At 41.8% G+C, this 144,179-nt stretch overlaps 4 protein-coding genes across 6 annotated transcripts in view; 3 read left to right on the top strand and 1 right to left on the bottom strand.

The window, feature by feature from the left end:
* The window catches only part of LOC133242627 (diacylglycerol kinase kappa-like), a 6,016-nt gene extending 1,255 nt beyond the window's left edge, over positions 1-4,761 (top strand). The window contains exons 2-6 of the mRNA XM_061408794.1: positions 2,648-2,744; positions 3,014-3,121; positions 3,760-3,873; positions 4,221-4,355; positions 4,696-4,761. Of these exons, the coding sequence (XP_061264778.1) occupies positions 2,648-2,744; positions 3,014-3,121; positions 3,760-3,873; positions 4,221-4,355; positions 4,696-4,761 (520 nt within the window). The remainder of the gene's footprint in view (positions 1-2,647; positions 2,745-3,013; positions 3,122-3,759; positions 3,874-4,220; positions 4,356-4,695) is intronic.
* Positions 4,762-8,306: 3,545 nt separating this feature from the next.
* LOC133243329 (diacylglycerol kinase kappa-like) lies at positions 8,307-20,774 on the top strand. Its single transcript, XM_061410118.1, has 6 exons — positions 8,307-8,457; positions 9,148-9,289; positions 10,564-10,650; positions 14,209-14,319; positions 16,472-16,595; positions 18,095-20,774. Exons 1-6 carry the CDS (start codon positions 8,312-8,314, stop codon positions 18,172-18,174), a joined length of 690 nt encoding a protein of 229 aa, XP_061266102.1. The 5' UTR covers positions 8,307-8,311; the 3' UTR covers positions 18,175-20,774.
* Positions 20,775-51,799: 31,025 nt separating this feature from the next.
* Positions 51,800-111,999, bottom strand: CCNB3 (cyclin B3). 2 transcript variants are annotated; one of them, XM_061410116.1, is made up of 12 exons: positions 111,546-111,999; positions 96,872-97,000; positions 92,563-92,649; positions 82,542-82,669; positions 78,057-80,778; positions 77,173-77,268; positions 75,835-75,927; positions 60,163-60,300; positions 56,539-56,694; positions 55,297-55,446; positions 52,332-52,462; positions 51,800-52,109 (listed from the first exon to the last, which is right to left on the bottom strand). In XM_061410116.1, the coding sequence occupies exons 2-12, from the start codon at positions 96,962-96,964 to the stop codon at positions 52,037-52,039; spliced, it is 3,867 nt and encodes a 1,288-aa protein (XP_061266100.1). In that variant the 5' UTR covers positions 96,965-97,000; positions 111,546-111,999; the 3' UTR covers positions 51,800-52,036. The 2 variants fall into 2 exon arrangements, with proteins under 2 accessions (XP_061266100.1, XP_061266101.1); XM_061410117.1 differs by lacking the exons at positions 75,835-75,927; positions 111,546-111,999 and adding an exon at positions 101,267-101,441 and having other exon boundaries at positions 51,946-52,109.
* A 5,520-nt stretch (positions 112,000-117,519) lies between these two features.
* On the top strand, positions 117,520-136,151 carry AKAP4 (A-kinase anchoring protein 4). 2 transcript variants are annotated; one of them, XM_061410114.1, is made up of 6 exons: positions 117,520-117,733; positions 119,399-119,494; positions 131,499-131,549; positions 131,775-131,876; positions 133,416-135,557; positions 135,787-136,151. In XM_061410114.1, the coding sequence occupies exons 1-6, from the start codon at positions 117,698-117,700 to the stop codon at positions 135,940-135,942; spliced, it is 2,583 nt and encodes an 860-aa protein (XP_061266098.1). In that variant the 5' UTR covers positions 117,520-117,697; the 3' UTR covers positions 135,943-136,151. The 2 variants fall into 2 exon arrangements, with proteins under 2 accessions (XP_061266098.1, XP_061266099.1); XM_061410115.1 differs by lacking the exon at positions 117,520-117,733 and adding an exon at positions 118,354-118,508.
* The last annotated feature ends 8,028 nt before the right edge of the window (positions 136,152-144,179 follow it).

Below are 144,179 nucleotides of genomic sequence, written 5' to 3'. Positions count from 1 at the left end.
TTTAATGGTATCTTATGATATACAAAAGTTTTGAATTTTGATGAGTTCCTATTAATTGATTTATTTTTTTTATGGACCATGATTTTGATGCTGTATCTAAGAAATCTTTGCCTAACCCAAGGTCTTAAAAATTTGCTCTGTTTTCTTCCAAAATTATTGTTTTTTTCTCTTACCTTTAAGTCTGTGACCTGCTTCAAGTTAATTTTTATGTGTGGTGTTAGGTAAGAACCTAGTTCATCTTTTTGCACATGGATATCCAATTACCACAACACCATTTTTAAAAACTACCCTTTGAATTGTATTTCCCCCAACAAATTGTGTTGGCACCTTTGTCAAAAATTGCTTGACCCTAAATATAAAGGTTTTTTCCCTAGACTCTCATGTATGTTCCGCTGATCTATGTATCTATCCTATGCAAGCACCACACTGTCTTGATAACTGTAGCTTTATAGTAAGTTTGGAAATTGGGAGATGAAAGTCCTCCAACTTTGTTCTTTTTTAAGAATGGTCTTAGTTGTTCTAGGTATTTTGCATTTCCGTATAACTAAGCTCTGATTTTTAATAGATGAGGAAACTAAAGTGTCCAGAGAACTTATGGTTTAAAGCAGAGTGCAAATAATATTGTGCTAGCCTTGTTACATTTCAAAACCCATGTCTTGTGGTGGCTCATTTCTGTGACTCTACTTTGAAAGTTCAGAGTAGATTCTATCCAGCCTTTCTAGGGATTGTGAGTATCCTGCCTGCTTTTATCAGAGACTCTACAGTGAGCAGGACCTTGTTCTTCCCACCTCCACCACAAGTCTCCTGATATCCTTACCTGTCCCATATTCTCTCCACTGGGCCCTCCTCTACAGTCTGTCTAGTAAGCTTAGCTCTATTCTATAGCACTGAATTAAGTGTTTAGCCTTTGACTATATGGATCACAACAAACTGGAAAATTCTTAAAGAGATGGGAATACCAGACCACCTGACCTGCCTCCTGAGAAATCTATATGCAGGTCAAGAAGCAACAGTTAGAACTGGACATGGAACAACAGGGTGGTTCCAAATCAGAAAAGGAGTACGTCAAGGCTGTATATTGTCACCCTGCTTATTTAACTTATATGCAGAGTATATCATGCAAAATGCTGGGCTGGATGAAACACAAGCTGGAATCAAGATTGCCAGGAGAATATCAATAACCTCAGATAGACAGATGACACCATCCTTATGGGAGAAAGTGAAGAAGAACTAAAGAGCCTCTTGATGAATGTGAAAGAAGAGAGTGAAAAAGCTGGCTTAAAACTCAACATTTAGAAAACATGGCACCCAGTCCCATCACTTCATGGCAAATAGATGAGGAAGCAATGGAAACAGTGTCAGACTTTATTTTCTTGGGCTCCAAAATCACTGCAGATGGTGACTGCAGCCGTGAAATTAAAAGACTCTTGCTCCTTGGAAGAAAATCTATGACAAACCTAGACAGCATATTAAAAAACAGAGACATTACTTCGCCAACAAAGGTCCATCTAGTCAAAGGTATGGTTTTTCCAGTACTCATGTATGGATGTGAGAGTTGGGCTATAAAGAAAGTTGAGTGCCAAAGAATTGATGCTTTTGAACTGTGGTATTGGAGAAGACTCTTGAGAATCCCTTGGACTGCAAGGAGATCCAACCAGTCCATCCTAAAGGAAATCAGTCCTGAATATTCATTGGAAGGAATGATGCTAAAAGCTGAAACTCCAATACTTTGGCCACCTGATGTAAAGAACTGACTCATTTGAAAAGACCCTGATGCTGGGAAAGATTGAAGGCAGAAGAAGAAGGGGATGAGATGGTTGGATATAGCATCACCGACTCGATGGACATGAGTTTGAGTAAGCCCCAGGATTTGGTGATGGATATGGAAGCCTGGCGTGTTGCAGTCCATGGGTTCTCAAAGAGTCAGACACGACTGAGCAACTGAACTGAACTGAAGTCTTTGATATACAGGTCTTACAAAATCCCTCCACTTTGCCAGAAAAGTTATGCTTCAAAGAAACTGCAGTCTGTCACATATTTCAAATGAAATTGATTCCAAGAGGGTAAAATCTTGATCTCCCAGAGTGGCACTTGCTGGTATGTACCAGCCAGTTGGGCTTCCTAGGTGATGCAAGTGGTAAAGAAACCAATGCAGGAGACATAAGAGAAGCAGGCTCGATCCCAGGGTCAGGAAGATCCCCTGGAGGAGGGCATGGTAACCCACTCAAGTATTTTTGCCTGGAGAACCTCATGGACAGAGGAAGTTGGTGGGCTACTGTTCAAAGGATTGCAAAGAGTCGAAACAACTGAAGTGACTTAACACGTACAAGCCAGTTATGCTCACAGCTTTTTATGAGCTTTATTTTAAAATATAGCCTATCTCTTGCAAAACTGAACCAATATCAACAGCAAGTGACAAATCAATGGGACGCTGAAGTCTCAAGGACACCCAGGAACCCATTACAGCTGGTGTATGAATAAGGATTCCAGTTACACTATCCTAGCATTCCCTCTTGTGTCACGTTACCATGACTCCTCCCTATAACAAGGCACTTGAGGAATAAGATGGTATCTCGTCTTACTTTTCTTCATCCGTTTACCTTTATTCACCCTCTGACTATCTTTCTCTACCTTTATCTCCCTGTAGTAGCCGCTTTAAGAACAAGATGTGGTATGGCCTTCTGGGAAGCAAGGAACTCTTTCAGCGCTCTTACAGGAAACTGGAAGAACGAGTGCACCTGGAGGTCAGTGGAAAAAGAGGATGATCCTTCCTGGGCATCAAGAAAGGAAATATCATGACCTTGAGAATCAACTTCCCTCTATATCCTTAGTTCTTCTCAAGCTTTAACTCTAATCCTCACTCATGGGAGTAAAGCATGAAGATAGGTTTCCATTTTATGGATAAGAAAATGATAGCATGACAAGAAGACAGAGCCCTTCCCCCATGTCTGTAAATATGCCTTCACACTGGTATCTGAAGAGCCAGCCAATAAGGGCTACTCTTTTCTTTCAGTGTGATGGAGAGGCCATCTCCTTGCCAAATCTGCAAGGCATTGTAGTGCTCAACATTACCAGCTATGCCGGAGGCGTCAACTTTTGGGGAAGCAGCACGGCAACCACAGTGAGTATGGAACAGGGAATGGGGAGGGAGAAAAATCTTGACCCCTCTAAAGTCTATCAGAAAGGAGAGCTGAACTGACTGGAGTGTGGGGGAAAAGGAGGCAGGCTGGGGACCATTATTAGCAGCTGTATGATGAGTATTTTTAAGGCAATTACCACCCCATAGCACAAGAATCAACCAAAAACCTGAGGATCAGATCAATTCTTCCGTGTTGCATGGACTTTGAATTTTCCATTTCTCAAGCCTGACAGATCCTTGAAAGGTTGACTACATTATGATCTTTTCTCTACGGAGGTCTATCAATAAAAATCTCCTGAGAAATTGGTCATGAATCCTTTCCTCTGAGCTCACCCAAGAAGGCCATGAGACCAGTGGCTTTGGGGATTTATGATGCTATATTGGACAGGGAGGGAACCAGCTAAGAGTTGTGATCTCAAAAGGAGCTGAGTTTAGGTCTCAGTGCCTTTCTCCCAAGTTGGCTTCCTGACCTCATCCTTCCCCTTTTCATAATGTAGTAGTTTCTCCACTCTTCATGAGCTAGAAAACATTATTTTACTATGAGCTTTCAAAGCATACCTGCTTGTGACAAAGTATGGTTCTTCAAGAGTGAGATATGTGACACAGTTCTTTTTCTTCAGGAATATGAGGCTCCTGCGATAGATGACGGGAAGCTAGAGGTAGTGGCAATCTTTGGTTCTGTACAGATGGCAATGTCTCGTATCATCAACCTGCATCATCATCGCATCGCCCAGGTAGGCACACGCTGGGTGGGCACCAGAAAGGGTCTGAGCTCTGTGGCTACAACATAGGATGTGGGGTGCTCCCAGGAATTAACCAGGTATAAGAATGGCAGGGTGGAGGGAGTAGGGTATCTGGTAGGCAGCAAGGTGCTGGCTGAGGTTAGAAATAGAGGTGGTAGGAACCAAAGGAGCAAAAAGTCTATAGCAAACATATGTTTCCTCCCTGGGATAGTCTGATTCACAATTTTGCTGATCCTGTTCAGATACACATTTAGGCTGTGACTGTGAGATTATCAGATTAGTCTATAGTCATTGCCTGATTTTTCTTCCCCATTCTCCCTCCTCCTCTTCTCTGGCAGTGCCGTGAGGTGATGATAACTATCAATGGTGAAGAAGGTGTCCCAGTACAGGTGGATGGAGAGGCCTGGGTTCAGAGGCCAGGCCTTATCAAGATTAGATACAAGAACACCGCTCAGATGTTGACCAGAGATCGGGTAAGAAAGGAAGGCTCGTCTTGGGCTCCTCCATTGTCTCATCTACAGCTATCACTTGAGTACTGAATGCTTCCAGTCAGGCAGAATTTCTCAAAGGGAGGTCTGCATGACATCTCAGAATCACCTTGGGTGCCTGTTAGAGATGCTCATTCCTAGGCCCCACAAGGTCCCACTGCATCAGAATGGGGAAGGGTATTTCCTGGGAACTTGCATTTGCAGACAAGCTCTCTGAGATACTCTCGTACGTAGAGACACTTGCAAAGCACTGTCCAAGAGAGTGAGACAAGGAGCTGCCTCCTGTGGTTTTCAACAAAGTTGTCCTCATTCTTACAATGCACAGAGAGCTAAAGACCTCAGTGGTTATGGAGAAATCTGCTCCCTCAACAAGAGATTCTTCATTGAATAGGATCTTTAGGTTCCAAATGGTATGGACCTAACAGAAGCAGAAGATATTAAGAAGAGGTGGCAAGAATACACGTAACTGTACAAAAAACATCTTCATGACGAAGATAATCATGATGGTGTGATCACTCACCTAGAGCCAGACATCCTGGAATGTGAAGTCAAGTGGGCCTCAGAAAGCATCACTATGAACAAAGCTAGTGGAGGTGATGGAATTCTAGTTGAGCTATTTCAAATCTTGAAAGATGAGGCTATGAAAGTGCTGCACTCAATATGCTAGCACATTTGGAAAACTCAGCAGTGGCCACAGGACTGGAAAAGGTCAGTTTTCATTCCAATCCCAAAGAAAGGCAATGCCAAAGAATGCTCAAACTGCCACACAATTGCACTCATCTCACACGCTAGTAAGTGAAAGTGAAGTCGCTCAGTTGTGTCCAACTCTTTGCGACCCCTTGGACTTGTAGCCCACCAGGCTCCTCCATCCATGGGGTTTTCCAGGCAAGAATACTGGAGTGGGTTGCCATTTCCTTCTCCAAGAGATCTTCCCAACCCAGGGATTGAACCCGGGTCTCCTGCATTGTAGGCAAACGCTTTACCGTCTGAGCCACCAGGGAAGCCCACACGCTAGTAAAGTAATGCTCAAAATTCTCCAAGCCAGGCTTCAGCGGTACGTGAACCGTGAACTTCCAGATGTTCAAGCTGCTTTTAGCAAAGGCAGAGGAACCAGAGATCAAATTGACAACATCCAATGGATCATCAAAAAAGCAAGAGAGTTCCAGAAAAACATCTATTTGTGCTTTATTGACTATGCCAAAGCCTTTGACTGTGTGGATCACAATAAAATGTGGAAAATTCTGAAAGAGATGGGAATACCAAACTACCTGACCTGCCTCTTGAGAAACCTATATGCAGGTCAGGAAGCAACAGTTAGGACTGGACATGGAACAACAGACTGGTTCCAAATAGGAAAAGGAGTACATCAGGCTGTAACTGTCACCCTGCTTATTTAACTTATATGCAGAGTACATCATGAAAAAACGCTGGACTGGAAGAAGCACAAGCTAGAATCAAAATTGCTGGGAGAAAGATCAATAACCTCAGATATGAAGATGACACCATTCTTATGGCAGAAAATGAAAAGGAACTAAAAAGCCTCTTGATGAAAGTGAAAGAGGAGAGTGAAAAAGTTGGCTTAAAGCTCAACATTCAGAAAATGAAGATCATGGCATCTGGTCCCATCACTTCATGGGAAATAGATGGGGAAACAGTGGAAACAGTCAGACTTTATTTTTCAGGCTCCAAAATGACTGCAGATGGTGACTGCAGCCGTGAAATTAAAAGACACTTACTCCTTGGAAGGAAAGTTATGACCAACCTAGATAGCATATTAAAAAGGAGAGACATTACTTTGCCACCAAAGGTCTGTCTAGTCAAGGTTATGGTTTTTCCAGTAGTCATGTATGGATGTGAGAGTTGGACTGTGAAGAAAGCTGAGTGCCCAAGAATTGATGGTTTTCAACTATGGTGTTGGAGAAGACTCTTGAGAGTCCCTTGGACTACAAGGAGATCCAACCAGTCCATTCTAAAGGAGATCAGTCCTGGGTGTTCTTCTGAAGGAATGACGCTAAAGCTGAAACTCCAGTACTTTGGCCACCTCATGCGAAGAGTTGACTCATTGGAAAAGACTCTGATGCTGGGAGGGATTGGGGGCAGGAGGAGAAGGGGACGACAGAGGATGAGATGGCTGGATGGCATCACTGACTTGATGGACGTGAGTTTGAGTGAAATCTGGGAGTTGGTAATGGACAGGGAGCCCTGGCATGCTGCATTCATGGGGTCGCAAAGAGTCGGACACGACTGAGCGACTGAACTGAACTGATAAGGCATCTTAAAGGGCTTCCCTGATAGCTCAGTTGGTAAAGAATCCGCCTGCAATGAGGGAGACCTGAGTTCAATCCCTGGGTTGGGAAGATCCCCTGAAGAAGGGAACGGCTACCCACTCCAGTATTCTGGCCTGGAGAATTCCATGGACTGTATAGTCCATGGGGTTGCAAAGATTTGGACACAACAGAGTGACTTTCACTTTCACGGCATCTTAAAATCCTGCATTCACAAATATCACCCACCTCAGCTAAACCATCTAAAGCTAAAAAGGAGCCATTGTTGATCAGTGTTCAGTGATTACAGGCTTTCTTACACTGTGGCCTATGCACAGTCCATAGACACAGCACTAGTGAAGGGGTGGGATGTCTAGTTTATAAACTACCTGCTTTGTGTTGGGCACTTTACATATATTCTCTCAAATAGATCCTGTCAACAATCTATGAGGTTCAGTTCAGTCGCTCAGTCATGTCCGACTCTTTGCAACCCCATGAACCGCAGCATGCCAGGCCTCCCTGTCCATCACCAACTCCCGGAGTTTACCCAAACTCATGTCCATTGAGTCAGTGATGCCATCCAACCATCTCATCCTCTGTCATCCCCTTGACCTCCTGCCCTCAATGTTTCCCAGCATCAGGGTCTTTTCAAATGAGTCAGCTCTTCGCATCAGGTGGCCAAAGCACTGGAGTTTCAACATCAGTCTTTCCAATAAAAACCCAGGACTGATCTCCTGTATGATGGACTGGTTGGATCTCCTTGCAGTCCAAGGGACTCTCAAGAGTCTTCTCCAACACCACAGTACAAAAGCATCAATTCTTCAGTACTCAGCTTTCTTTATGGTCCAACTCTCACATCCATACATGACTACTGGAAAAACCATAGCCTTGACTAGATGGACCTTTGTTGACAAAGTAATGTCTCTGATTTTTAATATGCTGTCTAGGTTGATCATAACTTTCCTTCCAAGGAGTAAGTGTCTTTTAATTTCATGACTGCAATCACCATCTGTAGTGATTTTGTAGCCCCAAAAAATAAAGTCTGACACTCTTTCCATTGTTTCCCCATCTATTTGCCATTAAGTGATGGGACCAGATGCCATGATCTTAGTTTTCTGAATGTTGAGGTTTAAGCCAACTTTTTTACTCTCCTCTTTCTATGAGGTACATACACTTATTCCCATTTTACAGGTGAGGAAAATAAGGACCAGAGAGGTTAAATACTTTTCTAAAAGTCACATGACTAGTGAATGACAGAAGCACAATTCAAAGTTAAATTAGATACATCTGGCTCTAAAATCCATCAGCATATATTGCCTAGATTCGGCAAAGAAGGGAGCATGAAATGGGCTCCACTGTCTTACTGATCATGATGCCTTCCTATAGAAGCTTCTGGAAGGCAGACATCTGTCTGATTCAAGCGTCTTGTCCCAAGACTTGGCATTGTAACAGTAAAAACAACAACAAAACTATAAGTGCTTAGTATTAAAGACATTGAATAAAATGTTGGACAGATGTATAAAGTGTGGAGATGGGTGTATGGGGGAATATGTGGGGCCCTCATTCCCCTTGACCCACACATATCAGACTCACATACAGACCTGTCATGTGCCCTCTTAGCTAACAGCAGTCATTAGGATCTGCCACTGTCTTCATTTCCAGGACTTTGAGAACTCAATGAAAATGTGGGAGTGCAAGCATGCTGAAATCCAAGCTGCTTCTCAACCCCAGCTGGATTCCCAGGAATTTCAAGATAGCCTCTCTGATGAGGAGTATGCCCAGATACAGCACTTAACTCGGCTTGCAGAAAACCTCATCAGCAGGTAAGTGGTCTGGCCCAGATACAGGCCTGGAAATCCCAAGAAGGGATGGGGAGAAGAAGCCAACTTGTGTCTATAGGCTACTGCAGAGCCTGACCTCAGAAAGGAGTCTTTCCCAGAGCTCTGAGGATTGAAAGGGACTCTAACAATCCAGACAGGAAGTAGTCTTTGTGGTCAGCTTGGACTTCTCCCATTAAGTCCAAAGATGAATTTTGATCTCTTCCTGCTGCCCCAGACCCAACAGGATTTAAAATGTTTATCCTTGGCCTTAAATATCAGGAAGGCCTTAGAGTTTCTGGAATCAGCTCCTTCCTCTATTCTAGCCTCCCACTCTTCCAAAGTACCTAGTATCTAATTCAGGTGAGATAAGGATGGACAAAGTGGGAATTCCCTGGCAGTCCAGTGGTTAGGACTTGGTGCTTTCACTGCCAGGACCCGGGGTTCCACCCCTGGTTGGGGAACTAAGATCCCCCAAAAAAGGATGGACAAAAGTGAATACCTATAGAAGAGTAGAAACATTTTCTGGCATAAGTGGCTACCTAGAAACGAGTAGAAATAATAGGAGGGAGTAAAGAATACAATTCAGGTACTCAGAGCTTTCATTTTTACTTTTAATCCTAACCCTCACAAGTACCTCAGACCAGAAGTCCTTCAGAACTCTAGACTCATTTATTTGTCCTTGCTTTATTACAGACTTACTGACCTGAGCAAGGTCCACCAGCATGTGTCTGTCCTCATGGATTCTGTGAATGCCAGTGCTAACACCCTAAACGATGTATTTTACAAACAAGAGAGTGGCAATGAGACAGCTGCAGCTTCCTGCACTCCCATTGAGGTAAGGGACGAAGGGGCAGATGAAGGAAAGGAGTAAACCAAATAGGAAAGGGAATAGAAGGAAAGGAAGAGGAACCAGAGGCTGGCTAGAAAGCCCGAGCAAATGACATGGCAGGAAACTGATGGATGGAGTAGAAAGAGAGGCAGATATTCCTTGACTTGTTACAGGTTCAGAGTGGCTACTGGGAGAATCCCATAGCAGACTTCATCAGCCTGAGAGCTATCTACCACACTGGTCTCAAGGAGAAATAGCCTGTGAATGGAGAGGAACTTGGCTTTGGCCCTTCCTCATCCTAGGTGGATCCCTGTATAACCTGTTAAGGCGATACTTGTCATTGAAACCTGAACTCCAGGCTGCCTTGGTTTTCCTCTTGAGGGAAAGGTCCAGATTAGGATGCTTGATGTTAAATGTGCCATCTCGTGACTTGACCCACTGGCAGAAGATTTTTAAGTGATGTTTTTTAAAAGTAACTTTATGCTAAGAAAAACCATACAAAAGGGCCACATACAGGATCAGGATCTCCTAAAATATAGGCTACCTATTTATGGGGGGGCCAGATCTTCGTTGGAAGGGGCCTGGAGTTTCAAGAAGAGAGATGGTTAGGCCTAATTCCACATTCCTTGGAAAAGGCGGCTTTAGCTAGTGGCACGGAGAGGGCAATGGCACCCCACTCCAGTACTCTTGCCTGGAAAATCCCATAGATGGAGGACCCTAGTTGGCTGCAGTCCATGGGGTCGCTAAGAGTCAGACACAACTGAGCGACTTCACTTTCACTTTTCACTTTCATACATTGGAGAAGGAAATGGCAACCCACTCCAGTGTTCTTGCCTGGAGAATCCCAGGGATGGGGGAGCCTGGTGGGCTGCCGTCTATGGGGTCGCACCGAGTCAGACACGACTGAAGCAACTTAGCAGCAGCAGCAGCAGCAGCTAGTGGCAAGAAGTGGCCTTAAATTTATGTCCGGTTTGCATATTTTGTGTTTCCCTATACCCAGAGTACTCAATCAGTGATGATAAATGCAAAGTTGCCCTTTGTCACTACATAGGACACACCAGTACAGCTGCACTTATAGTTGATAGCTGGCATCAGTTTTGACTGGTTGGTGCCCATGCTGAACTATTAGTTGTGCTATATTGTGAATATTACTTTTTCACTTACAGCCACATCCTACTAGCCTGCCCCTACCTTCCCGCAGAAAAGCCAGTTGCATGCTTACTAACCAACAACTTCTCTCTCTTTGTCCTTTCCCTTCCTCTCTTTTCTTCTCCTCTCAGACTTTAACCAGAAATGATGCAGTAGATGTTACATTTAGTCTTAAAGGGCTCTACGATGACACCAAAGCTTTCCTGGATGAAAACTTGGTGAGTGGATGGGTTTGGAACAAGGGAGGGCAATGTATCCCATCTGAAGTTGCTCACAGTCTGCACTTGGTTCTAAGGCATTGGAAAACATGTAGGAGCATTTTGCCCAGGTTTTATCTGGCAGTCCCTGCTGCGTCATCCTCACCTAGAGTTATTATCGATCATGTCACTTCATAAATTATGCGAGTCCATAGGAACTATCATATCCTTGAAGAAAAATCTCCCCCTCTTCTTTGGCAAATGTTACTTAGGTCCATACGAGACCAAACAGAAGTAGGGTGTTCTCATTATACCCAATACAGCTTCAGTAGAAAGGGGTGAGCTCTTTTGAGCTGCTCTATGTCTCCCAAGTTTCCATAATACGTCTTTCACCATGTGGGAAGAGAGTAAGGAACAGTGGGGGAAATTGGCGGTCTCTGAGTTCAAATCTGCCAGTTACTAACTGTATTAATTTCCTAAGGATGCTGTAACAAACAGTGAAACCTGGGTGACTTTGGACAACAGAAAGTCATTGTTTCACTGTTCTGTAGGCTAGCAGCCTGAAATCAAGGTGTCAGCAGGCTTATGTTCCCTCTGAAACCTGTAGGGAAATCCTTCCTTGCCTCTTCCTAGCTGCTGGTGATTTGTTGGCAGTGTTTGGAGCATTCCTTGGCTTGTAATACAGATGCACTGCTCCAATCCTCCATATTCACATGGTGCTCTCTTCTGTCTTCCCATGGCCATCTCCTTAAAGGACACCAGTCATACTGGATGAGGGCCAACCCTACACCAGGGTCCAGACCAGGCCAATGATCTCAGTAATTACATCTTCAGTGACCCTATTTCCCAATAGTTGAGGTACTGAAAGTTAGGATTTCAAGATTATCTTTCTGGAGGGGACACAAATGAATCCATAACAGTATCTGTATGAGGTAACTTCACCTCTGTTTCCCAACCTACAAAATAGGGATTGTAATCTCTACCTCTCCAGGTTGTTGTGAGGATTAAACAAACTACTGTTTATTAAGTGCCTAGCTCTGCCTAGCAGCTTGACAGATGGTAGATTTTATCAGTGGTAGGGAAAATGGACTGAGGCTCAGTTTTTGAGCTACAAGAAGAGTTGCTATTTCTCATACTGCAAAGCCCATAGGCACACCTAGTGAGTGTGCGCTAATGAGTCAACTGAACATGACCACCCCACTTTGAGTTTCACTGCTAAGGCCCTGAGGAAGATGCTGTTCTTGCTTCTCATCTAATTAAGGTTTATTTGAAGAGGGGCCTCTGAGTTGATTTGGAAGAAGGGCATCCACTTCCCCCTTCCATTTGCACATCTAATTGGCACACTGCACAGGTGGCAGAGTGGCAAAGACAATCAGGCCAGACTGTCCCAGCATCTGAGCTCCAGGCTAGAGTTTCAGCCTTTAGAGACAGCACCAGAAGTACCTTCTATATATAGGTAGAGCTCAATGGCCTTGCCAATTTGAGCAGCAGGAAATATGGGAGCCTGGCCTCTCATTGACACTCAGGCTTTCCTGAGGCTCATGGGCTCATGAAAATTGACTTATACCAGCCAACAACCCAAACTGAGCACATACCACACTTAATAAAGAACCTGGTAAGGACCCACACACACATACAAACATCCAAATGAGACCTGGGTGCAAATGGAAGCTAAGAAAGGCCATATCATGAAGGTGACATGGACATAAGGTTTATTTCATTTAAATGTTGTTATTTCTCCCTTTGAAGGAGGAGGACAATAAGGAACTCAGTGTCGGGAGAGGGTTGTAGCCTTTTGATGAAGAAAATCCCACCCAGTAACTCCCACTTCCCTTATTCGGCAAACTGACTTAGTGATGTGTTCGAACAGGAACAAGAAGTGAGCAACAAAGCCCCCTGAGTCAGTTTGCACATTTATCTCAGAAGAGAGTCCTGGACAAGGTCTCTCTTGGAGCCAGAAGGACAAGAGAATATAGCACGAGATTCAGGCCCACCCATGTACTGTTTTTCAGAGCCTGATTCTCTAGGTACCAAATAGGAAGTTCTTAGGAAGCCATTTTACTCCTCTCCTATTATTATCAGGAATCATTTTCTAAGGCCCCAGCTCCTCATTTTACTCTGTGGCTGTGGGTTTGCCTACCAAATCCCTTTTGAGCATTGCTTGTAAGTATGCCCCCAAGGGCCCCTGCCCCTCTCCCCCTTACCCCAAGTGATGGCGTGTCTGCCTGTCACTGCCGATCCCCAGCCCACAAGTGCACACACGTGTCCTGTGCACCTGGGCTGCCCTGTACTGTCCTAACTCATTAGTTGTAAAGCAAAAGCAGATCATTTGTCAGCATGACTTGGTCACCCTCTCATATTCCATCCTGATTGGTCATAACCTCCAATCCCCACCCCCTGCTCATTCACCTGCCACTCCTTTGTGACAGTTGGGAAGGTTCCACTAAAGGCTGGCTCATGCACAGCAAGAAGCCACATAAGTACCAAATTGAAAGTAGAGCACATGCCAGGGAGGAGAGATGAAGGCAAGTTAGGTGATCTGGAAAGGACATCAGGGCTGATGATACTGGCATGCATCTGTCCTCCCAGCTCACTAATGGAATATGAACGATCTCACCCATGTTGTTGGTCTGGAACTTGGGTCTTCTAAGTTGGAGATGGTTTTAGAAGAATCTATTTTAACTCTTCCATGGAGTATACAGAGTTCATCCTGTGGGTGCTGGGGGATACTAGGGAATGCTTAAGCTTTGTTTCTTGAACCTGTGAGACAAGCCAACTGAAACTATTTCTTATTTACTAAGAGTGAATAGCTAGGGGCTAAAAGCACAGCCTGGAGAGGCAGACCCTCTTTGCCAGGAACGGAAATTTGGAGCCTGTCTCTCTGTAGCCCTCCCCCTTGCTTCACAAAGCAGCCTTTAAATTATGGTAACTGGGTAATAAAGATTCCCTCCCCCCCACCAACCCTAATATCTAGCCACCCGACATACCCTTTCTGGGATAGTATGGTATAGAGGGTAGGCTATAGAGTTAAATGGATCTGGTTTCTATCTAGTCATGCGATCTTGAGCACTAAACTTTGAGTTCATTTTTCTACCTATAAAATGAAAACAGTAGTACATCATAAAGTATTATCAAGCTACTGAGAAGATGGAATGAAATCATGTATGCATAGCGCCTAGCATATAGTATGTGCTCAAAAATTGGTAGCTATTATTATGAGGACATTTAGATGTCTCCAGAGACTTGAGGATCAAGGGTAGGACCTTTATCCTGGACCCTAAGCTGTTGGGGTACAACTCAGTGTTAACTTATACTGGTCAAAGGACCTCTCTACTTTCAAACTGTGAGTATGCCAAGCTCCAAAGAAAACATCACTATCTGATTTTTTTCCTGAATCTCCCTTTTGAGAAGGTAAAGAGCTGGCTGACTATACTTTCCAGTGAACCTATGGACCAAAGGAGATATAGGTTGGCAACCTGTGGTCTAATGGCCACTAGGCAGGGACTGGGAGTTGGGGAGAAGGCAAGAGTCTATGACGTATTGGCGTTGGATGCTCACTCTTTTTCCTGTTTTCACCAGCTGAGAAATGCTGAATATGAGGCCGCACTGAAAATTTCCCTGGATGCCATGAGTAAGGAGTTTGAAAAGCTATCCAAGATTGACTGGATGAATTCAATCCTTTTTCCGGAGGTATGTGACCTGTGGATTGGGAAATAAAGGGAAAGAGGGGTTTCTTCCTGAGGGCTTTGCCTTCCAGTGTAAGCCAGGACACAATGACTGATATAGCAGATGGAGACCAGTAGTGGCTTTCAGCCTGAGCTTAATGGAGCCTCCTCCTTGCATCTCCTCACCATTTAAGTAGACAGGACAAGGCAGAAAGCACATTGAAAAACTAGATGACCATGGGAACATAACCAGAAAGAAGAACCACTCTGTAGAGAAGATTGGAAAAGAATAAGCAAGACTGGTCTTTTTCTGTGCTTTTCTCCTGGCCACAATTCCCCTCCCCTGCTTAGTACCTGCTGCCAGGACTGAATTTCATCTGGTACATACCATTAGGGCCAATACCAGTTGTTTACAGCCAACATTTGTTCTAAATGGTTGGTGCCCAGGCCATACTCGTGGTTACATCTACCAAGTATCACCTCTCCCTTGCTGCTTTCTGTCCCTCCCATTCTTGGAGGAAAGCAGGCTTTCTCAGTGCCTTCCCCTAGCAGATGTGTGGCTTAAAAGAAAATCAAGCATGGCAGCAGTGGCTACAGTATAGCTCTGGGGATGCTGTCATTTTTTTACAATTCTGAGTGCTTTCCCGAGATAGAAAAATAGTGCATTTCATAAATCAAATGACTGAAAGATGTCTACCTATCACCAAGTAAGTTACTCCCATTATGGTCTGACAGGGTTTTTCTTTAAACTTCTCTACCATGGAATTGCTCATTTCAACACTGTGTAGGAATCCTTATTTATTTTACTCATTATACCTGTTTTCTGACTTTATACACCAGTTATACGAATGTGAGCAAGCCATACAAGGATTTGGACTAGTGCAGCAATTAGGCTCGGAGAAGACAATGGCACCCCACTCCAGTACTCTTGCCTGGAAAATCCCACGGACGGGGGAGCCTGGTAGGCTGTAGTCCATGGGGTCACTAAGAGTCGGACACGACTGAGCGACTTCACTTTCACTTTTCACTTTCATGCATTGGAGAAGGAAATGGCAACCCACTCCAGTGTTCTTGCCTGGAGAATCCCAGGGACGGGGAGCCTGGTGGGCTCCCGTCTATGGGGTCACACAGAGTCGAACACGACTGAAGCGACTTAGCAGCAGCAGCAGCAATTAGGCTACCATTTAAGAGAAAAAGCCATAGGCAAATTCAGATCTTAAATAGTTTAATAACTTTATCATATGCCTTTGATGCTCTTGACCAGCAGCCCTCTGGGAAAGGAAAACATGCTGTTATGCAGATAAGGAAGCAAAATCTTGTAGCACTTTCTTCTTCAGTTCAACTATCTAGCACCAAGCCCCTGGCCTAGACAGACAGACTGGATGTTGAGAGAACTAAGACAAACAGTCCATGCTCTGAGGTCTCAATATTCGAGTTTGCCTTTCCTGGGCATAATCTCTTTTTGGACTTCAGTATTTCCATAAAGATGAAGAAATGAGGCTCTAAAGAAGGGCAGAGTAGATTGAAAGAAAGGCACCTGACACCCACCTTGCTTGCCTTAATGCCACAGAAGGTGCAGATCCACTTTGATGAGGAAAAGCAGGAGGAGAGTCAGTCATTCATTGGGCTTTCCAGAGTTTTGGTTGAGAGGGAAGGTCCTGTGCCCTTACCTTAGGTTTCTTCTGAAAGGCAATTCAGAAGAGCAGTTATACATATGAGAGCATTTATTTAGGGGCTAGGGGTTTCCCTGGTGGCTCAATGGTAAAGAATCCGACTGCAGTTCAGGAAACCCGGGTTCTATCCCTGGGTCAGGAAGATCCTCTGGAGAAGGGAATGGCTACCCACTCCAGTATTTCTTGCCTGGAAAATTTCATGGACAGAGGAACCCGGTAGGGCAATAGTCCATGGGGGTCGCAAAGAGTTGGACATGACTGAGCGACTGACTACACACACATTAAAGCGTTTAGCAAAGCATCTGGCACAGAGTAGGATCTTGGCAAAGACCAGATGCCTTCTCAGGTATGGTACTAGTGAGTAGGGATGTCTCCCACACCTGAATAGATATCAGATTGGCCAGCTTCCTGCAGCCATCCTTGTTCACCATCTCTCCAAGCCTCTAAGAATTGTTTCTATTAGGCAACTAACATTTTGACCTTCCTTTTGTCGTGCTTTGCTAGGAAAAGTCCTCAGACACTGACAGCAAAAGCTTCAGACTGAAAGTTAAGTTCCCCAAATTGGGGAAAAGGAAGTCAGAAGAAGAATATAAGTCTCAATCAGGCCAAGGCATCCAGGGATTTATTGGTAAGTTTCCCCCACAGGCATCAAGGTCATGAAGACCTCCCAGCAGCCTAGGTCCCTCCCTCCCAAAGACCTGAAGCTCACATTAGAAATGTGTGCAGGTACGGTGGTAATGGAGGAGGCAGCCAGCTGGGAGCCAACTTTAGGTGATGCCAAGAAGTCTCTTGGATAAGGTATGAGTTAGAAAGTGATATGGAGGGACTTCCCTGACGGTCCAGTGGTTAGGACTCCATACTTCCACTGCGCGGGGCACAGGCTTGATCTCTGGTTGGGGAACTAAGATCCCACATGTTGTGCAGTGTGACCAAAAAAAAAAAAAAAGAAAGAAAGACCATTAAGAAAAAAAAGCAAGTGGTTATGGACACTAACAAGGAGAGAGCCTGAGTGGCAACCTTACGGTGCAGTCTCTGTGATGTAAACAGCTGCAGAGGAAAAAATGAGAATAAGCAGTTAACTTTCCACTTGATTCATTCCTTTCTTTGTTGATAAAGTATTGCAAAATAGTCATATTTAGATCTCTTTCCCAGTCAAATACAACTACAAGCTTCTGGTCCTACTCCAGAAAGCAGTATTATTTGACATGGGTTGGGGGTGTTGGTATGGGCACCTACAGTGTCAGGAACAGTTTTCATGACCTATCTAAACACTCCTATTCTGTATCTGTTATAGTCGGTCCCTGGAAATGCAAACTTTGTTTCATTATTTGAATTTTGGTTCCACCTCTTCTTCAGAATACAGGCTTCCCAGGTGGCACAGTGATAAAGAAAACACCTGCCAATGCAGGAGACACAAGAGACATGGGTTTGGTCCCTAGGTTGGGAAGATCCCCTGGAGGAGGTCATGGCAACCCACTCAAGTATTCTTGCCTGGGAAATAAGAGGAGCCTGGTGGGCTGCAGTCCATAGGGTTGCAAAGAGTCAGACACGACTGAAGCGACTGAGCACTTCTTCAGAATTGGACTTAAATGTTCTTGATATGTCAGTGGAACTCAAAAGAATGTTCCCTTAGAGTTGTCAGTTATGCCAATTCTGATGTCAGTGGTCTCTCCTAAATTCTGAGCCTAGATGACCTGGAAGCTTGAGAGAGATAACAATAGTGGACATAGGGGGAAAAGGATGGAGGGTGGTAGTTTTTTGTTTTTTGAGAGACTAAGACTTGCACAGATGCCAAGAGAGAATTTCCTGGATCAAGTTGTGTTTGGTCCAGCTATGTTGAGTCCCAAAGAATCTGCCAGCTAGGAGACCCATGGTGCTTGAGAGTCTTTCTGAATACTCAGAAGGGGTCAATAGCCGTTTCATGGATTATCAGGTTCTAAGAACTCATCCCATCTGTGTTTGGCTCGCATGGTATTAGCTGGTTTTCTAAGATGGCTCAGAGATGGTTGATACAATATGAACAAATGAGTGTCTCCTAAAAGACTGTTTGCTCTCTTTAGGGTCCCTACATTTAGGCTGGCAATGTGCTAACCTCTTTGTTTCTATATTTGCTTTTTTTCTCTAAAGGAAATTTGTGGCATCACAGACATCACGAAGACGAAGCAAAATCTGATGATTCTCCAACACCATCAGGATCTCAACTATAATCCTGGAAAGATGGAAGAACTCACAACATTTAGGATTCTACTGAAAACTCTCGAAACCTCAATACAGGCTAGACTAAATTATTTCAGAACAAACATGAGCACCACCAAGAAAGATCCTCCAATTCTTTACACTAATACATTTTTGTCTGGACTCAATCAGGTCTCCTTAGAGGTTTACATTTTCTCATTGGCCAAAGATTCTTGTTCCGAGTTGTCTTGTTCAGTTCTTTTCGTGCATCTTGAGCAACTACAATATTTAATTGAGATATGCTTTTTGTGAATGGCCTGGGATCTGCAAAGGATTCAAGGGAGTTCACTTTTTCAGGGAGTTGGGGAATGTTTTTCTCTGACTGGCAGAAAAACTGCTGATGCTAGGAAATGAATGAAAGAAATACTCTCAGGGAGGTGAGGAGAGGGGTCAGGAAAGCCAGGTGTGGTGGTGTTTCTCCCCCAATCCCTGCCAATTGCAACTTGTAACTTCAGGAGGTCTCTACTAGTTGACTTATTAACATGAGAACTAGGTCATGGGGGCTTGTGCAGTTGCCTGTTACAATGACCATGTGAGATCTTTTCCTGTGGTGACTGCTCTCTCTGCAAAACCTTTCTGTTTTTCCATGTGCGCATGTATATCTTTGCACATGTCCAGGTGGTGCTCTGGTGGCTGGGTGGGCCACCCATTGGTTGGAACTCACCCCTATGGCAACCATACAGGCTCCCCTCCTACTGCCTTCATCCTAGCCTGCATGCCTCCATGGAGTGTTTTGCTGCATTCTTGCTGGATTTTTTAACTAAATGTTTTGCTACTGTGCTGCAGTATAGTTATGTATAGAGACATATAAAGATGTATATATATAAATATATATATATATTTTTAAGAACTGAAAATACAACTCGACCTCTAAATGACCCTATAATTTATTGTGCTAACCCAGGAATCCCTCCCCACCCCCACTACCCTACACACACATATGCCTCTACCAACTGCCCTAGTTCTTGGTGGAGCTTCTAAACTATTGGTGCATTTTCAGCGTCTCAGAAGTGGCTGGGATCTACCTATGGCCCAGCTGATTCCGACGCCCCCTTAAAATTCTGAGCCAGGCCACAGAAAGGGGAACAAAAACATCAATGCCCTAGAGAAGGGGGCTAAGCTGGCATGCTGCCTTTTTTGCTCTATCTGTCCTGGACTCTACATCAGCAACTGCCCCAACCTTTGCTGTCCCCTCACCCAATAAACAGTATATGGAGCAACGAGGCCTTGAGCTCTCTGACTTAGATGTCTGAGCAAAGGACTGCCTGACAATCAAGCCACAGCCTAGGCCCTTCCCCACAAGCTCCATCTTGGTCTGCTGTTGGTTAAGTCCCCAAATCATCTTTGAATCTCCCTTCTTGCTCCTTTCCCTTGAGTACCAGAGGGAAATTCAAAGTGATCAGAGAAAACAAGGGCCTGGGAAAATGGAGGCTAAAAGCTTCTGCTTCTCCCATGGTTCTTCTTCCAAATTTCTCAAGAAAACAAACCAGGCCAAAATTGCTCCAAATCCCAATTGGCATTTTTTTGAATTCCTGTGCCCAATCAGGCAAATCTAATCAAACTCCAGTATTTCCCCAGTGATTTCCTCTAGTCTGCCTTGTATCCCCACCCACCTTCAATTTATACCTTTAGGTAAATGTCCCTTCCCATTTACAACAGAAAGCCAGGAAACTGGCCTCTCCCCGCTTCTCAGACAAACTTAGCGTGCTCAGTTACCTGACTCAGTCCACTGGCTGGTTCATCGAGGTGCACAATCCAACTCTAAGCACTGGTTCTCAACTCTGGAATTCCACCAGCCTAGCCCACTTAAACCAGCCACCTGTGTTCCACCTCTACAGGGGTGAGGAGAAACATACTAACAAGGGGATAGTCCCCAGATGTCTGATTGCTGTGCCAAACAAACAAAAAAGTCTTAGCTCTACAACTAGTTAAGAAAGTTAATGGAAAAATATTGAGAGAAAACATTTAAAACTTATTTAAGCATCAGAATATGTTAACTTACTGTATGTATTTAAGTGGGGAATGTGCTGTTGCTGTGTCTTTGGCTTTCTCTGCATTACTCTTCCCAGGAGGAGGTATTCGATCAAATCAGTAAGGCCACAGTTGTTGCAGCCCAACTTGACTCCTCCATGGCTGCACACATTAACAGCTGCACACATGCTCACTCACAGAGTTGGGAACCAAGTTGCATTTTTTTCTCAGAAGATCCAAATGAGCAAATTTAAGGAAACAAAAGAAAGTCCTGGGAGAGGGTAGCTTTTACTTGCAGTGCCTAAGCAGGGCTGTGTCTTGTAGTTATTTTTTAATCACCGGTGACAGTAAACTGTAATAGTACTCCATCTCTTGTGCTTACTTTGCTGACTTACTACATGCCTTTGTATGTTGTAATGCTACTGTTGCTCTGTTGTATCGTCTGGATTCTGTTTCATTCACCCTGTCCTCCCAACCTGATTCAGAGTGATATTGAATAAAACCACTAGGATTGGAAGCTGGAGTCAACTCCTGGAGCAGAATTGATAGGCCATGAGACCTAGGAGCAGATGTGGCTAGCTAAATCACTTGGTTACCTCCTATACTGCTTAGTTACCAGTTGCTTTCCAAAAAAGGGAGACAGCTTTGCTGAGCACTTGCTCATACTAGCTTGAAAGTGGTTATCTCTTTTTCAAGAGAGTTGGCTCAGCCTCTGGAAGTATAAGCTCCTTTCAGGACTTCATGGTTAACTTCTTGCAGTAATATAGTTGTTCAGGTGGTGGGACCAGACACCAAATATCCATCTCAATTCTGTTCAAAGTTGCCATCAAGAGCCAAAGTTCTGGGATTTGATTGCATCTTTCTGGCACTTTCTGAGGGACTGATTGAGTGGGCAATTCCTAGTCAGAAGAACTAGTGGGGAAGCAGAATGCCAGTAGATTTGGACTGCCATTAACTGCTTTTGGTGTCAACAATATAGGAGGTCAGCAGCTATCAGTCCCTTCACCAAAAAGACGCCTGTGTTGTGTCCAAAGGAACAAGGGAAGAATAAGGAAGACATTTTCAACTTAATAACTTAGGTTAAAGGTTGAGCAGAAGCAATAGTTGGGGTCAACGTCATCTTCCCTTGGGACATGAGTAGAAGAATTTTTGTTTCATAAGACGTAGAAAATAATACCAAGGCAACCAAACTCATTAGCACCATTCCATCCTTGTAAAGGACCTTGATTGGTTTTATGGTTTGTGGAACTGCATCTGTCTATTCGTCTAATCTTTAATCTACATTGTATTCTATTTGTTGTTTTGATTCCTCAGAGGCCCCTGCAAATAAGCAGCAGGGCCAGGGGCTTGTTGGGGGGAGGAAACTGGGGTAGTTATGGGGTAACGCAAAAAAGCAGAAAGTAAAGGTCTACAAAGTGTGCCTATTCCTCCTCCCCACAAAATGGAACACCAGTCTTCAAAGTTAATAAAGTTTTGCTTCTTAAAGTATTTTAATAAATGGATAAACATAATTAACACCAATATCTCATCATTTACCTCAGGATGGGAGGAGTTGAATGGTGGTGGAAATGGGGAGTGGGCTGGGGTGGTCATCCAAGCTCTAAACAAGCCACATGCATGTAAAAAATGGCATGTGGCGGTGGGGGTGGGATGGGGACAGCAGCAGCACAAACCAAGATTCTCCATCAGGGTGATCATAACACTAAAAGGGCTGCCACAAAAAGTTCTAAAACCTAAAACAACTCAGGACAAACTTGTGGGGAAATATACCTGCTACTATACTTCTTCTTTGGAAGGAATGATGCTAAAGCTGAAACTCCAGTACTTCGGCCACCTCATGCAAAGAGTTGACTCATTGGAAAAGACTCTGATGCTGGGAGGGATTGGGGGCAGAAGGAGAAGGGGACGACAGAGGATGAGATGGCTGGATGGCATCACTGACTCGATGGATATGAGTCTGAGTGAACTCCGGGAGTTGGTGATGGACAGGGAGGCCTGGTGTGCTGTGGTTCACGGGGTCGCAAAGAGCATGACTGAGCAACTGAACTGAACTGAACTAATACTTCTTCTAAAAGCCAATTCTCTGCAGAATCTAGATTCCAATGAAATGAGTTAGGTTACAGGGGAGGTGAAGTGAGTAGAGGAGTACAGCCCAGATTGCTAACTAAATGCATAAATGCAAAAAGTAACTAGAAAAACTCTTGACAATACAATGTGCTCCCCTCAACTGACCACACATCACATACTCCTCTCCCTTCCAGAAGGGTTGAAGTGGGAAGGATTGTTCTTGTCAGATGCAAAGTTGACTAGGCCTGGGATCAAAAGTGGTTCAGTTTCTGCCCAACAGTGACTCTGGGGGAATCAGTTATTAGTCACATTTAATAGAGTCAACTGAGGCTGTACTAGACCAGGATTCCACAAAATGCTATACCAGCATTTCTCACCAGGTAAGGATGGATATTCTACATCCTCAACTTTCCAGTACTACTATCTCTTATGTGCTGCTGTGCTTAGTCACTCAGTCGTGCCTGACTCTCTGCAACCCCATGGACTGTAGCCTGCCAGGCTCCTCTGTCCATGGGGATTCTCCAGGCAAGAATAATGGGGTGGGTTGCCATGTCTTCCTCCAGGGGATCTTTCCAAACCAGGGATTGAACCCAGGTCTTCCGCATTGCAGACAGATTCTTTACCATCTGAGCCAAAAAAAACTGTCTCTTACTTAGAGACAAAACAGTTGTGACCTTCAGGACCACACATCAGTCTCTCCATAAAAATGATATTCTTATGCTTTATGAGGGAAACAGCCCTGTTGCTGAGGAGCTACCCCAGGGTGGGCCCTGTAATTCATGCTAAGATGTTTACACTACATCTTATAAACCTAGTAAAGTACCATCAGAATTTAATTTTGTCTGTTTTTTAAATTATCACACAATACAATTGCTTTTTTATCTTTTGGTATATACTCTGGTGAATTTTAACACATGTGGATATTCATGTAACCACCACCAGTATCAGGATACAGAAATTTCCACTACCCCATAAATCTCCTTTGTATAATTCCATTAAATTAATTAACTTAGGGTGTGCTGGGTCTTCATCACTGCACATAGGCTTCCCCTAGTTGTGGTGAGCAGGTCTACCCTCCAGTCGCAGTACAAGGGCTTCTCATCACAGTGGCTTCTCTCGTTGCTGAGCATAGGCTGTAGGGTGTGTGGGCTTCAGTGGTTGCCGTGTGTAGGCTCAGTAGTTGCGGCACACAGGCTTAGTCGCCTCATAGCCTGTGGAATCTTACTGGACCACGGATAGAATCTGTGTCCCCTGCATTGGCAGGCAGATTCTTTACTGCACCACCAGGGAAGTCCTGTATAATTCCTTTAACGTAACTTAACCTCACCTCCAACCACTTATCTATTTGCCATCCTTACAGTTGAGTCCATTCAAGAATGGCACAGAATATGTAACTGTTTGAGACAAGCTTCTTTAACTCAGCATAATGCCTTTCAGACTCTTTCAAGTTGTTATATGATCAACAGTTTGTTCCTTTTATTGTTGAATAGCATTCCATTATATTGATCTACTACTTTGTTTATCCATCTAGTCACTGAAGGACCTTTAGTTTGTTTCCAGTTTTAGACAATTATTAATAAAGCTGTTATAAACATTCATATCCAGGTTATTGTATCCACTTCTCTAGGATAAATACCCAGGAGTGTGACTGATGGATTATATGATAAATGTATGTTTAACCTGATCAGAAACTTCCAAACTATTTTCCAGAATGGCTGTACCATTTTGCATACAAAAAAGAAATGCTTGAAAGTTTCACTTCCTACACATTCTCACTAGCTCTTGATATTCAGTAATTTTTATTTTAGCCATTCTAACAGGTGTTCAGTGGCACCTCATCATAGCATTTCCCTAATAGCTAATGATGTTGAATATCTTTTCATGTGCTTATTGGTCATATTTAAATTTTCTTTGGTGAAATATTTGCTAAAATTATTTCCCTCTTTATAACTGCGCTTTTCATTTACTCATTACTGAATTTTCAGAATTCTTTATATATCCTGGATCCAAGTTCTTTTTCAGATACATGATTTCCAAATATCTCCTGCCAGTCCATAGTTTGTCTTTTCATCCTCTCAACAATATCTTTCAGAGGAAAACTTTTACATTTTTATAAAAAGAATAATTCATCATTTTTTTCTTCTATGGACAGTACTTTATTGTCATATCTAAAAAACCAACTCAATGGTTTTTAACCAGGGGTTACTTTGTCCCCAGGGACACTGGGCAATGTCTGGATACCTTTTTGGCTGTCATGAATTGGGGGGCATGGTGTTACTGGTTTCTCGTGGGTAAAGGCTGGAGATGGTGCTAAATATCCCACGTGCATGTGTGCTTAGATGCTCAGTCGTTCTCCAGCTCTTTGCAACTCCATGGACTGTAGCCCGCCAGGCTCTGTCCATGGGGATACTCCAGGCAAGAATACTAGGGTGGGTTACCATGCCCTCCTCCAGGGGATCTTCCAGAACCAGGAATCAAATCCGTGTCTCTTATGTCTCCTGCATTGGCAGGCGGGTTCTTTACTACTAGCGCCGCCTGGGAAGCCCAAATATCCTACAACGCACAGCAACATTTCCCTGACAAAGAATTATCAGGCCAAAAATGTCAGTGGTGCTGCTGCTCAGAAACCCAAGTTTAACTCCAGGTCACAAAAATTTTCCTTTATATTGATTTCTAAAGGTTTTATAGTTTTATGTTTCAGTTTTAGATCGATGACTCATTTTGAGCTAATTTTTGTATAATGAATGATGTTTAGGTGAGGGTTCATTGTTTAGCATATGGATGTTCAATTGCTCCAACACCATGTAGTAAAAAAGACTGCCATTATCACAGAACTGGTTTTTGCACCTTTCTCAAATATCAAATAGCCATAATTGTGTGGGTCTAATTCTGGGCTGTCTGTTACATTGTCTTGCCTCTCTCTTTCCCAACTGTGGTTGCTGTTCAGTCACTAAGTCATGTCTGACTCTTTGCGACCCCATGGACTGAAGCATGCCAAGCTCCTCTGTCCTCCACTATCTCTCGGAGTTTGCTCAAATTCATGTTCATTAAGTCAGTGATGCTATCTAACCATCTCTTCTACTGCCACCCTCTTCTCTTCTTGCCTTCAATCTTTTCCAGCATCATGGTCTTTTCCAATGAGTTGGTTCCTCAAATCAGATGGCCAAAATATTGGAACTTCAGCTTCAATATCAGTCCTTCCAACAGATTCATGGTTGATTTCCTTTAGGATTGACTGGTTTGATCTTTTTTTTTTATTTCTTCTATTTATTCATTGTTTGGGTTTATTTATTTATTTATTATCAAAGGATAATTGCTTTACAGAATTTTATTGTTTTCTGTCAAACCTCAACATGAATCAGCCATCAGTTCAGTTCAGTCACTCAGTCATGTCTGACTCTTTGCAACCCCACGGACTTCAGCACACCAGGCCAGCACACCAGGCCTCCCTGTCCATCACCAACTCCCGGAGTTTACCCAAACTCATGTCCACTGAGTCGGTGATGCTGTCCAACCATCTCATCCTCTGCTGTCCCCTTCTCCTCCCGCCCTCAATCAGCCATAGGCATACATATATTCCCTCCCTTTTGAACCTCCCTCCCATCTCCCGCTCCATCCCACCCCTCTGGGTTGATACAGAGCCCCTGTTTGAGTTTCCTGAGCCATATAGTAAATTCCAGTTGGCTATCTCTTTTGCATATGGTAATTTAAGTTTCCATGTTACTCTTTTCATACATTTCACCATCTCCTCCCCTCTCCCCATGTCCATAAGTCTATTCTCTATGTCTGTTTCTCCATTGTTGCCCTGTAGGTAAATTCTTCAGTACCATTTTCCTAGACTCCATATATATGCATTAGAATATGATATTTATCTTTCTCTTTCTGACTTACTTCACTCTGTATAATAGGTTCTAGGTTCATTCACCTCATTAGAACTGACTCAAATGCGTTCCTTTTTATGGCTGACTAATATTTCATTATGTATATGTACAACAAGTTCTTTATCCACTCATCTGTCAATGGACATCTAGGTTGCTTCCATGTCCTACCTATTGTAAATAGTGCTGCAATGATCAATGGGATACATGTGTCTGTTTCTTTTTGGTTTCCTCAGGGTATCTGTCTAGGAGTGGGATTGCTGGGTCATGCAGTGATTTTATTCCTAGTTTTTTAAGGAATCTCTATATCCTCTTCCACAGTGGCTGTATCAATTTACATTCCCAACAACAGTGCAAGAGCATTCCCTTTTCTCTACACCCTCTTCAGCATTTATTGTTTGTAGACTTTTTGATGAGGGTCATTCTGACCAGTGTGAGGTGATATCTCATTGTAGTTCAGATTTTCATTTCTCTAATAATGATTGATGTTGAGCAGCTTTTCATGTGTTTATTAGCCATCTGTATGTCTTCTTTGGAGAAATGTCTGTTTAGGTTTTTCCCACTTGTTGACTGGGTTGTTTCTTTTTCAGGTATTGAGTTATATGAGCTGCATGTATATTTTGGAAATTAATCCTTTGTCAGGTGTTTCACTTGCTTTTATTTTCTCCCATTCTGAACATTGTCTTTTCACCTTGCTTATAGTTTCCTTTGCTGTGCAAAAGCTTTTAAGTTTAATCAAGTCCTACTTGCTTACTTTTGTTTTTATTTCCATTACTCTAGGAGGTGGGTCATAGAGGATCTTGTTTTGATTTATGTCATCGAGTGTTCTGCCTGTGATTTCCTCTAAGAGTTTGATAGTTTCTGGTCTTACACTTAGGTCTTTAATCCATTTTGACTTCATCTTTGTGTATGGTGTTAGGAGATGTTCTAATTTCATTCTTTTACATGTAGCTGTCCAGTTTTCCCAGCACCATTTATGGAAGATGCTGTCTTTGCCCTCATTGTATATTCTTGCCTCCTTTGTCAAAAATAAGGTACCCATAGGTGCATGGGTTTATTTCTGGGCTTTCTATCTTGTTCCATTGGTCTATATTTCTGTTTTTGTGCCAGTACCATACTGTCTTGATGACTGTAGCTTTGTAGTATAATCTGAAGTCAGGAAGGTTGATTCCTCCAGCTCCATTCTTCTTTCTCAGGACTGCTTTGGCCATTCGGGGTCTTTTGTGTTTCCATATGAATTGTGAATTTTTTTATTCTAGTACTGTGAAAAATACCATTGGTAATTTGATAGGGATCACATTAAATCTGTAGATTGCATTTGGTAGCATAGTCATTTTCACATTATTGATTCTTCCTATCCAGGAACATGGAATATCTCTGCATCTGTTTATGTCATCTTTGATTTCTTTCATTAATGTCTCATAATTTTCTGTGTACAGTTCTTTTCTCTCCTTGCTACTGCTGCTAAGTTGCTTCAGTCGTGTCCGACTCTGTGAGACCCCATAGACGGCAGCCCACCAGGCTCCACTGTCCTTGGAATTCTCCAGGAAAGAACACTGGAGTGGGTTGCCATTTCCTTCTCCAAAGCATGAAAGTGAAAAGTGAAAGTGAAGTCACTCGGTCGTGTCTGACTCTTCACAACTCCATGGACTGCAGCCTACCAGGATCCTCCGTGCATGGGATTTTCCAGTCAAGAGTACTGGAGTGGGCTGCCATTGCGTTCTCCAACAGCATATCTCAATTCATATCAATTCATAATAGGCACTTCCTATTAGCTATAATAGGAAAACAACAGAATGGGAAAGACTAGGGATCTCTTCAAGAAAATTAGAGATACCAAGGGAACATTTCATGCAAAGACGGGCTCGATAAAGGACAGAAATGGTATGGACCTAACAGAAGCAGAAGATATCAAGAAGAGATGGCAAGAATACACAGAAGAACTGTACAAAAAAGATCTTCACGACCCAGATAATCACGATGGTGTGATCACTCACCTAGAGCCAGACATCCTGGAATGCGAAGTCAAGTGGGCCTTAGAAAGCATCACTACGAACAAAGCTAGTGGAGATGATGGAATTCCAGTTCAGCTATTTCAAATCCTGAGAGATGATGCTGTGAAAGTGCTGCACTCAATATGCCAGCACATTTGGAAGACTCAGCAGTGGCCACAGGACTGGAAAAGGTCAGTTTTCATCCCAGTCCCAAAGAAAGGCAATGCCAAAGAATGCTCAAACCGCACAATTGCACTCATCTCACACGCTAGTAAAGTAATGCTCAAAATTCTCCAAGCCAGGCTTCAGCAATATGTGAACCGTGAACTTCCTGATGTTCAAGCTGGTTTTAGAAAAGGCAGAGGAACCAGAGATCAAATTGCCAACATCCTCTGGATCATGGAAAAAGCAAGAGAGTTCCAGAAAAACATCTATTTCTGCTTTATTGACTATGCCAAAGCCTTTGATTGTGTGGATTACAATAAACTGTGGAAAATTCTGAAGGAGATGGGAATACCAGACCACCTGATCTGCCTCTTGAGAAACCTGTATGCAGGTCAGGAAGCAACGGTTAAAACTGGACATGGAACAACAGACTGGTTCCAAATAGGAAAAGAAGTACATCAAGGTTGTATATTGTCACCCTGCTTATTTAACTTATATGCAGAGTACATCATGAGAAACGCTGGGCTAGAAGAAACACAAGCTGGAATCAAGATTGCTGGGAGAAATATCAATAACCTCAGATAAGCAGATGACACCACTCTTATGGCAGAAAGTGAAGAGGAACTCAAAAGCCTCTTGATGAAAGTGAAAGAGGAGAGTGAAAAAGTTGGCTTAAAACTCAACATTCAGAAAACGAAGATCATGGCATCCGGTCCCATCACTTCATGGGAAATAGATGGGGAAACAGTGGAAACAGTGTCAGACTTTATGTTTGGGGGCTCCAAAATCACTGCTGATGGTGACTGCAGCCATGAAATTAAAAGACGCTTACTCATTGGAAGGAAAGTTATGACCAACCTAGATACCATATTCAAAAGCAGAGACATTACTTTGCCAACAAAGGTTCGTCTAGTCAAAGCTATGGTTTTTCCTGTGGTCGTGTATGCATGTGAGAGTTGGACTGTGAAGAAGGCTGAGCGCCGAAGAATTGATGCTTTTGAGCTGTGGTGTTGGAGAAGACTCTTGAGAGTCCCTTGGACTGCAAGGAGATCCAACCAGTCCATTCTGAAGGAGATCAGCCCTGGGATTTCTTTGGAAGGAATGATGCTGAGGCTGAAACTCCAGTACTTTGGCCACCTCATGCAAAGAGCTGACTCGTTGGAAAAGACTCTGATGCTGGGAGGGATTGGGGGCAGGAGGAGAAGGGGATGACGGAGGATGAGATGGCTGGATGGCATCACTGACTCGATGAACATGAGTCTGAGTGAACTCCAGGAGATGGTGATGGACAGGGAGGCCTGGCGTGCTGTGATTCATGGGGTCGCAGAGTTGGACACGACTGAGCGACTGAACTGAACTGATTAGCTATAAAAGCTACTTACTTGTCTGCCTCAGTTTCCTCAATTTTAAAATGGGAATAACAATATTCACCTTAGAGCATTGAACTGAAGTTTAAAAATATGGGCTTCGGACAGTACCTGGAAAATTATAAGGGCTCAATAAATATTAACTACCTTTAGGAAGTTAAATAGTTCTATGTTCTACCAAAACAGCTCTGTAAGTTTCATTTTTTTATCCGTAAAATAACACAATATGGCCCACTTTGAAAGGTAATTATGATAGTCTGAGATGATGTGTGTAAATAACTTCTTATGTTGTTGCTGTTATGACAATTTGCAAACCACATATCCTTTCAACCTTTGTGGTTCCATCAATAAACAGCATTCTACCTTTGGATGTTCTTAACCCTAAGTAAAAGATATCTATAATTTTCAAAACAATTAACTACCTTTATCATCAACATCTTCCATTTACTATATGAAAGAACTGAGCATATGAAGACACTAAGCAGAATTTCCTAAGTTCATAAAAAAAATCAGTGCTGGTTCTATTTCCTTTTAAATACTCATCTAGTAAACCATGCAGGGCAGTTGGGAGCAATGGAAAATCATATTTTTTACCCATTTAAATTCCAAAGTGCTAGCCAAATGGAGTTTCGGAGTCAGTCCAAAAGGCAACATTCTTCAAAATGGTAGCTTAAAGAAAGGCCATCCAGCTGTGTTATACTAAAGGTCTTTTCACCCTACCACTTCCTTTAAGCCATGAGGCTGTGTCATAAGCAAATGACACACTGAAAATCGCAAGTCTCTGTATAAGCTTAATTACAAAGGAATTGGGGCTTCCCTTGTAGCTCAGTTGGTAAAGAATCTTCCTGCCATATAGGAGACCCGGGGTTCGATTCCTGGGTCAGGAAGATCCCCTGGAGAAGGAAATGGCAACCCACTCCAGTATTCTTGCCTGGAGAATCCCATAGACAGAAGAACTTGACAGGCTACAGTCTGTGGGGTCGCAAGAGTCAGACACGACTTAGCGACTACACTACTACTACTAAAATTCGCATTGGAGAAGGAAATGGCATTCATTTCCTTCAAATTCCAGTATTCTTGTCTGGAGAATTCCATGGACAGAGGAGCCTGGCAGACTGCAGTCCATGGGGTCACAGAGAGTCGGACATGACTGAGTGAACACATACACAGACGCACACACTACATTCGAATTCTTATTTGTTTTGGCTGTGCTGGGTCTTTGTTGCTGATCAGGCTTTTCTCTAGTTGCAGTGAGTGGGGGCTACTGTTCGTTACGGCGCATGGGCTTCTCACTGCAGTGGCTTCTCCTGTTGCAGAGCACGGGCTCTAGGACATGTGGGCTTCAATAGTTGCAGAGTGTGGGCTTAGCAGTTGTGGTTCCCAGGCTCTAGAGCACAGGCTCAGTAGTTGTGGCACACGGGCTTAGTTGCTCTGTGGCATGTGGATCTTCCCAGACCAGGGATTGAACCCATGTCTCCTGCATTGGAAGGTGGATTCTTTACCACTGAGCCCCCAGGGAAGCCCTGCATTCTAATTCTTAATCCTAAATATTGCAGGTGAATTTATCTTAAACTGAGATGCAGCTTAGGAGTTTAAGTGTGTTGTCCAAGGTCACATAGTGATTTAATTATAAACCCTGGGCCAGAAATCAGGTCTCCTGACTTCCAGGCTATTGTTTTTTCAGTTCTGCCATTGCTTCTGTGTTGCTTCTTTTCCTGAAGAGCACAATCAAGTATGTCAAAGGTTGGATGGCCTTGGATACTGGATGTTTTGATGACATATTGACTGCAGCACTTTTAGGCAGCACATATTGACAGCATTATCTTTTAGGATTTGAAATAGCTCAGCTGGAATTCCATCACCTCCACTAGTTTTGTTCATAGTAATGATTCCTAAGACCCACTCGACTTCACACTCCAGGATGTCCAGCTCTAGGTGAGTGGGCACTGCCTCATGGTTATCTGGGTCATTAAGACCTTTTCTGTGTAGCTCTTCTGTGTATTCTTACCATTTCTTCTTAATCTCTTCTGCTTCTCTTAGGTCCTTGCTATTTCTGTCTTTCATTGTGCCCTTTCTTGCATGAAATGTTCCCTTGATACCTTCAATTTTCTTGAAGAGATGTCTAGTCTTTCCCATTCTATTGTTTTCCTCTATTTCCTTGTATTGTTCACTTAAGAAGGGCTTCTTATCTCACCTTGTTATTTTCTGGAACTCTGCAATCAGTTAGGTATAGCCTTCCTTTTCTCCCTTGCCTTTCGCTTCTCTTCTTTCCTCAGCTATTTGTAAGGCCTCCTCAGATAACCATTTTGCCTTTGTGCATTTCTTCTTTCTCAGGGATAATTTTAGTCACCACCTCCTGTACAGTGATACAAATCTCCACCCTAGTTCTCCAGGCACTGTCTACCAGATCTAATCCCTTGAATCTATTTGTCACCTCTGCTGTATAATCATAAGGGATTGGATTAAGGTCATACCTGAATGGTCTAGTGGTTTTCCCTATTTTCTTCAGTTTAAGTCTGAGTTTTGCAATAAGGAACTCATGATCTGAGTCACAATCAGTGACGTCTTGTTTTTATTGATTGAATAGAACGTTTCCACCTTCGGCTGCAAAGAATATAATCAATCTGATTTCAGTCTTGACCATCTCGTGATGTACATGTGTAGAGTCATCTCTTGTGTTGTTGGAAAAGGGTGTTTGGTATGACCAGCAGTTCTCTTGAGAAACCTCTGTTAGATTTTGCCCTGGTTCATTTTGTACTCCAAGGCCAAACTTGCTGATATTCTAGGTATCTCTTGACTTTCTACATTCGCTCAGTATTAGAGAAATGCAAATCAAAACTACAATGAGGTATCACCTCACACCAGTCAGAATGGCCATCATCAAAATAATTACAAACAATAAATGCTGGAGAGGATGTGGAGAAAATGGAACCCTTCTGCACTGTTGGTGGAAATGTAAATTGATAAAACCACTATGGAGAACAGCATGGAAATTCCTTAAAAAAAACCTAGGAATAAAACTACCAACCAACCCATCAATCCCATTACTGTGCATACTTTGAGAAAACCACAGTTCAAAAAGACAGAAGTACCCCAATGTTCACTGCAGCACTATTTACAATAGCCAGGACATTGAAGCAACCTAGATATCCATTGGCAGATGGATAGGTAAAGAAGATGTGGACATATATTCAATGGAATATTACTCAGCCACTAAAAGGAATGAATTTGAGTCAGTTTTAGTGAGGAGGATGAACCTAGAGCTTGTTATACAGAGTGAAGTAAGTCAGAAAGAAAAAAACAAATATCATACATTAACACATATATATGGAATCTAGAAAAATAGTACTGATGAACCTATTTTCAGGGAAGTAATGGATACTCAGGCATAGAGAATGTACTTGTGGACACCACAGGGAAAGGAGAAGGTACAACAAATTGAAACAGCATTGACATATATACAGTACCATGTAAAACAGATAATTAGTGGGAAGCTGCTATAACAAAGGGAGGCCAGCCTGGTGCTCTGTGGTCACCTAGAAGTGTGAGATGGGAGCGGGGAAGGAGGCTCAAGAGGGAAGGGAGGTATATATAGATACAGATATAAAATTATGACTGATTTGCATTTTTGCAGGGCAGAAACCAACACAACAATGTAAAGCAGTTATCCTCCAATTTAAGAAGATAATTTTAAAAATAAAAAGAAAGTTTAGAATAAATTTGTCTATGTCTATAAAAAATATCCTGCTGAATTTTGACTTGTATTGAGTTAATCTATAGATCAATTGAGAAGTGACGTCTTTACTTAGTTGACACCATGAACACCATGTTTCTCAATTTACATGATTTCATCAGCATTTTTAGTTTCCACTACATAGATTTTGTAAATATTTTATTAGATTTATACCTAACCATTTCATATTGGGGACCTATTGTAAATGGTATTTTGAAGTTTTAATTGCCTTTTACATTGTCAAGATATACAAATGTGATTGATTTTTATGTTTTCGTTTTGTGTTGTATTACTTTGTTAGACTAACAAGTTAGCTCTAGGAGCTTTACTTTTTCTTTTATAGATCCCTTGATATTTTCTACACATATGGTCATGTCATTTGCCCCCCAAAATCAATTTTATTTATTCTTTTCCAATCTGTATTCTTTTTCCTTCTTTTTGTTGTCTCATTGCACTGGATAAAACTTCTAGTATACTGTTGAAAAGAACTGGTGAGAGTAGAGATCCTTGTCTTGTTCCTAATCTAAAAGGGAAAGCATTCAGTCTTTCACCATTAAGCATGATGTTACATGCAGAGTTTTGGAGACAACCAGCTTCCCTGGTGGCTCAGATGGTAAAGAATCCACCTGCAATGTGGGAGACCTGGCTTCGATCCCTGGGTTGGGAAGATCCTCTGAGAAGGGAAGAGCTACCCACTCCAGTATTCTGGCCTAGAGAATTCCATGGCAAGAGAACCCTGGCAGGCTACAGTCCATGGGTTGCAAAGAGTCGGACATGACTGAGCAACTTTCACTTCACTTTATCAGGTTCAGAATGTTTCTATCTACTCTTAATTTGTTGATTATTTTTATCATGGATGAATGTTGAATTCTGTCAACTGCTTTTTTCATACCAATTGACATGTGACTTTTCATCTTTAAATTGCTAATAATTACTGATTACACTGGATAATTTTCAAATATTTAACCAGCTTTTCTTTCCAAAGATGAACTTCATTTGTTTGAGTATTACTATTTCTGGACTGGATTTGTTAAAGATGTTTTTGAGTCTATGTTTATGAGAGATATTAATCTGTAATTTTCCTTTTTTTTATACTGTCTTTGTTTGTTTCTGGTTATATGGATAAAGGTAGCCTTGCAAAATGAGTTGGGAAATGTTCCATCTTTTTTCTGGTGAGATAGTGTAGAATTGGTGTTAATTCTTCTTTAAATGTTTGGTATAATTCACCAGTGAAACCACCTGATAATGTAGATTTCTCTAGGGGTGGGGGGAGGTTTTCAACTATGAATTCAATTACTATATTAGTTATAGGACTACTCAGGTTATCTATTCTATCTGAAAGACATTTGGTAGTTCATAGTATTCAGGAAATTGGTCCATTTCATCTAAGTTGTTAAATTTATTGCATAGAGTTGTTCTTAGTATTGCCTTACTAGCCTTTTAATTAATATGAAATCTGTAGTAATTTCCCCTTTCATTCCTGATATTGATGATTTGAATCTTCCTTCAAGTTTCTGTAGGTGACATAGTTGAGTATGCCATTTTAATTTCTGTCTTTTCATTGTTGTGTTTAGACCACTAATATAATTACTGATATGACTATATTTAGGTTTGCAATTTTACTATTTATATTCTGTCTGGTTCCTCTGAATTTTTATTCCTGTTTCTCTTTTCCTGCCTTCTTCTAAATTATTTGAACATTTTTTATACTCAATTTATTGTGACTTTGAAATCTCTTTGTATAATTTTTTTAGTAGGTGATCTAGGGATTTAAAAAACACATATTTTTCACAGTTTATTTAGAATCAATATTTTACCACTTTAATTGCAAGGTGAATAAAGCTTTCCAGCATTTTGGGCCCTTTACCTCTCCACTTTATGCTAATATCCTCTTATATATTGCATCTATATACACTGAAAATCCCATCAGAAATTGTTGCTATTCACTTTCAATCAAAACTCAAAAGAAGAAAAATAGTTTATTACCCAGGTTTTCACCACTCTGTGGTCTTCCTTCATTTGTAAAGTTCCACTTTCCCTTCTGATATCATTTGACTTCTGTATGAAGAAATTTATGCTCATCTTCTCCTGTGAGAACTCCAAAACTGCAGCTAACCGGTGAAATACCATCGATAGGAGAATGCTGAATCCCACCAAAAAAGATACCCCAAGTGCAAGGGCAAAGGAGAAGCCCCAACAAAATGGTAGGAGGGGCAAAATTGTGTTTAGAATCAAACCTCATACCCACTAGAGATGCTTGGAGGACTCAAACAAAACCTTGTGTGCACCGGGAGCTAGGCATCCCACAACAGACTGAAACAAACCTGCCTTTGAGTGTTTGAGTGTTTTCTGCAGAGGCATGGGTCAGCAGTGGCCTGCCACAGGGACAGGGGCTCTGGCTGCAGCAGACCTGGGAGGTGTGGCACACGAGCCCCACCATAGAGCTACTGAGCAGACAAACCACAAACTGGAGAACAATTTTACCATAGAAGTTCTCTCACTGTTATAAAAGTTTTAGGACCAACAAGAGATTTCCCACCCTGGGGGTCCAGCAAAGGGACTGAGAACCCCCCAGAGAATCTGACTTTGAAGGCCAGTGGGATTTGATTACAGAACTTCCACAGGATTGAGGAAAAAGATGCTTGGAGGGCACAAACAAAACCTCATGCATACCAGGACCCAAGAGAAAGGAGGAGTGACCCCACAGGAGACTGAGCCCACAGAAGACTGAGCCAGACAGAGAGTGTCCAGGAGTCTCTGACAGAGGCGTGGGTTGACAGTGGCCTTCTGTGGGGTCAGGGACACTGAATACAACAGTGCTGGCGTAAGTCCTTCTAAGGGAGGTCGCCATTAACAAATAACCCTACCAAAGTTTGGCCTCAGACCAAACAACAGGGAGGGAATACAGCCCCATCCATCAATAGAAAATTGGATTAAAGATTTACTGAGCATGGCCCCACCCATCAGAGCAAGACCCACATTTCCCCACAGCCAGTCCTTCCCATCAGAAACTTTCTATAAGCCTCTTATTCATCAGAGACCAGACAGAATGGAAACCACATATCACAGAAATATAATGAAACTGATCACTTGGATCATCAGTTCAGTTCAGTTCAGTCGCTCAGTCGTGTCGGACTCTTTGCGACCCCATGAATCACAGCACGCCATGCCTCCCTGTTCATCACCAACTCCCGGAGTTCACTCAGACTCAGGTCCATCGAGTCAGTGATGCCATCCAGCCATCTCATCCTCCGTCGTCCCCTTCTCCTCCTGCCCCCAATCCCTCCCAGCATCACAGTCTTTTCCAACGAGTCAGCTCTTTGCATGAGGTGGCCAAAGTACTGGAGTTTCAGCTTTAGCATCATTCCCTCCAAAGAAATCCCAGGGCTGATCTCCTTCAGAACGGACTGCTTGGATCTCCTTACAGTCCAAGGGACCCTCAAGAGTTTTCTCCAACACCACAGTTCAAAAGCATCAATTCTTCAGTGCTCAGCCTTCTTCACAGTCCAGCTCTCACATCCACACATGACCACAGGAAAAACCATAGCCTTGACTAGACGGACCTTTGTTGGCAAAGTAATGTCTCTGCTTTTGAATATGGTATCTAGGTTGGTCATAACTTTCCTTCCAAGGAGTAAGCGTCTTTTGATTTCATGGCTGCAGTCACCATCTGCAGTGATTTTGGAGCCCCAAAAAATAAAGGCTGACACTGTTTCCCCATCTATTTCCCATGAAGTGATGGGACCGGATGCCATGATCTTCCTTTTCTGAATGTTGACCTTTAAGCCAACTTTTTCACTCTCCACTTTCACTTTCATCAAGAGGCTTTTGAGTTCCTCTTCACTTTCTGCCATAAGGGTGGTGTCATCTGCATATCTGAGGTTACTGATAATTCTCCCGGCAATCTTGATTCCAGCTTGTGTTTCTTCCAGTCCAGGGTTTCTCATGATGTACTCTGCATATAAGTTAAATAAGCAGGGTGACAATATACAGCCTTGACGTACTCCTTTTCCTATTTGGAACCACTCTGTTGTTCCATGTCCAGTTCTAACTGTTGCTTCCTGACCTGCATACAAATTTCTCAAGAGGCAGATGAGGTGGTCTGGTATTCCCATCTCTTTCAGAATTTCCGACAGTTTATTGTGATCCACACAGTCAAAGGCTTTGGCATAGTCAATAAAGCAGAAATAGATGTTTTTCTGGAACTCTCTTGCTTTTTCCATGATCCAGCAGATGTTGGCAATTTGATCTCTGGTTCCTCTGCCTTTTCTAAAACCAGCTTGAATATCAGGAAGTTCATGGTTCACATATTGCTGAAGCCTGGCTTGGAGAATTTTGAGCATTACTTTACTAGCGTGTGAGATGAGCACAATTGTGCGGTAGTTTGAGCATTCTTTGGCATTGCCTTTCTTTGGGATTGGAATGAAAACTGACCTTTTCCAGTCCTGTGGCCACTGCTGAGTTTTCCAAACTTGCTGGCATATTGGGTGCAGCACTTTCACAGCATCATCTTTCAAGATTTGAAATAGATCCACTGGAATTCCATCACCTCCACTAGCTTTGTTCATAGTGATGCTTTCTAAGGCCCACTTGACTTCACATTCCAGGATGTCTGGCTCTAGGTCAGTGATCACACCATTGTGATTATGTGGGTCGTGAAGATCTTTTTTGTACAGTTCTTCTGTGTATTCTTGCCACCTCTTCTTAATATCTTCTGTTTCTGTTAGGTCCATACCATTTCTGTCCTTTATCGAGCCCATCTTTGCATGAAATATTCCTTTGGTATCTGATTTTCTTGAAGAAATCTCTAGTCTTTCCCATTCTGTTGTTTTCCTCTATTTCTTTGCATTGATCACTGAGGAAGGGTTTCTTATCTCTTCTTGCTATTCTTTGGAACTCTGCATTCAGATGTTTATATCTTTCCTTTTCTCCTTTGCTTTTCACTTATCTTCTTTTCACAACTATTTGTAAGGCCTCCCCAGACAGCCATTTTGCTTTTCTGCATTTCTTTTCCATGGGGATGGTCTTGATCCCTGTCTCCTGTACAATGTCACGAACATCAGTCCATAGTTCATCAGGCACTCTATCAGATCTAGGCCCTTAAATCTATTTATCACTTCCACTGTATAATCATAAGGGATTTGACTTAAGTCATACCTGAATGGTCTAGTGATTTTCCCTACTTTCTTCAATTTAAGTCTGAATTTGGTAATAAGGAGTTCATGATCTGAGCCACAGTCAGCTCCTGGTCTTATTTTTGTTGACTGTATAGAGCTTCTCCATCTTTGGCTGCAAAGAACATAATCAATCTGATTTTGGTGTTGACCATCTGGTGATGTCCATGTGTAGAGTCTTCTCTTGTGTTTTTGAAAGAGGGTGTTTGTTATGACCAGTGCACTTTATTGTCAAAACTCTATTAGTCTTGGCCATGGTTCATTCTGTATTCCAAGGCCAAATTTGCCTGTTACTCCAGGTGTTTCTTGACTTCCTACTTTTGCATTCCAGTCCCCTATAATGAAAAGGACATGTTTTTTGGGTGTTAGTTCTAAAAGGTCTTGTAGGTCTTCATAGAACCATTCAACTTCAGCTTCTTCAGTGTTACTGGTTGGGGTATAGACTTGGATTACTGTGATATTGAATGTTTTGCCTTGGAAACGAACAGAGATCATTCTGTTGTTTTTGAGATTGCATCCAAGTACTGCATTTCGGACTCTTCTGTTGACCATGATGGCTACTCCATTTCTTCTGAGGGATTCCTGCCCACAGTAGTAGATATAATGGTCATCTGAGTTAAATTCACCCATTCCAGTCCATTTTAGTTCGCTGATTCCTAGAATGTTGACATTCACTCTTGCCTTCTCTTGTTTGACCACTTCCAATTTGCCTTGATTCATGGACCTGACATTCCAGGTTCCTATGCAATATTGTTCTTTACAGCATCGGACCTTGCTTCTATCACCAGTCACATCCACAGCTGGGTATTCTTTTTGCTTTGGCTCCATCCCTTCATTCTTTCTGGGGTTATTTCTCCACTGATCTCCAGTAGCATATTGGGCACCTACTGACCTGGGGAGTTCCTCTTTCAGTATCCTATCATTTTGCCTTTTCATACTGCTCATGGGGTTCTCAAGGCAAGAATACTGAAGTGGTTTGCCATTCCCTTCTCCAGTGGACCACATTCTGTCAGATCTCTCCACCATGACCCGCCCATCTTGGGTTGCCCCATGGGCATGGCTTAGTTTCATTTCGTTAGACAAGGCTATGGTCCTAGTGTGATTAGATTGACTAGTTTTCTGTGAGTATGGTTTCAGTGTGTCTGCCCTCTGATGCCCTCTTGCAACACCTACCATCTTATTTGGGTTTCTCTTACCTTGGACATGGGGTATTTTTTCACTGCTGCTCCAACAAAGCGCAGCCGCTGCTCCTTACCTTGGACGAGGGGTATCTCCTCACCACCGCCCATCCTGACCTTCAGCGTGGGATAGTGCCTCTAGGCCCTCCTGTGTCCCCGCAGCCACCACTCCTTGGACATGGGGTAGGTCCTCCCCACTGCCGCCCCTGACCTCGGACGCGGGGTAGCTCCTCCTGGCCGCTGCCCCTGACCTCAGACTTGGGTATCTCTTCTCTGCCGTTCCTGTGCCGTTGCAGCCTGGCACTCTCCACCGCTGCCCCTGACCTCGGACGTGGGGTAACTCCTCTTGGCTGCCGCCATTCGGTCATAGGGTCCTCCCGGCTTCTGCCCCTGACCTCGGACAGGGTATCTCCTCTCAGCCGCGCTTAGTGCGCCGGTCGCAGCCGCTGTAGCGCTACTTGGATCATAGCCTTGTCTAACTCAATTAAACTATGACCATGCCATACAGGGCCACCCAAGATGGACGGGTCATGGTGGAGAGTTCTAGTGGTCCACTGGAGAAGGGAGTAGCAAGCCACTTTAGTATTCTCGCCTTGAGAACCCCATAAATAGTATGAAAAGGCAAAAAGATAGGACACTGAAAGATGAATTCCCCAGGTCAGTAGGTGCTCAATATGCTGCTGGTGGAATAGTGAAGAAATAACTCTGGAAAGAATGAAAAGATGGACCCAAAGCTTGTGGATGTGACTGGTGTTTAAGCTCAATGCTGTAAGGAACAATATTACATAGGAATATGGAATGTTAGGTCCATGAATCAAGGTAAATTGGAAGTGGTCAATCAGGAGATGGCAAGAGTGAACATCGACATTTTAGAAATCACTGAAATAAAATGGACTGGAATGGGAGAATTTAATTCAGATGACCACTATATATACTACTGTGGGCAAGAATCCCTTAGAAGAAATGGAGTAGCCCTCATAGTCAATAAAAGAGTCTGAAATGCAGTACTTGGGTGCAATCTCAAAAATGACAGAATGAACTCTGTTCATTTCCAAGGCAAATCATCAGTATCACAGTAATCCAAATTTATGCCCCAATCACTAATGCCAAAGAAGCTGAACAGTTATTTTTATTTTTTTTAACTTTACAATATTGTATTGGTTTTGCCATATATCAAAATGAATCTGCCACAGGTATACATGTGTTCCCCATCCTGAACCCTCCTCCCTCCTCCCTTCCCATACCATCCCTCTGGGTTGTCCCAGTGGACCAGCCTCAAGCATCCAGTATCGTGCATCGACCTGGACTGGCGACTCGTTTCATATATGATTTTATACATGTTTCAATGCCATTCTCCCAAGTCATCTCACCCTCTCCCTCTCCCATAGAGTCCAAAAGGCTGTTCTATACATCTGTGTCTCTTTTGCTGTCTCGCATACAGAGTTATCACCATCTTTCTAAATTCCAAATATATGCGTTAGTATACTGTATTGGTGTTTTTCTTTCTGGCTTACTTCACTCTGTATAATAGGCTCCAGTTTCATCCACCTCATTAGAACTGATTCAAATGTATTCTTTTTAATGGCTGAGTAATACTCCATTGTGTATATGTACCACAGCTTTCTTATCCATTCATCTGCTGATGGACATCTAGGTTGCTTCCATGTCCTGGCTATTATAAACAGTGCTGTGATGAACACTGGGGTACACGTGTCTCTCAATTCTGGTTTCCTCAGTGTATAGGCCCAGCAGTGGGATTGCTGGATCATAAGGCAGTTCTATTTCCAGTTTTTTAAGGAATCTCCACACTGTTCTCCATAGTGGCTGTACTAGTTTGCATTCCCACCAACAGTGTAAGAGGGTTCCCTTTTCTCCACACCCTCTCCAGCATTTATTGCTTGTAGACTTTTGGATCGCAGCCATTCTGACTGGCATGAAATGGTACCTCATAGTGGTTTTGATTTGCATTTCTCTGATAATGAGTGAAGTTGAGCATCTTTTCATGTGTTTGTTCTATGATGACCTACAAGACCTTCTGGAACTAACACCAAGAAAAGATGTCCTTTTCACCACAGGGGACAGGAAAAAGAAGGAAGTCAAAAGATACCTAGAGTAACAGGCAAGTTTGGCCTTGAAGTGCAGAATGAAGCAGGGCAAAGGCTAACAGAGTTTTGTCAAGAGAACGCACTGGTCATAGAAAACACCCTCTTCCAAGAAAAGAGATGACTCTACACCTGGACATCACCAGATGGTCAACACTGAAATCAGACTGATTATATTCTTTGCAGCTGAAGATGGAGAAGCTCTATACATTAAGCAAAACAAGACCAGGAGCTGACTGTGGCTCAGATCATGAACTCCTTATTGCAAAATTCAGACTTAAATTGAAGAAAGTAGGGAAAACCACTGGACTATTCAGGTATGACCTAAATCATATCCCTGAAGATTATACAATGGAAGTGACAATTAGATTTAAGCGATTAAAACTGATAGAGTGCCTGAAGAACTATGGACAGAGGTTTGAAACATTGTACAGGAGGCAGTGATCAAAACCATCCTCAAGAAGAAGAAATGCCAAGAGGCAAAATGGTTGTCTGAATAGGTCTTACAAATAGCTGAGAAAAGAAGAGAAGCTAAAGGCAAATGAAAAAAGGAAAGATATACCCATCTGAATGCAGAGTTCCAAAGAAAACAAGGAGAGATAAGAAAGCCTTCCTCAGTGATCAATGCAAAGAAATAGAGGAAGACAATAGAATGGGAAAGACTAGACATCTCTTCAAGAAAATTAGAGATACCAAGGGAACACTTCATGCAAAGATGGGTTCAATAAAGGACAGAAATGGTATGGACCTAAAAGAAGCAGAAAATATTAAGAAGAGGTGGGAAGAATACACAGAAGAACTATACAAAAAAGATCTTCATGACCCAGATAATCACGATGGTGTGATCACTCACCTAGAGCCAGACATCCTGGAGTTCGAAGTCAAGTGGGCCTTAGGAAGCATTTCTACGAACAAAGCTAGTGGAGGTGATGGAATTCCAGATAAGCTATTTCAAATCTTAAAAGTTGATGCTGTTAAAGTCCTGCATTCAATATGTCAGCAAATTTGGAAAACTCAGCAGTGGCCACAGGACTGAAAAGGTCAGTTTTCATTCCAATCCCAAAGAAAGGCAATGACAAAGAATGCTCAAAATTACCACACAATTGCACTCATCTCACATGCTAGGAAAGTAATGCTCAAAATTTTCCAAGCCAGGCTTCAGCAGTACGTGAACCAAGAATTTCCAGATGTTCAAGCTGGATTTAGAAAAGGCAGAGGAACCAGAGATCAAATTGCTAACATCCATTGGATCATAGAAAAAGCAAGAGAGTTCCAGAAAAACATCTACTTCTGCTTTACTGACTATGCTGAAGCCTTTGACTGTATGGATCACAACAATCTGTAGAAAATTCTTCAAGAGATTGGAAAACAAGACCACCTTACCTGCCTCCTGAGAAATATGTATGCAGGTCAGGAAGCAACAGTTAGAATCTAACATGGAACAATGGACTGGTTCCAAATTGGGAAAGGAGTGCATCAAGGCTGTATATTGTCACCTTGCTTATTTAACTTATATGCAGAGTACATCATGAGAAATGCTGGGCTGGAGGAAGCACAAGCGGAATCAAGATTGCCCAGAGAAATATCAATAACCTCAGATATGCAGATGCCACCACCCTTATGGAAGAAAGCCAAGAGGAACTAAAGAGCCTCTTGATGATACAGAAAGAGGACAGAAGAGATTTTCTGGCTTAAAACTCAAAATTGAAAAAAAAAAAAAAAAAAAAAACAAAGATCATGGCATCTAGTCCCATCACTTCAGGGCAAATAGATGGAGAAACAGTGGAAACAGTGACAGACTTTATTTTCTTATGCTCCAAAATCACTGCAGATGGTGACTGCAGCATTGAATTTAAAAGATGCTCGCTCCTTGGAAGAAAATCTATGACCAACCTAGACAGCATATTAAAAAGCAGAGACATTACTTTACTGACAAAGGTCCACCTAGTCAAAGCTATGGTTTTTCCAGTAGTCATGTATGGATGTGAGAGATGGTCCAAACCATAAAAAAAAAAAAAAAAAAAGCTGAGCACCAAAGAATTGATGTTTTTGAACTGTGGCGTTGGAGAAGACTCTTTAGAGTCCCTTGGACTTCAAGCACATCAAACCAGTCAATCCTAAAGGAAATTAGTCCTGAATATTCATTGGAAGGACTGATGCTGAAGCTCCAATACTTTGGCCACCTTATGTGAAGAACTGACTCAGTGGAAAAGATCCTGATTCTGGGAAATATTGAAGGCAGGAGGAGACTGGGACAACAGTGGATGAGATGGTTAGATGGCATCATCACCATCAACCAACCACCATCCACTCAATGGACTTGAGTTTGAGCAAACTCCAGGAGTTGGTGATGGACAAGGAAGCCTGGCATGCTGTAGTCCATGGGGATGCAAACATTCGGACATGACTGAGCAACTGAACTGAACTGATAGAAAAATTCCTTTAGCAATTCTTTTTCACAAGGTCTGCTTGCTATGAATTTTCTTAGTTTTCCTCTATCTAAAATTGTGTTCTAAATTTTACCTTCATTCCTGAGGGATATTTTCTTGCTGTATATCCGAACTGACAAATCTTTCAATACTTGAAAAATTGTTGCTTCTTTGTGATCTAGAGTTTATGATCAATTCCAGAAAAATAAATGACCCAATCAAAAAATGGGGCAAAGAACTAAACAGACAGTTCTCCAAAGAAGACATACAGATGGCTAACAAACACATGAAAAGATGCTCATCACTCATTACCAGAGAAATGAAATCAAAACCACAATGAGGTACCATCTCACGCCGGTCAGAACGGCTGCTACCCAAAAATCTACAAACAGTAAATGCTGGAGAGGGTGTGGAGAAAAGGGAACCCTCTTACACTGTTGGTGGGAATGCAAACTAGTACAGCCACTATGGAGAACAGTGTGGAGATTCCTTAAAAAACTGGAAATAGAACTGCCATACGATCCAGCAATCCCACTGCTGGGCATACACACAGAGGAAACCAGAAGGGAAAGAGACACGTGTACCCCAATGTTCATCGCAGCACTGTTTATAATAGCCAGGACACGGAAGCAACCTAGATGTCCATCAGCAGATGAATGGATAAAGAAAGCTGTGGTACATATACACAATGGAATATTACTCAGCCATTTAAAAGAATACATTTGAGTCAGTTCTAATGAGGTGGATGAAACTGGAGCCTATTATACAGAGTGAAGTACGCCAGAAAGAAAAACACCAATACAATACACTAATGCATATATATGGAATTTAGAAAGATGGTAATGATAAGTCTGTATGCGAGACAGCAAAAGAGACACAGATGTATAGAACAGTCTTTTGGACTCTGTGGGAGAGGGAGAGGGTGGGATGATTTGGGAGAATGGCATTGAAATATGAAACGAGTTGCCAGTCCAGGTTCGATGCATGATACTGGATGCTTGGGGCTGGTGCACTGGGATGACCCAGAGGGATGGGATGGGGAGGGAGGTTCAGGATGGGGAACACGTGTACACCCGTGGTGGATTCATGTTGATGTATGGAAAAACCAATACAATATTGTAAAGTAATTAGCCTTAGCCTCCAACTAAAATAAATCAATTAAAAAGAAAAAAAAAAGAAAGAAAGATGGTACTGATGATTCTACATGCAAGGCAGCAAAAGAGACACAGACATGAAGAACAGACTTTTGGACTCAGTGGGAGAAGGCAAGGTTGGGATGATTTGAGAGAATAGCATTGAAACATGTATATTACCATATGTAAAATAGATGACCAGTGCCAGTTCGATGCATGAAGCAAGGCACTCAAATCAGGTGCTCTGGGACAACCCAGAGGAATAGGGTGAGGAAGGAGGTGTTAGGGGGTTTCAGCATTGGGGAAGACACATCACAATATTATAAAGTAATTATCCTCTAATTAAATAAATTAATTAAAAAAATTAAGTCTACTGACTCTTTCCTCTAACATCATACTTCTGCTATTAAGCCCATCTGGTGAATTTTTTTTAATGTCAGTTATTGTATTTTTCAGGCTTCCCTAGTGGCTGAGCGGTAAAAAAAAAAAAAAAAAAAAAATTCTGCCTGCCATTTCAGGAGACCACAGGTTTGATCCCTGAATCAGGAAGATCCCCTGGAGAAGGAAATGGCAACCCACTCCAGTATTCTTGCCTGGGAAACCCCATGGACAGAGGAGCCTGGGGGGGCTACAGTCCATGGTGATGCAAAAGAGTCAGACACAACTTAGCAACTAAACAACTGCATTTTTCAATTCTGAAGTTGTCATCTAGTTTCTACTTCTTTGTATCTTCTATTTATCTGATTAGGCTTTGTATTTCAACATTTGTTCCAAGAGTGTTTGTGCTATCCATTTGAATTTTTTATAGTTAATTGACAAAGTCTTTTTCAGATAAGTGCAACATCTGCATCCTTTGGTTGTGGCTGTTTTTTTATTATTTTATTTTTTTAAATTTTAAATGTATTTATTTGCCATGCAACTTGAAATCATTGTGGTTTTTTATATGGCTGATAATTCTGGAGTATATCCTGGACATTTCATATATGACATTACAAAACTCTAAGTATGGAAAGCATTTATATTTTTGCTTCAGCACTTAATCTGATTAGGTTCAGGCCATATGTTCCCACCAGCCTGCTGTGGGCTGATGGTTCAATGTCAGTTCAGTTTTCAAATGTTAACTCAGATTTGTCTGGTATGTGTCACTAAGTGGTCAGTCTGGAATCTAGATAAAAGTCAGTTATCTCAGTTCTTTGGTATGCTCATTGGGATCTAATCAACATAGGCACAGGTTAGTGGTGGGTATCCAGGAGCTCATTAACAAAAAACATTATGGGGTCATTTTCCTGAACTCCTACTTCTCCAGTCTCACCAGTGGTACCCTGGGATTTCCCTTTCAGGCCTCCAGTTGGAAAGTGTTCACTTCTGCAATTGTGCCACATCTGGAAACAAGCAGTGGGAAAACAGAGAGATAAAAAAAGCAACAGTAAGTGGTTCTGCTCTCATGGCCACAGCTTCATCAGAGACTAAGGGTTCCCCTCTCCAAGAATATTGGTTCCTGATGGCTTCACTGCTGCCACTGTTGCTGCCACTGCATGATTGCCTGAGGGCTGGGATGTGAGAGAAGAGAAATAAAGGGGAAAATGGAGGACTTTCCCCCTTCTCTCACTTCTCAAACAAGAACTAGAGGGCTTCTCCTGGAACTCTCTGACTGTACTACAGTAACCACTTTCACGTTTCCAAATGGATTAAGTTCAGGTTGGGGAATAGGGTAGGAGGAGTGGGAAACTCACCACTGGTTTGTTGGATTCTCAAATTCTGATGTTTTTCTTTAGTCTTCCTGCAGCTATTTACTTTTCAGTATTCTCAAACAGCTGTGTCGTGAATTCTGTCCAGGTTTTATGACTGTGTTCAGTGATGGACAAAAAGTAGCAAGTACTTAACCATCTTACCCAGAACTATAATCTAGAATTGAATTTTAAATAAATCACTCTGGTGGTGATATGGAAGGTGAATTTGAAGGGAACAACACTAAAGATAGGGAGATCAGTTAGGAAAGTACTATAGTAATCTAGGTAATAGATGAGATCTCAAATCTGGGCAGTTGGTAATAGAGACGATGATGAGAATGCCAATTCAAGAAATATTTGGGAGGTAAAATTGATCAAGACTCAAAGAGATGACCCTCTTACAAGGCCATAGTTGAAACATGTAAGAAATTCAAAGTGGTCAAGACTTTTTAATGGCTCCATTAAAAAATACTTAGGAATAAATATAACAATAGAAATATAAAAATATTTCTCTGACAACTGTAAAACACTGTTGAAAAGACTACTTCAATAAATGGAAAGACATATCATGTTGCAGTATAAGTCTTGGCATTTGGATTTTCTCTTTTTTGTAATGCAAATGTCTGACTTAAGCCTTGATTGCCCAGACATCCCCTTCAAAGAGGCACCCATTTCAAAGACGGCAACCTCAAAAAACACATTGCTAGCCATCCCCACCCCAGTTCCTACTCCTTTGTTATAGCAATCTTGTTTGATTTGATAACTGACCATTTGGACTGCTTATTTTTTCTCTTCTCTGGTTTCAAATTCCACTCCTGCATTTTAAAATTCACCAATAATGAGGGAGCCCCAGAAACCCGAGGTTCCCACCTTCAATAGAAGCTTGCTCGCTCATTCTCTGTCTCTGTCTCTGTGTCACTCTATCTCCCTCTCTCTCTCCTCTCCCTTTTTGTCTCTGTATCTCTCTCTCTCTCTCCCCAAACCCTTGATCTTTCTGTGTGGCCCCAGGTGTGCTGTGTATTTTCCAGGTGGTGGTGGTGGTTTAGTCGCTAAGTAGTATCCAACTCTTGTGACCCCATGGACTATAGCCCACCACCACTCCTCTGTCCATGGGATTTCCCAGGCAAGCATACAGGAGTGGGTTGTCATTTCCTTCTCCAGGGGATCTTCCCAACCCAATTACCATGACAACCACCAGAAAAACCCATACAAGGACTAAAAAGAAGAACTGCCTCAGTTCTGGTCCAAACCACACCCCTGCTCTAAGGTAAGTCAAGAATATCCCTCCCTCTCTTTCCAATTACCCACCTTTTACACTGAACTTCTTATATATATGATGTCTCTGCCCAAAGCAGGTTGAGAAGTTGATTTGTAAGCTAAATTCCTGCTTCTCCATTATTCAGCCATCAGATAAAGCTTGTGCTCTTCTAGTCTTGGGGCTTCCCCAGTGGCTCAGACAGTAAAGAATCTGCCTGCAATGTGGGAGACCAGTTTCAATCCCTGGGTCAGAAGATCTCCTGGAGAAGGTAATGGCTACCTACTCCAGTATTCTTGCCTGGAGAACCCCATGGACAGAGGAGCCTGGCGGGCTATAGTCCATAGGGTCGCAAGGAGTCAGACATGACCTAGCAACTAAACAGCAGCAACAGCAGTTCTAGTCTCAGAATTGGTTTCATTATTAGCTGTGCAAATCTGATCAGAAAAAGAACCTCCCTGGCCAAGACAAGAGGTCTGATCCCAGGCTAGGACCCAAGCATGGGTCCAGGCAACCAATTCGGTCACGTGTCCACATGCAGGAAAATGAAATTGGATTCCTATATCACACCATATACAAAAATTAATTCAAAATTGATTTAAGACCTAAATATAAGAACTAAAACTATAAAACTCCCAAGAAGAAATAATGCAGGTAAATCTTCATGATCTTGACAGGCCATGGTTTCTTGGATAAATTTAGACTTCAACAAAATTAAAAACTTTTATGCTTCAATTAACACAATCAAGAATGTGAAAAGACAATTCATAGAATTAGAGAAATATTTGAAATCATAAATATAATCCCAGATTATGTAAAGAATTCTTACCATTCAATGATATAGAAGTAAATAAGCCAAATAAGAACGGGCAAAGAATTTGGACTGATCTCTCTCCAAAGAGGATACACAAATGGCAAATAAGCACAAGATAAAAACGTCCAACATCTTTAGCCATTAGGGAAATGTGAATCAAAATCACAGGAAGATACTTTCATGCCCACTAGAATGGCTGATAAAGACAGATTATAAAAAGTGTTGCAGAGGATGTAATGAAATTGGAACCCTCATACATTGCTGATGGTAATGTAAAGCAGTACATGGTCCAGCAATTTCCCTCTTCAGTAAATATGCATGAATAATGAAAACATATGTGCACACAAAAACTTGTACATGAATATTCAAAGCAGAATCATGCATAATAGCCAAAAAGTGAAAACCACCCTCATTCCCATCAATTGATGATTAGATAAACAAAATATGCTATATCTATACAATGGAATGGGCTTTCCTGGTGGCTCAGTTGGTGAAGAATCCACCTGCAATGCAGGAGACCTGAATTCAACCCCCAGGTTGGGAAGATCCTCTGGAGGAGGGCATGGGAACCCACTCCAGTATTCTTGCCTGGAGAATCCCCATGGACAGAGGAGGCCTGGTGGGCTGCAGTCCACGGGGTCACAGAGTCAGACACGACTGAGCTACTAAGCACAGCACATACAATGAAATATTTTTCATCAATAAAAGGAAATGAAATACACATACTACAACATGGATGAATCTTATGTTAAATGAAAGAAGTTAAACATAAAAGGCTACACACTGTAAGATTTAATTCATATGAAATGTCCAGGACAGGTAAATCTATAGAGACAGAAAGTAAACCAATGGCTGCTTAGGATTAGGGGGTAGGGATGGGGTGGGATGGGGACTGACTGCTAATGGGTATGGGGTTTCTTTTGGGATGATGAAAATGTTCCAAAATTTGACTGTGATGATAGATATACAACTCTGTGAATATACTAAAAACTATAGACTTGTACACTATAAGTGGGTGAATTTTATGTCAATAAAACTGTTGAAAATGCATAAGGTTCAAAGAAAATCAGTTATATTGAACCAGAGGAATCAAAAGATAGACACAAAATCTTGATAAAGAAATAGGTGTGTTTCTTTAGTAAGGCATTAAATAACAAGATCCAGGCCTAAGAGCTAACTTACTTTTGAAGTAGTGATGAGTGTAAAATAAATTTTAAGACATGTGCAACAACTACAACAAAAATGACTAACAGTTTCATTAGCATCACTAAAGGACAACAGACGTGGAAAAAAGGACGGAAAGTAAAACAGTCAATTGTTTCCCCTGATGAAGCTGCAGGATTAAAAACCGGGTACAGACAAGAGATCTGCTTTTAGTGAGGCTGGAGATTTGCAAGACGGCTTCCAGCCTAGTGCTTTTAACATGTTTATACAAAATTGGCTGTACCAGCTAAATCACTGCCAAGCAGCTTGGACCTCTCTGGCAGTGCCCTTCAGTCACTCTGCAAGGCAGTGGGAGGGGACAGGCATAAACCTAATGATACTTGGTCACCAAAACAAAGCAAGCTGGGAGACAGAATGGAAAATTAACACAATGGGTAAGAAAGCATCTAAGGCATGGCACGCTCTCCCTCCTGTGTCCAACTCATCAGAGAAGGAGATATGACCAGATTAGCCTGGGGACTCGGGTGAGAATTGGAGTCTTCAATGACTTCCCCCTTCTACCAGATACCTACCTCCAGGACTAAATTTCAAAATATTTGACAAGTGATAATCGGCCACAGAGCAATCACAACAGTTGCCAGTCACAACACTAGAACAGAGCCTTGGAGCTCTCTTGCTATGACAGACATTACCTGATTCAGTTGCTAGATTGTGGGGAGGTCCTAGAAGTCCTAGAGGCAAGACTGGGGCAGTGGCTCTTCATCAACTGGCACAGAGGATGTCCAAGTCCTCTGCTAATAACTCAAATGGCAGATTCTTTACCGTCTGAGCCAGCAGGGAAGTGCTGTATCAGTATACCTCACCACAAACATAGGATAGAGAGAGTAGAACCTCCTGAAAGCTTTATGAAGGATTGAGCAAGTGGTTGATGCTTCCATTCATGGGACATCTTGCAGATTTCACCGGTGGAAATTTTTCCTCTTGACTGAAGGACCAAAAGATTTCAGTGCACCATGCCAAGTTGTTTTCAAATTTAGACTCTAGAAAGTCACCTAACTGCAAAAGTAGGGGTACACTTCAGTGAAAATCCTGATCCCTACCTTTTCATCATGTAGGAAGCAGCAAAGAAAGCAGGCAACCAGAAAAGGGGACTGATGGATATTGGGCCACACATCCAGCTGCCCCAGATCTGAACACTGAGGCCTGTCTGTCTGTAAGGGGTCTCTCTCTCTGGACTGCCTCTCCCAGCACCAGGGTGCTCCTTCTACAGACTCATCCATCAATGTACACCTAGCTCAATTCCTCTTCCTTTGAAGAGAAGGCCTTCAAATAAAGAGGGAAACTGGATAAGCCAGACCCTGAGGCACAGCCTTTACTAGGCAGAGGAAAATACATCCGTGGGCTACGTATGGGGCTCCTGAGCAATAAAGGGGAAGTGAGTCATTTTAACAACAACCATCATTTTTATTAAATTTATAACCAAATATTACAACAACTTTTCTTTTGTAAACAAAAAGATTTAAACATTTACAACATTATCAGTTTGGGAAAAGACAAACAGTATAAAAATGAGGAAAAGCGAAGAAAAGACAAATCCAAAGACAGAATAAATACAGCCTATTTATGCGCCTGCCCAGCGCTGGTGGCTGCTGCCGGAGTACCAGACCCTCGGCCTCAGAATTAGCAACACCTCAAAATTCTGTCCAGTGCCAACATGTCCAAGGGTGGGATTTTGGTGACTTCAAAGAAGACCCTGCAAAAGGAAGAGGGGTCTGCTCAGTGTGAAACAGGCCAAAGCAAGGAGGCTCCATGGAATAAGTGGGACATTGGCCCTTGGTTCCCTATCTTGCTTTAACTCTGGAACAGAAAGTAAGGTAAAAAAGTATCTGAATCCTTCTTTCCCCTTAAGTGAGGTTAGTCTGGGCCTCCCCATGACGAAGCATAAACCCAATCTCAACTGGAGACTGATACTTACTTGTTCGAATACTTGGAATGTACAGCCTTGAGCCTATTGCAAGAATGAAAAGTCAGTAGGATGTTCAGCTGCCTGACCAAGGCGTGAAGATCAGAGATCCTGTAGCCACTGTAATACTCCAGAATAGGAGCCTGGAAGAAGCAACATGAACAGTAACATTTATGATAGGAAGCAGACCCTTCCTGTTTCCAATACCCAAGTCCAAACCTCCTATCCATAGTACAGGCAGAGAAGATAGTCAAACAATTCAGACTCATACAGCACAGACACTGGCCAATAATTGTAGGGTACTACCTAGAAAAATATGTTTTATCTGCAAGCTAGTGGAATGGCTATATCCATATGTACCAGCTGGATACAAGGCCCCGTCATAGGTATTTAAACTGAAATCCACTAAGAATTCAAGGAACAGGACAGAGTTTATAACTTAGGCACTCTCAGGTTAAGAGCCAATGGCTAGGCAAACCTCAGAACAAACTTAAGGTCCCAACAAAACAGCCATCAGGAACTTAAGGTTGTTCTTCCTCTCTGGCTTGAACAGCTATCATTTCACGCATTTATTTTCTCATTCAACTTTAAGGATGCCTAGCATGTGGCAAAAGGAGCATTGCAGAGTGTTTAAGACCGAAGATTCTGCAGGCAAGCTGCTAGGGTTCAGATTCCAGCTCCACTTACAACATGACCTTGAACCAGCTACTTAACTTCTCGGTACCGCTGTTTCTAAATCTGCCAAATGGGGATCATCACGGTAATTACATAATAGGATTAAATGAGTTAATATACATAAAGCACATGAAACAGAGTCTAGCACATGCCCATACCGTATGAGCTAGGATTAATATTAACCAAGCCTCATACACAATGCTGGGAATACAAGGATGACTAAGGCTCCTGCCCTTGAGGAGTCTGTAGTCTAGTGGGAGAGACGACATGCACACAGAGAATTACAAAATGTGTGGGAAGTGCTACCAGGGAACGGAGCATGGGACTCGAGAGGAAAAGAGCTGTAGGACCCGTGACTTTTGTCTGGGAGAGCCACAGAAAGCTTTGTAGAGAAGCGTACATCTACAAGAGGTGCTAAAAGTCTAATGGGAGTTCCACAGGTAGAGAAAGGAAGATTATTCTGCAAAGCAGGAGTTTTCTTAAAACGTCTTATTCTCCCGGAACTCATTTTTTTCCAAATATCTTACCTGGAATTGGGGGCAGGGGATAAGAAGTCCACCAATTTGGATCCCTTTCCCTTTTACATGGCCCTGAGATACTTCTGCAGGAATCTCAGGGCTCTACTAAATATTGGAAACCACTGCCACAGGCAAAGGGCAGTCACTGGAATGCTGCTCTCACCTCTCACCATTCCCTGTTAATACGTTCCCTGCTCTGTCCATAGGAAATATCTTATCTGCCTCCCCAAAATCAGTTTCCTTATTGCCTTCACGTCTTTTCAATCATTCTTCCCTCTGCCTAGAATGTCCCTTCTCACATGTTCCTACTGATCTTTCAAGACCCAACTCAAAAGTCATATTCTGTGTGAAGCCTTTCTCATCTATAGGAGTGTGTGTGTGTATATATATATATATATACACACACACACTGTATGTGTGTATATAGGAGTGTATATATATATATATATATGTGTGTGTATATATATATATACACACACATACAGTGTACAGGACTGTGAAGCCAGACTACCTGAGTTCAGACCAGGACTGACATTTAGCTGATGTTAGTACATCCACATCAAATATTAAAATAATGAGATATTTCTATGCTGGTTGGCAAGCAGTTTGCTGCCCTGAGCCTCTCAACCGTCCTCCCTGAAGACTACCAACCTTCCCCAGGATCCAAAGCCTGGTCAGCATAGGGCCTCCAGGATCATGACGCCAGAGCTATGGCCACATCCATTCTGATTGTAGAGTAGGTATATACTTTGAACAGACTCGTAGTTCTCAAAGCCTAGCTCTGCCTCTCATTAGCCAAACATGGGAACTTATTTCTTATCTGTCCAATAGGGATAATACTGTTGATTTCACAGGGTTGTTGTGAAGATTAAGTGAGTTAATACACAAAATGTTTAGACCACCATCCAAGCATTCAATAAATGCTAACCATTATTACATATTCTTTTTCATCATCATCACTGCCATTTACTGAATGCTTTCTCTGTCCCAAGACATTTCAGGGCCTTGTCCAAGTTCACACAACTGTTTTTAGGGCTCTTTCTCAGCACACAGAGGTTTTTCCATCAGTAGTGGTGCTAGAATTTCTAGGCTGGAGGGGCCTAGGGGAGGTTGGGAAGAGTATGCTCCTTTGTGAACACACTCTTCTACTTGGATTTCATTTACATCTTTAAAAGTTCATAGTTTTCTAAAGTTGTTTTTATTCACAATTTTTCATAAAATTAAGAAAGCATCAAATATACATTTTATTTATATTGGGGAAGGAGGCTGTGGAGGCCTTCCCCTTCAGAGAAGAGTACTATAGTATATGTCTGAGTCCCCTGTTATGTACACGGACATTACTTTCACTGCTCTATTCTCTGGGTCAGTACTTGCCAAATCCTGTTCCAGTGAGCTCTCCTGTAGGGGGCCAACCTTGCTGAGAGGACTGCTAGGAGCAGGGGTGGCATGGGGGTAAGGCAAGTGGGTCTACCCCACCCCCTGCCACAATCAAAATAATTTCACATTAGTCTGTTTTGTGATATTGGGATTTCAGGTAAGCTGTCTTTAGAACAAATGGTACTGTGACAAAGAAAAATGAAATAAAATACTTCAAAACCAGGGCTACAGAAAACCTTTAGGCAGCCAGGCCCCTACGAGGTCAAGATGTTAAAGGATTCATAACAGCACATATGCAGCAGTTTTGTCACAGAGTCTCCCACAACCCTAACTTATACCTTCCTCCAGAGCTGACCCTGTGCTTTTAAATCCCCACCCCGTCTTCCCCACTGCCCACAAGTGTTTACCCAGTGTCCGAGCTTGTTCATGCAGAGCGCCAGGAAGAAGGAGGCAGCAGCGAGCTTGGAAGCCCTCTCCTGGACATAGTCATATTCCACCAGGGTCAACTCACAGATGAAGCGGGACAAGGTGAGTGTCTTCATGCTGGCACAGACACACTAAAGGCAGGAAGAAGACTGACTCAGCAATCAATTCAGAACACTGGCACCAAGCAGATGACCCCTGCACTCACTCCAGTTATCCTACCTTGGGCCTAAATGGTTCTCTGCCTGAGCGATGTACTTCTGCCACCATGACCACACTAAGGACCCTGTCCCTAAAGCACAGAATCTTTAGGAGGGGGGATTCTGAAATCAGCAATGGTATTTGCCATCTTTAGGATCTTAAGCCAAAATACCAACTGTACTTATGGTACCCCCCCACCTCCCTTTTCTGTATATGCCATCCTTTGAAAAGCCAAAGGCCTCCAACTGCCATCTTTGTACCAGGTTCCAGACTAGAAATCTTTTCTTGTTTGAATCTACACACACACACACACACACACACGTATAATTTTAACATACATATATATTACATACATACACACACACAGACACATATATACACATATATATTTATGGGCTTCCATGGTGGCTCAAACAGTAAACCATCTGCCTGCAATGCAGGAGACCCAGGTTCTGTCCCTGGATTAGGAAGATCCCCTTGAGAAAGGAATGGCAACCCACTCTAGTACTCTTACCTGGAGAAATGCACGGACAGAGGAGCCTGGTGGGCTAAGTCCATGGGGTCGCAAAGAGTTGGACACGGCTGAGCGATTAACACTTTTCATGTATATTTATATGTACATACACACACACATAAATCCTACCACAAAACACACTTGTAGAATAAGTGAATAATTACAAAATGATTTCCCTTGTAAGCAATATTCAGGTGAAGGAAGAGAACTTTGCTAGCATCTCCTCTAAACTTCTCATGTGTCCCTTCCTGATTAAAGAATCTTCTTCCCCTCCCCTACTCTGCCCTCACCTCAAAACTTTACAGGCGTACCATGGAAATCTGCAATTTTCTCTGCCCACCACCACCACCACCACCACCACACTCCATAAAGATCACCATTCTAGGAGGGTGGCTTGAAGAAACTCCCCTGTCCTCAGTTGTCCCTTTCCCTACCACTCAGGGAGCTACTCTGGGAATGGAGGGGACTAACTCAGCAGTGGGAAAATGAAGATGTGCTTCCGCCCTCTTACCCTAGCGTATCTGCGCAGAAAATGATAGGCGATGGGAATGTTGATATCAAATTTGAGGATTTTCAGGATGCTGGCTTCCATGGCGAGCATCTCATCTCTCTTATAAATATCGTTGCAGATGTACAGGATGTCATCCACACTAGGTGGGTAGCACTCCTGTGGGTGGAGAGGAGAGGCAGTCACAAACAGGCAAAGACAACCCATCCTTCTCTGCTTGGAGATGCAAGGCAGGGGAAGAGGGGGTGAATGATAGGAGGTAATAACGTTCCCTGGAATAAACCTTCAGGGTAGCTCTGAGAGCCAGCATCTGGTTGATGTGAGCAGTCCATCTGAAAAACAAAATCAGAGACACAGGGGGAGAGGACAAGGCCTTTTTGGGTAGAGTCTTACAGCACCGCAAGTGGCACAACACAGCGCATGGACTGGAAGCACTGACCTCTCTTCTGATGAGTGAGAGCCAGAAATGGGAACTCTGAGGCCTGCTCTGAGGGGAATGGAAGGAAAGAGGCCACAAAAAGGGGAGCTAGAGATGGAAACTAAGCCCACACTTTGTTTCCTAGTCTAAGGAATGAATAAGGATGTTTGGGAGGAGGCACTGTTGGGGTAAAAGGCACTGAAAGAGAGACAGAGAGAAGGGCACAGAGGGAACCCAAGCAGAGACTGAAGGCGGTGGGAGGACATGCAAGGGGGGCTAGACTGGGAAGATCCAGGGCAGATGGTGGGTGAGAACAACACCTCTCTCCCCATTCAGGAGCACCTTCCCATGTCCCGCCCTCTGCAGGTTGAAATTGAGCTTTGGGGTGAGGAAGAGGAGGTAGGAAGACCCCTGAATCCTTTCTCTAGCTGCACCTCACTGCCCACTCCAGAATTCTTGTCACAACTTTCTCTATCTTTAGATCACAAACTGGACCAATCCTCTGGTTTTGCAGACAAGGAAATTGAGGCCCAGAGAGAGAAAGAGACTTGCCTGAGGTCACACAGCCACCTAGTGACAAGACCAGAACAAGAAATTCTCCCTTCTACTGCTCTACTTACCAGTGGCTCCTTCCTTTCTTCTCTTCTCCTATCATCTCCTTACCTCCCCTTGCAAAAGTCTTTCTGTACTTCTGTCTTGTGAGGGGAAGACACTCCTGCTCCAAAAAAACCTAGTGGGGGTCCTTTGTCCTGACAACCAAAGGACAGGCACTCCTGGTTCCAAAATTTGCTAACAAGAGCACCTTGCACTTTCCTTCTCCCTCCTGTGCTTGGCTGGCCAGGGATCCCTAGCTTCTTTTTAACCCCCTTGAGGTTGAGGCAGGGAATACTTGCTCAATTCCCAAGGACATCCCTAGGTAGGCAGAGGGAGGAGCAGGGAGAGAGAGAAGGAAAAAGAGAGAGGAAGGGGAGCAAAGAATGGACTAGGAAGCCAGTGAGCAGGGAAGGGAATGAGCTAGAGAAGGAAGCAGGGAACAAGGGAGAGAGTGAGAGAAGAGGAAGGGAAAGAGGAAGAAAAGCAAAAAGGTTAGGAAGCAAGGGCAGGAAGGAGGGTAGAAGGATAGTAATGAGGGGGAGAGCCAGGGAAAGAAGAGGTCAGGAAGGAAAAGAGGATGGAGTGGAACAAGGAACAAGCATGAGTGAGAGGGAGTTGAGCAGAGAGGGAGCAAGGAGAGAGGAGGTATAAGGGAACCAGGGAGTAAGAGAGTAGGGAAGGAAATGAGTCAGAGAGGAAAAACATCAGGAGAACGAGGGAGGGAGGGAGGGAGAAGAGAGAGAAGGAAGAAAAAGAAGCAAACAGGGAAGGAGGGTTCAGAGAAGGCAATGGCACCCCACTCCAGTACTCTTGCCTGGAAAATCCCATGGATGGAGAAGTCTGGTGGGCTACAGTCCATGGGGTCGCTAAGAGTCAGACATGACTGAGCAACCTCCCTTTCACTTTTCACTTTCATGCATTGGAGAAGGAAATGGCAACCGACTCCAGTGTTCTTGCCTGTAGAACTGTCTGTGGGGTCGCACAGAGTCAGACACGACTGAAGCGACTTAGCAGCAGGGAAGGAAGGTGGAAGGAAGTTAAGCGGGGAGGTCATGTTGCCAGGGTACCATGTAGCAAGGATGGGAGATAGGAAGGGAAGGAGCAAGTGGGGAGGGGAGAGAAGGAACCAGCAGAAAAAGAAGGGGGAGAAGGGAAAGGGGTAAGAGGGGAAGGGGGAGGGGAGAAAGAGAGAGGGGAGCAGGCACCAGCAGAGCAACAGGAAGGAGAGAGAAGGAAGAGCAAGAGAAAGAGTGTGGGACAGAGGGAAGAGAGTTAGCTAGGGAAGGAGAAAAGAGAGTAAATAAAGGAAAGGGAGGGAGGGTGGAGCATAAGATGGAGAGAGAAACAGGGTGGGTAGGAGGGTGGGAAGGTGGTAGGAGGGAGGGAGGCATGGAGGAATGAGGGATAGAACCAGGGTAGGAAGGAGAGGATCATGGAAGGAGGGAGCAAGTGAGGAGGGGAGGAGAAATCAAGAGAAAGATAAAGAAAATGAGGGCTGGAAAGAGAAAGAAGTGGGTGGGCAGATGGAGGGAGGGAGGGAGGGAGGAAGCTCAGCATGGAGTGAGTGTTCAAAGCACAGACTGAGGGATCAAGGAAGGAACTGAAAGAAGGCTGGAGGGAGGAAGGGAGCTATGGAGCACGGGCGGAAGTGTAATGAGCACAGAAGCAGAGTAAGGGCAGAAATGGAGTGAAGGCCAGAAGCGGGGATGTGGGCCAGAACTGGCGCAAGAAGGAAGCAAGTAAGGAGCAAAGGAGGGAGAGTTTGAGTTAGAGAGGGAGGTACTGATCTTGGTAGGAGCTAGCGAGTGAAGAAGAGAGTGAAGGGAAGTGGAAAGCTATTTAGGGATACAGCTGAGGAGGGAACACAAAAACAAATCCACAGTTCTAAAGGTTTTCGCACTCAGTAGAAGTTACTACTTCTCTGTTCCTAAACCATAAGGTTTTATACTATTAGCCTATTTGAAGGAAAAATGAGAGTTGAACAAGACCATTTAGTACCTGAGGAAGAGGAAAGAATCAGATAGTTAGATGGATTATGGCCAACTACTTGCTTTTATAATGCTACTTCAAAAGTAATTTACGTGGACTCACTACCATCTACACTAGGCCATTTTCTCTTAAATGTCTCCAGCACCTAGATTTGGAAACGCTTCCTTATACATGCAATTCAAGACTCCACCAGAGGGAGATGGAGTTGCTGGAAGAAAAGTGGGTGAGGACAGAGAATTATGGTCCAGAAGTAAGCTTTAAAAAGAACAACTCATTTAACTAGGAATATGTCTACATACACACATTTTCAAAGAGGAAACAGGAGAACTTTGTTGATGCCAGGAATCAAATACACCACCATTTGCACCCAATACCAGCTTCCCTGCTATGGAAGACAGACAAAAATTTGATAGGAAAACTTAATTGTGTTCATGAATGTAATTGTATACACACAGAGATACACATATATGCAAATGTATACACATGCATACATGTGGTATACATGTATATAATATATATACACATGCACACACATATATACATACATATGTAAATGTACATACATACATATATGGCTTGGACAGAAATTGATTAATTTTCTCCAAGTCCCATGGATTTGGGCTCACCTCAAATTTTGCTGCAATCAGAAAAGCAGTGGAACCAAGGAGTTGTAACTTGTCCTTCTTGCATATTTCCTTCATAAGGTAGTGATCTACCAGCTTCACTGCCAAGTACAGGGTCTCATGACTCATCTCAAAGCTCATCTGGAGGAATACACAAACAAGGCACGAATTTGAGTGTTGTCCAACTCCAAAGGCATATCCAGATGATCTAACTACCTGGTCTGTGGTATTGAGGACACTGTAACTACAAGACCTAGCCAGCTGAAACTGCTCTGAGTGCAAGAAATGCTTCAGCTAGGTGCCTGGCTGTATCTCTAGTGCCTCTGAGGACCCTGGCAATACCTATCCCTACACATTTGGGTAAATGACAAATCTTACATCAGAGGGAGATGCTCTGCCTTCTCTATGAGCACCTTGGGTGAACACATCCTCTCTCTTTCACCTCCAAAACTTAGATTCTTGCTCTCCGCATTTGCTACGTTATAGTGTAAACCCTTGGAGAAGGCAATGGCACCCCATTCCAGTACTCTTGCCTGGAAAATCCCATGGATGGAGGAGCCTGGTGGGCTGCAGTCCATGGGGTCACTGAGGGTCAGACACGACTGAGCGACTTCATTTTCACTTTCATACATTGGAGAAGGAAATGGCAACCCACTCCAGTGTTCTTGCCTGGAGAATCCCAGGGACGGGGAAGCCTGGTGGGCTGCCGTCTATGGGGTCGCATAGAGTCGGACATGACTGAGGCGACTTAGCAGCAACAGTGTAAACCCTAAGCATTGACTTTTTGTAATGCCAGCGCCTGGCTTAAGTTTTGATTGCCAAAGTATCCACTTCAAAGAGACATCCACTTCAAGAATGGCTATGTCCAATGAACACACTGCCAGTCACAAGACGAGACAAAGAGCCAGGCCACCTTCCCCACTGAGGCTTCTTTGTTTTAAAGATCTTGGTTGGCTTTGATAACTGATCATTTGGACTGATTTTTTTTTTCTCTTCCCAGGCTTTAAATTTGCCAATAAAGAATGAGCACCAGAAAGCCTAGGCCCGCACCTCTGACCCAGTAAAAGCAGAACCCCCTGGCCTGCATGTTTACATGTGTGTTGTTTCTCTGTCTCCTTCCCTCCAACCTCAACCTCACCATGTGGACCCAGCTGTGCTGTGTAATTTCCAAGCCCTGTAAGTAATAAACCTGTATTTTTTCAAAGTTTCCTATGGTTATTGCTGAAGGGTGTTCCGCTATCATAACACGAACCACAGAGGGTAGTCCAGCCATGACATTAGTTATTGATAGGCTGAGACCAGCACAAAAAACACTATAACCTCATACAGTGAACTCCCAAAAGAGATGTTTATTTAGCTCTGAAATAAAGGGACTTGTTTATTAGTTTATTCATTCATTAGTTTCTCTTCCCAACTAGATATGCTATTAGAATATATGGACTGGGAGCAAGTACCAATAGCACAGTTTGTAAGTGAGCTGAGGGGCTAAAGAACCCAGAAAGAGATTAAAGCATTAGTAGCATAACCTTCCTTTCCTTCTTTCTCTTATTTATCCTTATTCTTGCGTTCACCAACTCCAAGAAACTCTCCTATAGCCCTAGTCCCACAGTTTGTGCTAGCCCATATGGCATCTTTGTGCAAATTAGAAAAAAGGAGTCTCTCTGGGTGAATGCAGCCCTACAGGCACACATCTTATCAAGTAGACAATACTTTTATATAAATTAGCAAAAGGTGCCTTTGCCTCAGGCCTAGCAACCCCATAGTCAGAATGCACAGCTTAGCAAATAAGGCTATTAGCTGGATTCCACGCCTGCTTTTGCCTTGCCTGGAAGCTGTGTGTAGGCACACTTTGCACTCATGGTGGTCCTACACAATCCTCACTGAGGCTTCTTCCTTACACCACCTTGGGTTCTTAGGATTCAAAACCAATACAATGTATCAGTGAGGCTTCTTCCTTACACCACCTTGGGTTCTTAGGATTCAAAAACAATACAATCTATCAGATCTGACTCCATATTGGGTCTGTTTTTTTTTACTTTAACCTTTGTATTCTATTCCTTATTCTACAAGTTGATTAACTTGTAACTTGTTCAGAGATGTTGCCTATAGCTTAAAGCATACACAATGGCCTATTTGCAGGAATCCTGCCCTCCTCCCAGGCCTGAAACTAAAATAAATTCAGCTCAAAGGAAACATCCTGACTCAGCCCACCTGTAAAAGACTGCCAGAAAGAAGAAATTAACATACCTCCCCTGGCAGAAATCAGGACATATTTGCAACACCTTATGACCTTTTACTTTACCTCTCATCTCCCCCACTTATGGCCGCCTACTTGACCTCTCACCTCACCTACTCTTTGTTTCATCAAAGAAACTAGCATCCAGACCCTGGCAAGATGGTTCAGACTTGCAGCTTTCTGAATAAAGGTCACTATTTCTTGCCCCAACACCTCATCTCCTGATTTACTGCAGAATGAGCTTGGACTTGGTAACAGTCCAACACCTTAAACAATGTGTGAATCCCCTCTAACATCTCCACCAAATAGTTACTCAGTTTCTGCCACAGAACCTCCAAATATAACCTGGCTTTAACAGAAACCAGAACCTGGTTTTAACAGAAAATTCTTCTTTCTACTAAGTAGATATCACCCTTAATGTAAGCTTACTTACTTCTTTGGGCCTCCTTTTTCATTGGCTAATATTACTGACCGGAGGCTAGATAACCAAATGGAGGTCCATAAAAAGCACTGGAGAAGTGGATATATAACTGGATGGGCAAATAATTACCAGATAATGATTGAATACACTGGTTTAGCGATAGATATATTACATTTCTGAATAACAAATACCATGAAGCTTTTCTTATTGTTCCTGGGATATGGCCTGGATGTTCTCAGAAATCTGGCTTTATTAGTTTCCAACTGCTTCTGCAATAAATTATCACACTCAGCTGGTAAATAATCCACCCTGCAATGAGGGAGACCTGGGTTCGATCCTTGCATTGGGAAGATCCGCTGGAGAAAGGATTGGCTACCCAATCCAGTATTCTTGGGCTTCCCTGTGGCTCAGCTGGCAAAGAATCCACCCGCAAATGAGGGAGACCTGGGTTCGATCCTTGGGTTGGGAAGATCCCCTAGAGAAGGGAAAGGCTACCCACTCCAGTATTCTGGCCTAGAAAATTCACTAGTGGCTTAAAACAATACAGATTTATTACCTTACAGATCTGTTGGTCATAAGTCCACTGGGTTTGCTGAACTAAAAAAATCAAAGTGCAAAGTGGGGCTATGTTTTATTCTGAAGGTTCTAGTAGAGAATCTTTTTTAGTTTCTAGAAACTGCCCATATTCCTTGGTTTGTGGCCCCTTCCATCTTCAAAGCCAGCAGTGGCCGGCGGAGTCTTTCTCATACTGCATTACTCTCTGCCTATCTATTCCACATTTAACACTTGTGATTATAATTGGGCCCACTTGGATAACCTAGTATAGTCGCCCTACCTTAAATTCAGCTGATTATAATCTTAATTCCATAGTCTAATTTTCCATTCCCATAAGGTAACATACTCAGATTCTGAGGATTAGGATGCAGGCATTTTATTCTGCCTACTACGTTTTCCAAAGGGACATATAAGAAAGGGATGGGGAAAGTTCATGCAGATGAAGAGAATGACTATCACCTCTAAGTGTCAAGAAATTGAGGTCATATAATAACAGGGAAAAAAATGTAAAAATGAAAAACAGCAATTCTCTGAGGATGCCTTTGTGAGCAAACAACAAGGCTAGTGGATGCATAGCCTCCTTGCAGTACCTCACATAGGCACCTGGCCACCCATCAGTACATCATTATCAAATGATAACATCAAAAATAGGTAGTATCTGAATGAATTGTTGAAATGTGGAGTCAATAAATATTTAAATTAGCAGCTGTGTCAGTTACAGCACTCTTCCTTCCTTGAATGTGAGACGAGACTCTGCTAACATAACTACCACTTGGGACTACATGGAACAAGTCTAATCCTTCTTGTGACAGCCCTTCAGCTACTGTTTTAGTTATTCTGTTTCCTATACATCTTCATTCTAGACCAAATAACTTGACTTCATCTATTTTTCACATGATACAGTTTTTCTGACTGCTCAGAATCAGGCTTCAAATCAGGAGCCTAACTTTGTGCCAGTTAGAGAAGAGTGGGTAATTCCAACCAGCTACACAAAATGAGGACAAGAAGCTTTTCATCATAGGAGCAAGGTTCTCTCCCTCATGACTGCCTTTGTCAGGCATATCCTTCCAATTCTTCAAAAACAACTCTTTTCCATATCTGGAAATGGATAAGAAGAAACCAAAGGAAGTGATAAATCAATCAAAACTACAGAAAATAGAAAGATTACTCTTAACATTGAACTTAATATATGTTTTAAATATGTGTGTATGTATTCATATATGTTAGGAAGCATATATGATAAAATTCATCCCAAGTTCCAAAACTCAAAGACCACCTTCTATAAAGATGAATAAACAGAAAATCTACCAGATATATGAAAAAGAACAAGTAATTTACAGAAAAAATCTACCAGATGTGTGAAAAAGAACAAGTAATTTTTCAAGGAGAAATGCTTTGAGGAACCAGAGCAAGTGTCTTACGTATTGAAATCTTTTCACTCCAAAGATACAGAATAAACTTTTTAAAAGTAAACTCTCAGTGCACCAGCCCTGAGAACCCTGTCTCATGCATCAAACCTGGACTGGCAATCTACTTCACATATGGTAATATACATGTTTCAATGCTATTCTCTAAAATCATCCCACCCTCACCACCTCCCACCAAGTCCAAAACTCTGTTCTTTACATCTGTGTCTCTTGCTGTCTTGCACTGGGATGACCCTGAGGGATCGGATGGGGAGGGAGGTGGGAGGGAGGTAGGAGGGAGGTTCAGGATGGGGAACACATGTACACCCATGGCTGATTCATGGGAATGTATGGCAAAAACCACCACAATATTGTAAAGTAATTAGCCTCCAATTGAAATAAATTAATTGTTTTAAAAAGTAAACTCTCAACTAGATCTGAGAGGACACTCAATCTATGAAAAGAGAATACTCCAGGATCTAGAAAGACTAATTCTAATGAAAAAGTAGCTACATAAATAACATGCAATAGAGGCAGTGAACAGTATATTAGATTATGAAAAAAACCAAACCAATGATTCAAAGGCCACTTTAAGAAATTTTTCCAGAACTGAGAGGTAAAACAAAGTTGAGGATAATGAATAAAAACTTGAGACTCAAGGAGAACAGATTTTGGAGAGAGACACACACACACACGGGAAATCAAAATGAGAGAAAAATAATAAATAAAATTTTCTCTGAGCCAAAGAAAGACTGAACCTTTAGAGTGAAAGGACCCACAATATACCAGATAAAATTAAGGAAAACAGATCTACATATAGACATGTAAAAATAATTATTTATAGGGAAGGTAATATATTAAATAATAATCTGAATCTAAAAGTCTAGACTGCTTTGACTAAAAACAGGAGAAGAAATAAACTAAAAGTATGCAGGTTATCTCATCTTTCTTGAGAGTCAATTAATAGATCAGGTCCAAAGGGGTTAGTTAAGTAAGCAACAACAATATCCATATGGTAGAATATTATCTATAAGTATAGATCTACTTATATGGAAAGATTATTAAGGCTTATTAAGAGAAAAGAGCAAGTGGCACATGACCTAGTCATGCAACAAAAGATATCAAAAAACCCATACTCAGTAAAAAGCTATATTTTTATATATGTGTGTATGTATATGCATTCATGTATTCACATAATTCAACATTTTTAAAGAAAGGATAGTCAAAAACTTAATAGAAGTGATAAGACAAGATACATTCTAAATTATAGTTATCTCTGAGAAATAAGGATAGAGTAAAACAGTTGTTTTTGTACATACACACACACAAACGTATGAATACATATTTTAAACATGTAATAATTTTGTAGCTTAAAAAATTGTATAGAACAGAGTGGTCAAAGTGAGATGGAGGAGGTGAAGAAAGGCCAGGATAAATTAATTAAACAATGATTATGGGTGGTTATCACATTGCTCTTAGACTTTGATAAGCAGAAAAAATAAATTAGCATATAAATTATACAATAATTAAGCCAAAATTAATTGATAGAATGATTCTTGTACCCTAAAGAGAATACATATTTTCTTCAAACATCAGTGAACTATTTACAAAAACCCATTATATCTGAAGCCATGAAGAAAATCTCATTAACTAAAAGAAGAAATTATCATTCAGGTCACATACTCAATACACAATACAATAAATCTAGATATTGGCAATAAAAGGATAAACTAAACAAACTAAAGACAAGCAATGCATTTGAAAAAATCATAAGCATTATTCTTAAAGAAAAAAGCCTTGCTCAAAGGGAAAATAAAAATTGCAAATTATTGAGGAAAAACAAGATAGCTACAATACTATCTTTCAAAACTGGTAGGATATAGTCAGAACTTTACTTAGAAAAAGATATATAGTTTGGGGGCTTTTATTATGAAGTCAGAAAAACTTAAATTAGACTAAGCACTCATTTTAAGATGCCAGGGAAAAACAGCAAATAAAATTTAATAAAATAAGAATAAAATAAAAAAGATGAAAGCAGATGGTAATAAATTTCATTAAAAAGAAAGAGTTATATATTTATCCATGAGCTGGTTCTTTGACCAGAGGACTGAATCAATCTTTTTTGAGGAAAACTGAGGAAAAAAAGGCATGGAAATACATGGGAGAGAGATAACACATCACACACATTTTGAATGAGAAAAGAAATAATTTCAAAGGATTGTAAAAGAATACCATATGCAATCTATAGTAATATCTGTGAAAATATCCATGAAATCAATTATTTTTAATGAAATATAAACTACAAAAATGACTCAAGAAGAGTAATAAGACCTTAGGTGTGAAACTTTCAAGATGGCAGAGGAGGAAGATGGGGAGATCACCTTCCTCCCCACAAATGTATCAAAAATACATGTGCACATGAAACAACTCATACAGAGCACCTTCTGAATGCTGGCAGAAGACCTCAGACTTCCAAAAAGGCAAACCAATCTCCTCAGAATGAGGTAGGGCAAAAGATAAAGATAAAAAGAGACGAAGGAGTTTGGAACAGGGACCTGCACCCAGGGAGCGAGCCATGAAGGAAGAAAAGTTTCTGCACATTTGGACACCCCAGCACGGGTAGGGATAGGGGGAGCTTCAGACCCTCAAGGGTAATGCAGCAATGGGTGCTTGGAAGGCAAAACAGAGAGAATTCACCACAGAGATGTTGCCAACCAGCACTTCCCAGCCAAGAAGCAGCTTGCACACCCACCGTGGCAAGAGAGGGGCTGGGTGCTGAGGATTAAGACTTCAGGGCTCAGGCCACAGGGAGAGAACTGGGGTTGACTACTATGCAGATACTCTGAGGGGCTAGTACAACACAGCTGAGGGAGTCCAGGAAAAAGCCTGGGCCTCCCAGAGAGGCAAGAGTTTGTTGCTGCAAGAACCTCTCACTCCCCAAGCTCACAGATCCCAGGAACCCACTTCCGAGAATGCCATAGGTGGGGTAAGCAAGGGCTGTGAGCTGCGTGACCCCAGAGGAAGGTATGCCTGGCCACCACCAAAGTATGCCAAGCCAGCAAGAGTGCCAGAGGTGGAACTAGATGTGACTGCAGTTTACAATCCCAGAGGGAGAATGCAAGCTGACTGGCCACTGCTGAAGCCTCAAAGCCAGGGGGAGTGCCTGAGACAGGGACTAAATACCACCACTGCAGTCCTGACCACAGAGGTAGTAGCTGCCACCAAGCCATAAGCAGGCAAAGGTTACTGCCCACACCTTCCGGGGAGCCTAAACTGCTTGGCTCTGCCAAGGGACATACAACTCAAGGCCAATTCCTGTGAGAGAGCGCATGAACCACCTCCGACTTTAGCAACTTCCTGCAGGCCTGAGTCCCAGCAAACACTCTCCAAACACCCCAACTGTGGCTTTCATAACCCTCCCTCTCCACAGCCCAACTGAGCAAGTGAGCCCTAAAAAGCTGCTACCTTTGCCCCCACTAGTTTGGGTGGGGAACAGACACAACAGGGCGGCCTACAAGCAGAGGCAGGTCTAAAATCAAAGCAGAGCACCAGGGGCTGTGTGAGCAAAGAGGAAAGAGAAAGTGAAGTCGCTCAGTTGTGTCCGACTCTTTGCGACCCCATGGACACCAGGCTTCTCCGTCCATGGGATTTTCTAGGCAAGAGTACTGGAGTGGGTTGCCTTTTCCTTCTCCAGGGAACTTCCTGACCCAGGGATCAAACCCAGGTCTCCCACATTGTAGACAGACGCTTTACCATCTGAACAGCTGCAGCGGATTACACGCACGCAATTAGGCTGAGACTGTGGAATTTGCAGGCAATTGTGGACTTTGGGAGCAAGCACAACCTGGAGTAAGGCCAGATCTGAGACTGGGCTGACCCCACAGCAGGTCCAGAGACCTTCCTAGAAATATAAGAGGACTTCCTCAGTACACAGACTGGCTGGTGTTCACTGTGTGGAGAGGACAATGGAGGAATTAGAGCACATTCTTCTTACTACCTCTCTCTCTCTCCCCCTATACACACACACACACACACACACACACACACACACATATATGTGTGTGTATATATATATTCTTCCTTTTTTGTATTGTTCTAATGTTGTTCTTTAGGAAAAGTAATACGTCAAGGCTGTATATTGTCACCCTGCTTATTTAACTTATATGCAGAGTACATCATGAGAAACGCTGGGCTGGAAGAAGCACAAGCTGGAATCAAGATTGCCGGGAGAAATATCAATAACCTCAGATATGCAGATGACACCACCCTTATGGCAGAAAGTGAAGAGGAACTCAAAAGCCTCTTGATGAAAGTGAAAGTGGAGAGTGAAAAAGTTGGCTTAAAGCTCAACATTCAGAAAACTAAGATCATGGCATCTGGTCCCATCACTTCATGGCAAATAGATGGGGAAAGAGTGGAAACAATGGCTGACTTTATTTTGGGGGGCTCCAAAATCACTGCAGATGGTGACTGCAGCCTTGAAAATAAAAGACACCTGCTCCTTGTAAGAAAAGCTATGACCAACTAGACAGCATACTAAAAAGCAGAGACATTACTTTGCCAATAAAGGTCTATCTATTCAAAGCTATGGCTTTTCCAGTAGTCATGTATGGATGTGAGAGTTGGACTATAAAGAAAGCTCAGCACCAAAGAATTGATGCTTTTGAACTGTGGTGCTGGAGAAGACTCTTGAGAGTCCCTTGGACTGCAAGGAGATCCAACCAGTCCATCCTAGAGGAAATCAGTCCTGAATATTCATTGGAAGGACTGTTGCTGAAAGCTGAAACTCCAATACTTTGTCCACCTGATGCAAAGAACTGACTCATTTGAAAAGACCCTGATGCTGGGGAAGATTGAAGGCAGGAGGAGAAGGGAATGACAGAGGATAAGATAGTTGGATGGCATCACCGACTCAATGGACATGAGTTTGAGTAAACTCCGGGAGTTGGTGATGGACAGGGAGGCCAGGCGTGCTGCAGTCCATGGGGTCACAAAGAATCGGACAACTGAGCAACTGAACTGACCAAACTGAAAAGTACAATTGGGCAAGACACTTCAGAAGCATAGTTGTCTATACACAATTGGATAAATTCAATTTTTTAAAGCAATAGATATTTATTGAGAGCCCCCCAAAATAGTTTCCTACACCCACAAAAATTTTAAATATGCATTTTGTTGGTCTAATACTTCTATTCCTAGTATTTATTCCAGAAAAACAAAAGTACATTTATGAGCAATGCAAATGTATGCCTGTTCACTACAGGGTTATTGGAAATAACCTGTATGTCCATTAATAGGAGACTGAGTAAATAATGCCAGTTGAAGAACAGAATACTACGGTCTAAGGCCATACCACCCTGAATACACCCGATCTCATCTGAACTTGGAAGCTGAGCAGGGTTGGGCCTGGTTAGTACTTAGATGGGAAAACAGAATACTTCACAGTTGACAAAATTGATGTAGAAATGTCAATTTAACTAGAAAGATATTTGCAATTACATGAGCATTGTTACATGAGAAAAAAAAGCAAGTCATAAAGAACTATGAAGAGGACATGATAATCCTAAAAATATATGCTCATATGCTCTGAACAACAGATTTTTCAAAATACACAAAGAAAAAAGTGACAAAACTGAAAAGAGAAATAGACAAATTCATAATCATAGTTGAAAACTTCAATACTCTTCTCTCAGTAACGGAATTAGTTCACGGAAAATCAGCAAAAATAATAAGGAAATTAACAACATGAACCAACTGAATCTAACGGACATGTTATAGAACACTCACTCCATCCAACACAGCAGAATACTTCTCAAGTGCACACGTAACATTCACCAAGACAGACCATATCCTGAACAATCAACCTTAAACTTTTTTAAATAATTAAAAATCATACAAACTGTTTTCTTTGACCACAGTGGAATTAAACTACAAATCGATAACAGAAAAATAATAGTGAAATCTCCAAACACTTAGAGATTAAACAAACTTCTAAATAGTTCAAGCAGTTAAAAGTGGTACTTAAGGAGAAATTATAGCAATTAGGTGCTTATATTAGAAAAGAAGAAAAGTCCTAAGACATCCCTGGTGGTCCAGTAGTTAAGAATCGGCCTGCCAATGCAGGGGACATGGTTTGATCCATGGTCTGGTAATATCCCACATGCCACGGGGCAAGTAAACCAGTGTGTCACAACTACTGAGTCCACTTGCCCTAGAGCCCATGCTCCACGAGAAGAGAAGCCCCCACAATGAGAAGCCCATGCACTCCACCTAGAGAGTACCCCTGCTCACTGCAACTAGAGAAAGCCTGCTCGACATCCAAGACACAGCACTACCGAAAATAAATAAATAAATCTTTTTAAAGAAGAAAAGAAGTCCCAAATCAATAATCTACTCTTCTACCTCAAACTAGGAAAAGAGCAAATTAAATCCAAAGCAAGAGAAAGGAAACTGTGAAAATTAAAGCAGCTATCAGTTAAACTGATAACAGAAAAATAGAGAAAACAAATGAAACCAAAACCTGGTTCTTTGAAAAGATCAATAAAAATCATAAATTCCTAGCAAGATTGATAAAGCGAGAGAAGACACAAATTACTAAATATCAAGAATGAACGACTAAATAATCAGCAAATGCTATGAACATAAATGCAACAACTTAAATGAAAGGACCAATTCCTTGAAAATCACAAACTTCCAAAAGTCATCTGATATAATAACTTGAAAAATCACATAACTATTAAAGAAATTATATTCTTAGAGAAAATTCTTCAGAGAAAAGAAAAACCTTCAGGCCCATATTCTTAGAGAAAATTCTTCAGAGAAAAGAAAAACCTTCAGGCCCAGATGGTTTTACTTGTGAATCCTACTAAACATTGAAAGAATAAAACATCAATGCTACACGTCTTCAAGAAAATAGGAGAGAATACTTTCCACATCATTTCATAAAACCAGTATCATTCTCATACCAAAACCAGAAAGTCAGTACCAAAAAACAGAAAAAAACACTACAGACCAACATCCATCATAAACATAGATGCGATAATCCTCAACAAAATATTAGCAAATATAATCCAGAAATATATAAGAATGATATTCTAAAACTAAGTGGGGTTAAAACTATTTTGAAAAAAAAAAAAAAGAGACTAGAGTTTGAAGAATCACATTATGTAGTTTTAAGATTTATTATAAAACTACAGAACTAAAGACTGTGATATTGGCAAAGAGAAAGACACGCAGATCAATGAAACAGAATGTAGAAAGAAGTATAGAAGTAGGCCCACACAAATGAGGCAAATTGTTTTTTGGCAAAGGTCCAAAAACAATTCAGTGGAGAAGTATATTTTTCCACAAATGGTGTTAGAACAGTTAAACATTCATATGCAAGACAATGAACTGACTTCAAAACCTTCATACCTTATAGAAATTCAACTCAAAATGGATTATAGATTTAATGTTAAAGCTTTAAAACATTCATATAAAATATAGGAAAAAATTTCATGACCTAGGTTTAAGCAGAGTTCTTAAACATGACACAAAAAGCACAAGGCTTCCCTGGTGGCTCACATGGTAAAGAATCCGCCTGCAATGTGGGAGACCTGGGTTCAATCCCTGGGTTGGGAAGATCCCCTGGAAGAGGGCATGGCAACCCACTCCAGTGTTCTTGACTGGAGAATCCCCATGGACCAAGGAGCCTGGCGGGCTACAGTCCATAGTGTTGCCAAGAGTTGGACATGACTGAGCAACTAAGCATAGAAAGATAACATAGAAAAATTGAACTTTATAAAAATTAAAAACTTTTGCTCTATGAAAGACACAGATTAAAAAAAAAAAAAAAACTGGTGGGATATATTTGTAAATCACACCTCCAACAAAGGATTTGTAACCAGAACATATAAGGAACTCTCATAACTTGACACAAAGAAAATAAACTATCCAATTTAAAACTGGGCAAAAGATACAGACATTTCATCAAAGATGACTTCATACAAACAAGTATGTTCAACATTATTAGCCCTTGAGGAAACACAAATTAGAACTATGGTGAGATTCCTCTATACGTCTATATGGTCAAAGTTTAAAAACAAACAATATCAAAATGAATCCGCCACAGGTATACATGTGTTCCCCATCCCGAACCATTTTGATATTTGGCAAAACTAATACAATTATGTAAAGTTTAAAAATAAAATAAAATTGGAAGATTTAAAAACAAAAAAACAAAACAAAAAAAAAATAAAATAAAAAAATAAAAACAAACAATACTAAGTACTAACAAGGATGCAGAGCAGCTAGAACTCTCATATATTGCAGGTAAGAATGCAAAATGATAGTCACTCTGTAGCACTCTCTAATTAAGTTAAACATACATTTATCATATGACCCAAAAATCCCACTCCTGGGTGTTGATGTTGGAAAAAAAAAAACTTATATTGACATAAAACCCTGTACATTAATGTTTATAGACATTTTTCTCACAGTCTCAGAAACTGGAAGCAACTCAAAATGTCCTTTAATGGGGGAAGGTTTAAACAAACCTTGGTACATCCATACCATGGACTACTACTCAGCAATAAAAAGGAATGAACTGTTGATACACACAACCTGTATAGATCTCAAAGGAATTATGGTAAGTGATAAAAGTCAATCCCAAAAGGTTACACAGTATATGATTCCATTTATATACCATTCCTGAAACCACAAAATTACAGAAATGAAAAGCAAATTGGAAGTTTCCAGGGACAGGAAGGTGAGGGGAGGGAGATGGCTGTGGCTATAAAAGAGTAAAACAAGGGATCATTCTGGTGATGGAACAATTTTGTATTTTAACTGTGGTAGTCCCTTGGACTGCAAGGAGATCCAACCAGTCCATTCTGAAGGAGATCAGCCCTGGGATTTCTTTGGAAGGAATGATGCTAAAGCTGAAACTCCAGTACTTTGGCCACCTCATGCGAAGAGTTGACTCATTGGAAAAGACTCTGATGATGGGAGTGATTGGGAGCAGGAGGAGAAGGGGACGACAGAGGATGAGATGGCTGGATGGCATCGCTGACTCGATGGACGTGAGTCTCAGTGAACTCCGGGAGTTGGTGATGGACAGGGAGGCCTGGCGTGCTGCGATTCATGGGGTCGCAAAGAGTTGGACACGACTGAGCGACTGATCTGCTCTGATCTAATCTGATGGTGCTTATGAAACTTACATGTGTGATAAAATTAAATAGGCTAAACACACACAGAAATAAGAGCATGCTAAGTCACTTCAGTTGTATCCGACTCTGTGCAACCCCATAGACGGCAGCCCACCAGGCTCCCTGGTCCCTGGGATTCTCCAGGCAAGAACACTGGAGTGGGTTGCCATTTCCTTCTCCAATGCATGAAAGTGAAAAGTGAAAGTGAAGTAGCTCAGTCATGTCCAACTCTTAGCGACCCCATGGACTCCTCGGTCCATGGGATTTTCCAGGCAAGAGTACTGGAGTGGGGTGCCATTGCCTTCTCCAGAAATAAGAGCATGTAAACTGGTAAAATATAAATAAAGCCTCTGGACCTTGACTGTGATATTATATGACAGTTATGCAAAATGTTACCACTGGGAGAAACCAGGTGAAGGGTACACAGGACCTCTCTATATACTATTTTTTTTTGCACCTTCTTGTGAATCTATTATTTAAAAATATTAAAAGTTCATAGAACTGTATACCAAAAGTCAATTTTACTAATTATTTTAAGATATAAAAATTAAAGTTATAAAAGTAATATATATAGGAACACATTTTCTACAACTGTGATTCTCTATCAAAAGTATATATTAGCATGGCTTATGGAACTTAAAAAATATATGATAAGTCTCAGACGGGACCTGGGCATCTGACTCTGTGATCAGTGTACCATTTTTAAAATGGGGGCATAATAAACACACATGAATATTAACACTCTTTGTAGGTTGTGGGATCATAAGTAATTATAATTTCTTACTTGGCTATAATAAATGTGAATTTTTGTGCAATAAAAATAACAAAAACCTTTTTTAAAAAATTCAGTTCTTCATTCCAGCTGGTATCTCTAAAACAGTCAAACATGACTTAGCAACTAAACAACAACAAACAACTACTCCTAGTTTCATGCCATCTGTGAATTTGATGAGATGATCCTCTCCGTTCTCCTCTATATCATTTAGAAAAAATGTCAATCAAAACAAATTCCACTGGCAGTCTACTAGAAATCTCTTTCTTGTTTGGTAATGATCAGCAATATTTGTGATCAATTTTACTTATTTAAGATCTACTCAGATTCTACTTTATCTAGTTTACTATTTTTCATCATTTCCATAGAATGACATTTTCATGCTTTGCTGATGTTCAAATATACAATGTTTACCACATTTCCCTGGTTTGTCACTCCAAAGTGAGCCTGAGCCATTACTCTGGTATTTAAAGGATGTTTAACAATATCACCTTGTCTTCTGCTGAGCACAGACTATGCCTTTTATGTCCTTGCAAACTCCAGAGCAACTCCTTCAATTCTATTCATTCAACAAATATTCACTGACACCTACAACATCCAGGTACTATTACACCTTCATTAGTGTAAAGTAATAATTAAGTATTCACAACAATATTCCCTCAACAGTCAACTCTGAACAAACAGCCATCTGCCCTGTTTGGGGCTATACTGTCCTTCCTATTACTCATCCCATCCAAAGCTTGAAAGACTTTGTCACTGACCCTTATCCAATCACTACATATACTTTTACAAGATTTTGAGAATGACTGAACTACCATGCCATGATTACCTTTTCTATAAATCTCTCTCCTTCCACTGGTTTCTCACAGTGTCTTATTAATAGCATTCTTACATTACTTAGTATATTCTACTTTGTATTATTCTTACCTGCCTGCATGTCTTATCTTGTCCCCTAGGTCATAAGCTTCCTGAGGGCAGGAATCCTGGCTTATTCAGCTCTGGAGACCCAGTAAACTTTTACTGTTTGAGACCTGGCAATGCTGAGTGAATAATCAATAAAGAGAATAGCAGCCCCTTAAGGCAGCAGTTGTCAGGCTTACCTGCACCTCCACCAACCAGTCCACAAGAATGGCCCTCATGTCACTGTCGATATCAGTCTGCCTGGTCATATATTTATTAAGTACAAACTTTTCCTGGCAGTAAGAAAGAAATATTAACAGATAAACTCTTCTTGTAGTTCAAAATTATAACTTAGGAAAAGCTATAAGCAACTAATATCTAAAAACAAATTATAACAACATAAGTAATTTCTTTATAGTTCTAACTCATTATTTTTAGCTGGTATCAGATAGAGCCAGAGCAAAGTATCCTTTCCCAGACAAGGTCAGTTATCCTTGGGAAATGAACACACATGATATTCAAGTGTCAGGGTGGATATTGAGGAGTCTAGCAGAATATGAAATATAGGCAGAAATACACCTATGACTATAGATGAATACCAACAAGATTCTGCCCCTTCTTTGCAATTCAATCAAAAGCACAATACCATGCTGTATAGAGGAGTCGTTCTCAAACTCTAACATACATATTTGAAAGGTACTTGAGGATCTTTAAAATTTAGAAAGTCTGGGGTGAGGTTAGGTTTCTGCATTTCTAACAAGATCTTAAGTGAAACCAATACTGCTGAGCTAAGGCCCACACTTTTAGTATAGCAAAATTATCTCTTGCTTCTTCCAAGATATACTAGACAAAGTACAGGCTCTGGAGTCAGTTCATCTATTACCACATCTCTAGAGAGAAGATGAGACATTCATCATTCCTCTTATGAATGGCCTGCTAAAATTCTAGTTAGTACATAACCCTGGTTCCATCTGTTCCACTGAGAGAGAGAAGAAAATTTGGAATTGATGAACATTAGTGGTAAAGGAGACTGGCAGATTTGAAAGGAGAAAGAACATTTCACCAGGTTGGAAAGCTGGAACAAAGAGTCTGGTTTTATATGCAATGCCAGAAAACTGCATAGAGAAGGGGAAAGATCTCTAAGAACAGTCACTCAGAAAGAGCTCACTTGACAATTTGTGTGTCTGAGATTACCTCCTAAGCAATTAGAGGTGCGGGCTTATGGTTTCTAAGGTAATCAGACTCTAGTTCATATCCCAGATCTACTACACACTAGTTGTTTTGACTGAGCAGTTTCCCCCAACTATAAAAAGGAGATAATAATACCTACCATCATGAAGCTATTGGGAGAATTAAACAAGATAATGTTTATAAATCCTTTAGCATAATGTTTAACTCATAGTATGCTACCAGGAGACATCAGTTGCTACTGTTATTATTTTCCTCATCATTATTATCTCCCCTTTAAAGCTGCATTTGAAGGATGGAGGAAATGAGAACTGGAAAATCATTTCCCCTCACCCCCATCCCCTACATACCTCTCTTTTCTTCATGTAACTGAAAATATCCTTAGCATATACTGAGCTGAAAAATGGGTCACTGCAGTCTATGTCAGTATTCCCCAGTGGGATCACCTGTTTGGAAATCATCAAAAAGATACATTAGGGAAAAGATTCCAAGAGAAGCTTAGCACACACACATAAAAAATTACTCCTTTCTTCCCACTTGTATCTTCAGCTCAAGCTTTTGCCCTGTAATCTGCATACTGTTGAGTAACCAAGAAATACTTAATCCTTGTACATACCTGCTCTGCCCTAAGAACCAGGCACTATTATTACAGGTAAGCACAAGATTCTCCAAGAAAAACACTGTGATCTTACAATCTTCCAGCTTATGTCACCTGTCATGTTTCAATGCTTTGATCGGGCCCAGTTCATCTTGTTAGCTTTTTCCTCCCTTCTATATCTTTAATCAAGTTATTTTGCCTACATCCAGGTTGTTTCTCCTCCCAGGTACCAAATCTCATCTCATTTTCCTTCTAATTTACAACTTATAAACAATCTTCCTTGGAAGATGCCTCTGTGAATTTAACTCATCTTTAGCTAAGGTCCTATGTAATGCAGATTGCAATTACTAAGAAAGGCAATTTCCTGAAATTATCTAACCACTACTGAAATACACACACACACAGAGTATTCCAGACCCTTGAGGGTGTCCCTGGAATAAATACTTTCTAGTGGCTCAGGTATATCACTATGCCAATCATGAAGTCAAGAGATTCTACAAGGCCAGTTTGGTTTAATATCACTTACTATATACAACTCAATTGCTTAGGAAGGCAAAAAAAATCTCTTTGCTAGCAGCCACCTCCAAGACAACAAAGAACACTTCATCTAATTTAAGAAGAAAGAAAGCAGAATACCTCTTGCTGTGATTTTTTGTCGGAAGATGAGAAAGGTTTATCGGAATTGGATTCACAAGTACTGGACTTGCTTATGATACTGGAAGACATGGTGATGGTGTTGGACAAGCCTGTTCCAGATTCAGGGATGGTGGTGGACACATCTGGGCTGGATTCAATTTGCAGGGTGCAATGTTTGAGAAAGGTGTTTTCTTTGTGAGCGAGAGTCTTTTGCAAGGCCAGTGGCTCCTTCCAGACAGCGTCCTTCTCAATCATGGACTTCTCCTGCAAGGCCTGTGGCTGCTTAATAATGCACTCCTCTTCACTGGTGATGTTCTCTTGCAAGGTCGACTGCTTTTTCAAGAGGAACACCTCCCCCTGAGCAGTGGGCTGCTTCTTAAAAGATGATTGTCCCTCTATGCTGGCTGCTGCCTTGGGGGAGAGCTTTTCCTTCAGAACCAATGGTTTCTCGAAAAAGAATTTCTCTTCAGTGGTGCTTTTCTTCTGCAAAGCCAATGATGTCGAGAAGTCCACTTTGGTATCGGTCTTCTGCAAGACTAAGGACTTCTCCATGGTCAACAGTTCTTTGATATATGATTCTTCTTGAGTGGCGATATTCTCCTGTAAGGTCAATGGCTTCTTTGAGAGGGATGCCTGTTGCAGAGAGGTGTGTTTCTCTTTCAATACAGATGGACCCTGGAAGAGGAGCTCCTCTTCAGTTGTAGACGTTTTTTTTAAGGGAAATAACTTCTTAAAGAGTGACTCCTCTTCAGAGGTGGTCTTCTCTATGACGGTGTTCCACTGAGTGATTTGCCTCATTTTTGGAGATAATGGTGTCTTGGTAAGAACTGCCTCATCAGTTGAAGACTTCTTCCTAGATGATACTGGCATCATAAAGGAATTCTTACCTTCACCAATCATATTCTGCAACCCCAACAGTTCTTGCCAGATAGACATTAGTGTTTGAGTGGCACACGTTTGCTTCATTAAAGATGATGACTCCTTGGTAGACACTGCCACATTTGTGGTATGTGTCTTCCTAAATGATAGTGGCTCCATAAGAAATTCATCTTTACTGTCTATTCTCTCCTGTAATGCCCATGGCTTTTTCAAGGGGGCCACATCCCCCTGAGTGGTGTGCTTCTCTTGCAGTGCAGATGGTTCCTTCAAGAGGGACTCCACCTCAGTGGTAGGCTCCTTAATGAGTGATTTCTCTTCAGAAATGGTCTGCAATACTAGTGGCTTGGTCAAACAGGACTTAGCCTGAGTGGTACACTTATTCTTTAAAGATAACAGCATATTGGTGGAGGTTGCCTCCCCAGTGGTAAACTTCTTAAAAATCAAAGTCTCCTTTTTAAGTGATTCCTCCTCAGTTGGAATCTTTTGCAAGACCAAGGGCTTCTTCAAGATGGATGCCTCCTCTAGAATGGTGTGCTTACCCTGCAATGCTGATGGCTCTTGGAAAAGGGATTCCTTAGCGGTAGGCGGCTTCTTAAAGGGTAATGGCTCCTTAACGAGTGACTTCTCTTCAGATGTGACCTTCTGCAATACTAGTGGCTTCTTCAAGTGGTACATCTTCTCCTGAGTAGTACACTTCCTCTTTAAAAGTAGTGGCTTCTTGGGAAGTGTTGCCTCCTTAGTAGTATGAGTCTTCCTAAAGGAAAGTGGCTCCATAAGAAAATCATCTTCATCATCTTTCTTCTGCAATGCCCATGGCTTCTTCACAAGTGTCACTGCTCCATCATCAGTATGCTTCTCTTGCAACACTGAGAGGTCCTGGAAGAGGGACTCCCCCTTAGGGGTCGGCTTCTTTTTAAAGGACAGCAACTGGCTAATGAATGCATTCTCTCCAGAGGTGGTCATCTTTGAGTAGGTCATCTTCCTCTTCCTCTGAGTAGTACACTTTTTATTTAAAGGTAATGGCCTCATGGTGAAGGTTGTCTCCTCAGTGGTAGATTGCTTCTTAAAAGCCAATGGTTCCTTAAAAAGTGATTTGTCTTCAGTGTCAATCTTCTCCTGAAAGGCCAATGATTTCTTCAAGATGGATATTTCTTGTTCAGAGGTGTGCTTCTCTTGCAATGCAGGTGGTTCCTGGAAAAAGGACTCCTTCTCAGCAGTAGGCTTTCTCTTAAAAGACTCCTTAGTAAGTGGCTTTTCTTCAGAGGTGGTCTTCTGCAGTACTAGAGGATTTTTCCTACAGGACATCTTCCTCTGAGTGGTATACTTTTTGTTTAAAGATGATAATGGGTTGGTGAAGGTTGCTTCCTCAGTTTTAGGCTTCTTCCTAACATTCTGGAGCTCCATAAAGGAAGAATCCTCTTCAACACTGACATCGTGCAAGGCCAACTCCTCCCCTGAGCAGGACTGCTTTCCCTGATATGGGCACATATTCTTTAAGGATAATGTCCTGTTGGTGATGGCTGTCTCCTCGGTTTTACACTTCTTCCCAAAAATCATTGGCTGTACAACATCACTGTCACTCTTCCCCTGCAAGGACAGTGGCTTTTGCAAGAGGGACACTACCCCCTGATCTGTGCACTTCTTTGAAGATAATGACCTCTTCATGAGGACTGCATCCTCAGAAGTGGGTTCCTCTTTTAAAATGAATGGCTCTTTGAAAAGAGATGCTTCCTCAGTATTGGGTGTCTTGGAGCTGGTAGACATACCCAGAGTGAGCAGATTATCTATAATGTTTGGCATCATGGTGGTTGACACTACTATTGGTGAGAGTTCTACCTTACATCTGCAAAGGAAACAAAGTCTGGGTGAGAAGAATGTAGTTCCTAGAATCCTTACCTATCATTTCATTTTGTCACTGAAGTGAAGTCGCTCAGTCATGTCTGACTCTTTGTGACCCCGTGGACTGTACCCTACTAGGCTCCTCCGTCTGTGGGATTTTCGAGGCAAGAATGCTGGAGTGAGTTGCCATTTCCTTCTCCAGGGGATCTTCCCGACCCAGGGATCAAACCCAGGTCTCCTGCATTGTAGGCAGACACTTTACCATCTGAGCCACCAGGGAAGTGTTCACTACATTTTGTCACTACACTTACTAAATGTATGGAAAGGGAAAGGACTGCAACCCCAAGAGACAGACTAGAGGGTAAAAATCAATGGGTAACACAGTAAATCTACTAAGTAGCATAGTGTATAGTTTCTATGATCTAGGTCCTCACACTTTTCTTAAAAAAATTCCCCCTGAAATCCTTATCTTGCTTTTTCATATATGACTTATTACCTTTATTTATATAAAAAGGCTTTTATTATAATACTTAGCACACTGTATGAGTGATTTGCTTATGTATCAGTTTCTCTCACTAGCTGCATTTGTCTTTGTCTATCAGCACTAGACATCTGGTGAAATTCAGATTGAAATTAATATTGTTTCAGGCTTATGAGAGAGGATTATAAGAGAGAGGCTTATAAAAGGCTTATGAAAGCTTATAAGAGAAAGTTGGTCTGGTACTTAATGCTCATGGTATCTAATCATATTCCCTTCACCCTAGGCCATTCACAAGATGCTTTCCCAGTGAAGGTAATAAAAAGACCAAAATAAACATTTGTTGACATGTGTCAGATGCAAAGCTTTGTTTTGAATAGGACTGCACTTCAATTAGAATGATTAACCTGGTGTGACCAAATCACTGGATGACTAAAAATCAGAACAAGAAAAGAGAATTATTGGTAAATATGATCGATCTGAACAAAAGTACCTCAAAAAAACTAGATATTATATGATTCCATTTATACGAATCATCCAGAGAAGACATATCCACAGAGGTATATCCATAACAGATAGTAGACTGGTGGGTGTCTGGAGCTGGGAAGGGGTGGGGAGGAAGACAGAAAGGGGGACTGGGAAATCTATTCTTCCTAAAAGAAGTAATTCCCACTGGAATAGGAAAAGATATAGAAAGGTCTTACTCCACTTTCTAACTCTTCTTCCAATAAAAGTTTTCCTAGGAGTAAATCCTTTTTCCCAAATCCTAGGTGAGAATACTCATATCTACTTGCAGAACCTGTGATCAGTTCCCTAAAAACAGCTGGAAAATACACATTTTTGGCCTAAGGAGACAGTAATTTCTCTAGAGTAACAAGAAACAAGCCTCCCCCTAAGGCTTCTTATGGGATAAGCAGACTGGCAAGCTATTAATCAGCTGCTGAGAATCCCCTGAAAATTGGCTCGAGCCCAGACTTGCTTAATCAGGGACTGAATCACCAAAAGAGAGAAAATATGAACACAAGATCTCTTGGCAAATTCCTCAACGACAACAGCTCTTTCAATATGCACACAACATGGGGGTGAGGGGCAGAGGGAGGGAGGGAGGGAGAGACAAGAGGCCTGAAATTCTTTAGCAACTTAGACCATCTAAGCACCCAGGGTTAATATAGTACTCACCACTGTGGCTCACTAACAATGTTCTCAATGGGAACAAAAGGCAGTCAAAAGGATGTCACTCCCTCTCCTTTAACATCTAAAGCAATGCCATCTGAGTTCCCTCTACTCACCTTTTTATATTCATCTTATTGTTTTCAGGCAACCTATTAGCAGATGTGTTCCTGTTTCTCTTCTTGGAAGTATCTTTAACAAACTCATTATTGGCTTCCTTGGGCTGGACAGGTTGACTTTGAGGAGCCTGAAAAAAAAAGGTGGGGGGTGGTGATCAGGAGAAGGAAACAAGGAAATGGAGAGAGAAAACTTCAAATTATTCAGAAAGTGGTTCTTATAGGAAAGTCCTGACCCACGTCCTCACCCTGGACGCCTTGTTTGAGTGTTTTCAGAAACACCAATCAAAATATCTCTCAACCAGTATGGTTCTGGTGCCAACTAATCATGATGGAAGCTAGCGGTACAACAGTCCTGGTTCAGTTCAGTTCAGTTGCTCAGTCGTGTCCAACTCTTTGCGACCCCATGAATCGCAGCACGCCAGGCCTCCCTATCCATCACCAACTCCCGGAGTTCACTCAGATTCACATCCATCGAGTCAGTGATACCATCCAGCCATCTCATCCTCTGTCGTCCCCTTCTCCTCCTGCCCGCAATCCCTCCCAGCATCAGAGTCTTTTCCAATGAGTCAACTCTTCGCATGAGGTGGCCAAAGTACTGGAGTTTCAGCTTTAGCATCATTCCTTCCAAAGAACACCCAGGACTGATCTCCTTTAGAATGGACTGGTTGGATCTCCTTGCAGTCCAAGGGACCCTCAAGAGTCTTCTCCAACACCACAGTTCAAAAGCATCAATTCTTCAGCGCTCAGCTTTCTTCACAGTCAAACTCTCACATCCATACATGACCACAGGAAAAACCATAGCCTTGACTAGACGGACCTTTATTGGCAAAGTAATGTCTCTGCTTTTCAATATGCTATCTAGGTTGGTCATAACTTTCCTTCCAAGGAGTAAGCGTCTTTTAATTTCATGGCTGCAATCACCATCTGCCATGATTTTGGAGCCCCAAAAATTAAAGTCTGACACTGTTTCCCCATCTATTTCCCATGAAGAGATGGGATCAGATGCTATGATCTTCGTTTGCTGAATGTTGAGCTTTAAGCCAACTTTTTCACTCTCCTCTTTCACTTTCATCCTGGTACATATTAGCTATATAGCAACACTCAGTAATTTCAAGATATATAGGATATAGTGTTGATCTCCATACTAGCTGGCAAATTCCCAAAAAGATATTCTGTAAACGTCACATTCCATTTGACCCCATAAGACGTTCAGAGGGGGGAAAAGACCATATAACTGGCTTTGCTGCCTGAGAATGCCAAGATCAACTAACATTTCAGGGTAGACCTCTAACACATCACTATCTGTGATACATCTATCCCATCTCACTGAGGGGATATTTATTTAACATGGGGCTCTGGGGAGCTCCACCAAAAACTCTAATCATGACTAATTCTATTAAACAGTAGAAGAAATCATGGGACTGTGAATAACATCAATTAAAAAATCATTTTAAAGGTTATGCCTTTAAAATAAAACAAACTGAATCTAATTATATTCCAAATAAATACCATAACTACACTGAAGGACAAATGAAAGAAAACAGAAGAAAATACAAGAAACAGCTAATCCAAGTAAACACAGGCTATATACCCTCAGTATATACATTCTCAATCAGGATGGGTTTCTGGGGTGGTAGGGAATATCACAAATAAATCTGGAACTCTTTTTAATAGGTGGGTTTATTATGGTAGTGTGGAACAAGTAATTCTGAAACTTTTAGATGTATTATACTATTGAGTAAATATGTTGATGATCTTAGGAACCATTGTTCTCACTGTAAAGAAGGAACATACAAATATGGATTGAGGAATATAAGAAAGAATCCTGTGCATTGGAATGGGAGCTGTGTAGACTCATGATTTCTTACACAGGTATATGTAATGATATAGATATATATGATATATCATATATATGTGATATATGATACATATATATTATGATACATATATATACATCTGAATATATAGGAGTGTATTACTTGTGTATATAGATATATGTGTGTGTGTGTATATCTTTAAGTACAGATATGTGTGTATGTATAATGTATATGTGGGCTTCCCTGGTGGCTCAGCAGTTAAAGAAGCTGCCTGCCAATGCAGGAGTCCCAGTTTCATGCCTGGGTCAGGAAGATCCCTTGGAGAAGGAAATGGCAACCCACTCCAGTTTTCTTGCCTGGAGAATCCCATGGACAGAGAAGCCATGTCAGGCTACAGTCCATGGGGTCACAAAGACTTGGACATGAATTAGTGACTAAAAGAACAATAAATATATGTATTACATCCAGATATTTCCTAACTCTCCGCAAAAAGGGCAGAAAAAGCAGATACCCCAGTAGCACACCTAATACTGAGAGCTTGGTCTCTAGTACTATTCCCCACTCAAAGGAGCAGGAATTCTTTGGAAAAACAGTTGACTCCCTGTCTAAGATAAAAATAGGCACATGATGAGTCTGAGACATCCTGTTACGCTGGAACGAAAATGCTCAAAAAAATGATGAGAGTATGTCACCAAGACACAATAATTAGATTCAAGGGGACCCTAGTGGCCAATTTGAACACCAAAATAACATAATAATGAACAACAAACCACTGAAAAATAAAAATTCTTAAGTCTATATTACTAATAAATAGGGAAGAAGGGAATGCTCTGCTTATAGAATGCCAAGGGTTGATTGGTAAATGGGGAGCAAGAGCTATAGCTGGAAAAATCACCATAAAGACTGGGTTAGGCAAAAATCATCAATGGATACTAAATCTAGGGGGCATGTTGATGAAAAGCAGTTATTTGCAGGCTCTTAAGAGTGTGTCCCACAGACAGTTGCAAGAGGGAAAAAAACAGTCATTATACAGCAGAGAAACCAGACATCTTGACTGGGTGATCAAAATTAACCTCACCAGTGAGTGACAGATGGACATTGTATGCCTCCAGCTGTGATACCCTAAGGACAGACCATCACCTATACAGTACTCCAGTCAAGTACGTATAACACCAATCTAATCCCATGGACACATTAGAAAAACATAAAATGAGGAATGTTCTATTTTTAAAAGAGGAGTTGAGTGGGACTTTATTCTTAAAAAATGTCATAAAAAACAAAGAGAAGCTATGGAAGCATTCCAGATTAAAAGAAGCTAGAGACATGACAAGTAAACAACCCTAGACTGGATCCTTCCCTGGAGGGGGAAAAATGCTTATAATGTTGAATTTACAAAGTCAATAGGAAGAATGGGAATATGGGCAATAAATTACATAAAAACATTACATCAGTGTAAACTTATGAAGTTGACTGCACTATGGTTATATAAGACTACTTCTCTGAGGTAATATACACTGAAGTACTTAGGGGTAAAGGGCAATGATGTATGTAAGAAGATGGGATAAAATGTTAATAATAGGTACCTAAGTAAAAGGTACAGATTGTATAGGCGCGGGCAGCTGCGACCGGCACACTTCAGCGCACTTAAGCGCGGCCGAGAGGAGCTACCCCACGTCCAAGGTCAGGGGCAGAAACCAGGAGGTCCCCATGCCCGAAGGGCGGCGGCCAAGAGGAGTTACCCCACATCCAAGGTCAGGGGCAGTGGCCGAGAGTGCCAGGCTGAGACGGCGCAGGAACGGCAGAGAAGAGCTACTCCAAGTCCGAGGTCAGAGGCGGCCGCCGAGAGGAGCTACCCCGCATCTGAAGTCAGGGGCGGCGGCCGGGAGGAGCTACCCCACGCCCCCACGCCCGAGGCCAGGGGCGGCGGCCGGGAGGAGCTACCCCACGCCCTCACGCCCCCACACCCCCACGCCCCCACGCCCCGACGCCCGAGGCCAGGGGCTGCGGCTGGGAGGAGCTACCCCACACCCCCACGCCCGAGGCCAGGGGCGGCAGCTGGGAGGAGCTACCCCACACCCAAGGCCAGGGGCTGCAGGCGGGAGGAGCAACCCCACGTCCAAGGAGTGGTGGCTGCGCAGGCACAGGAGGGCCTAGAGGAGCTATCCCACGTTGAAGGTCAGAAGGGGCAGAGGTGAGGAGATACCCTCGTCGAAGGTAAGGAGCAGCGGCTGCGCTTTGCTGGAGCAGCCGTAAAGAGATATCCCACGCCCAAGGTAAGAGAAACCCAAGTAAGACGGTAAGTGTTGCAAGAGGGCATCAGAAGGCAGACACACTGAAACCATACTCACAGAAAACTAGTCAATCTAATCACATTAGGACCATAGCCTTGTCTAACTCAATGAAACTAAGCCATGCCCATGGGGCAACCCAAGACAGGCGGGTCATGGTGGAGAGATCTGACAAGATGTGGTCCACTGAAGAAGGGAATGACAAACCACTTCAGTATTCTTGCCTTGAGAACCCCATGAACAGTATGAAAAGGCAAAACGATAGGATACTGAAAGAGGAACTCCCCAGGTCAGTAGGTGCCTAACTCCAGAAAGAATGAAGGGATGGAGCCAAAGCAAAAAGAATACCCAGCTGTGGATGTGACTGGTGATAGAAGCAAGGTCCGTGCTGTAAAGAACAATATTGCATAGGAACCTGGAATGTCAGGTCCATGAATCAAGGCAAATTGGAAGTGGTCAAACAAGAGATGGCAAGAGTGAATGTCAACATTCTAGGAATCAGCGAACTAAAATGGACTGGAATGGGTGAATTTAACTCAGATGACCATTATATCTGCTACTGCAGGCAGGAATCCCTCAGAAGAAATGGAGTAGCCATCATGGTCAACAGAAGAGTCTGAAATGCAGTACTTGGATGCAGTCTCAAGAACGACAGAATGATCTTGGTTCTTTGCCAAGGCAAACCATTCAATATCAGTAATCCAAGTTTATACCCCAACCAGTAACACTGAAGAAGCTGAAGTTGAACAGTTCTATGAAGACCTACAAGACCTTTTAGAACTAACACCCAAAAAAAAATGTCCTTTTCATTATAGGGGACTGGAATGTAAAAGTAGGAAGTCAAGAAACACCTGGCTGCTGCTGCTAAGTCGCTTCATTCGTGTCTGACTCTGTGCAACCCCATAGACAGCAGCCCACCAGGCTTCGACATCCCTGGGATTCTCCAGGCAAGAACACTGGAGTGGGTTGCCATTTCCTTCTCCAATGCATGAAAGTGAAAAGTGAAAGTCAAGTCACTCAGTAGTGCCTGACTCTTAGCGACACAATGGCCTGCAGAAACACCTGGAGTAACAGGCAAATTTGGCCTTGGAATACGGAATGAAGCAGGGCAAAGACTAATAGAGTTTTGCCAAGAAAATGCACTGGTCATAGGAAACACCCTCTTTCAACAACACAGGAGAAGACTCTACACATGGACATCACCAGATGGTCAACACCGAAATCAGATTGATTATATTCTTTGCAGCCAAAGATGGAAAAGCTCTATACAGTCAACAAAAGCAAGACCAGGAGCTGACTGTGGATCAGATCATGAACTCCTTATTGCCAAATTCAGACTGAAATTGAAGACAGTAGGGAAAACCACTAGAGCATTCAGGTATGACCTAAATCAAATCCCTTATGATTATACAGTGGAAGTGAAAAATAGATTTAAGGGCCTAGATCTGATAGAGTGCCTGATGAGCTATGGACTGAGGTTCGTGACATTGTACAGGAGACAGGGATCAAGACCATCCCATGGAAAAGAAATGCAAAAAAGCAAAACGGCTGTCTGGGGAGGCCTTACAAATAGCTATGAAAAGAAGAGAAGTGAAAAGCAAAGGAGAAAAGGAAAGATATAAGCATCTGAATGCAGAGTTCCAAAGAATAGCAAGAAGAGATAAGAAAGCCTTTCTCAGCGATCGATGCAAAGAAATAGAGGAAAACAACAGAATGGGAAAAACTAGAGATCTCTTCAAGAAAACTAGAGATACCAAGGGAACATTTCATGCAGAGATGGACTCGATAAAGGACAGAAATGGTATGGACCTAACAGAAGCAGAAGATATTAAGAAGAGACGGCAAGAATACACAGAAGAACTGTACCAAAAAGATCTTCACGACCCAGATAATCACAATGGTGTGATCACTGACCTAGAGCCAGACATCCTGGAGTGTGAAGTCAAGTGGGCCTTAGAAAGCATCACTATGAACAAAGCTAGTGGAGGTGATGGAATTCCAGTGGAGCTATTTCAAATCCTGAAAGATGATGCTGTGAAAGTGCTGCACTCAATATGCCAGCACATTTGGAAAACTCAGCAGTGGCTACAGGACTGGAAAAGGTCAGTTTTCATTCCAATCCCAAAGAAAGGCAATACCAAAGAATGCTCAAACTACCGCACAATTGCCCTCATCTCACATGCTAGCAAGGTAATGCTCAAAATTCTCCAAGCCAGGCTTCAGCAATATGTGAACCGTGAACTTCCTGATGTTCAAGCTGGTTTTAGAAAAGGCAGAGGAACCAGAGATCAAATTGCAAACATCGGCTGGATCATCGAAAAAGCAAGAGAGTTCCAGAAAAACATCTATTTCTGCTTTATTGACTATGCCAAAGCCTTTGACTGTGTGGATCACAATAAACTGTGGAAAATTCTGAAAGAGATGGGAATACCAGACCACCTGATCTGCCTCTTGAGAAATCTGTATGCAGGTCAGGAAGCAACAGTTAGAACTGGACATGCAACAACAGACTGGTTCCAAATAGGAAAAGGAGTACGTCAAGACTGTGTATTGTCACCCTGCTTATTTAACTTATATGCAGAGTACATCATGAGAAATGCTGGACTGGAAGAAGCACAAGCTGGAATCAAGATTGCCAGGAGAAATATCAATAACCTCAGATATGCAGATGACACCACCCTTATGGCAGAAAGTGAAGAGGAACTCAAAAGCCTCTTGATGAAAGTGAAAGAGGAGAGTGAAAAAGTTGGCTTAAAGCTCAACATTCAGAAAACTAAGATCATGGCATCCGGTCCTATCACTTCATGGGAAATAGATGGGGAAACAGTGGAAACAGTGTCAGGGTTTCTTTTTTGGGGGCTCCAAAATCACTGCAGATGGTGACTGCAGCCATGAAATTAAAAGACGCTTACTCCTTGGAAGGAAAGTTGTGACCAACCTAGATAGCATATTCAAAAGCAGAGACATTACTTTGCCAACAAATGTAATGTTCGTCTAGTCAAGGCTATGGTTTTTCCAGTGGTCATGTATGGATGTGAGAGTTGGACTGTGAAGAAGGCTGAGTGCTGAAGAATTGATGCTTTTGAACTGTGGTGTTGGAGAAGACTCTTGAGAGTCCCTTGGACTGCAAGGAGATCCAACCAGTCCATTCTGAAGGAGATCAGCCCTGGGATTTCTTTGGAAGGAATGATGCTAAAGCTGAAACTCCAGTACTTTGGCCACCTCATGCAAAGAGTTGACTCATTGGAAAAGACTGATGCTGGGAGGGATTGAGGGCAGGAGGAGAAGGGGACGACGGAGGATGAGATGGCTGGATGGCATCACTGACTCGATGGACATGAGTCTGAGTGAACTCTGGGAGTTGGTGATGGACAGGGAGGCCTGGCGTGCTGCGATTCATGGGGTCGCAAAGAGTTGGACACAATTGAACAACTGAACTGAAGTAAAAGGTATATGTGTGTTCTTTGTATTATTCTTTTTGCAACTTATAAATGAAATTATTTCCAAATGAAATATAAAAAAATATGCCTTTGTATCATCATATCATAATAAGCTACTACAATCCAGCAGGGAATTCCTTCTTAGGCCCTCAGGTTTTTGTCCACTTCTGCTCTTCGAAGAGTTTGGCACAGTTTGTATTTGAATTTCACCTAAAGATTTACAAACTCCTTCTTTGTCCAGCCGAGATCCACAATTGGAAAAGATGTGCATTCTTGGCAGGAGAGAGGTGGAGACTCTAATTCCCAGAGCAAAACTTTCTACTTGCCATATGTGAAGGTTCAAAGTACTAATATTTTCAGATGTAAGCTCAAGGGTCCTTTACCAGTATTTCCCCATAATTCTTTCACTGAGAAATAGGAAAATAGAGATGAAAATCCTACTGACAAAACATAATTTAGGAAATAGACCTTATCTCCTCAGCCAACGGCTCAGGATCAGCTCTAACAAATCAAAACTCCTTCCCATGCTGGAAGGATAAAGGAGAGGAAAAAGAAAACTCACAGCAGACTAAATAACTAAAACAGATCAGCTCCTTTGGCCAGCCAGAACCTCACTGTGGTGAATGCTGAGGAGAAGACAGATATGAGGACATGAAGACATAGTAATACTGACAGGAAGAAGCAAAATCATAAAGGGAATCCCCAAAATTCAGAGAGAAAGGAGTCCTCAACCCTCAAAGAGATGAGCTCAGACATCTGCAGAAATGCTCAATCCTGGAATGACTTAGGTATACTGTAATCACGGAACTTTCTCTGGAAAGCACCAAGGACAATTCAAAATGACCAGAACTTGAAGGTAAAAGGGGAAATGGGCTTTCTGAGCTTCTGAAAAGCTAGAGGCAGAGATACTTCCCAGGGATGCCTTGCTTTCCCTACCCTGGAGGAGTATGTGACCTAACAGATGGTGAATTCAGTTGGAGAACCGAGAGTCCTAGCATGTATTTCCTATTAATTTGTTTGTTCTTTATCGATGATGACATAAATTTCACAAATAAAAAAGTACTGAGACACAGCAGGAAAGTTTCTCATGTGCTGTTAGACTTTTCTTTGCACTATCAGGGACTCTGGAGGCCAAGGGAAGCTACACTAAGATAGGCTGCATCTGCTCCTGACTTATGTAGCTACCTTATCTCAACAGTTTCAAGAGCCATGGTAAAATAAGTCAGGAAATGAATCTAACTTTACAGGTCTGTGTGGGAGGCAGCTCTTTCAACCAGTATATAGTAAATCTGATTATGCAGGAAGCTGTAACACAATTACACATGTTGTAATCTGTGTGGGGGAAAGACTGGTTTAACACAAAAGTAGTCACATGGCATCTAAAGAGCAGAGATACAAAGGAAAGAACTTTGCCAATGCTTATCCAACCCTGCCCAAGGCAGTAAAATATTATCTAGTAAATGTTAAGAATTCTGGTAGCCACAAAAGAACACTCTATTATAGAGGGCAGGACAGGCCTCACTAGGGCTGTCTGTATCCTAGATGAAATGGACTTCAAAACCAACACTAGCCATGTCTTCATCTGTAAAGGGGTTATAGTTTTAGTGTCTGCCTCATAGAATTTTATGAGTATTAAGTGGGTGGATACATGGGACAATGCTTAGAATAGTGCCTGGCATGTGGTAAACACTCAGGAGCTATCAGTCATTACTGATTTCTAAGACCAAAGGTTATCTATATTCAATTAGTAACATTCTAACTATTAAATTTGATTTTTTGCTAGTACCTTAATAATACCAGAAGGGAGGTAACTTGGAAGTAAACTCAAGAATTCTAGTCACAATTGAGTTTCTAGATATCCCTAGTCGAAAACCAGATCATGGAACTGTGGTCATCCATGGTTCTGTACATCAGAGGGCAGTTTTGATTGTCACTATGACTGTGATGCTGCTGGAACTTAATGCCAGGGGCCAGGAATGCTGGTTGAATGACTGGGAGTTGCAAGGTGGTGCAACTCCCAGTCATTCAGTCCTACACAGTAGAAAAGCTGTCCTATTCAAAAATGCCCATAGTGCCTGAACTGATAAACACTGCCCTAGACTACAATGAACCCACCATTGTATTGACACTTGCCTCCAAGGCCGAGGCAGCCAGTCGAGCCATCTCTGGACTTTACCTAAATGCAAGATTCCATAGTTCTCATATCTGTCTACAAGTTCACATCTGATCATCATTCTGTCTGTGGCTTTCAGCGAGCTCCACCAATTAAAACAGATGGTATGTGCCAGCAGAAAAGCCCCTACAGTTTCTGAAATTGGGTCACTGACTCCAAATAAAATTGGAATTGGCTCTCAGCCAGTAAAATTGGCTCTCAGCATTCTACAGAGGGTCAGGGTTTGGTAAACTAGAAAGGTCCCTCAAGGAAGAGGTTGTTTGAACCTTATGCAACACCATAGGATTAGACTAGCATACTCACATTGGTGAGATCTTCAAAAGCTGATCTCTTTTTCAGTGGTCCCTGAGGTGAAGATGGAGATATCTTTGCTTGGTACTTCTCATCTTTCTAAAAAAGGAAAAAAGGTAAATGAGTATATCCAATTGTGAACAATCTTTTCAGGGACTTCAGGTCATCTTTGGAGCTCAACAGGGAAACGCCTGAATCTCCAAGCAATTGGGAATGCCTAAAATAAACCCTAATAAATTACAACAAAAGAAAGTTTTGGCACTCACTGCTGCTTAGAGTGTTCCTGAAGGAGGTAATAATCATTGATGATGGTGACAAGGCTGTAAGGAGACAGGAAGACCTTCAGTGTAACTCTTAAATTGAGCAAAATAGCTTGGTGAAGCTAATTTTCTCTCTTATTCCTCTCATATCTATGGCAATCCTACCCAAGATTAATCATGACCATCACCACCACCTTGCAACTCCCAATCATTAATTTAATATGGACTTTCCAGGTAAATTAGTTCAATAATTTAACAAAATTTAAGTGTCTCTTATGTTCAGTTCAGTTCAGTCGCTCAGTCGAGTCCGACTCTTTGCGACCCCATGAATCGCAGCACGCCAGGCCTCCCTGTCCATCACCAACTCCCGGAGTTCACCCAGACTCACGTCCATCGAGTCAGTGATGCCATCCAGCCATCTCATCCTCTGTTGTCCCCTTCTCCTCCTGCCCCCAATCCCTCCCAGCATCAGAGTCTTTTCCAATGAGTCAACTCTTCACATGAGGTGGCCAAAGCACTGGAGTTTCAGCTTTAGCATCATTCCTTCCAAAGAAATCCCAGGGCTGATCTCCTTCAGAATGGACTGGTTGGATCTCCTTGCAGTCCAAGGGACTCTCAAGAGTCTTCTCCAACACCACAGTTCAAAAGCATCAATTCTTCGGCGCTCAGCCTTCTTCACAGTCCAACTCTCACATCCATGCATGACCACAGGAAAAACCATACCTTGACTAGACGAACCTTTGTCGGCAAAGTAATGTCTCTGCTTTTGAATATGCTATCTAGGTTGGTCATAACTTTCCTTCCAAGGAGTAAGCGTCTTTTAATTTCATGGCTGCAGTCACCATCTACAGTGATTTTGGAGCCACCAAAAATAAAGTCTGACACTGTTTCCACTGTTTCCCCATCTATTTCCCATCAAGTGATGGGACCAGATGCCATGATCTTTATTTTCTGAATGTTGAGCTTTCAGCCAACTTTTTCACTCTCCTCTTTCACTTTCATCAAGAGGCTTTTGAGTTCCTCTTCACTTTCTGCCATAAGGGTGGTGTCATCTGCATATCTGAGGTTATTGATATTTCTCCTGGCAATCTTGATTCCAGCTTGTGCTTCTTCCAGTCCAGCATTTCTCATGATGTACTCTGCATATAAATTAAATAAGCAGGGTGACAGTATACAGCCTTGACGTACTCCTTTTCCTATTTGGAACCAGTCTGTTGTTCCATGTCCAGTTCTAACTGTTGCTTCCTGACTTGCATACACATTTCTCAAGAGGCAGATCAGGTGGTCTGGTATTCCCATCTCTTTCAGAATTTTCCACAGTTTATTGTGATCCACACAGTCAAAGGCTTTGGCACAGTCAATAAAGCAGAAATAGATGTTTTTTTGGAACTCTCTTGCTTTTTCCATGATCCAGAGGATGTTTGCAATTTGATCTCTGGTTCCTCTGCCTTTTCTAAAACCAGCTTGAACATCAGGAAGTTCACGGTTCACATATTGCTGAAGCCTGGCTTGGAGAATTTTGAGCATTACTTTACTAGCATGTGAGATGAGTGCAATTGTGCGGTAGTTTGAGCATTCTTTGGCATTGCCTTTCTTTGGGACTGGAATGAAAACTGACCTTTTCCAGTCCTGTGGCCACTGCTGAGTTTTCCAAATGTGCTGGCATATTGAGTGCAGCACTTTCACAGCATCATCTTTCAGGATTTGAAATAGCTCCACTGGAATTCCATCACCTCCACTAGCTTTGTTCATAGTGATGCTTTCTAAGGCCCACTTGACTTCACATTCCAGGATGTCTGGCTCTCACACCATCGTGATTATCTGGGTCGTGAAGATCTTTTTTGTACAGTTCTTCTGTGTATTCTTGCCGTCTCTTCTTAATATCTTCTGCTTCTGTTAGGTCCATACCATTTCTGTCCTTTATCAAGCCCATCTCTGCATGAAATGTTCCCTTGGTATCTCTAGTTTTCTTGAAGAGATCTCTAGTCTTTCCCATTCTGTTGTTTTCCTCTATTTCTTTGCACTGATCACTGAAGAAGGCTTTCTTATCTCTTCTTGCTATTCTTTGGAACTCGGGATTCAGATGCTTATATCTTTCCTTTTCTCCTTTGCTTTTCGCTTCTCTTCTTTTCACAGCTATTTGTAAGGCCTCCCCAGATAGCCATTTTGCTTTTTTGCATTTCTTTTCCATGGGGATGGTCTTGATCCCTGTCTCCTGTACAATGTCACGAACCTCTCTTATGTTAGTTAAGACATTCTCAGTAAGGATAATCACACACATACCTAGATACTGATCCAGGATCAGTCCTTTACTAGCGATTGACCTTGGAAAAGTCACTTAATTTTTGAACCTCAATCTTCTCATCAGTAAAACTGGAAAGATGACCTACCTTATTTGAGGATCAAATAAGAGAATACGTTTTTTAAAAATCTATATAAGCTGTAAATGGGCAGAAATAGTATTTTAAAAATACATGGTCCAGTGTGATTTTAAAACTCATAAGGAAAATTCTGTATTTTAAGAAAGGAGTTTGGTAATTCATATTTATCCCTTTTAGTGTATATAAGGGAAGAATGGGGAAAAGGAGGCAGGGAGAATATTTTGGAGCAAAGGGAGCTTTCTTTCTAGCTAGTGTTTATCTGAAATGCCTTATCCCACTACCAAATGAGCAAGACTATCTCTATGGGGTTAAAGGTTAAGGTAAATCACACTGTAGGGTTTCTCTATTCCCTAACAAGTTTTTGTTTGGTGAAAGTGTCCTATGTATCAGATTTCCTTTATGAACTGAGAACTCTGCCTTACCTATGTCAGCAAGTTGTTATAATGTGAAACAGAACACTGAGGTCAGACCATTTATTTTCTCCGTTTCTCTCTTAACATTATGTACAGTTAGTACATGACACAGTAAGTGATTAGAAACTTAGAGAGTTAGATTCATATTACAATAGACCAATTCTAGTACAGTGGAGCAATTCTGAAAGAGCTGAGAAGAATTACTTCTGTTTTTTAACTGTTTAAGCTAAGAAATAAGTAAACTATTAGTCTTTCATCTAGTTCATGATAAATAATCCTAATGGAAATAATTAGCAAAGAATAAATTATTATTTTCTCACAAATTAGCTAAGAAATTAACTATGGTCTGCTATCCCACTCCTACTTAATATTACTGGCAGAAATAACCAGCCCCAAATAAAATTATTGGTGAAACTGAATCCTATAAAATTTATATTTGAAAAATACACCCTGAGAAAGTTGGATTTGGAAAAATAACTGCCACAAAAGAAAATGTACAGTGGCAGAACTCTAATCATAAAATTTGATGTGAACAAAAATTTGATCAATATAGCAAATCTTTCTTGCCAAATTTACATAGGAAAAATACACTTGTTTTCCCTAACCGCCAAGAAAACCATTTTAGTGAGACAAAAATGAAAATGATTAGAACGTGTTTATCTGTGCTGAGAGAAAACCAATCAAGGAAATTAAATTGGCCTAATGATGTTTGCTCCAGGAAACACTTTCTTAGCAACAATTCATCAGTATTAGTAAAATTCTGATTAAAATATGACTGATGGCAAACACAGAACATCACAAGCTTGGAATGTCAATGTCAAACTATTCACAAGGTCAAAACAGCAGGCTCAAAATGGACCCATTCTTCAAATGTAATAGCTGTAAAAAGCAGTATAATACATTTGTTGACCTAATCATCATACTCTCCCCTGGATGTACTAAGCAGCCACCTGGCAAGGTGCTTTGAGCCTCTCGGAGAAAATAAGAGTTTAAATGAGATCACTAATGAGAACTGAGTATTGTTTGCTTTTGAAAGTTGTGGAGGACACCCTTCATCTTAGCCATGCACTTATCGGAAAGAAGAGTTTATGCTTTCTCCCCAAGTTATAATTTGCTGGTCTCCTCCAACTACAAGGTTTGCCATGCCTTCTCATTTTTTCAGATTAACCACACATATTCCAAAAGATACGGAGGGGAGAATAAGGACTAAGCCAACACAGAAAAGAGGCTAAATGAGACACTACTGAGAGGGACAGCTTGCTCTAACCTTTTCAGATGGTTCACGATCACTGGGCACAATGCTGGACTGAGATTTCCTGGTCTCATGTTTGGAGTGGTGGGATGGTAGTGGCAGCGGCATTTCTTACAGATTCAGCAGCGTCTATCCAAGGCAGGGCTGCAATCAGAAAAAGACTCTTTAAAACATTCACCAGAAACATCACCGATTCTCTGGAGATCCTTGAGAAAACCCAGTCTCTCTATAACATCCCTAGGAGAAAACAGACTTCAATGTTAGCAGATCTGGGATCAAATCTTGGTTGTACCACACTTAACCATGGGCAAGTGACTTAACCTCCCTGGGCTTCAATTATCTCATCTGCAAGATGGAGGTAAGTATATACATCTTTGCAGGGCACTGTTCAAATTAAATGAGATACTCTGTGTAAAAAGCCAAGCACAGTGCCTGCCACCCCCTGTGGGTACTGGGACTATGGCCTAGCCCCTAGCTTAGGCCTAGGAACACTAGAGGAAAATTAACAGTTGAAAATAATCAAGAGCATGACAAATCATATAGTATGGAGGCTCACTGGTAGGGTTAATGTTCTTTAAAAGGCATGGGGTCCTGGCCCCAGCAATGATGATGCTACAGAGAAGGCAAAAGAATGCACTGCACACACACACATGCAGAATAGGCCAGAGGGTATTCTAGGCTGCATTCAATCAAGAAACTGCAGTCCAGTTCCAGACATCTGGTTAAAAAAAAAATCAAAAGATAATACTGGTGGGAAAAAAAAAGATAATAGCAGAAGGAACTTACTTGGTGAAAATCATGTGACATATAAAATTTAACAGTCATTACAGAACTTAGGAGTCCTACCTTCACCCCACCTCAGTGTGGGACCCCATTCTATACTCCTTAAGGGTCTTTTAGCTTGTGAGTTCTCAAACTAAACTAAGAACTCACTATCATAACTTATGATATACTTAAGTGTCTTATGTTATGATACACTTAAGTGGCTTACAAGCACATTCAGTTCAGTTCAGTTGCTCAGTCGTGTCCAACTCTTTGTGACCCCATGAATCACAGCACGCCAGGCCTCCCTGTCCATTACCAACTCCAGGAGCTCACTCAGACTCACATCCATCGAGTCAGTGATGCATATTAGGAGGAATCAGTTCTTGAATATAAAAGAGACCCTTCCCACTCAGATACAACTGCTCTTCTGAACCCACCCATATTCAGTCTCCAAGTTCAACGACATTTGACAAAGAACAGGCTTCCATAGAGAGACCCTAAAGGCAATGCAACAAATTTATGTACAAGATACATCAGGCAATGGAGACAAACACAAATAAATCATGGATCTTATTCTAGAAGTATTCACAGGCACAGCTCTAACAGCAACACATAAATGTGACAAATGATTTAATAACCGTAGACACAAAGTACTTTAGAAACATAACGTAAAGTCAGTAATCTTGTGGGAGACAAGGGGTGGAGAAAGGCTTCACCTTCCTCCTATATTTGATCTGGACTTAATATGATAAAAAGGTTCTCAAGTAGACAGGTGAGCTTTCCAGGCAAAGAAAGCCAGAGCCCAGGCAGAGGCTTGAACGTGTAGAACACAGCAGGTTTGGAAACATCCAGGTTGCCCGGAGTGTGAAGTATAATGTGTAGGGAGGAGTCAGAAAGAGGCTGAGAGCTAGGCTGGGACCATTCTGTGAAGACTGCAGAGAAGATTGCAGTTTGAGAGAAAGGTTGAAGAAAAGAGAAAGGCTAACTTGGGTTTTTCTTTGGATGGACAATATTAAACATTTTGTTGGCGAGGAAAAGTCAGTACAAATAAGTGCCTTCACATTTATTATGTCAGTTAATCCTCCCCAAGCTGTGAGAGTAAGCAGGGCAAGTACAATTCTTTCCACTTCATAGTCTCAGATGAGTTAAAAATTATTTACTACACAGAACAAACTATTAAGCAGCATAGATCACCCAGCTCTTTCCAGGGCTCTTCTCTAAAATACCATGAAGCCTCTCTGATTGTATGTGAAAAGATTCCAGAACAGCCCACAGAACAAAGTTAAAGACCACAGAGTGGTAGTATGAGGAGTACTGAGGAGTTAGAACGACCACAGACTTCTTTTTAAAGAAGCAATTGGGCTTCTAAATCAGCCAATTTAGCATCTTTGAGCCTGCTTCCTTATTTGCAAAAGAGCTATGTACCACCTCTTACTTGCAGAGGTATCGTATGGCTCAAATGTAAATTTGCACGTGCAAAGCTTAACCTGGTACGTCCTCAGAATAAATGGTGCATCTTACTCTCCTTCTCTTCCTCCAAATCCAAACCCATTTTCCATCTCATCCCTCAAAACTCAGCCAAGCAGAAATAAAGCTAAATTGAGTGAACCCAGCCTTAACTGGACTGTATGAAAACCACTCACTCCATTATTATTGTTCACACCTCATACAATTCTTTATGGATGACCAAAGACTTGGGTTCTAAAATCTTTATCTTTCAACTGGAAAGAAAAACATCAAACTGGAGTCAACAGGCCAGAAAACTTTTGGCTGATGACATCACAGCATGACTAAACCTCAGAGAAAATCAGTTTTCAGATGATGGTCATTTATCACTTTCATTATCCTGAACAATAATCTGGCTCAAGTAACTAATTTCCCTGCCACTAGGAGAGGGGAGGGGATTACACCACCAAAAGCATGTTTTCATAAAAGGACACTCTGCAGAACACTCTCAACTTCTACTACCTACAGAACCCTTAGCCTTACTTAGACAAGAAAATTAGAACCCTCTCCACTTTCCAGACTTTCCTTCTCCACTACATACACCCTGATGAGTGTTAAAGGCTCTACCCCAGGGCTGGTGTTGAAACCCACACAGGGACAAGTAGGCTTGTTCAGAAGCCCAACTGCTCAGAGTCCAAAACTGTAGATCAGGACAGTCTCAGGAAACAGTAGCAACTTCTTTTTATATACAAAGGCAGATTACAGACAGCAAGACACTGGGGAGAGAAAGCAGGATGATGTCAATGAAAGCAGCACTGAGCTGGGGAGGATGCCTAAAGTGTAGTTCTGATCCTGTCCCTAGCTGGCTGAGTGACACTGGACAGGTCCCTTTACCATCTCCAGGCTTCCTTCCTTCACCTAAGAAAATGAGATAGTGAGACCAGAGTCTCCTGGACATTTAACCATCGTCAATGGGCCAGCAATATTGGCATCACCTGGGAGCTTGTTAGCAATTTAAAATCTCACTCCCCAAGCTGCTGCTGCTGCTGCTAAGTCGCTTCAGTCGTGTCCGACTCTGTGCAACCCCATAGACGGAAGCCCACCAGGCTCCCCCGTCCCTGGGATTCTCCAGGCAAGAACATTGGAGTGGGTTGCCATTTCCTTCTCCAATGCAGGAAAGTGAAAAGTGAAAATGAAATCGCTCAGTAGTGTCCGACTCTTCCTGACTCCATGGACTGCAGCCTACCAGGCTCCTCCGTCCATGGGATTTTCCAGGCAAGAGTACTGGAGTGGGTTGCCATTGCCTGCTCCCACTCCCCAAACTAGGCTTTACCAAATCTGAACGTGGAAGTTAACTTCCCCTGGTGATTTTTATGCACTTTAAGAAGTATTGTTCTTGGATCCCTTCAACCTCTGACATTCTAGGATCCCAGGAGGTCCACAGCAGAGAGCCATGACAAAGCCAGAGCTGGACGGGACTGAAAGTGAAAATCTTAAGTCTCACTAACTCTCTTCTATCACTAGCTAGTGGAGACAACGGTGCTTCCCAGGTGGCGCAGTGGTGAGGCACTCGCCTGCCAATGCAGGAGACACAAGAGACTTGGGTTCGATCCCTAGGTCGGGAAGATCCCCGAGAGGAGGAAACGGCAACCCACTCCAGTATTCTTGCATGGAAAATTACACGGATAGAGGAGCCTGGGGGGCTATAGTCCATGGAGTCGCAAAGAGTCGGACACGACTGAGCACACAACTGACGGACTGACTGGAGACAAGGGAGAAAAGGCACGTTTCCATCCCCCTTCATATCCTTCCACCTGTAGTTCAAGATATCTCTCACGTTGCATTCTCTAACTTAAGTACGTTTTGTAGGTTAAATTGGTCCTGTACACCTTCACTTGTGAAAAGACTACGGAAATGTACTCAGATTCAGGAATGTTGCAGCGGTAGCTCCATTTAAAAGCCGGGAACCAGTTTGGGGTTTGTTTGTTTGTTTTGCCATCTCACCCTCTAATACACACTCCCTGCCCAACCTTGGACAGGACTCTCTCCGCAGACTGCTGACTGACAGGAGAAAGCAAAAATTTCGTGGCAGGACGCATTCCGGCAAAAGTTACAGGGACTGGAGTGAGCCTCAAGGACCCACCCGCGGGCGACAGAGCCGGACATTCGAGTCAGTAGGACAAGTTCAAAGGCGCCTACCTCATATCGAGATTGAGGGCAGAACAGGAAAGATCACGGACGCACTCCTAGGCCTTATGAGGCCAGGGAAATGACCGGAGCTCCGCGTTGCAGCAACCGGCGTCCGTCTCAATTTAGCCAAGCTAATTTTTAAAAGTACAGCCCAGGAAGAAGAGCAGTGGTGATTGGCCAGGAGGGGCCAATCAGCGTGCCGTTGAGTCGCGTCGCCTAGCAAGGAGGGGCGGGCTGGATATTTTCAAAGAGAACTCTGAGGCTAATAGACTCCCCAATGGGGCGTGGTTTCGAGTACCATTGGTTAGACCGGACTAGACTGACAAAGGGAGTATTGCTGCTGCGTCACTTCAGTCGTGTCCGACTCTGTGCGACCCCATAGATGGCTGCCCACCAGGCTTCCCCGTCCCTGGGATTCTCCAGGCAAGAACACTGGAGTGGGTTGCCATTTCCTTCTCCATTGCATGAAAGTGAAAAGTGAAAGTGAAGCCGCTCAGTCGTGTCCGACTCCAGCGACCCCATGGTGGGTCCCTTTAAAGACGTGTTTTTATTTAAATAACCCTGCCAGAGGATTGAGAGAGCGGCTGCATTACGTGGTGAAGTCCTGAGCAATTAAAACATTATTAAGCTTTGGAGAATTGGCGATCCATTGGGTTAAGACTCGCTGCTTTCTCTGCCCTGGCCCAGGTTCAATCCCTGGTGGGGGTACCGAGATCCCGAAAACCACAGGGCGGTCAAATAATAACAACAACAACAATAATAAGCTTTTATAGAGTCAAACGTGAACTCTTGCTGGCTTCACAAATGGCCTTGTGATGGAAGCAGAGCAGAAATTATTGCCCCTATTTCATGGATAGCACCCATAGTGCAGATAACTAATAGTAGCTAAAACATTAATTGAGGGCTAACTCTTGGTGATTGCTATAACTTTTTAAATTGTTTTAAACATTGTCCCCAAAAGTAGGTGCTTTTATTATTGTCATTTTACAGACACAAGAAAACTGTAGCTTGCTAATTGCATGCGTGCTAAGTCACTTCAGTTGTGTCCGACTCTTTGTGACCCTATGGACTGTAGCCTGCCAGGCTCCTCTGTCTGTGGGATTCTCCAGGCAAGAATACTGGAGTGGGTTGCCATGCCCTCCTCCAGGGGATCTTTCTGACCCAGGGATCGAACTTGTGTCTCCTGCAGCTCCTGCATTGCAGCCAGATTCTTTACCTCTGAGGCACCAGTGAAGCCCCATGCTTGCTAACTGCCCAATATCAAAATGCTGCATTGTGGCAAAGCAGGTACTACCATTGATATTTTCGTTTATTTCATTAGTACATTAATTAATTCATTCAACATTTATTGAGCACCTGCTTTGGTCCAGGAGCTAGAAAAAAATATATGAGTAACTGATAAAAGACTTGAAGAGTTTATCACCCTGCTCTATGTCCTGAGGAGGGAAAGAGAAAAGTGGAGATACCAGGAATAAAATCTAAGAATTCCTGCATATACAGATGCTCTACTACTAAACTACATTTTTACCTTTATTATTAGTCCATTCTCCTTTTACTGATAGTATCTCATAGCTTTTACATTAAAGGGAATATAGTCGTATGATCCCAAGCCCTCGTCTCTTTTTAATCTCCCTAGGTTATCACATATAAATCCATGACTTTAAATATCACCTAAAAGCTGGCCCTGAACTCCAGACTCATAAATCCAACTGATTATTCCACATCTCCACTTAGCTGTCTAATAGATATCTCAAACTCAACATATTCACAACCTCACCAAATCTGATCCTTCCTCCAATGCCCCCCATTTCAGAAACTGGTACCATATCAAGTCTGTTAATCAAGTCAGAAACCTGGGTATCATCCTTGATTCTACTCTTTCCCACCACCTTAACCTCCCAAATCCAATCCTTCAGCAAGTCCTGTTGATTCTACCTCAAAATGTATGGCAAAACCAATACAATATTGTAATTAGCCCCCAATTAAAATAAATAAATAAATAAAATAATAAATGAGGAAGGGAATATTGAAAAAGAATTCAATACACCATTCTAAAAAATCCTGTTTTGATAGAAGTAAGTAAAACATAGGAGACATTTGAAAATAAACCAACTTTGTTGCAAAAAAAAATATATATATATATATATACATACATATATATTATATCCATCCACTTCTCTCCATCTCCACTACCACCATGATCTCTCAATGGGACCACTGTCAAAAGCCTCCAAGATGTTCTACCCCTTTCCAATCTGGCTCGTCTATAATGCAAATACAATACAGTGATGTGATCAACCTTTTTAAAAAACAAAAAACAAAAATTATGTCCCTCTCCTGCTTTTGTAGTACCCACAGAATTAAAATCCAAACTCCTTACCCTGGACTACAAGTCCCATCTATCTCACCAACCTCATTTCATACCACTCTCTTTCTCATTTACTCCATTCCAGCCATAATGATCTTCTTCCCAAACTTTGAATATACAGAAAATCACACTCCTCGGGATCTTCACACATGATATTCCCACTGTCAGAAATATTCTTCCCTCTCTTCTTTAAATCACTTTTTTTTTCTCATGCTTTAAAGTCTCAGCTTAACTATCCTCTCTTCAGAGAGGCCTTCCTTTACCATGTTATCTAGAGTAGGATTCTTCTCCCACTCGCTTATACTTTATCTCAACCCTTACATTTCTTTTAGAGTAATTATTGCAATTTTTAATTTTTGAACCTACCTCATCACTCAAGAATGCAAGCTCCACAACTGTAAGGACCACAGGCATTGTGCTCTATCTTCAGTGATTAGCATTAAGAAGAGTCCACATTTATCAACTGCTTACTGTATGTGTAACACTGTTTTGACACTCACAACAATACAATGAATTGTTACAGTTTCTGTTTTGCAGAAGGGCTTCCCTGGTAGCTCTGCTGGTAAAGAATCCACCTGCAATGCAGGAGACCTGGGTTCCATCCCTGGGTTGGGAAGATCCCCTGGAGGAGGGCACGGCAACCCCACTCTAGTATTCTTGCCTGGAGAATCCCCATGGACAGAGGAGCCTGGCAGGCTATAGCCCATGGGGTCACAATGAGTCGAACACAACTGAGTGACTAAGCACACAGCACATTTGCAGAAGAGGAGCTTGTAGTAACTTGCCCAAGATCACACAGCTAGTAAGCTATTAGATTGGGATTTAAACCCATGCAGTCTGATTCCAGAGACCAAAGACAAAGCACTACCCCATACCTGTCTCCTGGACAGATGAGTGGAAAATATTTGTTAACCAAGTAAATGGGTTATCTTCCTTTAAGGGTCATCGCTGTGGATAAGCATCCTACTGGGATGCACTATAAAGGAAATATAGTATTAACACAAATCACTACAGATCTTCTTTAGTCAAAAGAGGAAAAAGTACATCCACCAAAACAACAGCAACACAAAAATCACAAAACGAGAAATTTATTTTTCCTATTTCCTTCCAGTTTTTCACAAAAATTAAACAGTTATTGAGTAAAAATTATAATTTTTCCAAAAATTAAAAAAAAAAATTCTCTCAACTTTCAAAACTCCAGTTGACTTAACCTTTCCTTTGGGCAGCACTCAGAGAGACTACTAAGAAAAGAGGAGACAGCTCTTTGACACTGCCATTTTCCAATATTTCCCTCCAACCTAGGCATACAAAATTGTCATGAACTCTCCTTTCCCCTACCCACTACATTCCTGTATGAAAACCTGGTAGGAAACATCTGCTCTTATCTACCTCACTTTAACATGAAAATATATTTCACATGGATCCAACATTTAATTGTGAAAATGCAACCATGGAAATATTAGATAAAATATAAAAAATATTTTTATAATCTTGAATAAAGAGTATTACTCAGCCATTAAAAAGAATACATTTGAATCAGTTCTAATGAGGTGGATGAAACTGGAGCCTATGATACAGAGTGAAGTAAGCCAGAAGGAAAAACACCAATACAGTATACTAACACATATATATGGAATTTAGAAAGATGCTAACAATAACCCGGTGTACAAGACAGCAAAAGAGACACTGATGTATAGAACAGTCTTATGGACTCTGTGGGAGAGGGAAAGGGTGGGAAGATTTGGGAGAATGGCATTGAAACATGTAAAATATCATGTAAGAAACGAGTTCCCAGTCCAGGTTCGATGCACAATACTGGATGCTTGGGGCTAGTGCACTGGGACGACCCAGAGGGATGGTATGGGGAGGGAGGAGGGAGGAGGGAGGAGGGTTCAGGATGGGGAACGCGGGCATACCTGTGGCGGATTCATTTTGATGTTTGGCAAAACTAATACAATTATGTAAAGTTTAAAAATAAAATAAAATTAAAAAAAAAAGAAAACCTTTCTAAACAGGACAAAAATTTAGAGATTTTTGAGCAAAAGTCTCAATAATATTAAGTAGTATTTGGCAAAACAAGTAAACAAAAACAAGGTTTAAAAAATCTAACAACAAACTGGCTAAAAACATTGTCAACACAAGTGACAAAGGAATAATTTCCAAAATGTACAAAGAGAACTTCATGATCAACAAGAAAAAGATGAACTATCCACCAAAAAAAAAAAAAAAACTGACAAGGAAATGAACAATTAGAGAATATAAATGGTCAATAAACATAAAAATATGCTGTTTCACTAAAACTACATGTAGATTAAAACAGCAATGCATTGTTTTGTTTAGAATATTGGCAAAATTTTGATAGATTAGTAATAACTTCTGTTACTAAAGGGGTGAGTAAACAGGCACTTACATTTTCAGCAGAAATAAAAACTGCTACCAACTTTAGGAGTGTTATTTGAAAACATATAGTGACTTTTAAAAATTTGAACCATTTTACCCAGAGATTCTACTTCTTTTTTTTTTTTTCTCAGTAAATGTAGATTTTTATTAAAACTCTTGTCATTCTTTACAATTTAGATATTTGTGGGCTTTTCTATATTTGCTTTACATCTTTTCAGAGTCTAAAATTAAATACTTTCCTTTTCCAATTGTTGCTTGCCACTTCTGAGTTCTTTTAAAAATCAAATTTATCATGGTATGATATATAGACAAAAAACTGCATCAATTTTAATTGTATATTTTGATGGGAGATTCTACTTCTGGTAATCTTTTCTACAAAAATATTTATTCCAAGAAATAAGGCTGAACGTTTTCCAAAATTGAGAGAGACATAAACCTACATTCAAAAAGGTAAGTAAACCCCGAAGAGGATAAACCCAAAGAAATTCAAACAAAAACAAACTTCTGAAAACTAAAGACAAAAAAAAAAAAACAAACCTTGAAAGCAGCAAGAGAGAAATGATACCTTTCTAATAGAGCAAAATTTTGTCGAGTGACAATAGAAACCATACAGGCCAGAAGAAGGTGGCAGTGTTTTTTCCAATACTAAGAGGAAAGAGCTGTCAGTTGGCAACTGAGAATTCTATATCCAAGGGAAATATCCGTCAAAAGTGAAGGGGAAATGAAGTCATTCTCAGATGCTCCTCTTAAAAGAATAGAAAGTTTACAAGGTAAAAAAAATAGTCATGGAAGAAATTTTGTATTAACAACACAAGGGAGAAAGAACTGTGGAAAGAGTAAAAATACAGGTAGATACAACTGACCCTCCTTCTGATACTGCTTTCTCAATTATGTCTGAGAGTTATAGCAAAATGTATAACACTATCTGATGCAGTTCTCAATATATGTAGAGGAAATGTTTAAAACAATAATATCGATGTAGGAGGATAAAGGAAGGAAAAGTTTTACACTCCCTCAAACTGATAAAATGTCAACTACAGTAGACTGTGATATGTTGTGTATATATAATGGAATAATTAGAACATGCACTGAAAAAAAAAGCTATATACAACACAACATCCAAAAAACTCAGATTTTAAAATGGACAGAAGTCCTGAATAGACATTTTTCCAAAGGGGAAATGCAGATGGACAATGGGTACATGAAAAGATGCTCAACACTGCTAATCATCAGGTAAATGTAAATCAAAACCCCAATGAGATAGCACCTCACATCTGTCAAAATGGCCATCATCAAAAAGACAATACATAACAAAGTGTTTGTGAGGATGTTGAGAAAAGGAAACCTTAGTACACTGTTGGTGGGAATGTAAACTGGTACAGCCACTCTGGAAAACAGTATGGAAGGTTCTCAAAAAACCTGAAAACAGAACTACCATATGACCCAGCAATTCCACTTCTGGGTATATATCTGAAAAACAAAACTAACACAAAAAGATAAGATACATGTACCTTAATGTTGATAGGAGCATTATTTACAAATTGCCAAGGTATGGAAGCAACCTAAGTGTCTATCAACAGGTAAATGGATAAAGATGATGTGAGATACACACACACATACACACACACAAAATGGAATACTATTCAGCCATAAAAAGAATGAAATTTTGCTATTTGCAGCAACATGATTGGACCTGGAGGGTATTATGTTAAGTAAAATAAGTCAGACAGAGAAGGACAAATACTGTATATGATTCACTTATATGTGAAATCTAAAAAAAAAAAAAAAACAGTAAATATAACAAAAATTAAGCAGGCTCAGAGATATAGAAAACAAACTAGTGGTTACCAATGGGGATAGAGAAGGGAGAGGGGCAATATAGGGGTAGGGAATTGAGTCACAAAACTATCATATATGAAATAAGCTATAAGGATCTCTTCAAGAAAAACGGAGATATCAAAGGAACATTTCATACGAGGATGGGCAAGATAAAGGACAAAAAACAGTAAGGACCTAACAGAGGCAGAAGAGATTAAGAGGAGGTGGCAAGAATGCACAGAAGAACTGCACAAAAAAAGATCTTAATGAGCTGGATAACCACAATAATGTGGTCACTCACCTACAACCAGATATCCTAGAGTGTGAAGTCAAGTGCCTTTAGAAAGTACCAATAAAGCTACTGGAGGTGATAGAATCCCAGCTAAGCTATTTCAAATTGTAAAAGATGATGCTGTTAAAGTGCTGCACTCAATATGTCAGCAAATTTGAAAACCCCAACAGTGGCCACAGGGCTGGAAAAGGTCAGTTTTCATTCCAATCCCAAACAAGGGCAGTGCTAAAGAATGTTCAAACTACTGGACAATTGTGCTCACTTCCCATGCTAGTAAGGTTATGCTCAAAATTCTTCAAGCTAGGCTTCAGCAGTACAAGAACTGAGAACTTCCAAGTGTACAAGCTGGATTTATAAAAAGTAGAGGAATCAGAGATCAAATTGCGAACATTTGTTGGATTATAGAGAAAGCAAGGGAACTCCAGAAAAACATCTACTTCTGCTTCATTAAAGCCTTTGATTGGGTGGATCACAACAAATGTAGAAAATTCTTAAAGAGATGGGAATACCAGATCATCTTACCTGTCTCCTGAGAAACTTGTATGTGGGTCAAGAAGCAACAGTTAGAACCAGATATGGAACAACAGACTGGTTCAAAATTGGGAAAGGAGTAGGACAAGGCTGTATATTGTCACTCTGTTTATTTAACTTATAGGAAGAGTACATCATGTGAAATGCCAGGCTGGATGAGTTACAAACTGGAATCAAGATTGCCAGGAGAAATAACAACCTCAGGCAGATGATACCACTCTAATGACAGAAAGTGAAGAGAAACTAAACAGCCTCTTGATGAGGGCAAAAAAGGAGAGTGAAAAAGCTGGCTTAAAACTCAACATTAAAAAAAACTAAGATCATGGCATCCAGTCCCATCACTTCATGGCAAATAGAAGGGGGAAAAGTGGAAGCAGTGACAGATTTTCTCTTCTTGAACTCCAAAAACACTGTGGATGGTGACTGCAGCCATGAAATGAGAAGACACTTGCTCCTTGGAAGGAAAGCTATGACAAACCTAGACAGTGTATTAAAAAGCAGAGACATTACTTTGCCAACAAAGGTCCATATAGTCAAAGCTATGGCATTTCCAGTAGTCATGTTTGTATGTGAGAATTGGACCATAACGAAGGCTGAGTGCCGAAAAATTGATGATTTCGAACTGTGGTGCTGGAGAAGACTCTTGAGAGTTCCTTGAATAGCCAGGAAATCAAACCAGTCAATCCTAAAGGAAATAAAGCCTGAATACTTATTGGAAGGACTGATGCTGAAGTAAGGTGAAGCTCCAACACTTTAGCCACCTGATGCAAAGAGCCCACTCATTGGAAAAGAGCCTGATGCTGGGAAAGATTGAAGGCAAAAGGAGAATAGGGCAGCAGAGGATGAGATGGCTGGATAGCATCACCAATTCAATGGACATGAACTTGGGCAAACTCTGGGAGATAGTGAGGGACAGGGAGGCCTGGTGTGCTGAAGTCCATGGGGTCAAAAAGAATCAGACACAACTTAGCAATTAAACAACACAACAAGCTATAAGGATATACTGTACAATAAAGGGAATATAGTCAATATTTTATAATAACTATAAATGGAGTATAACCTTTAAAATGGTGAATCACTATATTATACATCTGCATAATGTAATATTGTAGATCAACTATACTTCAATTTTTAAAAATCCATATAATCCACCATATTAACAAGCTAATAAATCCACACACACACAAAAAGAAAACTTAATAAGCTAACAAATGAGCTCAAGGTTGTAGGATACGAGATCAATATACAAAACTCAATTGTATTTCCATACACTTGCAAGGAACAATCTGAAAATGAATACAATGGTGTCAAAAAGAATAAAATAGTCCAAAATAAATTTATCCAGAGAAGTACAAGAAAACTTGTACTTGCACACTGAAAACCACAAAACATCTTTGAGAGAAATTAAAGACTTAAATAAATGTAAAGACATGCCGTGTTCAGTGGTTGGTATACTTAATATTGTTAAGATGGCAATTCCCCTCAAAATGATCAATGCAATCCCTATCAAAATCTGTGTAGAAAAGAGTTAATATAACAGGCCTGAGAATGTTATCATTTGAAAATCCTGTTGGTAAGTTTGGCCCTTGGCTAGGATCTGGGAACTTGGATTTGGGGAGGGTTCCCACCACCTTAATTGACAAGAATAGCTCACTATACTTGCACTGTTTGTGCAAACAACATGGTTTGTGATGAACACCATCTTTCCTCCTGGGACTCTGGAGTTTTGGTATGTTCTAGGCAGAGGGTGCCTGCATGACCAGCCCCCAACAAAAATCCTTGATTCCAAGTCTCTAATGAGCTTCCTTCCTTCATGAACAACATTTCACATGTGTTGTCACAACTCTTGACTGGAAAAAAGTTATGCTAAGTGAAGGAAGTCAGTTACAAAAGACCACATACTGTATGATTCCACATATTAAATGTTCAAAACAGGCAAATCCATAGATACAGAAATTAGAATGGTTGCTGTCTAAAGCTGAGGAGGTACAGGGTTGGGGGAACTGAGGTATGATAGCTAAAGGGTACAAGGTTTCTTTTTTGGTGATGAAAATGTTCTAAAATTTATTATGGTGATATTTGCACAACTCTGTGAGTATCCTAAAAATCAATGAATTGTACACTTACATGAAGTATGTGGTATCTAAATTACATTTCAATAAAGCTGTTATAACAGTGGCTAATAAAATATATTGGTTCTTTTAAAAAATATTTTATTGAAGAGTGGAAGGAAACACTCAGTGGAACTAGTTAGGAAGGTATTGAAATAAACCAGGCATTTTGGACCAACATGATCCAGTATTTTTGGCCGTGGCGAGGCACTTCTGTCTGGTTCTGGGCATAGCAATTCTTGGACAACCATTACCAGTGGTTGTCTTTCTTTCCTTATTGAAAAAGAATTATTATATAACATTATATTAGTTTCAGGTGTACACACTAACGTTCAATTATGTAAATATCCTTAAGCACTCACTAATATAGACCAGCCTAGTGCTATCTCTTACAGTGTAAATGAAAATGAGTAAAACAGAGTCATTCTCCGAAGCATTTCTGTATTTGGCAGAGTGTGATAAGCCCCAAAGCAAGCTGAATATAAAACTAAAACAGGCTTCAGAGGACACATGCTGAGTGATTACTGTAACACAATCACTACTGTCAAAATCACTCTGATAGCACCAAGAGTGATTACTGAATGGCTAAGTACGTGAGGCCCTGTTAGTTTCTCTACGGAGTTGGACTATCGCTGTCTCCTTGAACCTATACACATTTTTATGATGGGGCCATTAAGGAAACGTATAAATAAATATAACATATACAAACAGTTTTTAGGATGGGGAGTGAGTCTAGCAGGGAGGGACTCACCAATTTGGGAGACTCACCAATGCAGGAGACCTGGGTTCGATCCCGGGATTAGGAAGATCACCTGGAGAAGGAAATGGCTACCCACTCCAGTATTCTGGCCTGGAGAATTCCATGGACTACAGTCCATGGGGTAGCAAAGAGTCGGACAAGACTGAGCGATTTTCACTTTGAGGGCTTCCCTTATAGCTCAGTTGGTAAAGAATCTGCCTACAATGAGGGAAACCTGGGTTTGATCCCTGCGTTGGGAAGATCCGCTGGAGAAGGGATAGGCTATCCACTCCAGTATTCTTGGGCTTCCCTGTGGCTCAGCTGGTAAGAATCCGCCAGCAATGAGGGAGACTTGGATTCGATCCCTGGGTTGGGACGATCCCCTGGAGAAGGAAAAGGTTATCCACTCCAGTATTCTGACCTGGAGAATTCCAAGGACTGTATAGTCCATGGGGTCGCAAAGAGTCGCAAAGACATGACTGAGCGACTTTCACTTCACTTGGCAAAGCAGGCTTGTGTACAAACACGTTTTCCAAGCAGCTGAGACCCCCTAGTGGTCACATGAACTCATTACCCTCTGTGTCATCTTGATTTGAAAAAGGCAAAAGAAGGTCTAAGCCTGAGAGCCCCGCGGGGCCACACTACACGCGCAAAGCAGAATACTAGGGTAGTCTTCACCCTATTTTAATCATCCTTAAGTGTGCGTGTTGGGAGAGGAGGGAATCCCCTACAGGGTCTGTGAGGGAACCGGAGAGGCTTCGTGCTCCAAGATCCCCTTCCTCTCCTCCAAGATCTTTGTTTAAAACATTCACTCGCTGATAATGACACTATCTGGAGGGAAGGATAAAAACTCTGTCTCCAGTTAATACTATATTTTAAGTATTTTTGTCAGATGTCCGAGACAAGTTTGTGGGTTTGACAGAGAAAAAAAATCCGATTAACAGCCGAATTCCCTCAGCCACATCTCCAGCTCTGACACAGGATATAATTATATATTTATATGTTTATATATATGTGTGTGTGTGTGTATGTATATATATGGCAAAAGACTCTTAATACCTAGAAAAATATGTTTACCTTTAACATGTCACAGGGGGACTGGAATAAATGCTTTACATTGAATAGGAGCTCCCCATCAATCAGAAACGAAAACAGAAAACAAAACAAACAAAATCCAGAAAAGGGGCCGAGAGTGGGGGAATACTAACCGCTTCGGAATAATCGCCTCGGAACAACCGCCTCAGCAGAACCTCTTCAGAAAAAAAACCACCTCAGGAAAAGAGGTCCTCTGACAGACCGAACCATTCTCACCAGCAGGGGGAGCAGTATTTGATTCAGTCAAACCTGAAACCACCAGATGGGGCCAAAAGATCAGAATAGGTACCCTTCATCCTTTTTTTCAGGAAATTTCTCTTCTGCATCTTGGACCTGAGAAGAATCCAAAAAAAAAAAAAGGGGGGGGGTACGAATCTCTGTGCACACACAGACACCCACGTCCGGGATAATGGTAGTGACCAGTGTGAGACTACCACCAAAATGGCCATTTCTTTCTTCTCAGATCCAAGATCGGAGAAGGCAATGGCACCCCACTCCAGTACTCTTGCCTGGAAAATCCCATGGACGGAGGAGCCTGGTGGGCTGCAGTCCATGGGGTCGCTGAGGGTCGGACACAACTGAGCGACTTCACTTTCACTTTTCACTTTCATGCACTGGAGAAGGAAATGGCAACCCACTCCAGTGTTCTTGCTTGGAGAATCCCAGGGACAGGGGAGCCTGGTGGGCTGCCGTCTGTGGGGTCGCACAGAGTCACAAGACTGAAATGACTTAGCAGCAGCAGCAGCAGATCCAAGATGCAGAAGAGAAATTCCCTGAGAAAAAGTATGAAAGGTACCTACTTCAGAAGATTGTGTGAGAATTAAATGAGATAATGCATGCAAAACACAGTACAGGGCAATTTTCAGGCCTCATTGCAGACCTGCAGAATTAGAAACTCTGGGATGGGGCCCAAATATCTCTTTGTTTAACTTTAAAACTGATATGTGTGTGCGCGCGTGCGCGTGCGCGTGCGCGCGCGCGCATGCGCGCTAAGTCGCTTCAGTCAAGTCCGACCCTTTGCTACCCAATGAACTGTAGCCCGCCGTGGTCTCTGTCCATGTGGTTCTCGAGGCAAGAATACTGGAGTGGATTGCCCGTACCCTCCCAATTTTCCCAATCCAGGGATCCAACCGGCATCTCTTATGTCTCCTGCATTAGCAGGCGGGTTCTTTACCACTAGCACCACCTGGGAAGCCCTTACTGATGTTTACTGGTTTATAACTCAGGAATAGCCAAAAGAAGGGATGTAAAAGGCAAGACATGGGGTGGGGGTAGGTGTATGCAGAACCTTCATGCCCTTTTCAGGTACATTACCCTCTTGATCCTGGGAGCTCCCTAACCTATTTTAACAAGCTCTCCAGGTGATTCTGAGGCACACTCAAGAGTAAGAATTATTACTCTAAGAAGGCTGCTCCCTCCAATAACTAACCAAGATTTTTGTCATTATTACAGATTTCATGACTATATGGCTTCTGGCTTGTTACCCGCCTGAAATTCAAAGCCATCGTTTGTTTCTTGAGCCCAGCTGTGTGCCCAGTATTGTGACAGAAACAGTGAGAAAGAGACAGAGAAACTGCCCTCCAGGCTTTCAGTGTAGGTGATCCAGGAATAGGGAAAGTTAATTAACTCTACAAGGCCAGATCTAGTCAATGTCAGATAAATTATACAGACAATAAACAAATGTTCTAGGAAATCACAGGAGGGAAATTTCACAATTATAAGGGGGAGGGCCTGACTAGAAATGTTCACTGCCAAGCCAAGCCCACCCCTCAAAATAGCTGTAAGTCATTTTCTACAAGGCAATAGAACAGATCTTAGCTGCCTAATTAAGCCCCTGCCTAAAAGAAAATCACAAAATATCTAGGAGTCTGCTTTCCTTTAACAGCTGCCCCTTGAAATAAAAAAAAAAAATGAGAATGTTTATAGCTTTTAAAGTCTTTTATTTTCTCCCTCCACTGCTTCAATCACTCATAGGAAAGGACAGACAGATATGCACAGTACAGACATAAATGCTTGACAGAAGTAATTATGCAGCACCATTGCCAAGATGTCAAAATAACTAATTTTTCATCGTAGTATGTTTGCATGAAGCTGCTCTAAATGACATTGTGTATTCTCATGGTTGGAAAACAATTCAGGAGAAAAAGAAATGGATTTTCCATTTGTATTGGTTCACAGTAAACAATGTCTGATAATCATTAGCATCACGGCCATTTTCCAAATGGTCACAGTGTCATCATATAAGCTAAATTAAGTAGGCTAAATCTAAGTCTGGAAGATCATTAGTGGTACTAACAGGCAGAGAGTGATTTAATAAAGGCTGATCGTTCCGCTTATTTAAATTTCATTTTGCCATTATTCATAGTAATTACATTATAGGCACAGGTCCCATTTCTATTATCTTAATAGCTCTTTCAAACCAAATGCAAACTGAAAGCATATTTAAAGTGTTGACTTGTATAATTATTCACAAGTTTGTGTGCAAGAGATGTTTGGGTAGAATAAACAAGGTTAGAAAACAGATGATGATGATTGGGAGAGAGAATGATAACCAAAGGTTGTGTGCTTAACATCTCTATGTTCGATTCTTAAAGGCTAACCTAAGTGTATACTGCTTCAGACATATTCACACACTAACACAGCATATTCCTTCTTTTGATTCTTTGAGTATCCCTTCTCCCCCATCTATCCCCATCTCAAGTCAGTACAGACCAGTCTGAGAGCTTCAGCAACTTGAGAGAAGCTCTTGTTGGATATACTGTAACCTATGACTAAACTTCCTTACGTTTCATTATTGGTTTCCCATCCCATCCAAATGCTGCTCTTGTTTGTTCCTGGTTAGCCTCCAAGATGACAGGATTGGGATGCCAAGGGACAGGACTCTAATTATCCATAATAGTTCCCTCTTTATCAGTTAGGTGATTTCATCAGACATTTTCCAGACAGAGATCACAGTTGTTCTCTTCTAGGCTGTGAGGGGTGTTTTATAGCTTTGTGTGTTTGTGTGTGTGTGTGTGTGTGGCTGTTGTCTGTTTGTTTTTATGTTAGGGTATACTTTCTTGTGATTGAAGAATAAGTAAACATTTTCTTTCTTTGCTTCTTATTCCACAGACATGAGCCAGACACAGGAGCTCCAACTTTTTCTTTAATCATCAAAAGTTCCCCTGACCAAAGAGTAGTATAGGAAAAACAAGTCTTGTATTAAGTATGCTAACCATTGATGAAGACACCTTCCTTGACCCAAACTTATTTTTTAGTAAAGTTGTATATATTTAAGGTATATAACATGATGGTTTGATATAGTCAGGTTCCTCTGAGCTGCCTTCTCAACTAGGCCTCAACCCTGGTCTGCTGCTGCTGCTGCTAAGTCGCTTCAGTCGTGTGTGACCCCATAGACAGCAGCCCACCAGGCTCCCCTGTCCCTGGGATTCTCCAGGCAAGAACACTGGAGTGGGTTGCCATTTCCTTCTCCAATGCATGAAAGTGAAAAGTGAAAGGGAAGTCACTCAGTCGTGTCCGACTCTTTGCGACTCCATGGACTGCAGCCTACCAGGCTCCTCCGTCCATGGAATTTTCCAGGCAAGAGTACTGGAGTGGGGTGCCATTGCCTTCTCCACAACCTTGGCCTAGAAAGAACTATAACCTTCAGCACAAACAATTTCATCCACTCTCTACATTAAGAGACTTGAACAAACACCAGCATAGTTTCTATCAATTCAAGGCCATGTCCGTGGGATGATGATACCAACCTCTTTAAAATGCCTGTCTGAGAAAGTTCAAAAGTGCCAAAAGAATTTACTGTTTATTTCAGCCAAAACCTGACTGTAGCCCCCTGATCTTCCTTTACTCAGAAATTTACATTAGAAAACTTGTGATTGTAAATCTTTTCTCTGTCCCTTTGGAACGTATCCTCTATAACCCAGGAAAATGTTTCTCGAAGGCCTGGGAGTCATCCCTTTGAAATGTAATCATCAAGAAAGACAGGGCCCCTGTCTCCCAGTCTGTATGGAAGGGTAGGAATCTAACTTTGATAAGCACCAGTTAGCAAACACAGATGTCCTGATCACATTGATTAACCTCCCACCACACAGATTTCCCTCATCACTCCTCTGTCCATGGAATTTTCCAGGCTAGAATACTGGAGTGGGTAGCTATTTTCTTCTTCAGGGGATCTTCCTGACCCAGGGATCAAACCCACATCTCCTGCATCTCCTGTACTGGCAGGCAGATTCCTTACCACTGCGCCACCAAGATTTTACTTCCTCTAGCACTTCCCAGCATTTTAAAGGCCTTTTGTTTCAGTGGATTGAGCTCTGTTCATCTGAGTTATCTCCCTTACTTCAGTAGCCTGAATAAAATAGGTTTTGCCACCTCAAACAAAGGTCCAGCTCTGTTTGTCTCTGATGCCATGAACTGACAATATCAAAATTGTACAGGAGGGTTAAGACATGTGATTTGAGGGAACAGATAAAAGAAGAAATGAAGGTAGAACCAAGGATTTGAAACTATGATTTAGGTGTTCATCTTAACTGATTTTTAATTTAGATACATTTGTTCACATGAGGTTAAGGTGAAGGCTGGTGGAGAAAGGACAAGGAAAAACCAAGATAAGACTTGGACACAATAAGAGGATTTGGTTATGGGCTAATGCTTCCAAACTGGGGCTAACCTGAAGGCATCTCAAATGGGTGGATATTGCTTTAAGAAACACTGTAGCCAGCAATCTGTCACTGACCATAATGGAAAATAATAAGTGAGGCTCAGGTCTTTTGATTGGTTGAGGAGTATGTGAAAGGCTGACCCTGACCCAAGTGGATTGGCTTTGGGTGGGGGGGGGCTAATTATGTCTCATGAAGAAAGGTTAAAGCTTATTGGACGAAGTAGACACTAGAATCCTAAGGACAAAGTCCCTGACTGTGCTGTCACTGTTCTCCATGGAAACAGTGATGTCATGAAGTATAAGTTCTGGTACCAACTGGCAATCAAGTCTTTAGGAGGGTATGGAGGGTTGAGGAAAGCAGCACCATCTTGAGCCAAACTGAAAGGGTCATCACACCATCCAAATTTAAAAGAAAAAGCCATTCCAATGTCCTACAAGATAGCCTATTCTGATACTACAAAGGTAAGGGCATCTTCTTCCTTCTTTTTGACTAGCTACTGGGATGTCCTAATGGTGAGGTGAAACTACAGAAGGGGCTGAGGCTGCCTCAAATTTTCTTTCGTATTTTTATTCAGGATACCCAGAAAGGACTTTAATGTTTCTCTATTTCTACATACATCCAAAGATTTATTGCCACATAACTCTGAATTTCCAAAGGGAAATAAGCTATGAAAATTAATACTGTTATGCTCAGAGAGGCTGGTGGTCAATCTGTATATGAAAAATAGACCCCACCACACTGGTAACTAATAGACTAGATGGTACTGGAAGTCTAGGCTGAAAAGGAATGAGAAGGGGGATCTTAAGGCATTCTGAACGAGAAGGGAGGCCTTAAGGATCTGTGAATGTGAAGGGAAGTCTTAAGGAGTTGTGAGTAGGACAAAATATAAAAGAAATATGTGTACTCTTCTGGATAGAACAGAAAAAGATGTGTTGTACAGTGGATAAACTGATATGCTTTTGACATGGAGGGCTACTGAGTTTGCCAGCCTGCCCCGCCTCTGCTGGGTTGCTATGGTTTCAGGCATTATGATTCAACAAACCCTGATGTCACACACCAGGGTCAAAAGCAGCAGGCAAGAGCCTGGCTCCCTCAGTCTCATCCAACAGCTGACCGGGGTGGCAGCCAGCTGCACGTGCCCAAGAACTTGGCACTGCCCACTTCCATCTCAAGGGGCCCATCTCCCTTCTAGGTGGCACATTTTCAGCCGAAGTCTAAAATAACTTCATTATCAAGGTAATGAGTTTATAAATTTAATTTTTTACAGTTTTTTTAGTATCCTGTGAAGGCTAGCCATCAGAAGATAGTTATTAAAATGTTGAGACTGAGAGAGGCAGAGGGAAAGAGAGAGAGGGAGGGAGGGAGGATGGGAAAGGAGAAAGAGCAGGGAGGAGGGAGGAAGGACGAGAGAGGGAGGAAAGGAGGGAAGGTGGAAGGGAGGAAGAGAAAGAGGAGGAAAGGAGGGAGAGAAAAGTGTGGGAGGTGTCAAGGCGTTTGAAGGAAGTTGGCAGAGTTTATTCTCTCTTTCAAAAGTAAAATTAAACTTTGTCCTATGGGATCAGGGTCTGATCTTCCCTCAGACATTTGTCTCTTAGTTATACTTATTAGACTGAGCGGTCTCAATGTTCAGAAACTTGTTCTATATGTTGAAATCTTTATTCACTTTACTAGTATTGACCTTGGTCTTCTCCAGTGGCCCTATGTGGTAAGTATTATAGCTGTTAACCGAAGACATGGGTTAGACTAGGTTTAGCTAAAATTCAGTTAAAGGGAATGAGGTGAACTTGACTCCCCTACAGTGTGTAGACCCCCTTTTAAATTTGTTTCCCAGGCTGTCATTTTTCCTGACTGGCATTTTCCCAGGTCAATATGATACTCCCTTGGTTTCAAATAGTTGGTGTGGGGAATCTAAATTAAAGAAGACCATGGACTGAGCTAAAAGATTTTGATCTTCAGGTCCAAACATTTCAGAGTGTCCTTCCCCCATGGCTTACCCTATCAGTTCCCAACCTAAAACTTATATGAAACACAGATGGGTTTCAGAAAGCCCTCCAGGGATTCTTTACCAATTCAGTTTCTTAAAATCATGTATTAGACTTTAAGATTTATTTTATTTCTCTTTCCAGATGTCTGATGATATTGACTGGTTACACAGCCGCAGGGGCGTGTGCAAGGTTGATCTCTACAGCCCAAGAGGACAACAAGATCAGGACCGGAAAGTGGTAAGACACAAAAATGACTCCTACCAAGGAGTGGAAAGGATTGGTGTTTGGGTATAGATATCCTGGAGCCCAGGATAGGCTAATGGATAGTGACCTCTCCAAGGATTCAAGCTCAGTAAGGTCTGTGGGGGATCAGTGAGGTCATGGATAACACAGTCACAATTAAAGGACGGGGTGCAAAGGATCTGGGGGGGGGCGGTGAGTGATGTAAAGGATCTGGGAGGGGGGGGCAGGCCAGGGAGGGAGGCTGAGGGGAGTGAGGGGTGGTGGTTGCCTAGTTACCAGCCTTCACTACCTCATACCTCTGAAGTCATAATGATGTTGCCTAGCTACCAGTAAGTTGCCCCAAAGTTGGACTCCCTCAGGGGGGCAAAATACTTAATGTTATGTTCCAAAACTAAGAGTGATTTACATAGTACTTCATATTTTTTATCATGTTCAAGCACCACTCATATTGTTATTTAATATGTATTTCTACAATGTTTTTTTTTAATTTATTTATTTTAATTGGAGGCTAATTAAATTACATTATTGTAGTGGTTTTTGCCATACAGTCACATGAATCAGCCATGGGTATGTGTGTCCCCCATCCTGAACCCCCCTCCCACCTCCCTCCCCATCCCATCCCTCTAGGTCATCCCAGTGCACCAGCCCTGAGCGCCTTACCTCATGCATCAAACCTGGACTGGCGATCTGTTTCACATATGATAATATACATGTTTCATTGGTATTCTCTCAGATCATTCCACCCTCGCCCTCTCCCACAGAGTCCAATAGACTGTTCTATACATCTGTATCTCTTTCACTGTACCACATATAGGGTTATCATTACCATCTTTCTAAATTCCATATATATGCATTAGTATACTACTCTATTGGTGTTTTTCTTTCTGGCTTACTTCACTCTGTATAATAGGCTCCAGTTTCATCCACCTCATTAGAACTGATTCAAATATATTCTTTTTAATGGCTGAGTAATATTACATTGTGAATATGTACCACAGCTGTCTTATCCATTCTTTTGCTGATGGACATCTAGGTTGCCTCCATGTCCTGGCTATTGTAAACAGTGCTTCGATGAACATTGGGGTACTCGTATCTCTTTCAATTCTGGTTTCCTCGGTGCGTATGTGCAGCAGTGGGATTGCTGGGTCATATGGCAGTTCTCGGAGAAGGCAATGGCACCCCACTCCAGTACTTTTGCCTGGAAAATCCCATGGACAGAGGAGCCTGGTAGGCTGTAGTCCATGGGGTCGCTAGGAGTCGGACACGACTGAGCGACTTCACTTTCACTTTTCACTTTCATGCATTGGAGAAGGAAATGGCAACCCACTCCAGTGTTCTTTCCTGGAGAATCCCAGGGACAGGGGAGCCTGATGGGCTGCCATCCATGGGGTCACACAGAGTCGGACACAACTGAAGTGACTTAGCAGCAGCAGCAGCATGGCAGTTCTATTTCCAGTTTTTTAAGGAATATCCACACTGTTCTCCATAGTGGTTGTACTAGTTAGCATTCCCACCAACAGTGTAAGAGGGTTCCCTTTTCTCCACACCCTCTCCAGCATTTATTGCGTGTAGACTTTTGGATTGCAGCCATTCTGAATGGCGTGAAATGGTACCTCATTGTGGTTTTGATTTGCATTTCTCTGATAATGAGTGATGTTGAGCATCTTTTCATTTCTCTGATAATGAATGATGTTGAGCATCTTTTCATGTGTTTGTTAACCATTTGTATGTCTTCTTTGAAGAAATGTCTGTTCAGTTCTTGGGCCCATTTTTTGATTGGGTCGTTTATTTTCCTGGAATTGAGCTGCAGGAGTTGCTTGCATATTTTTGAGATTAATTTGTCAGTTGCTTCATTTGCTACTATTTTCTCCCATTCTGAAGGCTGTCTTTTCACCTTCCTTATAGTTTCCTTTGCTTTGCAGAAGCTTTTAATTTTAATTAGGTCCCATTTGTTTATTTTTGCTTTTATTTCCACTATTCTGGGAGGTGGGTCATAGAGGATCCTACTGTGATTTATGTCGGAGAGTGTTTTGCCTATGTTCTCCCCTAAGAGTTTTATAGTTTCTGGTCTTACGTTTAGATATTTAATCCATTTTGAGTTTATTCTTGAGTATGGTGTTAGAAAGTGATCTAGTTTCATTCTACAAGTGGTTGACCAGTTTTCCCAGCACCACTTGTTAAAGAGATTGTCTTTTCTCCACTGTATATTCTTGCCTCCTTTGTAAAAGAGAAGGTGCCCATAGGTGCGTGGATTTATCTCTGGGCTTTCTATTTTGTTCCATTAATCTATATTTGTGTCTTTGTGCCAGTACCATACTGTCTTGATGACTGTGGTTTTGTAGTAGAGCCTGAAGTCAGGCAGGTCGATTCCTCCAGTTCCATTCTTCTTTCTCAAGATTGCTTTGGCTATACGAGGTTTTTTGTATTTCCATACAAATTGTGAAATTATTTGTTCTAGCTCTGTGAAAAATACCGTTGGTAGCTTGACAGGAATGGCATTGAATCTATACATTGCTTTGGTTACTATACTCTTTTTCACTATATTGATTCTTCCAATCCATGAACATGGTATATTTCTGCATTTATTAGTGTCCTCTTTGATTTTTTTCATCAGTGTTTGATAGTTTTCTATATATAGGTCTTTTGTGTCTTTCAGTTCAGTTCAGTCGCTCAGTCGTGTCTGATTCTTTGCGATCCCATAAATCACAGCACACCAGGCCTCCCTGTCCATCACCAACTCCCGGAGTACACTCAGACTCACGTCCATCGAGTCAGTGATGCCATCCAGCCGTCTCATCTTCTGTCGTCCCCTTCTCCTCCTGCCCCCAATCCCTCCCAGCATCAGAGTCTTTTCCAATGAGTCAACTCTTCGCATGAGGTGGCCAAAGTACTGGAGTTTCAGCTTTAGCATCATTCCTTCCAAAGAAATCCCAGGGCTGATCTCCTTCAGAATGGACTGGTTGGATCTCCTTGCAGTCCAAGGGACTCTCAAGAGTCTTCTCCAACACCACAGTTCAAAAGCATCAATTCTTTGGGGCTCAGCTTTCTTCACAGTCCAACTCTCACATCCATACATGACCACAGGAAAAACCATAGCTTTGACTAGACGGACCTTTGTTGGCAAAGTAATGTCTCTGCTTTTCAATATGCTATCTAGGTTGGTCATAACTTTCCTTCCAAGGAGTAAGTGTCTTTTAATTTCATGGCTGCAATCACTATCTGCAGTGATTTTGGAGCCCAGAAAAATAAAGTCTGACACTGTTTGCACTGTTTCCCCATCTATTTCCCATGAAGTGATGGGACCAGATGCCATGATCTTCATTTTCTGAATGTTGAGCTTTAAGCCAACTTTTTCACTCTCCTCTTTAACTTTCATCAAGAGGTTTTTTGGTTCCTCTTCACTTTCTGCCATAAGGGTGGTGTCATCTGCATATCTGAGCTTATTGATATTTCTCCCGGCAATCTTGATTCCAGCTTGTGCTTCATCCAGCCCAGTGTTTCTCATGATGTACTCTGCATATAGGTTAAATATGCAGGGTGACAATATACAGCCTTGACGTACTCCTTTTCCTATTTGCAACCAGTCTTTTGTTCCATGTCCAGTTCCAACTGTTGCTTCCTGACCTGCATACACATTTCTCAAGAGGCAGGTCAGGTATTCCCATCTCTTTCAGAATTTTCCACAGTTTATTGTAATCCACACAGTCAAAGGCTTTGGCCTAGTCAATAAAGTAGAAATAGATGTTTTTCTGGAACTCTTTTGCTTTTTCGATGATCCAGCAGATGTTGGCAATTTGATCTCTGGTTCCTCTGCCTTTTCTAAAACCAGCTTGAACATCTGGAAGTTCATGGTTCACGTGTTGCTGAAGCCTGGCTTGGAGAATTTTGAGCATTACTTTACTAGCATGTGAGATGAGTGCAATTGTGCGGTAGTTTGAGCATTCTTTGGCATTGCCTTTCTTTGGGATTGGAATGAAAACTGACCTTTTCCAGTCCTGTGGCCACTGCTGAGTTTTCCAAACTTGCTGGCATATTGAGTGCAGCACTTTCACAGCATCATCTTTCAGGATTTGGAATAGCTCTACTGGAAGTCCATCACCTCCACTAGCTTTGTTTGTAGTGATGCTTCCTAAGGCCCACTTGACTTCACATTCCAGGATGTCTGGCTCTAGGTCAGTGATCACACCATCGTGATTATCTGGGTCATGAAGATCTTTTTGTACAGTTCTTCTGTGTGTTCTTGCCACCTCTTCTTAATATCTTCTGCTTCTGTTAGGTCCATACCATTTCTGTCCTTTATCGAGCCCGTCTTTGCATGAAATGTTCCCTTGGTATCTCTAATTTTCTTGAAGAGATCTCTAGTCTTTCCCATTCTGTTGTTTTCCTCTATTTCTTTGCATTGATCACTGAAGAAGGCTTTCTTATCTCTTCTTGCTATTCTTTGGAACTCGGCATTCAGATGCTTATATCTTTCCTTTTCTCCTTTGCTTTTCGCTTCTCTTCTTTTCACAGGTATTTGTAAGGCCTCCCCAGACAACCCTTTTTCTTTTTTGCATTTCTTTTCCATGGGGATGGTCTTAATCCCTGTCTCCTATACAACATCACGATCCTCAGTCCATAGTTCATCAGGCAATCTATCTATCAGATCTAGTCCCTTAAATCAATTTTCACTTCCACTATAAAATCATAAGGGATTTGATTTAGGTCATACTTGAATGGTCTAGTGGTTTTCCCTACTTCAATTTCTGTCTGAATTTGGCTATAAGGAGGTCATGATCTGAGCCACAGTCAGCTCCTGGTCTTGTTTTTGCTGACTGTATAGAGCTTCTCCATCTTTGGCTGCAAAGAATATAATCAATCTGATTTCAGTGTTGACCATCTGGTGATGTCCATGTGTAGAGTCTTCTCTTATCTTGTTGAAAGAGGGTGTTTGCTATGACCAGTGCATTTTCTTGGCAAAACTCTATTAGTCTTTGCCCTGCTTCATTCCATATTCCAAGGCCAAATTTGCCTGTTACTCCAGGTGTTTCTTGACTTCCTACTTTTGCATTCCAGTCCTGGGTGTTCGTTCTAAAAGGTCTTATAGGTCTTCATAGAACCATTCAACTTCAGCTTGTTCAGCGTTACTGGTTGGGGCATAGACTTGGATTATTGTGATATTGAATGGTTTGCCCTGGTAATGAACAGAGATCATTCTGTCCTTTTTGAGATTGCATCCAAGTACTGCATTTCAAACTCTTTTGTTGACCATGATGGCTACTCCATTTCTTCTGAGGGATTCCTGCCCACAGTAGTAGATATAATGGTCATCTGAGTTAAATTCACCCATTCCCGTCCATTTTAGTTCACTGATTCCTAGAATGTCAACGTTCACTCTTGCCATCACTTGTTTGACCACTTCCAATTTGCCTTGATTCATGGACCTGACATTCCAGGTTCCTATGCAATATTGCTGTTTACAGCATCAGACCTTGCTACTATCACCATGTTTCTTTAGGTAGATATATTTCTGCTGTTAAGTCACTTCAGTTGCAGCCAACCCTGTGCGCCCCCATAGATGGCAGCCCACCAGACTCACCCATCCCTGGGATTCTCCAGGCAAGAACATTGGAGTGGGTTGCCATTTCCTTCCTCAATGCATGAAAGTGAAAAGTGAAAGTCAAGTCGCTCAGTTGTGTCCGACTCTTAGCGACCCCATGGATTGCAGGCCACCAGGCTTCTCCATCCATGGAATTTCCCAGGCAAAAGTACTGGAGTGGGGTGCCATTGCCTTCTCCAAGATACATTCCTAAGTATTTTATTCTTTTCGTTGCAATGGTGAATGGAATTGTTTCCTTAATTTCTCTTTCTATTTTCTCATTATTAGCGTATAGGAATGCAAGGGATTTCTGTGTGTTGATTTTATATCCTACAGCTTTACTATATTCATTGATTAGCTCTAGTAATTTTCTGGTGGAGTCTTTAGGGTTTTCTATGTAGAGGATCATGTCATTTGCAAACAGTGAGAGTTTTACTTCTTCTTTTCCAATTTGGATTCCTTTTATTTTTTTTTCTGCTCTGACTGCTGTGGCCAAAACTTCCAAAACTATGTTGGATAGCGGTCGTGAAATTGGGCACCCTTTTCTTGTTCCTGACTTCAGGGGAAATGGTTTCAATTTTTCACCATTGAACATAGCGTTTGCTGTGGGTTTGTCATATACAGTTTTTATTATGTTGAGGTGTGTTCCTTCTATTCCCGCTTTATGGAGAGTTTTTTTTTTTTTATCATAAATGGATGTTGAATTTTGTCAAAGGCTTTCTCTGCATCTATTGAGATAATCATTTGGCTTTTATATTCCAATTTGTTAATGTGGTGTATTACATTGATTGATTTGCGGATATTGAAGAATCCTTGCATCCCTGGGATAAAGCCCACTTGGTCATGATGTATGATCTTTTTAATGTGTTGTTGGATTCTGATTGCTAAAATTTTGTTAAGGATTTTTGCATCTATGTTCATCAGTGATATTGGCCTGTAGTTTTCTTTTTTTGTAGCATCTTTGTCAGGTTTTGGTATTAGGGTGATGGTGGCCTCATAGAATGAGTTTGGAAGTTTACCTTCCTCTGAAAATTTCTGGAAGAGTTTGAGTAGGATAGGTGTTAGCTCTTCTCTACTTTTTGGTAGAATTCAGCTGTGAAGCTCTCTGGCCCTGGGCTTTTGTTTGCTGGAAGATTTCTGATTACAGTTTCAATTTCCATGCTTGTGATGGGTCTGTTAAGATTTTCTATGTCGTCCTGGTTCAGTTTTGGAAAGTTGTACTTTTCTAAGAATTTGTCTGTTTCTTCCAAGTTGTCCATTTTATTGGCATATAATTGCTGATAGTAGTCTCTTATGATCCTTTGTATTTCTGTGTTGTCTGTTGTGATCTCTCCATTTTCATTTCTGATTTTATTGATTCGATTTTTCTCCCTTTGTTTCTTGATGAGTCTGGCTAATGGTTTGTCAATTTAATTTATCTTCTCAAAGAACCAGCTTTTGGCTTTGTTGATTTTTGCTATGGTCTCTTTTGTTTCTTTTGCATTTATTTCTGCCCTAATTTTTAAGATTTCTTTCCTTCTGCTAACCCTGGGGTTCTTCATTTCTTCCGTTTCTAGTTGCTTGAGGTGTAGAGTTAGGTTATTTATTTGACTTTTCTCTTGTTTCTTGAGGTATGCCTGTATTGCTATGAACCTTCCCCTTAGCACTGCTTTTACAGTGTCCCACAGGTTTTGGGTTGTTATGTTTTCATTTTCATTTGTTTGTATGCATATTTTGATTTCTTTTTTGATTTCTTCTGTGATTTGTTGGTTATTCAGCAGCATATTGTTCCTCCATATGTTGAAATTTTTAATAGTTTTTCTCCTGTGATTGACATCTAATCTTGCTGCATTGTGGTCAGAAAAGATGCTTGGAATGATTTCAGTTTTTTTGAATTTACCAAGGCTAGATTTATGTCCCAGGATGTGATCTATCCTGGAGAAGGTTCTGTGTGCAGTTGAGAAAAAGGTGAAATTCATTGTTTTGGGGTGAAATGTCCTATAGATATCAGTCAGGTCTAACTGGTCCATTGTATCATTTAAGGCTTATGTTTCCTTGTTAATTTTCTGTTTAGTTTATATATCCATAGGTGTGAGTGGGGTATTAAAGTCTCCCACTATTACTGTGTTATTGTTAAATTCCCCTTTCATACTTGTTAGCATTTGCCTTACATATTGTGGTGCTCCTATGTTGGGTGCATATATATTTATAATTGTTATATCTTCTTCTTGGATTGATCCTTTGATTATTATGTAGTGTTCTTCTTTGTCCCTTTACACAGCCTTTGTTTTAAAGTCTATTTTATCTAATATGAGTATTGTTACTCCTGCATTTTTTTTTTTTTTTTTTTTTGGTCTCCATTCACATATCTTCTTCCAGCCCTTCACTTTCAGTCTGTATGTGTCCCTTGTTTCGAGGTGGGTCTCTTTTAGACAGCATATATAGGGGTCTTGTTTTTTTATCCATTCAGCCAGTCTTTGTCTTTTGGTTGGGCCATTCAACCCATTTACATTTAAGGTAATTATTGATAAGTATGATCCTGTTGCCATTTACTTTGTTGTTTTGGGTATGAGTTTATACACCCTTTCTGTGTTTCCTGTCTAGAGAAGATCCTTTAGCTGGTTCGGTGATGCTAAATTCTCTCAGCTTTTGCTTGTCTGTAAAGCTTTTGATTTCTCCTTCATATTTGAATGAGATCCTTTCTAGGTACAGTAATTTGGGTTGCAGGTTTTTCTCTTTCATCACTTTAAGTATGTCCTGCCATTCCCTTCTGGCCTGAAGAGTTTCTATTGAAAGATCAGCTGTTATCTTTATGGGAATCCCCTTGTGTGTTATTTGTTGTTTTTCCCTTGCTGCTTCTAATATTTGTTCTTTGTGCTTGATCTTTGTTAATTTGATTAGTATGTGTCTTGGGGTGTTTCACTTTGGGTTTATCCTGTTTGTGACTCTCTGGGTTTCTTGGACTTGGGTGACTATTTCCTTCCTCATTTTAGGGAAGTTTTCAACTATTATCTCCTCAAGTATTTTCTCATGGCCTTTATTTTTGTCTTCTTCTTCTGGGACTCTTATAATTCGAATGTTGGGGCATTTCACATTGTCCCAGAGGTCCCTGAGGTTGTCCTCATTTCTTTTAATTCTTTTTCTTTTTTCCTCTCTGCTTCATTTATTTCTACCATTCTATCTTCTACCTCATTTATCCTGTCTTCTGCCTTCGTTATTCTACTGTTGGTTCCCTCCAGAGTGTTTTTGATCTCATTTATTGCATTATTCATTATTGATTGACTCTTTTTTATTTCTTCTAGGTCCTTGTTAAACCTTTCTTGCATCTTCTCAATCCTTGTCTCCGGGCTATTTATCTGTAACTCCATTTTGTTTTCAAGATTTTGGATCATTTTTACTATTATTCTGAATTCTTTTTCAGGTAGACTCCCTATCTTGTCCTCTTTTGTTTGGTTTGGTGGGCATTTATCCTGTTCCTTTACCTGCTGAGTATTTCTCTGCCTTTTCATCTTGTTTAGATTGCTGTGTTTGGGGTGGCCTTTCTGTATTCTGGCAGTTTGTGGTTTCCCTTTATTGTTGAGGTTCCTCCCTGAGGGTGGGGTTGGAACAGAGGCTTGTCAAGGTTTCCTGGTTAGGGAAGCTTGCATCGGTGTTCTGGTGGGTGGAGCTGGATTTCTTCTCTCTGGAGTGCAATAAAGTGTCCAGTAGTGAGTTTTGAGATGTCTATGGATTTGGTGTGACTTTGGGCAGCCTGTATACCAAAGCTCAGGGCTATGTTCCTGTGTTGCTAGAGAATTTGCATGGCATGTCTTGCTCTGGAACTTGTTGGCTCTTGGGTGGTTCTTGGTTTCAGTGTAGGTATGGAGGCTTTTGGATGATCTCTTATTGATTAATGTTCCCTGGAGTCGGGAGTTCTCTGGTGTTTTCAGGTTTGGGGTTTAAGCCTCATGCCTCTGGTTTTCAGTCTTGTTCTTACAGTAGCCTCAAGACTTCTCCATCCATACAGCACCTATGATAAAACATCTAGGTTAATGGTGAAAAGATTCTCCACAGTGAGGGACATCCAGAGAGGTTCACAGAGTTACATGGAGAAGAGAAGAGGGAGGAGGCAGATAGAGGTGACCAGGAGGAGAAGAGGGGGAATCAAAAGGGGAGAGAACAATCTAGCCAGTAATCAATTCCCTATGTGCTCTCCACAATCTGGAACCCTCTGAGAGGTTCATGGAGTTACATAGAGAAGGGAAGAGGGAGGAAGGAGATAGAGGTGACTAGGAGGAGAAAAGGGGGAATCAAAAGGAGAGAGATCTAGGTAGTAATCAGTTCCCTAAGTGTTCTCCACAGCCTGGAACACCCACAGAGATTCACAAGGTTGGGTAGAGAAGAGAAGAGGGAGGGAAGAGATAGAAGTAACCTGGGGGAGAAAAAGGAGAGTCAAAAGGGGAAGAGAGCAATCAAGCCAGTAATCACACTCCTAAGTAAAAACGGGTACTCAAGATTGGATTCTTAAAGGTTCAAATTTGATAACAAATACCACAAAGCAAAGATTAAAAATTTAAAGTAGAGGTTATACTCTCAAAAGTACAATATTAAAAAAACAAGACAATATCACAAAAATTATAAAAAATATATTGAAGTTTGCTTTAAAAATAGGGTCTTTTTTTCTCTTTTGCAAGGTAATAGTAGATTATAAAAATGAAAATTAAAGGAGTAATAGAGGACTTAAAATTTAAAAAAAATTTTTAATTAAAAAAATGATAATAGTAAAAATATATCTAAAAATTTCTCTGGAGCTGTTGTGGGCAGTGTGGTGTCAGTCCAGTTTCAGATAGTTCCTTGTTCCAGCTTATACTTCTCAAGGTCTATAGGCCCCTTCCTATGTAGTCAGTGCTAACTACAGGGTTTTAATCTGTTGCACCTGTCACTTCCAAGATGATTCCCTCTGTTTATTTTGGCTTCTTCTGTTTTCAGGTCTCTTTAGTGTCTAATTTCCGCCCTGACACAAGGGGGTGAAGGTGGTCACTTATTTAGGCTCACTTGTTCAGTTGTGCTGTGGGGAGGGAGGAACACTGCAAACAAATATCACTGGCGTGTGTGGGGAGTGCTCACAGTGTCTCAGCCACACTGGGTTTGTGCCTGCTCACAGCATATGTGCTTTTCCAGTCTACACTGCTAAGGCTTTAGGTTACTCTGCAGTGGAACTGTCTGAAGCAGGCCCTGGTTGCGTGCACTTCCCAGGTCTTAGTTGCTCAGGTTCAGTTTCTTGGGTACTCCACAAAGGCGCAGACTTGGTTGGGCCTGCGTTGTGTTCCCTTCCCAAGTCTGAGTAGCTCAGGCAACCAGGTGCTTGGCGAGCGCGCTCTCCCCAGGTGCAGTGTGTCTTATCGCCTCCCTGGTCCCAGCAGCTGGATTTCCTGGGTGGCAGTGGGCACGCCCTCTCAGGTGTGCTGTGTGTGTCTTCTGGGGAGCTGATCGCTGGCTACAATCCTCCTGGCGGATGTTAACCATCCAGAATCCCAGAAAGTCTTGGTTACTGGAAGCCTGCTTGCAGTTTGGTAGAGGGTGCCATCTTTAGGGCCGAGTTTGCCCCTTTCCAGCTCTGGCTGCTGCCCACCTGTCTCCCTGCCTCCAGCGGGGGATGGGCCAGTCCACAGCCGGCTAGCTCTCCTCTAGTATTCGCTCAGTCCTTTGTTCTCCTTTCGAAGACAATGGGCTGCCTTTCTGGGTGCCTGGTGTCCTCTGCCAGCGTTCAGAGGTGGTTTTGTGGAATTTGCTCAGCGTTCAAATGGTCTTTCAATGAATTTGTCGGGGAGAAAGTGGTCTCTCCGTCCTATATTCCTCCACCATCTTAGGACCGCCTCCTCTACAATGTTTTAAAAAATGACTTACATTTAAAAATTACCATCACTCTAAACACTGTTATCCATAATATGATAGATTTGATATTCTAGTGTGTATTTTCCTAATGAATAACAATTAAAAATTACCTATTAAACACAAAAATTTTTATCCATGGGCCACCTAAAATCTATGTTATCAATAGTAAAAACACCACATTTTGGCAACAGTAGAAAGTGCTCCAAACTGGGAGCCAGTTATAATACAAGTTATACCTTTGAGTTTATGTCAGTTGGGCAAATCATCTCTCTTTTTGGTTTTCTCAGTAAATGTGGGTGCTGTATTTTGAACTCTTTCTCTTTCACAAGTAAGTATTCTCACTTAGGAAATGTAGTAACATTAAGATTCTATCTGCCTAATAAAAATTATTTGTCTGTTGTTTATTGCATACTTAACTATATCCAGGCACTCTCCTAAAAGCTTTACACACACTATCTCAATCAATTCTCACAAGAACTGATAAGGTAGGTGCTACTATCATCTTCCAGGAAAATTAATGCCTTTTCTCTGGAATTTTTCTGAATTAACCCTCCTAATTTGATGCAGATATGCTTTGTCGATGTGTCTACCCTGAGCATGGAAGATAAAGATTCTAAGGTGGGTACCCTCTCCTCCCCTCAGAGTTGGAATGGGCGGGAAGCTGCCAAGAAGGGTTATCAGTGACAGCATGAGAAGGGAAAGGTTGTGGCAGAGGGGGGAAAGGTGGAGGGGACTCAGGTGGGAAGCCATCATTCTTGGTTTGAAGTAGTAGCCTAGGGGGGCAGATTGAAAAAATCTCAAAAAAGCAACTTTTCACAAGAATCTTATCTCTTAATTCCACAGGATGCTGCTGGTTGTAGTTCAGAAGGTGACTTAAACCTGGAGAATCTAGAAGAAAAAGAAATTATTGTGATCAAGGATACTGAGAAGCAAGACCAGTCTAAGGTATAGACAGCCCCTGAGTCTAGCCTTTCTCATTCCCAGAGCTCAGTGCTGAATCTGAGGGCTCTGGTTCAGAGATAGTAAGAGAACTATTGTCAAATAGACTCAAAATTTTAATACTATGGCATTCTAGAGAACACATGCCTAAGTTCAGAGTCATGGTAAGTTCAATGCCCCCAGTAAGTTCACAGTATCTCACAATGACACTAATCACAGAGGCTCAGAATGCCCTTTCTTGATTTCAAGTAGCTCCTGCAAATAGAATCTTGCTGTGCTTTTCTTAACAAAGACACGGGCTTATAAGCAAGATCGTTTGCAATGTTCTTTGCTGGTTTGTAATGGACTTGTGTGTCTCACATTGCCCAGTGTCCAAAACAATAGAGAAGATATGGAGAAGAGAGAATCCACAACAATCAAACACTGTAGTTGCCTGGTCTCCACCCTGTTGTCTAAGAGATTACCTAGGCTAGTGGGTATCATAACGTTTGAATCAATTACATTTGCACACCACTATCACATATGGAATTTTTTTGTTTTTGTGTAAATATTCCAAATTACACCTGGTAAGCTGGTTTGGGGTAGGCATTAGCACACATGATAATTCTCACAGTCCTAGAAGCCTAGAGTAGCTGATAATTGGAACAAGATATCTGGTTTCAGTGCAAAAGACTTAAATATTCCTTGTTCTGTGTTCCTAGGCTCATATTATGATCAGAAACATCATTTCTGACCACAGATGCCTTTGAAGCATTTTTTACATGTATTATGATGAAAGTAGACTCGAAGGCAGGGAAAACCAGTTATAAAATATTTTCCAAAGGGTTTTGGGTTCAGTTAGGGGTGGCCAACTTCACTCTGGGGTCTTAATAGAAGGATACACCTGGTGTTTGTTTTTAGAAGAGGAGCCCATATTTATAACACACAGTGTAGGTCTCCTTGATTGTAACTTAAGCTACATGTGGCAGTGACAAGCATATTAAGAGACACACTGATATACATGCATATTTTTACATTCACACATATGTACTGAATATTCATACTACCATGCACATGCTGGCCTATACAGATGACATAATACAATGAGTATGATGTCAGTACCTTATGACACATGCTTACACACAGTGACATCACACATGTGCACTGACACACATGTGCACACATACACACAGGCACATTTTCACACACAATATTGACTGACACATTCACACTCATGAGTTGATATATTAATGTGCATATACACACACAACAGAGACACTGACACATTTTTGAGATATATTGTTATAAATTCACATACTCAAATGAAATTGACAAATATATTGATAACACTTATATGTAGTTAAATGTACAAATGTATATACACTAAGCTTTTGTCACTGCCACTTGTGCTTGAATGTGTATTAATGTATATAATTGTATGATATGTGCCCATGAAAATTCTAAAGGCCAAATCCTTAATCTGTGAAACTTCAGAGACATATTTTCTAAATAGGGGAAAGAAGTACCTATCCAAACTCTTATGGATGGGCGTTGTTCTTTTTTTAGACGGAGGGGTCAGTGTGCCTTTTCAAACAAGCTCCTTCTGATCCTTTAAGTGTCTTCAACTGGCTTCTGAATGATCTTCAAAAGTATGCCCTAGGTTTCCAACATGCACTGAGCCCTTCAGCCTCCAGTTGTAAACATAAAGTAGGAGAGACAGAGGGAAACTGTCAAAAATTGTCTTCTGGGAACTGCTACAGCATCTACGCCAATCACCTGAACATGGATTGTGTGAACAACGAACCTCAGAGCCTACGTCTGGAAATGACAGCAGCCAAAAACACCAACAATAACCAGAGTCCTTCTACTCCTCCAGGCAAATCTCCTAGTAATCAGAGGGCAGTTATCTCCCCTGATGGAGAATGTTCTATGGATGATCTCTCCTTCTATGTCAATCGATTATCTTCTCTGGTAATCCAGATGGCCCGTAAGGAAATTAAGGAGAAATTAGAAAATGGGAGCAAATGTCTTCATCATTCGATCTATCCACCCAGTGGGGACAAAGGGAAAAACAGCCCTCGCAGTGCTGTGAGCAAGATCGCTTCTGAAATGGCCCATGATGCTGTAGAAGTGACCTCTGCAGAAATGCGGGGCACTGGGGAGGAGTGTAGGGATGGTGGTCGAAAAACCTTTCTGTATAGTGAATTATCCAACAAGAACAAAGGCGGAGACAAACAAATGTGCCAAAGAGACAGCAAAGACTTTGCAGATTCCATCAGCAAAGGACTCATGGTTTATGCCAATCAAGTGGCATCCGATATGATGGTTTCTGTTATGAAGACCTTGAAAGTTCATAGCTCTGGGAAACCAATTCCAGCTTGTGTGGTCCTGAAGAGGGTGCTATTGAAACATACCAAAGAAATTGTGTCAGATTTGATTGATTCCTGCATGAAGAACCTACATAACATCACTGGGGTCCTGATGACTGACTCAGACTTTGTCTCAGCTGTCAAGAGGAATCTGTTCAATCATGGGAAACAAAATGCTGCTGATATCATGGAGGCTATGCTGAAACGTTTGGTCAGTGCTCTTCTTGGTGAAAAAAAGGAAACTAAATCTCAGTGTTTGTCATATACATCCTTGAAAGCCGGGTCCCATGATGCCAAGTGCAAAAACCAAAGTCTTGAATTTTCATCTGTGAAGGCTGAGATGAAAGGAAAGGACAAGTGCAAGGTGAAACAAGAGGAATGCAAGTCTTTGACCAGTGCTGAGAAAGTCAGTGAACATATCCTCAAGGAGAGCCTGACTATGTGGAACCAAAAGCAGTGTAATCAAGGCAAGATGCCTAGCAAAACCTGTCCCCATAAGGAGGAAAAGAGAGAGAAGATCAGCCCTTCCACAGATTCACTGGCAAAGGACTTGATTGTCTCTGCCCTTACGCTGATCCAGTACCATCTGACCCAGCAGGCCAAGGGCAAAGAGGCATGTGAAGATGACTGTCCACCTGGTACCACGAGCTATATGACCCAGAGTGCCCAATATGAAAAGTGCGGAGGTAGCCAAAGTGCCAAGGCACTTTCAATGAAACATCTAGAAACTCGTGGAGCACCTGGACCATCCACCTCTATGAAGGACAATCAACATCTGGATTCCCAGAAGCTGGATATGTCAAACATGGTTCTATCACTTATTCAAAAACTGCTTAATGAGAGCCCCTTCAACTGTGAAGATCTTTGTGAAGGTGAGAACAAACATTCCGAGATCAGGACAAACAAATCAACCTCCATATTCAAGAAGTCTGACAGAGAGGAAGAACAAGGCCAGGACAATCGAGAAGTTGACTTTGTCGGTGGGATGAAGCAAGTGAACCGACAATTTATAGATCAGCTGGTAGAATCTGTGATGAAGCTGTGCCTTATCATGGCTAAGTATAGCAACAACGAGGCAGCCCTCACTGATTTGGAAGAACAAGCATCCTCATCCAACAACTCTAATTTTTACCAGACCAGTGGCCCCAGATCTAGTTACGAAGCTGGGATGTCTCAGAGCTACCAAGACTCTCACGGGCCTGAAGTCATTGTCAATAATCAGTGCTCAACAAGCAGCTTGCAAAAGCAGCTCCAAGCTGTCCTGCAGTGGATTGCAGCCTCACAATTTAATGTACCCATGCTCTACTTCATGGGAGACGATGATGGACAACTGGAGAAGGTAAGCGATAGCGACACGACAAGGAACAAGAAGAAAGGGGGCTGGAGTGGGTAGGGGCAGGGAGGTAGTATTGTACTCAGAGCAGTCCATTCTTTTTTTCAGTCTATCTTTTCAGCCTTTAATCCAAGAATCATAGGCAGAAAGATGGGTGGGGTGTAGGTGACTTTCTCCCTCTGGGTCCTGGCTTTAAAAGCATCACATGATTCAAGCTATCTCTGCTCTCGCGCAGCTTCCTGAAGTTTCGGCTAAGGCAGCAGAGAAGGGGTACAGCGTAGGAGATCTTCTTCAAGAGGTCATGAAGTTTGCCAAGGAACGACAACTGGATGAAGCCGTGGGAAACATGGCTAGAAAACAACTGCTAGACTGGCTGCTCGCTAACCTGTGAGCCAACAACTCCTTTGCCTCCTCTCCCTCTCCGTTTACTTCCCGCCCCCAGCAGCATTCCATCCCAGCTGGAACACCCCCTACCATCAAGCCAGTGAACTGCACTCTACATGATTGTATTTCCCAATACATCAGCAGTTGGACTGTGCAAATACAGGGTGTCCCAACAAGCTGGGAAAGAAAATGAATAAAAAAAATTAAAATGAAAAATGGTGCCAGTGTTTTCTTTGTCAGATATATCTAAGGCAATTGGGTCCAGTTTCAAGGAATGGTGATAACAGTGTTGGACTTGTATCCATATCTCACCCTGGTTTATTTTCTAAGCAACCAAGACACAGGGGTATAACCCATGTCCAAGTTCCTAAGTCATTTGGCTTATCTAAATCTCAGTCCACAAGTTATTGTTCTTCCTGAATTATGCACATAACTTGATAATCCCCCTTATAATCCTAAGAATGCAGATTTCTTGGTCACTTAAGAGTTTGAAGATAGGAGCCTAGATGAAAAACAAACTTCAGAAAGCATATTACTCACGCACACACATACACTCCCAGGGTCCACTACACATGGCTAAATACCACCCAGAACTACATCAGGATCCAATCCTTCCCCACACACAAAGCTTCCTTATAAGTCATTTCCTTCAACTGATGAGATTTCCTTGTTTTCCAGCAGTTTGAAAAAAATTTGCAGAGAACAAAGCTATAGAATGATAAATTCTTCACAGCCACCCTATGTGAATCTCAATATCTCCTTTGAGACTAGCACTAAATTCCTAGATTTCTTGTATACTTCTCAGAAGTCCATCACAATGCTATAATTCATTACAAATCAGATCAAGACAGTGTTTCCAGCCCTGTGGTCCTCTGTTGGCTAGTTTGCATCATTCTGGACTCAAAAGTTAAAGCTTTGGACTCTTACTTAGTTTCATGGCCTTAGAATCATCTAGGTAGACTCTAAGTCTTTTTATTTACCTGTAAAATGTAGACAGGGCTTCCCAGATGGCTCAGACAGTAAAAGAATCTACCTGTAGTACAGAAGACTGGGGTTCAATCCCTGGGCCGGGAAGATCCCCTGGAGAAGGAGATGGCAACCCACTCCAGTATTCTTGCCTGGAGAATCCCATGGACAGAGGAGCCTGACAGGCTATAGTCCATAGGGTTGCAAAGAGTCGGACACGACTGAGAGACTAACACACACACGCACACACACACACACACACACACAAAACGTAGACAAAGTTACCTTCCCTGTTTAAAGATTAAACTACAGGAATAGATGTGATGATGCTCTGTAAAAAGATTTTTTTTTTTTTCCTGACGAAGCAAGAGACTGTTGAGAAGGATTGCCTGAGGAGAGAGCAGAAGGGTAAGGGAAACTAGGAAGACTGCTCTGCCACATGGCTCACAGTCTCCAGTTTTATGGTGATGGGATTAGTTTCTGGGTTGTCTCTGACAAATCATTCTGACTCAGGGTCCTTCCTGATAGCACGTGCATTGCTCAGCTAAGATGGATGCCAGCAAGAATTCTGGGAGGTCGGTAGGACATGTGGCATCTCCTTTTGACCTTTCCCAAACTCTTCTAGTTGATGGTGGCTGCTTAGTTCAGTGTTCCTTACCAAGACTTCCTATTGAAAATAACTCATGCAGATGGTTACTATGGTACCTGGCCAGGGCAGATGATTTGAGTCAGTTTCCCCTCACAACTCCCCCTGAGATACTTTATACTCAAGATAAGTGAAAGTCACTCAGTCATGTTCAACTGTTTGTGACCCCATGGATTATATAGTCCATGGAATTCTCCAGACCAGAGTACTGGAGTTGTTGTAGGAAGGGGGACCCCTTCCAGGGCCTGAAACTGGGCTCTTGTCTAACACTCGGAAATGAATTGTCTGAGGAGACACATATGCTGACAAAGCAAGAGATTTTATTGGGAAAGAGTGTCTGGGTGGAGAGCAGTAGGGTTAAGGGAACCCAGGAGAACTGCTCTGCCATGTGGCTCACAGTCTCAAGTTTTATGGTGATAGGATTCGTTTCTGGGTTGTCTTTAGCCAATCATTCTGGCTCAGAGTCCTTCCTGGTGGTGCAGGACTTGTTCAGCCAAGATGGATGCCAGCAAGAAGGACTCTGGGAGGTGGTCAGACATGTGGTATCTCCTTTTGACCTTTCCAGAACTCTTCCGGTTGGTGGTGGCTTGTTAGTTCCCTGTTCCTTACCAGGACCTCCTGTTGCGTAAAACAACTCATGCAAATGGTTACTATTGTGTCTGACCAGGGTGGCGGTTTTAGTCAGAGTGCTTCGCCTAACACTTTCCCTTCTCCAGGGGATCTTCCCAGCCCAGGGATCAAATCCAGGTCTCCCACATTGCGGGCGGATTCTTTACCAGCTGAGCCATAAGGGAAGCCCTATACTCAAGATACTTCTTGGGAATTGAGGCAGAGGGCTGGTTCTTCTATAATTACTTTCAGCTGACAGTGGGCATACGTAGTCCTGCCTAGTAGAGCAGAAGTCTCTCTCCACCTGACTTAAACAGAGGTATTCTGTGCCTAAAACCAACATTCACCTCATAGTAACAACAATTTAGCCTGAAACTGTTGGACCCTGTCAGAGATGAAACAGGGGCCAAACAGGAGGCCTAACAGAATGGTCATCACTGGGCCCCAGAAAAGGAAGGCAAAATTTGGCATGAGGTGTGACTTGGCATGGTGTGACTTTCTTCTGAATGGTTGGTGGTGAAGTAATAGGGTGGTGGTGGTAGTTTAGTCGCTAAGTTGTGTCCGACTCTTGGACTATAGCCCACCAGGCTCCTCTATCCATGGGATTTTCCAGGCACGAATACTGGAGTAGTTTGCCATTTCCTTCTCCAGTGGATCTTATAGTGTTCCAGGAATCTAGCATTCAGCTTGAAGTTTCCATCCTCCACCTGGGTGGGGTCCCAGTTCTACACAACTCAAAGATATTGTTATACATATTCCTTGATTATGAACTAGGATCCTGCCCCAAGGCTGTAACACCACTTGACTGCTCCTCCCCTGTTTCTGTATCCCCTCCCTTCTCTGATTAGCAACTGTTTGAATCTGGCTTTTGGAACTCAGGGAAGGTCAGGACGTTGAATGAAGTCCATATCCTACCAAAAAAAATGGGGACACAGAAAGGATTTGTAGTCCAGAGCCCCAGAGTCTTGCTCAGTTTTAATTCAGGGAACTGGGCAACTATGGCTCTGGCAACTTCCTGTCAAGATGGAGCATGCTGCTAAGTCGCTTCAGTCGTGTCCGACTCTGTGCGATCCCATAGATGGCAGCCCACCAGGCTCCCCCATCCCTGAGATTCTCCAGGCAAGAACACTGGAGTGGGTTGCCATTTCCTTCTCCATGGAGAAGATGGAGCATAGTGCTGGCTCAATTTGGAGAACAGGCATTGAATTGCAAGTATTTCTGATTTCCAAGTGCTGGATCTGAGTCTTGTATGACTAAAATCTCAATCCCTTGCCTGTGATTGTGGTGTAACAGACCAAATTACAAATAGTTGGAAGAAAAACAAGTGGAATTTTAATAGACAAATTTCATTTCTTTTCAGGAGAATAAGCTTGAAACCCAGTCTGGACCTGGCACTTTGGGGAGACTTGTAGCCAGGTAGCCAGTTGTCTAGTCTTATGAGTAGGTTTTAACTTTTAATGGAGTATTAACATATAGATTATAGGTGCTATGGGTTCGCAAAGAGTCAGACAAGGCTTAGGATGAAACCACCACCACAAATAGGATCTATTAGTTATCATACATCTTTCTTCTTTCTGTTAATGTATGATCTAAAGCAATTTCCTTGTCTAGAAATATAATAGTTACAAGAGGAGACCTTTAAAAAGTAAGGTTGCAATTACTAGCTTCCAGCAGACATTGTTTTGAGAATGTGGGTGGCATCCAGCGGCATCCAAATCGAACACAGCTCAGAAAATTCAAGTTCTTAGCAATACAAGGACCTGCCTGAAATTACATGCATAGTGTTACCTAGTCATTTCCTTGGATGTCTGAACCATAACTACACAATTTTTACTTTTAGTTGTAATATTCTCAATAGCCAAAGCAGATGTCACTGTTAACCATGTTAGTATTTCTCTAGGTATAAGAAGTTGTAAGAATTGGGACTCATAAAATCTTCTGAAAATATCTAACTCTCTGAAAATATCTAACTCTCTGAAGAGTGCCTCATTCTTGATCTCCACCCTGAACTCCTTTCAGGGGGTGTTGAAGGTCAGCAGCTACAGTGACCATGATTTAGTCTTTGCAGAGGCGGATGGCAAGGACCTCTTCATGGTAATAAATTTGACCATGGTTTGCAGGGAGATGGGAGGGGGCACATTTCATGACCATTTCATCCCACAGTGCTGGGAATGTTCTTTCCCAGGTGTGGCAAAGGTAACTCAATGTGTTGTTAGTGGACTAGGCCATAAAACAATATCCAAAATTCTCTGGGCCACCTGCCTGTATAAGCCTCTTCTGGCCTAGGAAAATATTTCCTCTTATTGTTCCCAAATCTAGAGTTACACTGTTACAATCACTGATCTCATATGGAACTATATATTACTGTATCAGAGGCTCAGTAACACATTTGGTAATGTAAGAAAGATCAATTTTATAAAACAGGTGAAATATACATAACATAGCTAGCAGTATTAGTAAAATCATAAGTAATAATTAAGTCAAGAACTTCCATTAGGTCCATCCCAATAATATCCCACGTCACCTGACTTGGTCTATTCTGTTCCAACCTTGATCTTTCAGAGAAATTATATATTGGCATTGTCCACAATGCACACATCCCAGTTTCTTAGTGTTACTAGACTGATTGGGCTTCCCTGGTGGCTCAGATGGTAAAGAATCTGCCTGCAATGTGGGAGACCTGGGTTTGACCCCTGGGTTGGGAACATCCCCTGGAGAAGGGCATGGCAACACATTCCAATATTCTTGGCTGTAGAATCCCCATGGACAGAGGGTCCTGGCAGGCTACAGTCCGTGGGGTCGCAAAGAGTCGGACATGACTGAGCAACTAAGCACTAGACTGATTACCCTTAGTATGATTTAATTGTTCCCAACATAGAGACTTTAAACTTAAATTACCATGGCTTGATGTTATCTACATAAATCCATCCCATAATTGTGGGATATTTTATTCCTTGGCTGAAACTTTGCTTGTTGCTTTGATTGAGCTTAAGTAATAGAAGAAAATATATTTACAGCCAGAGTCAGAGCAGGCATTAATTGGCCAGGTGAGGGAATTCCATCTGGTAATATCAACAGTGACCTGAATATAACTATAATTTTCCTTTTAAGGTAAATTTTCTCAGGGCCAACCAATTAGAGCCTTGGAGTACTGGAATTCACCAAGGTAACCCAGAAGGACTAGACACAGGTTAATTGGCCACAAACCCAACAATTGGATTGATTTCTAAAAATAGTTTAGGATCACGCCTATGATAGAAAACCATTTGATTCATATGCAAATTTCCAAGAAGTCAAGAAAACATAAAAGATCACACAAGTCATAAGTTGAGGATCTTGGGCAAGCTATCTATTTCTGATATTGTCTTCTTCTTGTCCTGGTGTAAGGATGGTTTCTCCTCTGTTTGAGAGTTATTTCCTCTCCATAGTCCAGTCCAGTGCAGGGGCTCTTTGTGAGTGGAAATTAATTCAAGAGTCAATTCCCATCAGTTTCACTGTACTTAGATAGTTAAGAGTACCTGAAAAGGATCCTTCCATTCAGGTTGGAGATAGTCCTCTAAATTATGTCTTTTTGCTGTTGCTGTTTAGTCTGACTCTTTTGCACCCCCATGGACTGTAGCCTTCAAACTCCTCTCCTCATCGGATTTCCCATGAGGCAAGAGTACTAGAGTGGGTTGCCATTTCCTTCTCCAGGGGATCTTCCTGACCCAGGGATTGAACCCATGTATCCTGCATTGGCAGGTAGATTATTTACCACTGAGCCACCAGGGAAGCCCTATGTCTTTTTCAGTATGTGCAATCCCCTGGTTGTCAGTCATAAAGTATCTGATCCCATTCGAAAAGTTCTTTCTATAAATCTTTGCAAGAAGAATCTTATTACAAATGAGGTATGGAATGGAAGCTGTACCTCTCACAGCCCATGGTAACACAGCTGCAAGTGTTCTTGATACACTCCAAAACTGAAAGCAAGATTCTCTGAATGTGGGACCTAGAAAAGCACATTTTGAGGGAGGTAAGAAGCACAGAAACTAACTTTGACAACTTCTTCACAGTGTCTGGACTAGTCAGAAGTAAAGGCAGGCCTCTTCAAAGCAGGACTTTAAAAACTCCCCAGCCCTGATAAAGTTAATCAAACATTTTCCAGTCGTATCCCCACTCCATGAAAAGTTTTGGAGTTGAGCCACCACAGATCCTTCTCTTTGTCCTTGAAGAAAATCCTTAATAAACAAATCCTGGGACCAGGGCTACATTTCTGATTACTCAATCCTCCCTGAGCACAGCTGGGTCCCATAGTAATTTACTTTATTGATTAACTTGGCTCTTGACTTACTCTTGATTTTTATTATGAGGCTGCCTTGGGGATTCTTTGGAACATGGAAGTAGAGCAAAGGAAGCTATATGTTCTGTTAAATGAGGTGCGTTGGGGCAAAATGGTCTCTACAGACCCTTCCAACTCTGATATTTGAGGATTCTAAGAGTTTCTCTTCCATAATTTCTCAGGGAAACTTGTGTGGATGAGGTAAGATCAGGGTGAGGAAACTTGATTTTTGCCAGAGCTGACAGACTCCAGCAGAGAAAGGAATGCTTTGGGCCAGAAAGGGCCCTGACAAGAGTCTGGAGGAGCTCAACAGTCCTTGGGTTTATTCCTGGAGGGTGAGACCCTGGCCTTTCACCTCTCTAAATGGAGAAGTGATCCCAGGCATCCTATTAGCAATGTGGTTGTGCTCAGTGTCAGCAGCTAGAAAAGGACAAGGGCTTCTGCTGAGCTGAAAGCCTAGCAAATAGTAGGAGAGGGATGACAGGAGTAAGAAAAGGAAAACATGATTATTTCCTGGCAGGCAGCATCACTGGTTTGATATTTCTGACAGTTTTAGTCTTTCTGAACATCTGGCCTCCATTTCACAAAGTTGTGAGCAAAACTCATCTGAGAGGTTACCACAGGGCCAGGCCTAGGCCAAGGTGAGGCAAAGAGAGGCATTTGCCTCAGGGACAAAATATGAGGGGGGCACACACACACAAAAAAAAACCTCAGTAATCAAAATGTTCTTCTAAAAAAATTTATTGAAGTAGAGTTCATTTACAGTTCAGTTCAGTTCAGTCGCTCAGCTGTGTCCGACTCTTTGCAACCCCATGAATTGCAGCACACCAGGCCTCCCTGTCCATCACCAACTCCCGGAGTTCACCCAAACTCACGTCCATCGAGTCAGTGATGCCATCCAGCCATCTCATCCTCTGTCGTCCCCTTCTCCTCCTGCCCCCAATCCCTCCAAGTGTCAGAGTCTTTTCAATGAGTCAACTCTTCGCATGAGGTGGTCAAAGTACTGGAGCTTCAGCTTTAGCATCATTCCTTCCAAAGAAATCCCAGGGCTGATCTCCTTTAGAATGGACTGGTTGGATCTCCTTGCAGTCCAAGGGACTCTCAAGAGTCTTCTCCAACATCACAGTTCAAAAGCATCAATTCTTTGGGGCTCAGCTTTCTTCACAGTCCAACTCTCACATCCACACATGACCACAGGAAAAACCATAGCCTTGACTAGGTGGACCTTTGTTGGCAAAGTAATGTCTCTGCTTTTGAATATGCTATCTAGGTTGGTCATAACTTTCCTTCCAAGGAGTAAGTGTCTTTTAATTTCATGGCTGCAATCACCATCTGCAGTGATTTTGGAGCCCAAAAAAATAAAGTCTGACACTGTTTCCCCATCTATTTCCCATGAAGTGATGGGACCAGATGCCATGATCTTCGTTTTCTGAATGTTGAGTTTTAAGCCAACTTTTTCATTCTCCTCTTTCACTTTCATCAAGAGGCTTTTTAGTTCCTCTTCACTTTCTGCCGTAATGGTAGTGTCATTTATAATGTTGTGTTTATTTCTGCTGTACAGCAAAGTGACTCAGATTGGGCTTCTCGGGTAGCTCAGCTGATAAAGAATCGACTTCCAATGCAGGAGACCCTGGTTCGATCCCTGGGTTGGGAAGTTTCCCTAGAGCAGGGATAGGCTACCCAGTCCAGTATTCTTGGGCTTCCC

The sequence above is a fragment of the Bos javanicus genome, chromosome X (assembly GCF_032452875.1).
Source record: "Bos javanicus breed banteng chromosome X, ARS-OSU_banteng_1.0, whole genome shotgun sequence".
In the NCBI taxonomy this organism is placed as follows: domain Eukaryota; kingdom Metazoa; phylum Chordata; class Mammalia; order Artiodactyla; family Bovidae; genus Bos; species Bos javanicus.
This window is presented reverse-complemented; position numbering and strand designations above follow the sequence as displayed.

What these genes read in the sequence shown, in the direction of transcription:
- LOC133243329 (XM_061410118.1), top strand. Translation starts at nt 8,312, where the DNA reads ATGAAAATGTGGGAGTGCAAGCATGCTGAAATCCAAGCTGCTTCTCAA. An exon ending in GCAGAAAACCTCATCAGCAG is followed by an intron (nt 8,458 to 9,147) that starts GTAAGTGGTCTG and finishes GCTTTATTACAG; the next exon opens with ACTTACTGACCTGAGCAAGG. An exon ending in AGGCATCCAGGGATTTATTG is followed by an intron (nt 16,596 to 18,094) that starts GTAAGTTTCCCC and finishes TTTTCTCTAAAG; the next exon opens with GAAATTTGTGGCATCACAGA.
- CCNB3 (XM_061410116.1), bottom strand. Translation starts at nt 96,964, where the DNA reads ATGCCGCTGCCACTACCATCCCACCACTCCAAACATGAGACCAGGAAA. An exon ending in AATAAGATGAATATAAAAAG is followed by an intron (nt 80,779 to 82,541) that starts GTGAGTAGAGGG and finishes TTTCCTTTGCAG; the next exon opens with ATGTAAGGTAGAACTCTCAC. An exon ending in GTTACATGAAGAAAAGAGAG is followed by an intron (nt 75,928 to 77,172) that starts GTATGTAGGGGA and finishes TCTTACTGCCAG; the next exon opens with GAAAAGTTTGTACTTAATAA.
- AKAP4 (XM_061410114.1), top strand. Translation starts at nt 117,698, where the DNA reads ATGTCCTACAAGATAGCCTATTCTGATACTACAAAG. An exon ending in AAGATCAGGACCGGAAAGTG is followed by an intron (nt 119,495 to 131,498) that starts GTAAGACACAAA and finishes AATTTGATGCAG; the next exon opens with ATATGCTTTGTCGATGTGTC. An exon ending in AGAAGCAAGACCAGTCTAAG is followed by an intron (nt 131,877 to 133,415) that starts GTATAGACAGCC and finishes TTCTTTTTTTAG; the next exon opens with ACGGAGGGGTCAGTGTGCCT.